Genomic DNA, 144,179 nt, shown 5'->3' on the forward strand with positions numbered 1-144,179 from the left:
TGTCTGCAGATAACAGAAGACAAAGGGCTTCGTTGGTGGCTCAGCAGTAAAGAATCCCCCTGTCAAGGCAGGAGGTGTAAGAGATGTGGGTTCAATCCCTGACTTGGCAAGATCCCAACAGAGGAGGGCATGGCAACCCACTCCAGTATCCTTGCCTGGAGAATCCCATGGACAGAGAAGCCTGGCGGGCTATAGTCCATGGGGTCGCAAAAGAGTCGAGCACGACTTAGGGACTAAACCACAGCAACAACAGAAGACACAGCGTCGAGGGGCCTGAACTGTAATCAAATGCATGGCTCACATGGAGGGAAATCTAGCCGTGGGATGGACCTCAGATCCAGGACTTAGAGCTTTTCATCTTTCTGCTCCTTGCACAGTATTAGTAGCATCTAAAGGTTGATTTCTCTTGTGGTTAAAAGATACCTCCCAATAACAGTCAGGGTTTCATCCCTGTCCCATTCACGTTTGGGTGAGGGGAAGAGGAAAGAAAGTGTGGTTTAGTCTGTGCTTCTCTGTTAAGAGAAAGAAGTGGTCTTCCACAAAACATCCCATCAGACTCACATCAGATATCTCAGATGGTGTTGCTGCTGTAGGTCTGAAGCCATCATTAACACAAAGGAAGGATTTTCTGGTTTAAATCGTGGGTTCTCCAGGTGTGGTCCCCAGACCGGCAATATCAGTGCTTCTTTGGAATGAAACTTCTCAGGGCCCCACTCTAGATCTACTGCATCAGACACTCTCTGATTTAATAAATCCTCCAGCTGGTTCTGATGCTTCCTGAAATCTGAAACCCACTGACTCAGGGCCCACCACTGGAGTTGGGTAGGTTTATGTCCTTTGAATCTCATTGGCTACTTAAGGGATGGATGGAGTCCTGAGGTTCTGTGAAGAAGGAAAGGAGAAATGGATGCTAGGGTGACCAATATGGACTTCTCCAGGCAAGAATACTGGAGTGGGTAGTCATTCCCTTCCCCAGGGGATCTTCTTGACCCAGAGACTGAACCTAGGTCTCCTGCATTGCCGACAGATTCTTTACCATCTGAGCCACCAGGGAAGCTCCGACCATGTGAAACAAATGGTCCATAATTCAAATCCCAGATGACATTTTAAGTCTAACTTTTAAAATTAAACAATTAATATATGCACACAGTGAAATTCTATAATTGTGGAAAAGTACAGGTGAGCATATGATACAATTCTGTACTTGCTGTTTTCATGTAATGTATTAGGGAGATTATTTTATGTCAACACCCATACGTGTCTCATTCTTTCTCATGGAACATTATTCCATGTTATGGATGTTTCATAATTTCTTCCGTCTGTCTCCTGTGGGACCTTCACATTGTTTCTAATCTGTTGCTAATATAAACAATGCTGCAATGAATGAAAATCTGTGTCCATACATCTTTGCATGAGAGCAGCTATGCAGAAGTGGAATTTCCATCTCAAAGCAAGGTCCATTTTAAATTTTGATAGATTTATACAAACTGTCTACCACTGAGTGGCACCAATTTACTCTTACCAGGAGTGTGTAAGAATGCTTGTTTCCTCACATCCCATCAACTCTTAAGTATTACCACACTGCTAGATCCTTGATTTGGAGAAGGCAATGGCACCCCACTCCAGTACTCTTGCCTGGAAAATCCTATGGATGGAGGAGCCTGGTAGGCTGCAGTCCATGGGGTCACGAAGAGTCAGACACGACTGAGAGACTTCCCTTTCACTTTTCACTTTCATGCATTGGAGAAGGAAATGGCAACCCACTCCAGTGTTCTTGCCTGGAGAATCCCAGGGATGGGGGAGCCTGGTGGGCTGCCATCTATGGGGTTGCACAGAGTCGGACACGACTGACGCAACTTAGCAGCAGTAGCAGCAGATCCTTGATTATATAATAGTAAAATACTATTGTTTTCATGTACCTATGTTTATTTGCTCTCATTTAAATAGGCATTTGCTTATTTATGAGGGATGTTGGGTTATTTTGTTATTTTCTTCCTTTAAAAAAATATTTATTTATTTGGCTGCATTGGATCTCAGCTGCAGCGTGCAGGATGCTCCTTGCCTCGAGTGGGAACTTCCATTGAGGAGCACAGACTCTCTAGTTGTTCGTAGGTTCAGCAGTTGCAGAGCATGGACTTAGTTGCTCCACAGCACGTGGGATCTTAGTTCTGTCATATTTTCTTATGTTTAAAATTCATTTTACATCTTCTCCTCCTGGCCAGCCACACATTCATATTTATGTGGTTTCCTCAGAGATTTCTGGCTTCAGAGATGTGCTAGAAAAGGGTTTTTAACTCCAAGATTTTACAGTGATGTTCTAATAGAAAAGAGATTAAATAAAGCATCTCTGGGAGTGATAAAGAAGGTCAGTGCTGTTCCATTTGCAAAAATTTGGCTCGTTCAGAACTTTTCAGGAATGCCTGAAAATGTCCTGGGCACAGAATTGCACAGACGTACTTCTTTACCATCCAGAGGCCAGTGGGTTTTAACCCTTCCTTTGAGCAAATACAAATCGTGTCAAGCCTGAGCTTTTGGTGGAGACCCAAGTTCTCTGCGTGGAGGGCGAGGTGTTTACAGCTCCACCGTGGGGCTCTGACGGAATCCCCCACAGAACGCCCCCTCTCACCCTGCTGCTGTTTGCCTCTCATTCCTAGAGTCTAGTTGATCCTCTGTGGGTTGCTTTCAAATACCAGCTCCTCTGGGTCTTGTTAAAATACTTTATCAATGCCCATCTTTCTCGGCAGGGATGACCTTTAACTCAGCTTTGCTGTCACTACCTGACTTGGATAACCTCCAAAGGAAGGTTGCCATGGCGATCCTGCATTCAGCTCAACCAAATCTGGCTTCTGTCTCTTATTAAATGTTCCCTAAAAAGGAAATCACACAGAGACACGGAAGGTGAGGGTTGTTCACATGTAGCTGCGATGTTCTCTGCCCTCTCCCCCTCCTCCATCAGGCATCTCGTCCTTGCCTGTCATGAGTTAGTTCACTTGTGATCCCTCTGCCTTCTTTGCCTAATCTCAGCTGCCACGGTAAGTGCTTAAGTCTTAGGACTCCAGCGGGTGGGGGAGGGTGATGGCAAATGTCAATTTGCTTTTCAAAAGACATTTTTTGCATCTCAAATCTAACACCACTGGCAAATGTCAGACGTGGATTATAATGAGGCCATGTTAGAGACACTAATTGGATGGCTATTCTTTTTTTCTTTTTTGATGGTGTTCTTTGCCCCCTTTTCTCTGGGACACTGCTTTCACAGTGGCTCTCATTAAATCCGAGGAGGTAATCTCCTTTAAACTATGAGCTGCATGCCCCTTGTTCTGGGGACTTTGAGGAGATTGTTTTGTATTCATCCGGTGGTTGAAGGAAGAGGGGAGAAGGCGAGAAACACGTGACATTCACAGAGTCTGCAGGAGGATAGATCAGGCGCTCCGTTTTGGGGCGACAGTCAGTCTAGCTAAAGGACTGAGTGGGCATCGGGGAAAATAAATGGGGCTCCGGGAAAGAGCAGTGCTGCCCTCAGTCCCTGACCACCCTGCCCACCCCCCAACTCCGCCCCTGCCTGTAGAAGCAGAGGCCCCACGTCTGCTCAGAGAGGAGGCAGGCCTGACTCAAAGCACACAGAGAAGAGACGCGGGATGCTGGGCACGCAGAGGAAACGGCTCCTCTGCCTCCTTCTGGAAGATCTTTTCCACTGTGTTATTCTGCTACAGCTGCCATAGCAAAATTAGCAGAGTGAGGGGCTTAAACAACAGAAATAGAGGCTGGAAGTCTGAGATCAAGGTGTTGGCCGAGTTGCTTTCTCCCGAGGCCTCTCTCCCTGGCTTGCAGACGGCCGTCTTCTCCCAGCTGTCTTCATACTGTCTTCCCTCTGTGTGTCTGTGTCCTAATCTCCTCTTCTTATAAGGACACCAGGCCTATTGGATTCGGGCCCACCCCAATGAATTCATTTTTGCTTAATTATCTCTTTGAAGGCTTTGTCTCCAAACACAGTTGTATCTGAGGTTCTGGGGCTCCGGACTTCAACATGTGAATTTTGATGGTTCCTTGTTCAGCCCATTATACCCACCTGTTGCTGACCAGCCCTCTTTTCTGGGCCACTCTTGCCCTGACACTGTATTTGTGGCTGGGAGAGAACAGTCAGAATTCTGTTTTGGAATCGTATCTCAGAAGCAAGCAAGTCAGGAGAGTGTCTGGGACTTCATTTCTAGTAGATGTCAATTGCTGTTTTATGATGAAATGCCAATAAAATTTGGGGTTTAAATAATATAATGATCTGCTGTTGAAAACATAGTAAAATATAACATTTCAATAAAATAATCAAAGTTGTACATTAGATTGCCAGTAACATCCTCTCACAGTCCTTTCTTCTTCTCTTTCGTTGCGTTCAGCAGAGCCCTAATTAACACATTGCCTGTGCGCTTGCGTGCTAAGTCACTTCAGTCATGTCCAACTCTTTGTGACCCTATGAGCTGTAGCCCACCAGGCTCCTCTGTACATGGGATTCTCCAGGCAAGAATACTAGACTGGCTTTCCTTGCCCTCCTCCAAGGGATCTTCCTGACCCAGGAATTGACCCTCATCTCTTACGCCTCCTGCATTGGCGGGCATGTTCTTTACCACTAGTGCTGCCTGGGAAGCCCAATGTATTGCCTATAGGATGATTATGTTGTTGTTCATCCATGCCTGGTGACGGATACTCCATCCGGGCAAGAACCACCACTGTCTCTTTACCATGTATCCTGACCACCTCCCACAGGGCCTGACACACAATGTGTATTTAAAAATAAATTGTGAGGGTCTTCCCTGCTGGCTCAGTGGTAAAGAATCCACATGCCAATGCAGAAGACACGGGTTCTATGCCTGACCTGAGAAGACCCTACGTGCCGCATGGCAACTAAGCCCGTGGGCCACAACTGTTGAGCCTGTGCTCTGGAGCCTGGGAGCTGCAGCCTCTGAAGCCTGTGAGCCCTAGAGCCCGTGCTCCATAACAAGAGAAGGCACCGCGATGAGAAACCCCCGCACCACAGCTAGAGAGTAGCCCCCACTCACTGTAACTAGAGAAAAGCCTGTGCTGCAGTGAAGACCCGGCAGAGCCAAAAGGAAAAATAAATAAATTAAAAAGTTATAAAAATAATAAATTCCAAGTCAATGAATTCATATGCATTCTTATGTCTCCCTCTATCAAAAAAAACAAATGTCCACAGCTTTTCAGGCAAGGCAGTGTCCACCGTCCATAAACATCCAGAAAATCCACCCCAGTTGCTGACTGGGGAACCCTCCTTTAGAGAAGGGTCCTCCTCCTCCTGCAGTCTGCCTTGGCCCCAGACTTAAACACTGACTCTCCCGTTTATCTTCTAATGGACTAACCCAAACACTGACCTGTTTATAAACGTCATTGAGACTTGAAGGAATTTCATGAAAGAAAATAAAACCTTAAAATCAGCTCTGGGGTTTCATTTCCTGCAAAGGGCATCACCCAAGATCTCACAGGACTCCTGTCTCTGCCCCCACTGCCCTCCCCACAATGACCTTTTCACTTAGTCCCACGCCTGCCCAAATTATGAGATGTTTCCCTCCACATCTGAGTCAGTCTGGTGTTCCCATCCCTTATCCCCACTCCCACCCCACTATTTATAATAGCCAGGACATGGAAGCAACCTAAATGTTCAATGACAGAGGAATGGACAAAGAAGATGTGGTACATATATCCAGTGGAATATTATTCAGCTGTAAAAAGGAATGAAATTGTGCCGTTTGCAGAGACATGGATGGACCTAGAGACTGTCATACAGGGGGAAATAAGTCAGAAAGAGAAAAGCAAATACTGTAAAATATTTCTTATATGTGGAATCTGAGAAAATAGTACAGATGAACTTACTTGCAAAGCAGAAATAGAGTCACAGATGTAGAGAACAAATGTATGGAGACCATGGGGGGAAGGGAGTATGGGATGAATTGGGAGATACACATTGTCTACTATGTATAAAGTAAATAATAAGAACCTACTGTACAGCACAGGGGACTCGGCGCTCTGCAGTGGCCTAAATGGGATGGAAATCCAAAAAAACAGTGAATATATGTGTACATATGACTGATTCACTTTGCTGTACAGCAAGAAACTAACACAACTTTATAAAGCAAACTATATTCCAATAGGGCTTCCCTGGTGGCTCAGCGATAAAGAATCAGCGTGCAAGGCAGCAGACACAGGAGACATGGGTTTGATCTCTGGATTGGGGAAGAGCCCTTGAAGGAGGGCATGGTAACCCACTCCAGTATTCTTACCTCAGAAATCCTGTGGACCAAGGAGCCTGGCGGGCTACAGTCCAAAGGATTACAAATAGTCAGACACGACTGAGCATGGCATGGCCCAGCACATACTCTAATACAAATTAATTAAAAAGAAAAGAAATTAGCTAGCATCAAAATCATCTTTGGAGAGATATCCCCGACTGCTGCAGAGATCATCTTCTAAATTAACAAAACTGGAGGTCTACAATCCAGTCGGAGAAATTGCTTCCAGATTTGTTCATCCGGATACTAATATGGGACTTGTGTCTATACCCTGCAAAAGAGGCATCGGAATGGTCTTTCCCAGAACCAGGGAGAGACTCTCCCAAAGGAAAATAACAGCTTCTTCCCCAAACCACCAGAAATAAGTGTTCAGTGTCTGGCCACCTGAGCCTCAGAAATATTGGGACTCAGGATCAGATATCCTTGTTCTGCAGACCTCTTTACCCATAGACTGGGGCCGAGGTGACACTCTCAGACATTTGGGAGCAAGTAGTTGGCCTGGAAAGGTCAGTTTATAGCACAGGCTGTAAGATTGCCTGGTGAGGGGTGGCTGGCACAGAAGTGACATGGTCTCGGCTCCCTGATGCTAACTGGGCCACTCAGAACATGTCCCCCATGCAGAGTGAGGACTGCTAAGGCTGAGTGGAGGAGGAGGAAGACAGCGTACTGAAGTCAGCCCTTGTCTCCATAAACACACTACAAAATCAGGGCCCCCTGGGTCAGGTTGCAACGACAGGGCTTCCCTGGGGACAGGTCAGCAGAGGCCTAAGCCTCGGTCCTGGGAGGAGGGGAATTTGGAGGACCCCCCACCTCGAGATCTGATGGGCTGGGGCAAATCTGACGGTTGTAATAATGGAATGAGGTGACTTCCCGGGTCATCAGCTCTTGTCATGTGCCAGACACCATGCTAAGGATTCCACACAAATGTCCTCGTTCCATTCTCATGGACATCTGTGAGTTTAAGCTGGCTTAAACCTCAACACCATCCTAATGGTAGAAAGCGAAGAGGAACTAAATAGCCTCTTAATAAAGGTGAAAGAGGAGAGTGAAAAAGCTGGATTAAAACTCAATGCTCAATAAACTAAGATCATGGCATCCAGTCCCATCACTTCAAGGCAAATAGATGAGGGAACAATGGAAACAGTGACAAACTTTATTTTCTTGGGCTCCAAAATCACTGCAGATGGTGACTGCTGCCATGAAATTAAAAGATGATTGCTCCTTGGAAGAAAAGCTATAATAAACCTGGACAGAGCATTAAAAAGCAGAGATGTTACTTTGCCCACAATGGTCCCTATAATCAAAGCTATGGTTTTTCCAGTAGTCAGGTATGGATGTGGGAGTTGGACCATAAAAAAGTCTGAGCGATGAAGAATTGATGCTTTTGAACAGTGGTGCTGCAGAAGACTCTTGAGAGTCCCTTGAACAGCAAGGAGATCCACCCAGTTGATCCTGAAGGAAATCAACCCTGAATATTCATTGGAAGGACTGATGCTGAAGCTCCAGTACTTTGGCCACCTGATATGAAGAGCCAACTCATTGGAAAAGAGCCTGATGCTGGGAAAGATTGAGGGCAGGAGGAGAAGGGGATGACAAGAGGACGAGATGGTTGGATGGCATCACCGACTTGATGGCCGTGAGTCTGAGTAAACTCTGGGAGATGGTGATGGACAGGGAAGGCCTGGTGTGCTACAGTCCATGGGGTCGCAAAGAGTTGGACACGACTGAGCGACTGAGCTAAACTGAACTGAACTGTGAGTTTACAGACAGATAAAGGGGAGTTTCTATGAGACCTGATCACACTGCTAGGTTGAGTCATGGTAAGAATTCTGAACCTAAGTCTCTTGACTCCAGAACTCACCATCTCAAGGATTCTGGCCACAGAATCACCACTGTCTACCCTGGCAGGAAGAGCAGTCCTGTTTGGGTTTGGAAGACTCATACCTGGGAGGGGAAGGCTAAAAGAGGAAAGGCTTCATTGCAGTAGCAGCCACAAGCTCCACTCCCTGAGTTGTTGGAAGGACCCCAGGAACCTTGGGGTGCCCCTCCTGATCATGTGGTGTGTGTTGTGTTGGCAGAAGAAAGGCATCAGCTGCAAGGAGATCCGAGTGCCTTACGAGCTCACCACACAAATGTCCAGGAGCTCTGGGGAGGGCCAGCCCTTTTGCATGGGGGCATGTTCTTTCCTAGCTATCCTGCTGTCCTTTCCAGCTCACACCCTGTCTTCCAGAGATGGGGCCCCGGTTTGTCCCCACCGTGACCATAGGCTGCCTTGTCTCCAACCCTCTCCCTCTCATGTCATCTTCTAAAAAGGGAGGTAGTGAATCGATTGAACTGAGGTGGGTGAACCTAGAGTCTTTCATACAGAGTGAAGTCAGAAAGAGAAAATAAGTATTGTAGATAAATGCATATGGGCTTCCCAGGCGGTGCTACTGGTAAAGAACCCACCTGCCAATAAAGGGGACAGTAACAACAATAAGGATTCTGTGGCCAGAATCCTTATGCAGGAGACATAAGAGATGTGGTTTCAATCCTTGGGTTGGGAAGATCCCCTGGAGGAGGAAATGGCAACCCACTCCAGTATCCTTGCCTGGAGAATCCCATGGACAGAGGAACCTGGCAGGCTACAGTCCGTGGGGTCACAAAGTTGGACATGACTGAGAGCCTTACCATGCTTGGATACATTAATGCATATAAACGGAATCTAGAAAAATTGCATTGATGAACCTATTTGCAGGAGAAGAATAGAGATGCAGACAGAGAATGGACTTGTGGACACAGTGGGGGAAGGAGAGGGCGCGACAAGTTGAGAAAATAGCATTGGCATATACATACTACCTCGGGTGAAATGGACAGCTGGTGGGAAGCTGCTGTATAACACAGGGAGCTGAGCCTGGTGCTCTGTGATAACCGAGGTGGGTGGGATGGGGGAGGAGGGAGGCTTGAGAGAGAGGCGTATGTGTGTACACACACACACACACACACACACACGACTGATTTGTGATGTCATATGGCAGAAACCAACCCAACATTGTAAAGCAGTTATCCTCCAATTAAAAAATTAAAGAAAAATAAAAAGGGCGGCAAACAGAACACATCAGGGCTGCTGCTGTGTGGTCACCTGGAAGCTGGTGTCCTATTTTTAAAAGCATTGACTGTTTTTGTCCCTTGATAATTCTTGTCTTTGCCTTCTCCATTCCATTGTGATTATCTTGCAGTCACAGCGGCAACAAGTTATGTCAAACTGAATAAATGCAGCGGCATCCACAGTTAACTGAGTCTCAGGGAAGGTGAGTGAGCGTGTTTATGCAGACATCAGGGGTAGAACCTGGAAGTTGGGTGACCACCCTCAGCCCTCCCAGCCCCACCCCAAGGCCCAGAAGAGCAGAGTCGTTCCTGGACCCTCCACAGGCAGAGGAGCAGTGGAGAGCTGGCCTGAGCGCATGGAGGAGAGAGATGAAGGAGGTGCTGGTGGTGGGTACCCAAGCTGGCAGTTGACATCAAGGACCAGATGGCACCCCTGCCCCCAAGCTGTGCACCAAGTAAGTCCCTAGGATTTAGGCACAGTCACAGGGAAGTGAATTGATCGAGTTAGAGTGTCTCCCAGCCTCGTGGAGTCATAGCTCAAAATAGAAATAAACTTGAGTTTATGAAAGATGAAGCAGGTTTTATTACCTGTACACCAAATGGAGGACTGCGATTCATGTCTGCAGCACATGTTTCAAGACTGAAAGGCCCTTTCTGCAGGTGGCAGAGCTCTGGCCTTATTTACAGATTCAGTGTTGGAGAAGGAGGGAGGGTGGTCCTGAAGTGGGGAGTAGGCACACGGGCTTGTGTGTGCAGGAGCAGAGTGCAGCTTGTACGAGCAGCCGCAGGGGTGCAGCTTGGCAGGGGCCAGTGACTCAGCATAGCACCAGTTTTCCGGGACCTGGGCCCAGTAGGGCATTTTCTTTTAGAAGCAGAAGATGGCCCTGAGCCTGGCAGGCAGGCTCTCTCCCTGGGACCAAGCTCCAGCTCAGCTCAGCTCAGCTCAGCTCAGCATGTCTTCACACCACTCGTAAACCTCTATAACTGTGCCCATGGAACTCACCGACATTGGCACTTGCTGGGCCAGCCACAGACAAATAGCTTCTCCAAGAAGAACTCTGGTGGGTGTGCTCTGTGACAGGGAACCTGAAATAAATTGTGCTAAGCCTCATGCTGGGTGTCAAAATGAAGACAGAAGAGAAGGGACCAGAAAAAAAAAAGAAAAAGAAAAGAAAGAAGGAAAAGAAACTGTATGATTTTCCAGCAAAGGAAATCCCTCATCCACCTTTTCAAGAAATCCATATTTAATTCTTTTAGGATAATTTTTTTTTAGAATGGGTGCTGAGGATCTAAAACCATTTTCTTTTAATTTCTTTATACCTTTCATCCCCATCTTGAAAGCTCCAGAAGGTATTTAATACAAAATAAACAGATGCAGTGACCTCCGTCAAACCAAGTAATATACAAAGCAGGTGCCCTATGCCTCCTGCAGAAGAAAGGCTGCTTCTGACCAAAGGGTTCTATTAACACTTCCTCCCGGAAATGATTCAGGCTTGGGGTCCCTTGAACTCTACCTTCTGTGATCACCTAAGTGGTATAGTTGGCTTAATGGGTGCAATTATAAAAATGGCTCTTGTTAACACTAAGTCTGATAGCTTTCCACAAGAACTCTGCTTCCTAGCAAGGAACTGAGAATATGTCCATGAGTCTGGGTCTACTAGAATCCTTACAGGTAGAAGGTGGAGAATGGGTCTAAAACTTTGGATTTCCAATGGTGATTTTGGAAATTTCTTAGAATCTTTAGAGTTTGTCCTTTGGAGGAGAAGAAAGCTAAGAGCCATCTATTTCCTCTTAAGATGAAGAGTTTCTATTTGTCAGCTTCATTTGGGGAGGTAAGGTCTATGTTGCCAAAATAGATTTGAAAACTACTTGACTAGGACAGTCAAGAATGGACCACAAATTACAGAGTCTTCCCTTCAAAAGGAAAGATGGCCTGTGTGGGGTTTCTGGTGAACTCTGGCCTTCATCAGGGGGTCATGATCTGAGTTATATAATACCATATTGAGGAAACCAGTCCCATCCAGGTGGGAATGGTGCCATGGAGATTTTGTGCAGGCTTCTTCCCTGCCCTGCTTTGACTGAAGGTTATAACTAGAGAGTGCTTGCTTTTCTTGTCATTCCTAGTTTGAGTTAACTAGTACTTTAAATTAAGTGGAACTCACTGGTTCAAAATTGGGAAAGGAGTATGACAAGGCTGTATATTTTCACCCTGATTATTTAACTTACATGCAGTGTACATCATGTGAAATGCTGGGCTGGATGAATCACAAGCTGGAATCGAGACTGCCAGGAGAAATATCAACAACCTCAGATATGCAGATGACACCTCCCTAATGGCAGAAAGTGAAGAGGAACTAAAGAGCCTCTTGAGGATGAAAGAGGAGTGAAAAAGCTGGTTTGGAACTCAACGTTTAAAAAAACTAAGATTATAGCCTCCAGTCCCATAATCTTAGGGGGAAAAGTGGAAGCAGTGACAAATTTTCTTTTCTTGGGCTCTGAAACCACGGCGGGTGGTGACTGCAGCCATGAAATTAAAAGATGCTTGCTCCTTGGAAGGAAAGCTATGATCAACCTACACATTGTATTAAAAAGCAGAGACAACACTTTGCCAACAAAGATCTGTATAGTCAAAGCAATGATTTTTCCAGTAGTCATGTATGGATGTGAGAGCTGGACCATAAAGCAGGCTGAGTGCCAAAAAATTGATACTTTTGAATTGTGGACCTGGAGAAGACTCTTGAGAGTCCCTTCAACTACAATATCAAACCAGTCAATCCTAAAGGAATTCAATCCTGAATATTCATTGGACGGACTGATGCTGAAGCTCCAGTACTTTGGCCACCTGATGCAAAGAGCCATCTCATTGGCAAAGGAAGACCCTGTGCTGGGAAAGATTGAGGGCAAGAGGAGAAGGGGGCAACCGAGGATGAGATGGTTGGATGGCATCACCGACTCAATGGACATGAGTTTGAGCAAACTCCAGGAGACAGTGAAGGACAGGGAAGACTTGCATCCTGTAGTCCATGGGGTTGCAAAGAGTTGAACGTGACTGAGAGACTGAACAACAACAGTGAAGAGGCTGGGCTGGCTGGAGAGAGGCATCAGCTTAGGCAGGTGCTCACAGGGGTAGCTGCACCACATTTTCCTGTTCAATCTCAGCATAGTCTTTGGGGCAGAAACACCGGGGTTCTTGGTCTGCCGGTCACTATCTCTTTGACTTTGGCAACTTTTTAAACTTCAGCCTCTTCATCTGAAAAGTGTGAAGGACAGAGCCTATCTTATGATATTATTGTAAGAATGGAATTGTATATTTCACATGGAATGCATAGTGTGAGGCCTGGCACAGAGCAGGATCTCAGCATGCATTAATCCCATGCCTTAATTAATTACCATCATCATCCTGAGAGTAGATGGCTAGTTTATTGACTGAATGGGGCTGGGGCTGCATGTGAGCCTTTGGAGATATTCCCATGGAGCGTGTGGCATGGAAGCCCAGTGCAATCATCCGAGGATGAACTTCAAGTTCTCTCCTGTCACATTCAGGAAGGGCACAACCTCACACTCACTGGGTAGGCTAATGATGAGTAGTTGTTGGAGATTTCCTGGAAAAGCATGAACAATATGGCTCCACTAGGCAGCTTTTGAAAGAGCATCTTCTTGAATTCTCCCTCCCAACTTGGCTTTGGGGAATTCAAGTAGAATCATCTGTGTCCAGTGCTGTGAACTTCATGAAATTCAGCCCATGACAGAAGCCAAAATGCTTAGTGGATTTCCTGGGGGGAAGTGGTACAAAATAACAGAGAATGGCTTGAAAGAAGGAAAAAGAAAGGCATTTTGTTCCTTCCAAGAGGATGTTGAACACTCAGTCCAAACACCCCCGTAACTAATTCATTACTTTACACCAGGCAGACATCTTTTAAATTAGGCAGAATACAAATGAGTCTTGTTTTGTGCCATTAATTTCAATGGTTTTACACAATATTTGAATCACTGGCATTTCCGCCTTCTTTGGAGGCAGACCAAATCAGGCTGAATCTACTTGCATTAAAAGCCATCCGTGGGACCCAGCCAGCTCCATCTTACAGATGGAGTACCATATGTTTTGGCTCACCCCCACCCCACCCCCATATGGAGCAGTAATATGCAATCCAAGAATAGAATGAACTATTTGTCTATGTCTGCATTTCAGGTTCACCTCCAACCTACAACCACTCTCTATTCTGGACCGAGGTAGGCAAGTTCATCTGGAAAAGATTCAGAAAGGAGCTACGAGTCTGAAGGGATGATTTTTGTTTTCTTTGGTCCCTTCTAGACTCAAGACCTCAGATGCAATCAGCTCCAAGAACTTAGTGCATCCATAATATGGCACTTGGAAGTATTCCATTTTTACTTTTCCAGGAATAAGTTAGGCCTTTTAACTTGAAAGCATAACATTGACTTTCTGTTAAGGCCAGGAGGCTCTAGAAATAATGAATTTAGTGGTTCTGGCCCATTCAAAAGTATTAGATCTTATTTTGATGCTTCTTACCAGAGGTGTGGGTAGTCCCAGAATGGAAAAGCAGAAGTACTGTGGCTCAGAAGAGACTGGTAAATATGACATCTGAGTCACATCTACAACTAGAGTAAGCCTTGAGTGTTTGGAGGGATTTGTGGGATGAATGGACCACAGGTATGTGAGAGAGAAATGCTTGCTTTCCCATTTGTTCAGGGTGGAGTGATTGAAAGAACATGGAACAGAGCAGTCTCGTCTTTTCTCTGCTTTTGACCTTGAACAAGTAATAGGACAATGTTCCTAACCTGTACAACCAGGGAATCAGGTAGAACTGGCCAATCAATTTCATCTTTGATGTCATCTTGCATTGATGGGTACTGATTGGGGCTGGGTTTTCTGGGTGCTGCCACGTGGTGAGATGAGTTAATTGTTTGCCATGAGCCTGGGACCTAAGACTAAGTGTATTTAGCTTACTTGATTCAGCTTCAAATGTCTCCAAGGTCCCTTCCGGCAATAACACTTTGTAACTGTGATTCGGTTTGTTCAACAATTGACCTTCAGAAGCCTGGGCATTGTTGGGGAACCTCCCAGTCACAGAAAAAGGACACTTTAGTTTCCAAAACATGCTCTAACCCCAGGAGAGCTTCTGTGCAAACTCTATTTCCATTGGCCCATTGCTATGAAGTTTAGCTTCTTGGCTAGGGAATGGTTCTAACAACAAACCATTTGATGTCATGGTAACACAGATGCAGCTAATCTGGAATTCTGATTTTAATGAGATTGTAAACCAGAAGCAAGAGGCAGATAATGGAATTTCATCTTGTTTCAGATTGCTGAAATATGGCCCACATCTTCTTACAGTTCTTCAAGTTTCAATCAGCCATAATCATGGCTCTCGAGTTACCAGATGTCTATTTTCTGGTTCCTTGGAGACGGAGCTGTACAAACTTAGGTCTCTGACACTATCTGACCCTGTAGCATGGGCTTTCAAGTAAGCTGCCTGAACCATTACCTGTAACAGCACATTGAATTTCTTTCTTTTAGCTGAGATCCCGAAAGCCAAGAACAAAACAAAAGCAGACAAGCATCTTCGTATTCTAAAGCCAGGATTTAGACCTCTAAACAGTGACCTAAAAACCAATGTCTTGACCCTTCATCCATCACCCATCTCAAAGGTATAAAGTAATTGAAACTGGAAATTGGAAAGAGAGGGTATTTGTGGGGAGAATTGTTGGTATGCGATGTGACCCTCTCTGTACCCCAATCCACACTCTGTGGGGGAGCGCAGCCATCTGGAGGACCCCCTGGAGAGCTGTTATTCCCTGGAATTGGGGAACATAGTGCTTTGTGGCCTGATACATATCTGCGTGAGAAATACAGGCAGCAGGTTGGGAGAACCAGGGATGCTGGGTGATGGCGTGGTGTATTTCTCAGGAGTCCAAAAAGATTTATCTAGAGATTCCCTAAGATGGACTTGAATTGGAAGGGTGAAGGATCAGATTCCTGAGCATCTGTGAGTGCTTGAATTTTGCCATTGTACACCGAAATGGTGTTTGAAAAGACTGCATGTGTGCGCGTGGCTTTGTGTTAGTCAGGAGAGACTAGACTTGCGTTTTGAAACAGTCTCCAGTGGCTTCACACAATAAAGGTTAATTTCGCATGTAACACAAGCAGTGAAGGTTGCTATGGAACTCTATTCCACACTCAGCGACCCAGGCTGATGGAGGGTGCCTCATCCTGGAGATGTTTCATCTGGATCCTACGGCCTGTTTGTGCACCTCGTAGGGGAATAGACAGCCAGATGGTTACGTGATGGTTCTTATGTTTCATTCCAGAAGTACCATGCCATGTCTGCCTACAGTCAGCTGGCCAGATCTAGTTACAGTTACTGCTGAATGCAAGCAGGTTGGAAAGCAAGGACAGCAGACGGAGGGCTCACTGACCACTGGGGGTGGCCAATGGAATGCTCACTGCTGCCTCTGCCACAGGCTTCTGTTTTTTTTCCAAACTTTAAACTTTTTTATTTTGTATTGGGGTATAATCAGTTAACAAGCAATGTCATGATAGTTTCAGGTGAACAGTGAAGGGACTCAGCTGTACATATACATGTATCCATTCTCCCCCAAACTCCCCTCCTATCCAGGCTGCCACATAACACTGAGTTCCCTGTGCCACAGGCTTTTGGATTGTGAGCTTCAGTGTACAGAGATCTGACTGACCTCTGACGTCAGCCTCTTTCTGTTTTTCTCTCTCGAGCTGGTCATGTTTCAGAAGAAGTCTCTTCTACCCTCTCACCTAGGGAGTGAGGCATGGTAGCCCATCTCTGGAGGGAAGCTGGAACAGTGGGTGGGGAGTCTCAGGACTGAGTGTGCACAGGGTCACTCAGTCCCTCCTCCTGTGCCTGCTCTTTGGTTTCATCTGCTTTAAGTTTAGGTGTGTGTGGAGCCATCATCCAGTTTCTTAGAGGGGAGAGGGAATTAGAGGGTCTAATCACTTCTTTAAGGGCTTTAAACAAATTTTCCTGTTTTTAGCCTCATCTCCATCTTTGCAACCCCACGGAATGTAGCCCACCAGGCTCCTCTGTCCATGGAATTCTCCAGGCAAGAATACTGGAGTGCATAGTCATTCCTTTCTCCAGGGGATCTTCCCAGTCCAGGGATCAAACATGGGTCTCCTACAAAGCAGGCTGATTCTTTACCACCTGAGCCACTAGGGAGGCCCAATCACTTCTTTATGGTCTTTTAACCAATTTTCCTGTTTTTAGCCTCATCTTCATACCCCAGTTTATGCACACCTATAGCCACCTTTCCCGCTGCCAGCTTACAGCTTAGCCAAGTCAGTTCCCATTCACCCATCTGCTTCTCATCTTTCCAATTTCTCTTTTTCTCTCCCATTCTGTAGGTGCCAACAAATTTGTATCCCTTTTAAAATATTTTAATATTGAAGCAGGTAGAGGTACATGGATGCTTTAAATCCCCATCTTGATGCAGACTTGTTCTCATAGTTTTTAAAATGCTCCATTTCTAATTGGGACACCCACACCTGGAATTGTGCATGCGTCTTACTTCAAATTGTTTTTATTGGAACTTGGGACAGTTCTGTCCGAGTATCATTCAGGAAGCAGAAAAGGGCATTTTTACTCACGCTGTCTTTCTCCTCTTTAGCAAGGGTGATAAGCAGATTTTTTAGCTTTCTGTAACACTTTTTGTAGATGACAGAACATAGTTAATTTAAGGAAGCTTGGTGGAGTAGGGTCAATGTATGTGGACATGGGTTTTTCCTTTCTCATTATCCAGATCACAAATTCATCCACCTAATATGCCCTCAAGACCCAAAACATAGCTTGTGCTATAACTGGCAATATAAACCTTCAGAGTGTGAAGGAGAAGCACAGCATGGCTTTTTTAAAGTGCTTTTCATTTTATTTCTTAAATTTATTTTTAATTGGAGGATAATTGCTTTACAATATTGTGTTGGATCCTGCCATATATCAACATGAATCAGCCATAGGTATATGCATGTCCCCTCCTTCCTGAACCTCCCTCCCACCTCCCACTGCCATGTGGCTTTATTACAGACTTTTTCAACATAGAAGAGGCAGAGTGTCTCTTAAGGTTTTAAGAGTTTATTTAGTGGTTTATTTAAAGCTTGATGAAAGCCCCCTTTGTTCTCTTTCTAGGGAGTAATAAAAGAGCTGATTTCCAGCACACGTAATTTAGCCAGTTCTTTTCTTTCTCTTGGGGGGTATGGCAGAATAGAGGGAGACGCTGGGGAGGGCTGGTGTATGTGGAACGCAGGGATACTATGTTGAAGCCATGGCCTGGACCGGGCTCTCATGGGCTTTACTTTGTCTCCAGTAGAAATGAGCCAGTATATGTGCTTTCCAAAGGGAAGACAAGCAAGTGCTTTTCGCTTGGAAATTAGCTTCTGAACTCTGGTACCGTGTTTGGAAGATTATTGATGGTGGTGGTTTAGTCACTGAGTTGTATCTGACATTTGTGACCCCATGGACTGTAGCCCATCAGGCTCCTCTGTCCATGGGATTCTCCAGGCAAGAATGCTGGAGTGGGTTGCCATGTCCTTCTCCAGGGGTTTATTCTCGACCCAGGGATCCAACCCACATCTCCTGCATTGCAGGTGTATTCTTTACCACTGAGCCACCAGGGAAGTCCTTGGAAGATTATTAGGACTCAGTTAATTGACACTGCTTTTAAACCAACTCTGGGTACCAGTAAGTCATCTGGGGTCTAGCCCTTATAAACAGATTTACATACGAATGTTTGACATCTTCCTCTTCCCTGGTGTAGAGCTAAGGCCCTTCTGAGTTGAGCTCTGATGGGAGTCACCTGATGTAATGCATAGGAACCAGGGCCTGGAATTATGGGTCTGAAACAACGTCCTCCACACCATCTAGGCCAGCCTTCTGCCTCTAGCACATCCAGGAGTAAAGGTTTGGTTGGACTCTAACCTATGGTTTAATGTTTCCCTGGGATGCCTCATTGTAATTCCATAATAGAAGTCATTGCTCTTAAGAGTCTCTCTCAGGATTGGCAAGGGTGATTGAGTAAGTCATAAACAGGCACTGCCTGCTTTTCTTTGTGCCCCTGTTCTAGAAAAAGGTTAGATCCCTCTCATAGTGTGTCTTCTTTTTAAATAGGCTGAGTTGAGAGTTCCAAAGAATAGCAAGAACAGATAAGAAAGCCTTCTTCAGCAATCAATGCAAAGAAATAGAGGAAAACAACAGAATGGGAAAGACTAGAGATCTCTTCAAGAAAATTAGAGATACGAAGGGAACATTTCATGCAAAGATGGGCTCGATAAAGGACAGAAATGGTATGGGCCTAACAGAAGCAGAAGATATTAAGAAGAGATGGCAAGAATACACAGAAGACCTGTACAGAAAAAATCTTCACGACCCAGATAATCATGACTGTGTGATCACTGACCTAGAGCCAGACATCCTGGAATGTGAAGTCAAGTGGGCCTTAGAAAGCATCACTACAAACAAAGCTAGTGGAGGTGATGGAATTCCAGTTCAGCTATTTCAAATCCTGGAAGATGATGCTGTGAAAGTGCTGCACTCAATATGCCAGCAAATTTGGAAAACTCAGCAGTGGCCACAGGACTGGAAAAGACCAGTTTTCATTCCAATCCCAAAGAAAGGCAATGCCAAAGAATGCTCAGACTACTGCACAATTGCACTTATCTCACACGCTAGTAAAGTAATGCTCAAAATTCTCCAAGCCAGGCTTCAGCAATATGTGAACCGTGAACTTCCTGATGTTCAAGCTGGTTTTAGAAAATGCAGAGGAACCAGAGATCAAATTGCCAACATCCGCTGGATCATGGAAAAAGCAAGAGAGTTCCAGAAAAACATCTATTTCTGCTTTATTGACTATGCCAAAGCCTTTGACTGTGTGGATCACAATAAACTGTGGAAAATTCTGAAAGAGATGGGAATACCAGACCACCTGATCTGCCTCTTGAGAAATCTGTATGCAGGTCAGGAAGCAACAGTTAGAACTGGACATGGAACAACAGGCTGGTTCCAAATAGGAAAAGGAGTACATCAAGGCTGTATATTGTCACCCTGCTTATTTAATTATATGCAGAGTACATAATGAGAAACATTGGACTGGAAGAAGCACAAGCTGGAATCAAGATTGCCAGGAGAAATATCAATAACCTCAGATATGCAGATGACACCACCCTTATGGCAGAAAGTGAAGAGGAACTAAAAAGCCTCTTGATGAAGGTGAAAGAGGAGAGTGAAAAAGTTGGCTTAAAACTCAACATTCAAAAAACAAAGATCATGGCATCTGGTCCCATCACTTCATGGGAAATAGATGGGGAAACAGTGTCAGACTTTATTTTTTTGGGCTCCAAAATCACTGCAGATGGTGAATGCAGCCATGAAATTAAAAGACGCTTACTCCTTGGAAGGAAAGTTATGACCAACCTAGATAACATATTGAAAAGCTGAGACATTACTTTGCCAACAAAGATTCATCCAGTCAAGGCTATGGTTTTTCCTGTGGTCATGTATGGATGTGAGAGTTGGACTGTGAAGAAGGTTGAGCACCAAAGAATTGATGCTTTTGAACTGTGGTGTTGGAGAAGACTCTTGAGAGTCCCTTGGACTACAAGGAGATCCAACCAGTCTATTCTGAAGGAGATCAGGCCTGGGATTTCTTTGGAAGGAATGATGCTAAAGCTGAAACTCCAGTACTTTGGCTACCTCATGCGAAGAGTTGACTCATTGGAAAAGACTGTGATGCTGGGAGGGATTGGGGGCAGGAGGAGAAGGGGACGACAGAGGATGAGATGGCTGGATGGCATCACTTACTCGATGGACGTGAGTTTGAGTGAACTCCGGGTGTTGGTGATGGACAGGGAGGCCTGGCGTGCTGGGATTCATGGAGTTGCAAAGAGTCAGACACGACTGAGCGACTGAACTGAACTAATAGGCAGGAGTGGAGTTGGTGTCTCGATTTTACCTTGCTTCTTCCAGCATCTTTTCATCAGTCTTGTTGATTTTCCTGTCAATTTATAATAAATTCCCTACACATGAATGAATTCTGTTCTGAAAGTGCGTTCTTAAGTCCAACAAAGTTAGCCTAGGTACCTAACTAACACCATTGGCTATATAGGACTGTACTGTAATAGGTTTATAATACTTTTTACACAAATAATACATTAAAAAAAAACAAAAAAAAGAAAGAAAATATTATTATTCTTACAATTGTTGTTGTTCAGTCTCTAAGTCATGTCCAATTCTTTGCAACTCCCTGGACTGCAGCACACTAGGCTTCCCTGTCCTTCACTATCTCCTGGAATTTGCTCAAATTCATGTCTGTTGAGTCAGTGATGCTATCTAACCACTCTATCCTCAGCTGCCTGCTTCTCCTTTTGCCATCAACGTTTCCCAGCATCAGGGTCTTTTCCAATGAGTTGGCTCTTCGCATCAGGTGGCCAAAGTATTGGAGCTTCAGCTTCAGCATCAGTCCTTCCAGTGAATATTAAGGGTTGATTTCCTTTAGGATTGACTGGTTGGATCTCCTTGCAATCCAAGGAACTCTCAAGAATCTTCTCCAGCACCACAGTTTGAAAGCATCAATTCTTTGGCACTCAGTCTTCTTTATGGTCCAACTATTCAATCTGTACATGACTACTAGAAAAACCATAGCTTCGACTATATGAACCTTTGTGGGCAAAGTGATATCTTTGCTTTTTAATATACTGTCTAGGTTTGTCATAGCTTTCCTTCCAAGGAGCAAGTATCTTTCAATTTTATGGCTGAAATCACCGTCTATGGTGATTTTGGAGCCCAAGAAAATAAAATCTGTCACTGCTTTCCCTTTCCTCTTTTCTATTTGCCATGAAGTGATGAGATTGGATGCTGTGATCTTAGTTTTTTGAATGTTGAGTTTTAAGCCAGCTTTTTCACTCTCCTTTTTTACCTTCATCAAGAGGTTCTTTAGCTCCTCTTCCCTTTTGGCCATTAGAGTGGTGTCATCTGCATATCTGAATTTGTTATTTCTCCTGGCAAGTTAGTACAATACCTTGGAAAGTACAGGAGTACAGCACAACGGCTGGCATGCAGGGGCTGGCATTGAGTGAACAAGCAAGAAGAGTTGGTGATGGAGGAGGGAGGGGAGGTGGGAGATGGTAGAGACGAAGGGTCGTCAGCGATAGGAGACGGAGGGCAAGCTGTGATTTCACTCACACACACCTGGTGTTGATGGAATGCACAGTCACATCTCTGCAAGTTTGAGACTTGCAGGTGTATATGTAGGGTACTTACGGTGTTACCTTAAATGGCTTTGAGAAGCCACCACTTTGTAGAATGGGCTTCTCTTCTGTCCTCTACCCTCATCTCTAGGTATGATTCAGAGGAGACACTCCTGTTAGTTTTTCTGCTTTTCTTTTTAACTGAGAAAGCAAATTGCGAAGCACCCCACTATTTACCAAACTGCATTAATTCCTGCATTCATCTCTTCCTCTTGTAAGTGGGGTGGGGGCTTGGATTTAAGAGTATATATACTTCATGTCCATGGGCAGGGTAAGAATAATGCCTTTGTTCAGGATGGGAAATTGGAGATAAACTCATTTTAGTGATATCCTGACTGATGATATCATTAGGTGCTGAGACCCTGCTCCTCATCACCGAGAATGGTCTTTTTGTCTCTAGGGCAGAAGAAAAATTATAGGCACCTGCTAGCCCAGCTGAGTAATTTATGGAGCTGCCACTTCTTTCCCCCTCAAGTCCTCTTCTCTATCTAGTTTGGCTCCTGTTAGAAGGTGGCAGGAGAAGGCAATGGCACCCCACTCCAGTACTCTTGCTTGGAAAATCCCATGGAAGGAGGAGCCTGGTAGGCTGAAGTCCATGGGGTTGCTAAGAGTCAGACACAACTGAGCGACTTCATTTTCACTTTTCACTTTCCTGCACTGGAGAAGGAAATGGCAACCCATTCCAGTGTTCTAGCCTGGAGAATCCTGGAGACAGGGGAGCCTGGTGGGCTGCCGTCTATGGGGTTGCAGAGTCGGACACGACTGAAGCAACTTAGCAGTAGCAGGAGCAGCAGCAGAATGTGGCAGGAGACTTCTATCATCTCTGAAAAAGATCAGGAGATAGCCAAGTTGCACCTGAATGGCCTATGTAATTGCCAACAATCTTGGGAAACTCTAGTATTTCCTGAAAGACTGTACTGGTGACTCAGAGATTTTCAGAGGTCATCACAGACCTTCTGAAGAGGTGCCTTAGATGTTGAAGTAGGGGCTTATGGGGACTCCCTTATGTACCAGCTTGGAAGTTAACAATATCAAGTTGAAAGTGAGCAAACCTCAGACAACTAGGGATCAGCTGAAATTGAGAGAGGTGGGGTTCAGGATGGGGGGGCACATGTATACCTGTGGCTGATTCATGTTGATGTATGGCTAAAACCATCACAGAATTGTAAAATAATTATCCTTCAATTAAAATAAATAAATTAATTCTTAAAAAAGAAACTGGTAGAGGAGATGTGGACATCCAGCATCAGGACCATCTGAGGCAGAATATCACTGGAGGGAGGGAGACAAAGCTGCATGGAAATGCTATGAAATAAGACATGTAAACTGGCTCCTGAAGTAGGAGAAATTTATTCCTGGATAGTTTCTGAAGATACACTGCAAGAGAATAGTATAGGTTATGAAAGTTTGTGTCCTAAACATATGAGACAGGAGAATGTTGTAGAAAGAATGTGGGCTCAGAAATGAGATCAATTCTCACTTGTTGGTTGTATGTCCTTGGACAAATTACCTAACAAATCTGAGCTCCATTTCTTCATGTGGAAAATGTAGAATAGCTGTCTCTATCTTTCTATCTATATCTATCTCCACTAACAGAGTACTTGGAAAAATGTGGACACTTGGTGTGTTTGTTGTGGGAAACTAATATTCATCCCTATTTCCTTATAAAGTCTCTGCTGTATTTGTGGGGTTGGATTCTGAGAACTACATTTCCCAGCATCCCTCATCAGCAGGATTCTGATTTAGACTCAGAATGGGAGGCATTCAATGTGATTCAGAAGCAGAAAATAGAAAGCAGAAGTCATTACTGCACCTGCAGATTTTTGGACAATCACATGAACTTCAGAAACAGTAGACATGAGCTTTTGCCAGGGTCTTCTCAGACCACCCCCTGAAGATGATATATTTTATGGCAATGAGCAGCATAGATCACCCATGGCCATTTTAAGGGTCTCTATACTTTCTTATTTCCTGAATGTTAGTTTTGGTTTTCCCTGACTTTATCATCTCCGTTTGTCCAATAGTATTGCAAACCTCTAACTCCCTGCATTAAATCTCTTCCTGCTCAAAATACCCAGAGAGGTTTCTGTTTTCCTGGCTCAATCTTACAAACATATCTGAGTTTGAAAAATACAGAAATATTGGTCAGAATGAATGATCTTATGTTTTCCTAATAAAAAGAGGAACATTTGAAACTCTGAAAGATAGATGCTTGGGAAATCTTGGCTCAGATTTAACCAGGAGGGCTTGAGGAAGAGAGGATGGGAAGTCAGGCATCTAGGTAAGAAGTGAAATTTTAAATTATTTCTCTGTCGCTGCCACTGGACAAGGAATTCTTGACAGCAGAATGATCTCAAGCAGAATGAATTGAACAAAGAAAAATGTAATCTAAGTGGCAAAATAATCTTCCTAATACTGATGTACATGAGACTGTAGGTGGAGAAGGGGAGGTTGAAATAAAGAGATTTACTCCATAATAGACAGAGATGCACCCACGTAACCTGTGGTGGGAGGAAGAAACCTATAATTGCAATGAAATGGTATCTCTTTAACGTTTTACTGGGCAAACTTCCTGGCCCTCTTTAAAGAAATGTCGTCTGCACCCCATTCAAATAGCCCTTTCAGAGTTTGGCTAAATGATAAGATTTGTCTTTCTATTATGTGAAGAAAAGCATGAGCCTTTCCTCCCAGGCAGACCACAAGGCACTTCACGGAGGGGATCTCAGGCTGTAACTTGGTGTAACAGAAAGCCTGTAATTTTGATGCATTCAGCAGTGAACGTGCGGTTGTCATTCTACTTGTGTGACTTCACTTCACGCTCTTCTTTCATGCAGTTTTTCAGTAAAGACAAAGGCTTATTTTTAATTGAAGTATAGTTGATTTACAATGCCATGTTAATTACCACTGTACAGCACAGTGATTCAGTTATACATTTTTAATATTCTTTTCCATTATGGTTTATCATAGGATACTGAATATAGTTCTCTGTGCTATACAGTAGGATCTTATTGTTTATCCATTCTATATATAAAAGCTTGCATCTGCTAACCCCAGCCTCCCACATCATCACCCCCTCAACCACCTCCCTCTTGGCAACCACCCATCTGTTCCTACGTCCACGATTCTGTTTCACAGGTAGGTTCCTTGGTGTCATAGTTTAGATTCCACATATAATTGAAACCATATGGTATTTGTCTTTTTCTGACTTATCTCGCTTAGTATGATAATCTCTAGTTGTCCCCATGTTGCTGAAAGTGGCGTTATTTCATTCTTTTTTATGGCCGAGTAATATTCTATTATATTTATGTACCACATCTTCTTTATCCACTCATCTGTCAGTGGACATTTTGGCTATTTCCATGTCTTGGTTGTTGCAAATAGTACTGTTATGAGCTTAGCGTTGCATGTATCTTTTTTGAATTATAGTTTTGTCTGGATTCACGCCCAGGAGTGGGATTAGTGGATCATATGGTGACTCTATTTTTAGTGTTCTGAGGAATCTCCATGCTGTTTTCCACAGTGGCTGCACCAACCTACATTTCCACCAACAGTGTAGGAGGGTTCCCTAAGACAAAACCTTATTTTAAACTCTGAGTCTGTTATCTTATTTTCCACACACACAAAAATCAATTAAGATAAAGAAGCAAATATGAAGAGAGACTTCAACAAGTAACAGGAGTGTGTCTCTTCCATGATTTGTTCATAGCTCCCCATACCAGATTGGGGTTGAGAGAACAGTTTCAATATTTTGAATTGTCCGGGTGGCTCCTTCGATCTGAGCTTCCATTTTCCTCTGCGGCTTGAGTGCAATTTCCTCCAATGCTCACATCTGATTGGTTGAGAGTAGAGTACCTAAGGGTTAGGCCCAGGAAATTCCCATCTTTACGCACCTAACCCACCCAATGCTTCCCTTGTGGCTCAGCTGGTAAAGAATCTGCCTGCAATGCAGGAGACCTGGGCTCAATTCCTGGGTTGGGAAGATCCCCTGGAGAAGGGAAAGGCTACCGTCTCCAGTATTCTGGCCTAGAGAATTCCATGGACTATACAGTCCTTGGGGTCACAATGATTCGGACATGACTGAGCAACTTTCACTTTCACTTTAAGCCACCCAAAGGGAAATTTCTTTGGAGAGAGTCACAGATGAGCCAGGGCGCTCAGTCATTCTGGGGTCCACTCAGTGTACCAGATGGAAGAGAGCTGTAATGAATGGACACGAACTAGGGAGGATGAGGCTAGTCAAAGCCATAAGGAGTGGGAAATGGAGATGCTGTAGCTAGAGCCTGGGCACAGTGATGCCAGTGGCTCCTGACGTGACGGGGAGCAGACTCAGAGCTCATCTGGGACATAGTCAGAGGAGCTTGTGGTTGCTGGGATGGGCATCTTTCATGTATAATTTTGAATTCCTATGCCAGAATGCATTAAGGTGTCTGGCTATTTCTCACTCCAACTTCTACCATTGGGTCGATGTGGTCAGATAATCTATTGCTTCGGAGGACACACATATATTAGGATAAGTAATGAACATGTTGATAATACTTGAACGTGTTGATGATAATTTCTTAAACTATTCAGGGTGTTTGTAAAGACTTAATATTGTCCACATATATACATGGATGTATTCTGCCCATTACCTGGATAGAATTAAAAGTGTTAAGTAAATCAGGACAGCAGATCCCCTACAGCAGGGACTGGGAGAAAGACGGGATTAGGAGGAGGGCGCCACAGTGCGTGGCCACAGTGAGGAGGCCAACAGCCCAGCTGACTGTTACTTGGGTAGAGCGGAGGGTGCAGCCAGGAACAGACTCAGCAGTCCCCTCTTCCCCCTCCTACCCCCAGCCCACTCCAGTTGTATGGTTAGAGGGTCTTCTGCAAGGCAAAGAATGGAGTCCTGCTCACCCCCTCCCCCAGCTCATGCAAGAGGTGCCATTACTTGTGTCTTTAGTGCCTCCTTTCTATCCACGTGACTCCCATTGGTGAGCAGCAAAGGACTGCCATCCTCCTCAGGAAAGACCCAGAGAAGATGGGGCTTCAGCAGCTTCTATGGTTAACTGCCACTCTGGGAAATGCTGTAGCATTTCCTCAAGGACTGGATGGGTGACAGGTTCTACGGTGAGAACAGCTGCAAACCAACCAAGGAAACTGTGACTAGAAGTGGAACGCTGAGGCCTTGGTAGCCATACCTCCGAGGAAGGCACCGTGGGAAGAGGACGAGGGCATGAAGGGTGGGCTTGGATTGCAACAAACAGGCTGACTCTGTGGCCCTCAGCTGCCGATGGAGAGGGCAGCTGCCTGTCCTTCCTCTGCCTGGCTCGGCGGAGACCATTACCCACACACGATCGAGGATCTCACGGATCCAGGTGGTCTCTCCAGGGACAGCATCTGGGTCTAGAGGGGTGGCTGGACCAATGGTAGCACAGCTGGTGCCTCCGGTGGGTTTTGTGAACTGGCGGAAATTGGCAACAATATGGCAGGCGGCGGCTTGAGTCATCCCTTGTCCTTTGCTGTCACCAAGGAGGGTGACAACTTCCTAGAGTGGGTAGTCTTAGAGTCTGTCCATCTCTCAAAAATTCACTCAAGGCCCAGCTCATCCACCATCTCCTCTGTGAAACCTGCTTTAAATCCCCCCAGCTTGAATAGGTGGTTCCCTTTTATCTCATTCTGCCATTGCCTGGGCTTCCCAGGTGGCGCTCGTGGTAAAGGACCTGACTGCCAATGCAGGAGACAGAAGAGACGTGGGTTGGATCTCTGGGTTGGGAAGATCCCCTGCAGGGCACGGCAACCCACTCCGGTATTCTTGCCTGGGAGATCCCATGGACAGAGGAGCCTGCTGGGCTACAGTCCATGGGGTTGCAAAAAGTCAGACACAACTGAAGTGACTTAGCAGGCAGGCAGACCATTGGGTGTGCATAATTGTTCCGTTAGACTCGAGCCTCCAGGGGCGGGGGCTGGATCTCCCATAATGCCCAGAGCAGGGCAACTCCTTGCTGGTGCTCAGTGTGTTCCTGAAATTGAATGAATGACTGAAAGCAGACGTCCTTGGGCACACTGGAACCTACTTGCCTGTTCCTGTTTGCTCCATCTGTTGAGTGGCCCTTTGTTGGGGGCTGGGTACGGTGCATGTGGACTACACCCAACAGCCCCCCCAGGACTGGATGGTCACCAATCTTCGGGTATATGAGAGGGGAGGGACCAGAGTGAGTGTGTGTGTGTGTGTGTGTGTGTGTGTGTGGAGAGGAAAGGGGAGCTGCCTTCAAAGGTATGTGGACTCAGTCCGTGGGGCTTCTTTCCAAGTTCCACATCCCCTCAGTAGTAGAGGTTGTCACAGAGAACAGACAAGTTGAAGACGAAGAGGCGGATATGAGTGGACTAGAGACCTAGCCGCCAGAGCTCAGCTGAAGGGTTTATGCTGGCCATCCACCCGGGGGACCACAGGGACTAAGTGTCACCAGGAGAATTCAGAGCTACTCTGTGCTTCCTCAGAGGGCCAGGAAAGCGGTCACATTGTAGTCTGTTGCCAGCACCCCAAGAAGAGACATTCGCCATAACCCTGGAGGGTGGCCACTTCCGTTTTCCAGGGCACAAGAAACTGCTATGGAGAACAAGTGCCCACTGAACACTTTAGAAGGGTAGGCAGACAATAAACAAGGGAGCAAATAGCAAATGTGTCAGGGTTTCCCAACCCTGGCTGTGCACTAGAAGTTTTTGTGTTTTTTTTTTTTAATACTGAGCCCCTCATTCATTTCTAGAGATACTGATTAAAATTGTCCCCACCATGGCCTTGGCAAGGGCGTCTTTTATGAATTTTCTCCAGGGTTGCATGCGTCGTGTTGTTTCCGTCGTGTCTGACTCTTTGTGACCCCATGGACTGTAGCCTGCCAAGGTCCCCTGTCCATGGGATTCTCCAGGCAAGAATACTGGAGTGGTTATTGCCATTTCCTCCTCTGGGGGAATCTTCCTGACCCAGGGATAGAACCCAGTCTCTTTTGTCTCCTGCATTGGCAGGCAGGTTCTTTACCACTAGTGCCACCTGGGAAGCCCTTGCCCAGGGTTGAGAACTACAAAATAAGTGAGATGATTCAGATGGTTTATAAGGACCGCTTAGCAGGACAATGTGTGTGTAATAGAGAGTGATTGACTCAGAGACCGGGGATGGACGCTCTGGGAGGTAACATTCAATTTGAGACTTGAAAGACGAGGTAGAGGTGTCCTGCAGGGATCTGGAGAACAAGTTTTGCAGGCAGAGGACACAGAATGTGCAAAGGTCCTGAGGCTGGAATGAGTGTGGCTAGGCAAGTTCTAGGAGAAGCAAAAAAGCCTGTGTGGCTGGAATGTAGTGAGCCAGAGGGGAGAGGAGCATTCAAGACTACATGGGCAATGAAAAGATGCTTTGAATTTTCTCCCCAGGGTGAAGGAAAGCCACTGACAGGTTTAAGCAGGGCAATTGCGTGAGCAGAATTCTGAAACTCAGAGCTGCATGCATTTCATTTGCTCCCATCTACCCCCACCGGACTTCTCTCTCTGCCCCATCCTTTATCTGCATTTTCACAATGACTCCTGCAAGGAGCTAGTTAGATGTAGTTAGATACCTTCTCCATTTTACAGCTGAGAAGGCACCAGTGTCGAGTGGCTCATCCATGTTCCCCGGGCTCTTGAACTGGATCCTCTGGTACCCATCCCAGAGCTCTTGCCCAGAGATACTCCTGAGCATGAGGAGCTGCCAACAGTTGCTACACTGAGTTACATGCGCTCCAACCCTGGTCGTCAGGATGTGAAAGCACAATATTGGCTTTCCTTGAGTGAAGCAGATCACCCCCAAATGGTCTTCTCTGCAATAGCCAGCTTCCTTTCAAAAGGTGCTGAGTCAGCCATCCCATCTCACAGGCAGCCCAGCAGCTCCAGTGTGACAACCTTGGTCTAGAAAATGACGGTGCTTTGAACTAAAATGAAGAGGTGTTTTGCAGCATCAATCTCACCCCGACTCACCTGGAATCTGCACTTCTCGTTGGCTGGGCCTGCCCTGCCGGCTGCACACGGGACATGGGGCTATCTCCCAAGAGCCTGGCTGCTAGCTCCTCATAATCTATTACTTCCCAAAGGTCTGGCTGTGGACAGCTGGTGCTGGATCAGTTTTTGAGAAGCATGTTTAATATTTAATGCTGGATTCATCTTCATGGCTACAGTATTTGGGGTTTTCTTGACACACTTCTTGGAACCCCTTGGGAACCCCATTTCCCACCCCAGGTTCCAGGGGGACATGGGATGGATTGGCTGGGGAAGTGGCAAGGAAGACCAAGAAAGGCCACCAAGGGCCTTCAGTGTCCTTGTTGTGGTTCTGTTGAACTTTGCCTACAGATCTGGATGATCTGAGGTTTGGCAAGCTCGATGCACTGTATGTAGAAACTGGCCCCACCACCTAAGGATGGAAATAAGACTCCTACCCTCATCATGAGGCTCAAGGGCAACGAAAACATTGCTTCTCTACAGTAACCATGGAAACCTCCCATTGCTGTGGATGCCCTGTCCCCACAACCAGAACAGCTCATTGTTCAAGGGCATTGAGGACCCCTCTGCCACCTCGATCCATTGCTCCAGGCCAGGCCTCAGGTTCCCAAAAAGAGCTGTAACTTGGCTCTCCAAGGTTCATCTTGATTTTGGTGGGTACCAAGGGAAAGAGCCCCGGAGAGGAGAAAAGAAAAGGATGGGGATAAAGATGGGAGGAGGTGATGACACCCAGCAGTGCTGACGAGAGCCGGGCGGGCTGGGGCAGGCCGTCAGTGTCACTGGGGATGCGGTGAGGGCATTCAGGAGGCAGCACGCGTGTCTGCAGCCCCATCTGACTGGCACCATTCACTCCCCTTCCTGTTCTATTCATCCTGGAAGAGGAGCCTGAATGAGGCATGAGGAGATGTATCACACAGCAGCCCCCTGGAGCTGGTAGTCTCTTCTGCCATCTGGACGGACAGTTTCCACCCTGTGACAACAGCAGCGGGAATGATTTACGAGGTCCCACAGCTCCACCCCCTGGGCCTGGTAAAACCTGAAGGGCTCTTATCCTTTCCAAAACAGAGCGGGATTTCGTCTGTGCTGAACACAAGCGGCGGTTCACACTGAGGTCCGCCTGACTCTCTGACTGACGCCCAGACTCACGAGAGCCAGGACTGTGCCTCAGATCGGTTTTCAGTTTACAGTGACTCAGCTGCACTGATTAACAGAAAAAGCCCTCAAGTGGGAACCAGAAGGCCTGGATGCAAATTCTTTTGGTGACCTATGTGGCTTCATGTGGTTTTTGCCTCAGTCTTATGATCTACACAGTGGGGATAATGATTTCTGTATCTTCTCAACTCACTGATTCTTTGGAGGTTCCTGTGGCATCATATGAGGCAAAATGATTTTCTTAATTATACAGCCCTTGATAGGCATTAAGGATTTAATCCAACAAACATTTATTGAGCAACTGCTGTGTGCTATGCACCACCCCCGGTGCCATGATGGACACAGATGAATAAAACACGGTCCCTGCCCTTGGCGAGCTTACAGTCTAAGACAGTCATAGGACAAGTGCACAGTAACTATAATACAAGGCAGAATGTGGTAAGTGCCGTGAGAAAGGGACAAATAAAGTGCTATGGTGGTTCAGCGGATGGAGAGATCCCAGTGGCTGGTTGATCGCGGGAGCTTCATGGAAGATGTGGTTTCTGCATGGGCCTTGAAGGAAGCAGAAGAGAGTGTTCCAGGGGATGGGAACAGCAAGACCAAAGGCACAGAGACAGAAAGACTGGGCACCTTTTTGAGGAATGACGACTATTCTAGATGGACCAGTGCAGGGTGTAAGGGAAGGATGGGGCCTTATTGGATGGCCTGTAACGTCAGGACAAAGACTTGCACATCATTTTAAAAGTTTGTGAATGGCTGGAGATTAAACAGATAAATCTCTATGGATGTTTAGGATAGATGGAGAACGTTCAAGCAGGCCCAGAGGAACCGGCGAGAGGAGACCGATGTTGAAATTGCCGGAGCAACCACAAGGCAAGGATGGTGCAAGAGCAACAAGGGGATGCGTGGAGAAGAAACCAAGATGACTTCAGGGTTTCAGAACTGGGTGGAGAGACTGTGGAAGAAGAGGAGGCAGAAGTGATAGATTTGGCTTCAGAGATGTTGAGTTTCTGGCGCCACCAGAACAGGTGGGATGAATGACCAGTGAGCAGTGTACAATCGAGCCTGGAGCTCGAGGGAGGTGCCGAGCTGCAGGAAGTGGAGGATGACTTCACAGGAAGGCGGGGGGTACTAACAGAGCATGCAAAGCTGTGATGAAAGGGGCCCGAGGAGAGGATGCTGCGGTGCGGAAGGTCTGAGTGTGGGCCAAGGAGGAGAGAGGGATACAACAGTCAGGTCTACTATGGCTACTCTCTAGATTAAGGTGAGGGTGTCAATAAATAAGTCATAAATACATAAATAAATAAATACATAAATAAACACTGAAGGGGCAATGGGAAAGGGGAGGAAAATCATGAGAATGTGGCCTCTGGGCACCTTGGGGACAGGGAACGTCCAGGAGTCAGTGTGGAGCTGAGCAATGCAGAGAGCTTGGTGATGAGAAGGGGCTTTTGACCTGAAGTCTCTGGTCCCAGGAGCGTGGAGGCCAAGAGGGTGTTGAGAGGAAAGATGGCACCAGCACCAGAGAGCCCCTCCCGGGCCTGGGGACGAGGGGATGAGGCCATGGGGGTCAGGACGGGTGGCTGGGTGCCTGCTGGTGGACACAGAGCACAAAGCGGGTAGAGTGGCTAAGGACCAGCGAGGGGATGGATGTTCCCTCAGAAATGGGAGGAAGACAGTGAAAGGGGAGGACAGAGGTCAAGAGATCCGGAGTAGACACTGCATTTCAGATGGCTCCATCTCTGCAGCAAAGGAGGAGGCTGAGAGTGGGGCTCAGGTGGGGGCTTGAGGAGAATGCAGAAGGGCGGAGGGGCTTCAGGGTGGGTGAGGACGAGGGGACTGGGGATGACTGAGGGTCAGGCGGAGGTTGGCTGACTGCACCTGCTCCTGGAGGCCTATGGCCACTGTCGTTACAAGGCATCGGATCAGGGTACCAGGTACCAGGTACAGACTGGGACTCCTTGGGGCTGCCCCAGGCTAGCCGGGCTGGGTCAGACGCTACAGTGGACTCTCAGGCAAACTGAGCTCTAAGCAGGAGGAGAAGACGGCTGCCTCCTGATCGTGGAAAGGTGGCTGTGGAGGGGAAGCCAAGGCCTTGGAGCTCCTGCCATCACGTAGCTGCTTTGGCAGCACAGGGCGTGCAGGTTGGGAGTGGTGACGTGTGGGCTGTCCTGGGCCCCCAGCACTCTTTAGAGAGAGCCCAGAGGCTGCTTTGGCAGCACAGGGCGTGCAGGTTGGGAGTGGTGACATGTGGGCTGTCCTGGGTCCCCAGCACTCTCTAGAGAGAGCCCAGAGGCAGATGGTCCCTGCCCCCTCAACTCTGTTAGTTTCAGTTTAAGGAACCAAGACCGAGAAGAGACAGAAAGAAAGCCATGTTTTAAAAAGAGCTCTGGCCCTTTGATTCCCCTGCAGGGAGGGGCATTGACAGGTACATGGACGCAGGGCTGACTCCGGACCTGACATGAGGCGCCTCTCTGCACTCGCCACTGGAACCTCCTGGAACCCAAGGCCTTGGCTAATCCACTGAGCCTGGAAATTCTGCCTGTTTCCCAGGATGCTGGAGGCTTCAACAAGGGAACACCTTCCAGGGCCTCTGAGATCCTCAGGGTGAAAAGCCCCTTGGAGAAGTGTAAAATACGAGATGTTAATTTCCACTTCTTTCAAGAAGTCCAAACCACTCTGTTCCCACAGAGGCTGTGAGGGCTGTTGCTTTTTAAAATACTCACTTTACAGTGCAAATCCCAAATCTCAGACTTCAAGTGTCAACAAGAATAGCAACGAGGGAGGAAACACAGGGATGCAGATGTGGTTCGGAGCTGGAGCGTCCGCCTGTGGGTTTAAGAGGTTCCGAGCATCCTTCCACCGCCCCCACTGGCTTCCCATCAGGCATTCATTTCGAGCAAATGTCCTGCTCTGAATCATCATTGATTATGTCTGGCCTCCTAGGCTTGGAAACAGATCTTGATCCCTTTTCTTAACTCCCTTCACCTTCAAGACAATGTTGTTGTTGTTTTTAAACTTATCTTTTGAATAGATTTTAAAACACTTATTTATCAGGCAAGAGAATGAGCTAACAAATCAAGCTGGCTAACGCTCATCTACACATGACCTGTGATTCGAGCCCCACGTTATCCGCATGGAGCCCAGGTTTCCCCACAGAGATTATATCCAGTATTAGGATACTGCATTTGGATACTTGGGTTTAAAAAAAAAAGTCTGAACTCTTCATCTTCATAGGGTTTGTGTCAAATTCTAAAATCACTGCCTCTGTGAAAACAGGGAGGTGGGGATGGACGTTGAACCCTCTCCCCGGAGGGCTGAAAACCTCAGTGTTGGAGCTCAGTGCTGGCTAGTGTGACCATCAGGATAAGAAAGCGACAAGAAAGTGACGCTGACACAGCAGTCTAGCTGCAGAGGCCCGCAGCACAGGGCAGAAAGCAAACGCAGGGGCTGCAGGCAAACGGAGCGCGGCCATGGAGACGCTTACCATTCTTCCCGGCCTCGCATTCTGGGGCTCCTGAGGCAACCAGAAAGGCAGTTTTAAAAGCATGACATTTATCTTTGCTGTGCCCTTTCAAGCTTTTGCGGCGGCTTCCCTGGTGGCTGAAGGGAACAGGACTGTCCCTCTGGGGACATTCTAACAGGGCAAGGAAGGAGGCTAACCCTGAGGATGAAAGCCCAGGCTCCCTTCCTCCATGACGGACTCAAGTTGCTTTAAAGAACCACCACCACACTTGGGACCCTCTTTTGCCTTATTCTGGGCCAGAGCACCAACTCTCTTGGTAGGAAGTTGTGACTTTTCAAAAACACGCTTTGGGACACCCTAGCAATTGGGTGTCATCTGCCTGCTCCGTGCCAGGTTCCTGGGGGTTCTTGCAAAGCTGGACTATGACCTGTCCACCGTGTCTTCTCCAGCCTTCTCCTCAGATCTATGGAGGCCAGTCTGGGACAGGCGGGTCAACCATGGTTCATCCCGTGGGCAGTTCAACTCTAAGTTCACGGACCCAAGTACTCAGCTCTGACTTGGCCTCTGCTCCTCAGGGACCATGTGCTCCTTTGCTGGGCTGAACATTCCAACCTCCCTCTTCTCTAAGAACAGCATCATGTTAGACATGGGTCCAGTTGTCCCCTCTGGGTCTTGGCTCACCCAGAATCCACATTTCTCAGAGGCTCGAGGCAGCTGTCCACAGGTGGCTCTCCGGTCACCCATGAGCCCAAAGACCTCTCCAATCCAGGAGGCAGCATGCCATCCCAAGTCGTGGGACTGGCTTCTTTTCACATCGAGTCCTTCTGCCCCCAAAGATGCACCGAGTCTCAATCTGGTCCAGGTGGGTTCTCCACACCTTCTTCTTGTGGCTTATCTGCCTAATGCTAGATGAACACCACACAGTTATAAATACTCAGGTCAATATATATATGCAGGAATAGATATATATATTCTGGTCACTGTTTTACACTTGAACAAAGAAAACCACTAGCCTGCTTGTTCTAGAGTCTGTGCCGCCCCGACTCCCATCTGCCTGTGGTGTAGCTGGCAGCAAATGTGAGCCACTGAGTCCCACCGGGCGCCCACCTTACGTGGCCCCGTCGCACTGGCCGACAGTCAGTTTCAAAGCCCCCTGCTCGTGGAGGCTCTTCAGGGCCTTGAACTCCAGGGGCATGGTGTGGGGGCTGGCCTGGGAGGTGTAGCCATACTTGAGGCTGTCGTAATAGTGGTACTTGACAGGATTCTGGTTCTGATCTAGTGGAAAGGGCCAGAAGCCATAGAGGTAGATCTGGTTGCAGAAACGCGTGGCCAGGGTGTACATCAAGAGGCCCGTGGTGGGTCTTTTGATGTGAACTTTGTTAGTCAGCCAGTATCTGGAGGAAAAAAGTGGAAAAAAAAGAAACACACAAAAAATTAACATGAGTTTATGAATTATACTTTCCAGGAAGGAGGAGACTTTTATCTTGCTCCACAGCCTGCCTCTTGCCACTCCAGCAACTGTAGATACCAATCGAGTGGCCGATTCCAAGGTCCTTTCACAGAGGACTGACAGCCACCATTTAAATTAATATTTTAATTGGAGGATAATTACGATATTGTGGTGGTTTTTGCCATATATCAACATGAATCAGCCACAGGTATGCATGTGTTCCTCCCATTCTGACACCCCTCCTTCTCCCTCCCCATCCCATCCTTCTGGGTTTGGGTGCCCTGCTTTATGCATCCAACTTGCACAGGTCCTCTGTTTTACATATGGTAATATACGTGTTTCAGTGAGATTCTCTCAAACCATTCCACCCTCTCCTCCCACAGAGTCCAAAAGTCTGCTCTTTATATCTGTGTCTTCTTTGCCGCCATGTATGTAGGATTGTTAGTACTATCTTTCTAAATGCCACATATATATGTGCTAATATATAGTATTTGTCTTTCTCTTTCTGATTTACTTCACTCTGTATAATAGGCTCTAGGTTCATCCATCTCATTAGAACTAACTCAAATGTGTTCCTTTTTATAGCTGAGTAACATTCCATTGTGTATATGTGCCACAACTTCCTTATCCATCCATCTGCTGATGGACATCTAGGTTCCTTCCATGCCCTAGCTAATGTAAATAGTGACAGCCATCATTTATCAAGTACTGGAACTGCCCTTAGGCTCTGTGCTTTCATATATGTGATTGGATGTAAAGAACACAAGCCTGTGAATACATGCAGATGCAGACACGAGGTTCAGAGATGGAAGTGGCTTGCCCAAGGTCACCGAGGTAGAAAGGAAAGGACCTTGCCTCGAGCTCAGTGCATAGCAGTGTGTGTGTGCTCAGTCGTGTCCGACTCTTTGCGAGCCCATGGACTGTAGCCTGCCAGGCTCCTCTGTCTGTGGGATTTTCCCTGCAAGAATCCTGGAGAGGGCTGCCATTTCCTGCTCCAGGGGATCTTCCTGATCCAGGGACTGAACCCCAGTGTCTTGTGTCTCCTTTATTGGCAGCCAGATTCTTTACCACTGAGCCACCAGGGAAGCCCAGGCCTGTTGAAATCTAAAGCAGGGGCTGGCAAACCTTTTCTATAAAGGGCCAGGTGGCGCCACACTCCTGGCCTCTGCTGTCATAGCATTAAAAGCAGCCACAGACAACACACACAGGTATGGCCGATCTTGGTGCTCTGGCCAGCTCTGATAAGGGGCCGCCTCTTGCGTGATCCCACTGCCTAGTGCCATGCCTGGGTTTGGCAGGGGTTGACGTCCTTGCCTCCTAAGCATCATCAGATTTCCTTCCCATCCCTGCCCACCAGCCCCACGACCCTCTGATGTGAGCTGCCCATCTCTGAGCACATGTGGCTTCCCTGGAGGGCTGGAGGCCGGGGGAAGGCAGCAGCAAATAGTGGCCTGCCCTATGCGGCTGGGTCCCACAGAGGAGTCTGCCAGGAGTGTAAGAGGAGACACGGGCTGGGTGGGGAAGAGTGCTTGCTGTTGTCTAGTCTCTAAGTCGTGCCCGACTCTTTGCAATTCCATGGACTGTAGCCCACCGGGCTCCTTTGTCCATGGGATTTTTCAGGCAAGAATACTGGGGTGGGTTGCCATTTCCTTCTCCAGGGGATCCTCCTGACCCAGGGATCGAACCCACGTCTCCTGTATGGGGAAGAGTGGAGCCTTAGGCTAAGGGCTTCCTGTGAGTGAGGCACTGAGCTTCCTCCATACATAGAGGGCCTCAGTTTACGTGCACAAGAAAACAGAAAGGAAGAAACCACCTCCATTGCACCGACTAAGCGACAGAGATTGAAAGGGGGTTTCAGTGACAGTTCTGTCAACAGCCACCTGTGTGTCCTTGAGCAAGTCGCTTCTCCCTGCTGAACCCACTTTTCATGTTTATACAATGACGGGGCACAGACCGAGGGACCACCAAGACAGCCTCCAGGGGCTTCCCAGGTGGCTCAGTGGTAAAGAACCCACCTGCCAGTGCAGGAGACGCAGGTTCTATCCCTGGGCTGGGAAGACCCCCTGGAGAAGGAAATGGCAACCCACTCCAGTGTTCTTGCCTGGAGAATCCCATGGACAGAGGAGCCTGGCGGGCTACAGTCCATGGGGTCACAAAGAGTCAGACACGACTGAGCGACTAACAACAACAAAGACAGCCTCCAAGTTCCATATAATCCAGAGGTGGGAAAACGGCCACTCTGGTTGTCCTCACTTTTGTTTCCCATCATGGTTTTTCTCCTGCTTGGATTTAGAATGAGAGTGTGGTCCAACCTCTTTCTCTCTAGTAAAACCTTCCACTTACCCTATGCTGAGCCCCTTTATTTTTTTGATTTAAAAATATTTTTTGGCCACATCACATGGCATGCCGGATCTTCCTTGATCAGGTATCAAACCCGTGCCCCCTGCACTGGAAGTGTGGAGTCTTAATTATTGGACGGTCAGGGATGTCCTGAAGCCCTGTAAGTGTAATGTGTGTGCTCAATGACACTGAGCTGAGCTTGGGGGGACCCTGTGGGGTGAAGGCAGGGCGAGTGCAAGGAGAAGAATCCACAAGAGAGCAGCTGGTCCCTGCTAAGTGCTTATCTACGTCGGCTTAACCACCTCTAGCAACAGCAGCTCATCCCCTCCTGAGCTAGTCCATTGCACTTTCAGCTTTAACTCAACGCTTCTCACCCTACGCTGCCCACTGGAATCGCCTGCAGCTTTAAGAGGACCGAGGCCTGGTTCCCACCATCCAGGTGCAGCCTGGACACTGAGATTTTTAAAACCTCCCCCAGTAAATTCAACTGTACAGCCAAGGCTAAGAAGCCCTGCTCTAACTGGCAGGCAGTTCTGCCACAAGAACCTAAGAAGGAGACTTGTTTAGAGAAAAGAGAGGGGTAAAAGTAAGCATGAGGCGTAGTCACAGAGCTTTAAAGACAACTGGGCCTGGGGACCTCATCCAGCTTAGCAACCTGGCAAGGGGATATAACTGAACGAGCTGGGACACGTATGGAGGGAAAACTGACACTGGCCTCTGTATTGCTAAGGCAACAGGGAGCAGCATGGTCTGTAGCATCTAATAGGGTGCCCGGTTTTACGGCTGTCCTGTGTGCTGGTGTCAAATTTTCTAATTTTTTCAAAGCTAACCGAAATCTGGATTTTCAAGCAATTTCTCCAAATTTTTAAATGTTGGCAACTAATTTAAAACATTTAAAAAAAAAAAATCACATGCGTCCCTCTTGAGTGAGTTAATAGACCACATCTGTGAGTAATCCACGGGTCTCCTGGATCGAACTCGTTTCCGTCTCTCAATTTACAGAGGAAAAAATGAGAATCCAGGGTGACCTGCCCGAGAAGAGGCAAACTTCTCACGCAGCTGGTCACATAGAGCTCGGATAAATGCGGCTTCCCGCCTCCTGTGTCCCGGGCTGTTTGCGCTCCATGGTGATTCTGCGGGGGAGGGTGTCGGGGCTGAAATGAGCTAGCTGCAGCCGCTGTTGATGGTATCCAGAGACACACGAACCACAGGCTGTGTCCCCACATGGGAGCATCTCACAGATTGCTCACTTTCTGAGATATTCAAGCCTAACAACAGCCACATGCCATATTCGGGATTTGTGGTTTGTTTATTTTCTGATCGCAAGGCTTTAGCAGGGTAAGACCTTTAGAAATTCCTTTTTTTTTTTCCCTGGCCATTGATGCTTTGCCCAGAGAGGGGCTGGGAACAATGAAATCAGTGGGGAAATGTCCAAGTAGCTCCTAGGTGGGTCTGAGGTTACCCAGACCTGTGCTGTGCCCTCCTCATAGATACGCCTGTCCCCTACATGTCCTCTGGGTGAACCCTCCCTGCCGCCCCCAAACTTAAGCTCATGAATCACATCTTCCTGGAAACGCTCCCTTTGTTCCCCTCTCTTCTCTGCTCAAACTGAGTTCGTCATTCCCCTGTTATTACCATGAGTTTTATTTCCATGTTTCCTATTGTGCTTCTCAACCCGGGCTGATCCTTCATGATTGTCTGGGTTGGACTCCCACTACACTGTGATCTCCCCACGCCTTACCCTCCTTTGTGGGTGATCAGAGGCCCTTGGCTCGGTGTGTGCTGCAGCCAAGGCACCGTGGCAGAGACAGCATCACTCGACCAGTTCTCCGTGGGCTCGCCTAAGTCTCTCAGCATCCCTTGTCAAAGAGCTGGGGTCACGTGACCAGTTCTGGCCAATGGGCTGCAGCTGGAAATGCCCCCTGCTGGACTCAAGGTTCCTCCAGTGCTTTTTTTTCCTGCCTTGGATAACCTCAATGACTCCTGGAAAGATGTCAGCCTAAGATAGAAGAATCCTAGGTCCTTGAATCGCTGGTTGGAAGAGAGCCCCCACCAACCCACATCACACTTTGTGAGGATGGGAAACTTCCGTTGTGCGAAATCACAAGGGCTCCGGGGATTGTTATTGTAGCATAAACTAGAATTGATTATCCTGGTTTCCACGGTGCTCGGCAAGTGCTGGACTTAAATGGAATTGCAAAAGGGGAAGTGGTAGTAAAGGAGGCGGGTGGCTAGCAGTGCACGAAGCTTTGTGAGTCTGACCGGCTGGGACAGGAAGAGAAATGCCCAGCCTCTCAAATCTGCTGCACAGGATCGCTCAGCGAAAGGTATTAGGAGCAAAAGAGGCTCCACAGTGAACTGAGCTCAGCGGCAGGAGGGACCCTCTCATTTCCGATTCTGCCTCTCTGGGTAAACGAGAACTCCCGAGCGAGGTCTGACAGGGACATGGGGCCACCGTCTAACGAGCAGCTTGTTCTAGAAGCTGGTGGAGTTATGCAGGAACAAATCACTCTCCATTTCCTTTATCTCTCCTTAGCCACCCTGGCCAATTTAGAGACAGTGTGCATGGCCGACTTGTAGACGATTTCTTTTCCTTAGGATAACAGCTGGGTGTTGAAACACAAACTAATTAATTTTGCCTTCCCAAATGAGGTTAGCTGGGTGTATCTGGGATGCTGCATTGACAATGCACCTTTAAATATACCAGTCTGGAGGTTTTAATTAGAAGGCAAAGTAATCTCCAAGAAGGCAGTAATTATTTTTCAAAGCGGTTACCCCAATTGCCAAGACGATTAAGCACCATGTTTTACGAGCGTGGACGGCAATAAATGAGGAGGGCCAAAAATCATCGCCAAAGCGCCTTTTTTGTCTGTCTCCCTGGGTTCCTGTGCTGAGTACATGGCAAGCACGGTGGTTGCCACTTTCAGAAAAAGTGGCCAAGAGGGCTTTCTCTAAGCTGAAGGCACTTTATGGGATATGGCGCATATCATCCCTAAGGAACAGCAGTGTGTCACAGGTGGTCGCTGAGGGACTCTTGGTGATGCTTTGCACAGATCAGCAGCAAAGCCAGGAGCAGGGCTCTCAGACAGCCTGGTCTCTCATCGTCTACATCGGCAGCCAGCGGTGGTCCAGGGACCCCACAGCTCATCACTGTCCTTTCTTTGGGAGTGCATGAGAGCTCTGGCATCTTGGGGGGATCTCAGGATGTGGCTTTCCAGGTTTGTGGAAGTGGAGATTGGAGATTTGTTTCAGAGGCTGGGGTAAACCTGCAGAGCTGGGCAAACCCTGGGGATTCTTGAGGCCAATGCCTGGTCCCCAGGCCTCCATGCTTACCCAAGTTGGTGCTCTCAGTGAGCCAGGCTAGCCTCAAGTCTGACCATGCCACCAGTAGAGCCCCCATGACTCCTGGGGTCCACAGGAGGACATCCAACACCCTCAGCCCGACTGGTGAAGTCCTTGAGATCTGGGCTTGAAATCCCTCCCACCATCTGGCATGCACAGCCACACTATTACCAGGGACTTCCGGCTTCTTCCAGGACACCACTACCTCCTACTTCTCCTGGCTGGCAACTCCTTCTGACAGTCTCAGCTTCAATGCCACTTCCTGCAGGAAGCCTTCCAGGACCTGCCTGGATGCTTCTGTGTCCTGTGTGCTGTTCTTTTCCTATCCTAGCACCGACCATGCTATAATGACTTGTTTACTTGTCTTTCTCCTCCCCTACCATTTAAATTTCTATGACAAGTGGGTTGACTTTCTGCTTCCATATTACCCCAGATCCAAGTATAGCTCATCTACAAAGTGGGTGCTTCACAATCTTTATTTAATGAAGCAATGAGTGAAGATGAGCAAGTAGAGGCTAGTGTTTGCCTTTGGGGGAACTGGCAGGAGAGGTGAAGGAGTCCAGCCTTACCCCAAACCCTTCTAGGCAGACACTGGATCCTCACGTGTGAAAGGTAGGCTTACAGCATCCTAGACAGTATGTTGCCCAAAGAAAGGAGGACAAACAAGATGCTGGTTACTTAAGGGGTTCTTCCTGCTACATACGGGTCGGGGAGCTCCCTGCTCAGGGAGTCAAAAGACAGTCACTCTCGCACAGATATTGCATCTGTCCTAGGGGCCATGCAAGGACCTGGCAAAACCGTTTCCTGGGGGTTTAAACCTTCTGGCTAGGGCTTTCCTGGTGGCTCAGTGGTAAAGAATCAGCCTGCCAATGCAGGAGATACAGGCTTGATTACTGTTTCGGGAAGATCTCACATGCCTTGGATCTCACAACTATACCCGTGTGCCACAACTACTGAGCCTGTGCTCTAGAGCCCCGTGAGCCGTGACTACTGAGCCCATATGCTGCAACTAGTGAAGCCCGTGCACCCTGGAGCCCGTGCTCCGCCACGGTGCGATGAGAAGCCCGAGCACCACAACTTGGGCGTAGCCCCACCCGCTGCAACTACAGAAAAGCCCATGCAGCAACAAAGACCCAGCACAACAAAAAACAAAACAAAACAAAACAAGAAACACCTTCAGGCTAGATTCTAGAATCTAAACTGCTGCTGCTGCTACTGCTAAGTCACTTCAGTCCTGTCTGACTCTGTGCGACCCCATAGATGGCAGCCTACCAGGCTCCCCTGTCCCTGGGCTTCTCCAGGCAAGAACACTGAAGTGGGTTGCCATTTCCTTCTGCAATGCCTGAAAGTGAAAAGTGAAAGTGAAGTTGCTCAGTCATGTCCGACCCTCGGCGACCCCATGGACTGCAGCCCACCAAGCTCCTCTGTCCATGGAATTTTCCAGGCAAGAGTACTGGAGTAGGGTGCCATCGCCTTCTCCAAGAATCTAAACTGATGCCACGCCAAACAGAAAATATATATTTATATATTTAACCTCATTCATAATGGAAGGAATCCAATTTCACACAACAATCAGATGTCATTTTTTCATCAGATTGGCAGAGATAGCAGGTATTAATAATATGTCATGTTGGCGAGGTTAAGGGAAAACAGGTATTTTCAATAATCATATGTGGGAGTGTAAATTGGTACCTACCTCTAGGTTGGGCAATTTGGCAATCTCCAGGAAAACTAACAATGTGTGTCTCAAAAACCATCTCTTTGTAGCAACGGCACATCTAAAAAGCAAGCCTACATACATATGTGTGTAGATGTCAGACTCGGATGATCTCTGTAATAATGATTATACCAGCAGAAGATTGGAAAAGACTGTGATGCCCACTGATGCCTTCTGCTTACAGAAATTATGGTCCAGATATGGTGGACTGTTAGGCAGCTGTGAAGGAGAATGAAGTGGTGCATGTCGATATGGAATAATTTTCAGAATTTAGCAAATGCAGTACTTAAAACATGCTCCCGAAGGTGTGCAAGTGGATATCTCTGGAAGGTTACACATAGAAAAACCAGTTTAACAGGCTGTCTCTGTGGAGAAGGGCTCATTTTTCACTTGAAATCCTTCTGTACTATTTGACTTTTTCTTTGGACTATGTACACTGCTATTAAAAAAAAAATGGAGATAATCCATTAAAAATGACCAAATACCATCTGTGATTTAACGCTCCAGTCCTTCTTCCCTTTCTTTAGGTGACACCACCATGAGCTTCCCTGGTGGCTCAGCTCGTAAAGAAACTGCCTGTAATGCAGGAGACCCAGGTTTGATTGCTGGGTTGGGAAGATCCACAGAAGGAAATGGCAGCTCATTCCAGTATTCTTGCCTGGGGAAATCCCATGGACAGAGAAGCCTGGCCGGCTACAGTCCAGACAGGGGTGGTAAGAGCTGGATACGACTTAGCAACTAAACCTCCACCATGGAACACACTTTCACATTCCATATCCGTGTTCGCTGGAGGAGACTGGGCAAACCACTACCACGTGCCTTGTGGCCAAAGAAAGCAAAACATAAAACAGAAACAGTATTGTAACAAATTCAGTACTTTTAAAAATGGTCCACATCAAAAAAAAAAAATCTTTAAAAAAATCTATAAAAAACCCCAAAACTCATTATGTTGAAGTCATATCTCCCAGTACTTCAGAATGTGACCTTTGGAGATAAAAGTCTTTACAGAGATAACCAAGTTAGAGTGAGGTTATGAGACTGAGTTCTAATCTAATCCAACTGATGTCCTTAAAGCTGGAGACAGACACACAGGGAGGATGATGAGGATGGCCATCTATAAGCCACAGAAAGACACGTGGAGCAGATTCTTCCCCCAAAGCCCCCAGAAGAATTTCTAGCTTCCAAACTGTAGGGCAACACATTTCTGTTCTTTAGGTCACCTGCCCTGTGGTGCTGTTATAGGACCCCTTGCAAACTAACACACTTGCTGTATAATATGGATTTCCCTTTCCACTGCCCAGGAAGGGGCATGCCTTGGACACTGGACATCTCCAAGAATATGGAATTCATCCGTTCCTAAGAGGCAACCATCATTTCAGATGATCGTATTTGATGGAATGTTCTTCCCAGTGTCCATAGGAAACTGGACTCACTCTAGATCAGGAGTCCCCAACCTCCAGGTCACGGACTGGTACCTCCTGTCAGATCAGTGGCAGCCTTAGATTAAAGTGCACAATTAATGTAATGTTCTAGAATAAAACCATCCCCTACACTGGCCCATGAAAAAAGTTGTTTTCCATGAAATTGGTCCCTGGTGCCAAAAAGGTTGGGCTTCCCAGGTGGTGCTATTGGTAAATAACCAGCCTGCCAATGCAGGTAGACATAAGATACGTGGGTTTGATCCCTGGGTTGGGAAGATCTCCTGGAGGAGGGCATAACGACCTACTCCAGTATTCTTGCCTGGAGAGTCCCATGGACAGAGGAACCTGGCGGGCTACAGTCCATAAGGTCACACAGAGTCGGATCCGACTGAAGTGACTTAGCACGCATGCACACCAAAAAAGGTTGGGGACTGCTGCTATAGATTCTTTCCCAGAACTCATTCCACACCTGCAGCCTCACAGCCCAAATCAGTGACTCTTTCAAGGCAGCAGCCTTCATTTAATGATTTTTGTGTTTCCCCAGCACAGCCCTGGAAGCCTCAAGGTGTCTGTAAATATTTGCTGAATGAAGAAAGACTGCTGCCATGCTCTTTGGAGACTTCTTTTTCCAAATCCTTTCAACTTTTGAATTTCTTTGCCTCTGTGGCCCCTCTCCAGCCTGGTACCCAAAACTGAATGGGATTCTCCGAGTGGGATTTGACCAAGGTGTAACTGAACTCCCTGACTCTCAAAGATGTAATCCGTCCATCCATCGCTAAGGATGTGTACTGTTAAGATCACGTTATCCCTTTGAGCGACCACACCTCTGCTGATGGTTGGTACTGCTGATCCCTCTGTACCCATACAATCGTTTGGAACCTAAGTAGAGAGTCTTGAATTCATTCATTCATATGAAATGTCTTCCTCTTGGATTGGCTCATTGTTTCAGCCTGACAAGGGCTTCCCTCATGCTTAGATGGTAAAGAATTCTCCTGAGATGTGGGAGACCCAAGTTCGATCCCTGGGTTGGGAAGATCCCCTGGAGAAGGGAATGGCTACCCACTCCAGTGTTCTTGCCTGGAGATTTTCACCGACAGAGGAGCCTGGCTGGCTATAGTCCATGGGGTTGCAAAGAGTCGGACATGACTGAGTGACTAACACTTTCACTTCAGCCTGACAAGAGAAATTTGGATTCAACGCTGAGGACCCAAATATTGGGAATTCCCCCAAAGTCACACCACCTGTGAATTTGCTAATCAGACAACTGACGGCTTCATGTGCATCTGTGCTGCTGTTTAGTTGCTGGGTCTTGTCTGACTCTTTGCAACTCCATGGACTGTAGCCCGCCAGGCTCCTCTGTCCATGGAATTCTTCAGGCAAGAATACCAGAGTGGGTGGGTTTCCATGCCCTCCTCTAGGGGATCTTCCTGACCCAGGGATTGAACCTGCATCTCCTATGTCTCCCACATTGGCAGGGGGATTCTTTACCACTGAACCACCTGGGAAGCCCCTGCCTTCATGTAAGTCACAGGTAAAAAAAATGGGGACAGTTGGCAGGACAGGAGGCTGGTAGTCAATCAATCAGTGACCCTGGGGCATCAGTGGTCAACAGACAGAGATCAGTCTTTCTGTCAAGGACACGGGAACAGGGTGGTGGTGGGAGGAGCAGAGAGCTTGGAAACCTCTGTTGTGGATTCTGATTCCCCTCCTGCCCATCTGAGTGAGCTCGGGTGATTCTCTCTTAGCTTTCCTGAGCCTGTTTCCTTATGAGTAAAATGGGTCTGGAAATAGACTCTATCTCATACGTTTGTTCCGAGGCGTGCTGACCTTCCTGTTTGTTCTGCCTGGTGGGGAAGCTGCCCTGTGTTTGGGACAGTGGTGCTGTGCACATGGAGTCTTGATACGCTGCTCCCCACTGTGGTTTGCTAAGACCACCTGTGCAGTGCAGCAGCTCCCAGCCCCCTGAACTCATAGTGCGCCCCAATACAGAAGTGGGTGGGTGTGAATTTCTGCTGCATCTGGGACACTGCATTAAAGTGAGCCACCGTGGTTCAGGGGAGGGTTGTGACTCTCACTGGCTGGGTGACTTCATAGAAGTCACAAAACTTGTCTGGGCATCGGGTTCCTCATTTGTAGAACAGAGGCACAGGGTGTCTCAGAGTCAATTCCCACTCGACAGTCCCATCAGCAAGCACAGGGATGCCAATTTCCTCACACTTGTTATTTTTCACTGCTTTGATAACAGCCATCCTAGTGGGTGCGAAGTGGCAATGCGTTATGGTTTTGGATATTCCCCTAGAGATTAGTGATGTTGAGCACCTTTTCATGTGCTTATTGGTCCCCTGTATATCTTCTTTGGAGAAATGTCTATTGAAATCTTTGGCCGTTGTTGAAGTGGGTTGTTTGGTTTTTTTGTTGCTGAGTTATTGGAGTTCTCTATATATTCTGGATGTTAATCCCTTGGTAGATACATGATTTGCAAATATTTTCTCCTGTTCTATGGTTTGTTTTTTAACTCTCTTGATGTGCTCTTTTTTGGGCACACACAGAGTTTTAATTTTGACAAAGTCCATTTTTTTCTATTGTGTTGTTGTTGTTGCCTGTTCTTTTCAAGTCATAGTTAGGAAACCATTGCCAAACCCAAGATTATAGAGATTTGCATATTTTTTCTGTGATAGTGAATTTCTTCTAAATGAACGGTACACTTTAAAATGGTTAAAATGGGATACTCTCAAAAAAAAAAAAATAACAAATGTTGGTAAGGATGTGGAGAAACTGGAACTCTTGTACGCTGCTGGTGGACTGTAAAGTGGTGTGCCACTGTGGAAAACTACGGAGGGTCCTAAAAAAGTGAAAAATAGAACCACCGTATAATCCAAGAATTCCATTTCTGAGTGTATATCCAAGAGAACAGAAAGTAGGTTCTCAAAGAGATATTTGCACACCCATCTTCATAGCAACACTATTGCCCAGAGTCAAGAGGTAAAAACAATCTAAATGTCCATTGATGGATGAAAGGACAAAGCATGACGTCTATACACAATAGAATGCTATCCAGCCTGCAGAACTGAGGGAGTTCCGACACACATGGGTGGACCCTGAGGACATTACATTAAACGCAGCAGGCCAGTCACAGAGAAGAAGACGCTGTACTACTTTACTTATATGAAGTGTCTTTTAGGGGAACTAATGGGCTCCCCTGGTGGCTCAGACGGTAAAGAATCTGCCTGCAATGCAGGAGACCCGGGTTCGATCCCGGGGTCGGGAAGATCCCCTAGAGAAGGAAGTGGCTACCCACTCCAATATTCTTGCCTGGAGAAATCCATGGACAGAGGAGCCTGGTGGATACAGTTCACGGGGTCACAAAGAGTCAGACACAACCGAGCAACTTACACATATGAGGTATCGAAAGTAGCCACACTTATAGACACTGAAGTAGAATGGTGGTTACCAGAGCTTGGATTTATGAGGAAAAGGGGACTTGTGTTTAATGCGTACAGAATTTTGGATTTGAAAGATTAAACACTTCTGGAGATCTGTTTCACAACAATATGAATATGCTGGACACTACTGAACTGTACAGATAAAAGTGGTTAAAATGGTAAATTTTATGTGGTGCATATTTTAGCACAATAAGTAGTGTTTATCTGGTCCCACTTCATAAACAGGGGTGAGACTGGATTAAAAACCTCATAAACAGATTTTTAATAAGGAAATGAGATTATTCTGCAAACTACAGCCCATCTTGGAACTTTGAAATGAAGAGCTCCTGACAGGTGAATTTGACTTGGTCCATTGTTCTTTAGGAACCTTTATCAAATGGAGCCTAAATGTACTTTCCTTTCTGTGGTTTCACCCTCTGATCCTGATTCTACCTCTTGAGCCTACAGAACAAGTCTGCTCCCTGGGCCAGTGGTTGGAGGCAGCTGCCGGGATGGCAGCAGCCATGGCTGCCTGCCTGCCTGTCTTCCCTGTGTTGGCACAGGACACCCTGTCTAGTGCTGATGACGGGACCTTCTGTCATAGCTACTGCTCCCCAGTGGATACAGAGAGAAAGCGGGGCTTGCGGGACAAGCCACCTGGTCCAGCTTGTTACACAACTAAGGGAGTAACCGAGCTGGACGTGAACCCAGGTGTCCCTACCTCCCAAAGCCACGTTTCTGATGCTAGGCCAGATCACCTCTTAGCCAGCTTCCCCCTCAGCCTTCTTCTCTATGGCCCCTTGGTTCCCCCTCAGCCTTCTTCTCTATGACCCCTTGGTCTTTTCTGAGGTTTCTTTGTTCTGCGCCCCTTATCAGCCCATTCTTCTTGCAGAAAACACCAGATAAGCTCCCATCAAGACAGAGGCAAGCCCTTCCTCTCAATACAGACACTGTTCATCTTCCCAATGATCCCTACTGGACACAAACCCTCCAAGGCCCAGTGTCCCCAAAGAGGGTGGGGTTCCTTGGCAGAAATCAGTCCCAAGCCCCTGGAGCCCTCATCCCCCACCTCCTCCGCTTGCTAAAAGGAGAAGGCCTCCCCATTTATCTCTCCTGGTGTATTTCCTCCTGGGAGTTCCTGCAAAGGAAGACGTGGCAATCTCAGGATTAACAGCCTGTTTGTTTAAAGGGTTTATTACTGGCTCTTAATGCTATTTTGACAGGTGAAAGTGAGTCAATTATAGCTGGAAATAGCTCTGGCTGCATCGTTTCTTCCAGGTGGTTGCCCACTCCCCAGCCAAGGGACTTTTTCTCTCTTTACCAAAAGGCAGTTCATCTCCTTCCCTTATATCCTCTGACCTCCAAATCACATAAAGACCTCTTTACAGGAAGAAATGACGTTCAAGGCATGGAGACTGAACCGGTGAGTTGGGGTTGCTGTGACAGCCCCGCTCTGGGAGGGGATGAGCTGAGCTGAAAGTTGCTCAGTCGTGTCTGGCCCATTGTGACCTCATGGACTGTTGCCTGCTAGGCTCCTTTGTCCATGGAATTCTCCAGGGAAGAATACTGGAGTGGGTTGCCATTCCCTTCTCCAGGGGATCTTCCTGACCTAGAGATTGAACCTGGGCCTCCTGCATTGCACGATGATTCTTCACTGTCTGAGCCACCAGGGCAGCTGCCTGTAGGGCGGTGAAGTGGGAGCTAAACGGAGGCTTGACAGGTCAGCCTCCAGGATGAGGGATGTAGCCTAGTGAGCCCTGGTCCATACAAGTATCACCCAGCTGCATCAGCCACGAGTGTCTCTCACTGCATGTTTTCCTGGGTCTTTCTTGGGGGCAATGTGTTTCTGCACTGATACATACTCTAATGAGACCAGTGTGGGTCACAGGCTTGGGTGCCTCGAGGGGTCACCTTTATGAGAATAGCACGAGTCCTTTCTGGGCGGCTCAGAGGGCTTCCCAGGTCACACCAAGTTAGGCTGAGGCCCAAGTGAAGATCATTCCAGTGTCCCTCGGAAACTGTCCTACGACACCAAGGCAAGACTGGGAACTGCCAGGTGACTGGATGAGTCATTAGGTGCAGGACCAAGATGGGGGTCAGGACTGTGGTGGGTACATTTGTAACAGACATCTCATACTTAACATGTCTGAGAAAGACCTCTGCTTCTCAACATGCCAAAACACACACAAACTTCCCCCAAATTCTCCCATCGCAGAAAATGACACCACTGACCAAGCATCTGCTCTACCTCTAATCTTGACAGTCGCCTTGGGTTTTTCTCTTTCTCTCACCCCTTGAGGTCCTTAAACAGAACCCACTGGCAAGTCCTGCTGCATCGACTCCAAATGGCTCCCCCGGCGGCTCAGAGAGCAAAGACTCTGCCTGCAATGCAGGAGACCCAGGCTCTATCCCTGGGTCGGGAAGATCCCCTGGAGAAGGGCATGGCAACCCACTCCAGTATTCTTGCCTAGGAAATCCCATGGGCAGAGGAGCCTGGCAGGCTACAGTCTGTGGCTTTCACAAAAGAGTTGGACATGACTGAGCCACTAACACTTAGATACTACTCCAAATGTTCTCGCAAATCTGGCCACACTGTGGCACATTCACGTTCACCATCCCAGTCTAAACTACTGTAAGTCCCACCCTGGACTCCTACAAGAGCTTCCCAACAAATATTCCTACTTCTGTTCCTTCCCCTTTACGGTTCCTTCTCCGCTCAACAGCTGTCGGAGGATCATTCTCCACGCGGCTCTCTGGGCAAGCAATACCTTTCGGTCAACACCGGCATGCCACATGCTGCCCATCTGCCGACCCACTTCTCCAGGACACGAGGCTCAGAGAGGCCAGGCGACTTGCAGAATTAGACAACCAGTGAGTGGGGGCTGCAGACGCAGCTGGGAAAGGAGTACGCCCCCCCGCCCCTCCCGCACCCCGGGCCGCTCACCCGCGGACGGCGTGCAGCAGGCGCAGAGAAGGGTAGGCGGTACGCACGTTGACATGGTGCTTCAAGATGAGCTCGTTGACCCACTCGACCCGCTGCTTGCCGCCCCTGGCCATGAAGGCGGGAATCCACAGGATGCTGCCGTTGAGGCTGTGCAGCCGCTGCAGCAGCTTCTCCCGCCACGTGGCATTGACCAAGTCTTCGAAGGCCCGCTGGACGACAGAGGGGTTCATGGTCACCAGGTCAGTCTTAAGCCCCACATCCCGGGCATACTCCTGCACCGGCGCCAGGTTGCACCTGCCGGAGAAAAAGGCAGCAATGTATGATCCTTCAGGGAAAGCTGAGGCACCACTGCGTATCCTTAACTGTATCCATCCTTTACTCTCTTTGCTTCCTCCTCATCCCCAAACAAAGACCCAGGGCATCTTCCTGCACTTTCTGGTCCCTCTGGCATCCCTGTTCCTTCTTCTCCTGCTATGTATATTTATCGGGTCCTTAGCATATTCGTGGAGAAGGCAATGTCACCCCACTCCAGTACTCTTGCCTGGAAAATCCCATGGACAGAAGAGCCTTGTGGGCTGCAGTCTGTGGGGTCGCGAAGAGTCAGACACAACTGAGAGATTTCACTTTCACTTTTCACTTTCATGCATTGGAGAAGGGAATGGCAACCCACTCCAGTGTTCTTGCCTGGAAAATCCCAGGGACGGGGGAGCCTGGTGGCCTGCCGTCTATGGGGTCACACAGAGTCGGACACGACTGAAGTGACTTAGCAGCAGCAGTAGCAGCATATTCGTGGGCTTCCCACGTGGCTCAGCAGTGGAAGAGTCCTCCTGCCAATGCAGGAGACGCAGGAGATGCGAGTTTGATCCCTGGTTCGGGATCAAACATTTCCTCCCTGGAGGAGGAAATGGCAACCCACTCCAGTATTCTTGCCTGGTAGGCCACAGTCCATGGGGTCACAAAGAATCAGACATGACTGAGCACTCTCTCTCTCTAGCACATTCATAGAAACTTGCTGGGCCCAGGAGTGGTAAGGTGCCTGCCTTCTGGTGCTCAGGATCTTGGAGAAGAGCCCTCAGCCCACATGGTGACCATGTTACAGCCAAGTGTGACCAGGTCACATCAGGTGACAGCGCGTGGACTCCAAAGACACACTCCTGGGTTCAGAATTCAGCTCTGATACTTTCTACCTGGGCTCCCCAGGTGGTGCTAGTGGTAAAGAACCTTCCTGCCAATGCAGGAGACACAAGAGATGCAGGTTCAGTCCCCGGGTCGGGAAGATCCCCTGCAGGAGGAAACGACAACCCACTCCAGTATTTTTGCCTGGAGAATCCATTGGATGGAGGAGCCGGGCGGGCTATGATCCACAAAGTCACCCAGAGTCAGATACGACTGAAGCGACTGAATATGTTCTACCTGTGTGACTCCAGGTAACCTGCTCAGCCTCTCTGTGCGTTCTGAGAGCTCCCCCGCTGGCTAAGGAACAGCCACAACAGCTTCTGTGATGGAGGTCACAGCAGGGCCCCCTCCCAGGGATGGAAGCAGTCCCCAGACACCCGCGGTACTTAGAAAGCTGCTGGATCACAGGGAGAGCTCAGTACATGTTCAGTTACCAGCATCCTCCCAGGGAGGAGGCGCTTCAGGTGGTCTTCCGGAGGGGGTAACCATGGCGGGAAGTCTAGGAGGATGGAAGAGCAGAAGGCTGTTTGTGGATGAGGCTCCTCAGGAGAGTGTTTCTCCAGCTTGCAAGAGCTGGAGAATCACCTCAGGCACTGGTTAAAAATACAGACTCCCCAGGTCCCTCACCTGGAGATCTGGATTCAGCAGGCGAGTTGAGGAATTGATAGCTATTTTTACAAGCTTTTCAGCTGAGTCTTGTAACCGGGCAGCTTAGAAAACATCACACTGCGGCAGTTTAGCCCCAGTGAATGTATTCCCGGAGCATAGAGGTGTGGACCCGTGCTGGTACGTAGGGGAAGGCTGGTGATCTGGTCTGAGAGGGGCATATTGTGCAGTGGGGATGAGGCTGGAGAGGCAAGCAGGGTGAGATGGCAAAGGGCCTGTGTGTCAGGGGTGCTGGCATCTGGCATCAAATGGGGGTGTGTACACAGCTGGGCCATCTGCCTTTTGTCCCTAAAGATCTCACAAGTCTGCCCCACAGACACGCAGATCTGCAAGAGCCAAGGAGTCAAGGTCAAAGGACAGCCACATGTTACTCCAAGTGGCTCCCTCTTTTCTAAGTGTGTGTAGACCTCTGTGGATGTGGGTCCCAGGACAGGCAAAGCAGGCTGTGGCCAAGCCTCTCCAAGTGTGGTCCACGCATCGGCACAAGGGCATTAGTCAGGCCTCATCCCAGCCCTGATGACCCTGCCTCTTGATAAACTCAGATGGTTCATATGCTCGTTGAAGTTCAGAGACCACCAGCCCAAATACCCATTTTACAGATGATGAAACTGAGGCCCAGAAAGGGGAGTGACACACTCTGAGTCAAGTGACAACGGGTAGCAGAGCCAAGACCAGACTCCAGATGCCACGCTGCTCATCTCTCTGGGCAAGTGTCCAAAACAAACAAACAAAATGTTGACTAGAACCTGCCGTGGCCTCTGAAAATCTTGGGGTCAGGCTGGGTGGAGCAAAGAAAGATCACCATGAAAATCAGGTCACCTCTGTCCTGGTCCCCAGGAGGTGACTGGACCCCCTGCATTTTTAATTTTCTTCCTACCGAGGCCTTCCCTGGTGGCTCAGGTGGTAAACACTCTGCCTGCAATGCAGGAGACCCAGGTTTGATCCCTGGGTCAGGAAGATCCCCTGGAGGAGGGCATGGCAACCCACTCCAGTATTCTTGCCTGGAGAATCCCATGGACAGAGGAGCCTGGTGGGCTCAAAAAGAGTCGGACACAACTGAGTGACTAATATTTTCACCTACTCTCACCTCTTCTCTGGCTTCTAATCAGACAAACCTGCTACTTCCCTCCCCTTCTCCCCTCCGTCTCCAATCTTTAGACTCAAGGGCTTTGAAAAAAAGAGACTGGGCCACTGGGGACGCCAGGCACAGACAGAACCAGGCAAAGGACAGCAAATTAAAACACGGGTGGTTGCTGGGCTGTGGAGGCTCGTCCATCACAGCGGACACAGGAGTCAGTACACCATCTAGTCCCACGTCCTGAGGTCCAGGGAGCTCTGTGATAAGGCCACTTCCCAAAGCCGAGGACAAGGCTCTCTCTGCATCAAGACGGTCCCAGTAGAAACGTGAGACGCGGTTCCGCCAGGGCCGGGGTGTGTTTGGGATGAAATTCGAGGCTCTGTGTGCCCTACTTTTGAACAGGGGACAGGGAGGCCTTGTTTCTGTCTGGGTTGGGGGGGGTCAGATGTCGCGCCAGTGTGTCCCCAGGTGACTGGAAAGTGAGAGCTGAGACTTTGGAGAGAATAACGGTCAAGTACAAACCCAAGTTTCTCTGTTGCCCCCTCACTCCCCAGGTTTTGTCTAAAGGGTAATAAAGATACTAGTAGAATACACCTTAAAAGAGTTTTATAAACTTGGACCAAAAACTGGCCAAGAGACCATTTTTTTTTTACCAACATTTTGTACTGGGCTCTATCCAGGGGTCAGCAAATTTTTCTGTAAAAGGCCAGATATTATTTTAGGCTTGTGGGCTGTATGCTCTCTCTGTTTTGATTCTTCAACTCTGCCCAACTACTCCACTGCCACGAGAAAGCAGCCATTGAGGATACGAGAGTGAATGAGCTTGGCTGTTGTTTCAATAAAACTTTATTGATAACAACAGGCCGTGGGACAGAGTCTGCCTGCTTCTGTTCTAGATCAGTGATACTCATTCTTGGTTGTTCGTCAGAAGCCCTCAGGCTCCCTGGGCTCTGATCCTTCAGATGGATTTAAATGGTCTGGGGCACAGCCTGGACTTTGGGATTTTTCAAGGCTACCCGAGCAATTCTAATGCACAAGGATCTAAGCCAACCAGCCTTGTTTCAGCCTCTTGGGATAACTGGCAATGCCTGCCACTCTGGGTCCAGAGTACCTATTGCGGTTACCTGATGACAAAGCTGTGGGTGTCAATCTCCTGCCCGCAGCCGCTGTTCAGCAAGACCCCGGAGTTGCCCACGATGGCACACGTCCCGAAGTGTTTGTTTTTCAGTGGAGACGTTCTGGGGAGAAGCTCATAGAGGTTCTGGGACACGTTCATTGTGCTGTCTCGGTCGAAGATGTAATGAATAATGTCTCCGGGTTTCAGGGTCCCCTTGAGGACAGAAATGTCCTTTTCAGCATCCAAGAACTTTAAGATTTGCTTCCTGCAAAAGCCAAACACACATGAGAAAAAAGTCTGCTGTTGCCAGCTGCCTTTTGCCCGCCTGGCTTTTCCTGTCCTCGGTCACCCTGCAGAGCTGCCGCAGACCCGAACCCAGGTGAAGTGAGAGGTCAGATGCCCTCTGAGAACGGGTTCCAGGCAGACTGGCAAAATGGTCCTGAGGCCAATCTGGTGGCTGTGCTCACACCCCGTTTCTAAGAGACAAGACACCTGCCCTGGGAAATGACGTCCTTAGGACTCAATGCTAGTTCATCACGGAGGGACCTGGAAGGAAGGGTGACCCATTGAACTGGTTTGCCTAGGAAAGCACGGTCTTAGACTGAAAGCTCTGTGCCCCAGGGGCAAACTGTGTCCCTGAATCTTGGGCAAACCCAGACTGTAGTCATCCTATGTCAAACCCCCTTCTCTGAGCGGGATTCAGGGTCACCATCTGACAAGCAGTCCTGAATTAGGAACAGGAAACTGAGATGACCCTTGTCCCTTCTTCCTCAGAGCCCATTTTCCTCCCTGGCAGCCTTGTCTGGCCACAGTGGGGGTGTGTCAATACTCCCCCTTGGTGGGCCCGAGAACACGGCCTGAAGTCTGTGCGCTGGTCCTTTCTGGGTTGTGTGGTTTATGGCCCTCCTCACCGCTATCTAGCTTGGAGTTTGTCAATTGTGATTTGCAAAGCCCAGAGAGGTCTGGTCCCATAGAGCAGCACTGCTTTGTGTTGAGGACAAAACAAAAGGACATCTCTCTTGGCTCCAGGGTGAGTTCTAGGGGGAAAGTTCCAGAATTATCTAGCAAAGCACATAAATGGGATGGGATGTGGTCAGAAAAGGGACCAGAATCCTTTCAGAATCCCCTGGGGAATTTTATCCCAAGAAGCTGGGGATCCTAACTGGAGGTTTTGTTGTAAGAACTGTATATGTCCCAAGGGCTTCCCTGGAGGTTCAGATGGTAAAGAGTCTGCCTGCAGTACAGGAGATCTGGGTTCAATCCCTGGGTCAGGAATATCCCCTGGAGAAGGGAATGGCTTCCCTTTCCAGTATTCTTGCCTGGAGAATCCCATGGACAGAGGAGCCTGGCAGGCTATACAGTCCATGGGGTTGCAAAGAGTCAGACATGACTGAGTGACTAACACACACACACACACACTGCCCCAAAGATTTTAAGAAATGATTCAAGTCATCAGGAGAAGGAAATCTGGTACTCAGATCAGCTGGAATTAACTTCACTTCCTGTAGCAAGCAAGCCCCCATATAGAACGGATAGGATGAGACTGTTCTTTTCCACCAAGCTCCAGAGGGACAGGACCATCACACATTTTGCAAATGTAAGGATTTGCAAGGTTGCTGCCCCATTGAACAGACGGTAACACTGATCCCTGACAGTCTGTGTGCTCTGAGATGGTCACAACCTGTGATGTATCCCGGTGGGGTGCACATTCAATCACTTGAGGAACCATAAACAATTCAGAAGGTCCAGGTTGATGCCTGAGAAATCCTGATTCTCAGCATGACCCGGGTCTCAGCCCGCTTTGACAGGCTCCACAGGGGACTCAGGTGGGTCCAGGTTTGGGAGCCTTTGGCATTGCCCAAGGGTGGCTAGAATGCTTGACAGGGCATGACGCTCTATTTCCACTGGTTTTGCCTTATTAATGACCTGAATCTTGCGTTTTCATGCATAGGAAACCACCCTTGATGAATAATTTCTATCTCCTAATGGAAAACAGAGGCATTGTTTTTATTTACTGAACCTTTACCAAAGATGACGCAATTGACAAACTAATATGGCTTGGAAATCGCTGAAACCTTTGCAATTGCTTACCCCAGAGTATTTAAAAGCAAAGAGCCCCCAGAAAGCCCATAGAGAAACTCCTCTGTGCCTGAATTAATTTCTAACTAATTATGAGAAATTACTACCAATTATTAAACAGCATTCCAAATCACTCACAGAATCTTTATTATGAATAATGTTGGTGACTAATTGAAGGAAGATGAAGGAGATCCTTTTCCCCGCTGGGTGAAGGCACGTTGTTCCTGCCGAGGTGGCTGTGTGCTTGCAGGCTCCCCACGAAGGCCACAGTCTGTTCTTCTCCAAAGGGGTGGGGATATCCTTTTCTCTCCCCGGTGGTGGGAGAAAGGGCAAGTGGAGATCACAGGTGGGCTTGTTCTGGCAGAAAGTTTTCATTCACAGGTGGTACGCATGTGTGCTCAGCCACTCGGTCGTGCCCGACTCTTGAGACCCCGTGGACTGGAGCCTGTCAGGTCCGTGGGATTTGCCAGGCAAGAATACTGGAGTGGGTTGCCATTTCCTTCTCCAGGGGATCTTTCCAACCCAGGAACCAAACCTGCATCTCCTGCATTGGCAGGCAGTTTCTTTACCACTGAGCCACCCTGCGGTGAATGAAAGTGAAAGAGTTGCTCAGTCATGTCTGACTCTGAGACCTCATGGACTGTAGCTCACCAGGCTCCTGTCCATGAGATTTTCCAGGCAAGGATACTGGAATGGATTGCCATTCCCTTCTCCAGGGGATCTTCCCCACCCAGGACTGGAATTCAGGTCTCCTCAACTGCAGGCAGATTCTTTATCATCTGAGCCACCAGGGAAGCCTGGGGTGAATAGGGGCTCCCCAAAATATATGGGGCTTCCCTGGTAGTTCAGCTGGTAAAGAATCCACCTGCAGTGCAGGAGACCCTGGTTTGATTCCTGGGTTGGGAAGTTCCGCTGGAGAAGGGCTAGGCTACCCACTCCAGTATTCTTGGACTTCCCTTGTGGCTTAGCTGGCAAAAAATCCGCCTGCAATGCACGAGGCCTGGGTTCAATATCTGGGTTGGGAAGATCCCATGAAGAAGGAAATGGCAACTCACTGCAGTATTCTTGCCTGGAAAATCCCCATGGACAGAGGAGCCTGGCAGGCTACAGTCCATGGGGCAGCAAAGAGTCAAACACAACTGAATGACTAAGCACAGCACAGCCCAGACCAAATGTATATCCACCTCCTAACTAGCTCAGCTGGTAAAGAATCTGGCTGCAATGTAGGAGACCCTGGTTTGATTCCTAGGTGGGAAAGATCTGCTGGAGAAGGGCTAGGCTACCCACTCCAGTGTTCTTGGTCTTCCCTTGTGGCTCAGCTGGCAAAAAAAATCCGCCTGCAATGTAGGAGACCTGGGTTCAATCCCTGGGTTGGGAAGATTGCCTGGAGAAGGGAAAGGCTACCCACTCCAGTGTTCTGGTCTAAAGAATTCTATGGACTGTATAGTCCATGGGGCCACAAAGAGTCGGACACGACTGAGCGACTTGCACTTCACTTTCACTTTTCTAACCCTTGGGAACTGCGAGGTGGTATGTTTGGAAACAGCATCTTTGCAAATGTAATTAAATTAAGGATCTCGAGGTCATCTTGATTACCCCGCTGGGCCTAAATCCAATGACGAGTGCCCTTATCAGAGACAGGAGAGGGGACGCACGGACACAGAGGGAAAGGCTCTGCGAAGACGGGGCAGAGACGAGCGGCTCGGCCACATGATGGGGAGCGCCTGGAGTCAGCAGAAGCTGGAAGGGGTGAAGACAGAGTCTCCCCTGGAGCCTTCAGAGGCCACGCTCAGAATTCTGGCCCCCAGAACAGTAAGAGAATGCATTTTCTCTTGTCTGAAGCCATCAAGTTGGTGGAAATTTGTTACAGCAGGCTCAGGCCTAGTGCTCCCCAGGGCCGCTGACCAGGGGTCAGTAAGGGCAGGCTGGCAGCTGCTGGGGTGTAAGATGAAGGCTGGGCCCCCCATCACGGGGACCTCAGAAGAGACCCTGAATGAGGGAGGCAGAAGGGAGGTGACAGGGGTCCACTCCTTCAGGCACTTTCTCAGCTGCCAGCCCTTCCAGCTAATCCTCCCTACTCCCCACACCTCCTCAGGTCCCAAAGCCAAGCTTCAAGAACCAGGGGGTGGGGGCACCTGAAGGGGGCAGCTCCCCACTTTTCGTGGTGGCCCTTCCGGTGGCTAAGGTCAAGGCTGATCACCGGGCCCCTGCCCCCTGTTCTCAGCCTTCTCCCTGTGATGTCAGAGCTTTCCCGCCTGGTCCTGGCTACCACACCAGCATCCCCTCCTCCCTTCGTCCCAAGGGGTGCTCCAGCAACGCTGAGCACAGACACCAGACTTCAGGCAGCAGCGTGGCATGCCTGGCAAACTCCTAAGTATCCCTCAAAACCCACTGCTCCTGGCAAGGTCTCTCCTGGCCGGCCCTCTTAGTCCCCTTACAAAATGAAGCGCTCAGCTCAGTAGGAGCTTTCCCTACCTATTTCTATGAGGTAACGCTGCCCATTGCCAGCATCTCACTGCCATGCTCTAGCTCTGTGACACTTGCGTCTCCTGCGAGCATGTCTGATTCACATCAGCTCCCAGCACAACATCTGCAGGGCAATGGTTGGGCTACACTGACCAGTCTGTGCCGGGTGTACCGCGGCTCTGTCAAGGCCAAGTGGCCACTGTGCTGACCTTGGAATCCCTCCCCCATAGCTCCCCATTCCCACCGCCCAACAGTGACCACACCGCTCTGGAAACATCGCTCCGTAAACATCAGGACAAGAGGGGCTTCCCTGGGGGCCCAGTGGTGGTGAATCCACAGGAGACATGGGTTTGATCCCAGATCTGGGACGACTCCTCATGCCAAGGGGCAGCTGAGCCTGCACCACGACTACTGAGCCCACACACGGCGACTACCGAGCCCACACACGGCGACTACCGAGCCCACACACGGCGACTACCGAGCCCACGTGCCCTAGAGCCTGTGCTCTGCAACAGGAGAATCCACCGCAACGAGAAGCCCATGCACTGCAACCGGAGAAAAGTCTGCGCAGCGACGAAGACCCAGCACAGCCAAAAATAAATCAATGAATCAATTTTTTTTTTTTTAAGATCAAGACAAGATCTGCTCTTTGGTTAAACAGACCCTCCCTTTGTGGTTAGGTGTCCCGTCAGCTCCTGGGTCACCTGCTGCTGGGATGTGACTTTTTATTTTCATGTCATTTTATTTACATCATGTCATGTCCTTGCTGACCCAAGGACCATGGAGGGGACAACTCTCCAGAGGCAAACGGGAGGACCCTCGCCGCTGAAAGCTGGGGATGGATGATGGAAGCAGCAAGGACTGCTGCTTCAGGCTCCTCCGGAAGGAAGCCATCTGTGATCTCTGTGCCCACCCCCCTACCCCCGCCAGGCTTTCTCTGCTGCTGACCCAGAGCCTCGCTCCTTCCAAACCCAGGACCTCAGCTGGCTGCTCCTGCCCCCTCCCCACTCCAGTCGCTGCACACACATGTTAGGCTGCTGGGCTTGTCTCGGGTTTTTATTTCCAATTGATCGCTTAGAGATGAAACCTGCCTAGGCTGGAGGTAAACATTTTATTTCTATTCTGACTTGCTTAGGTGATGGAGAGTGGCAATTTGCTGGCTTGTGCCGAAGAAGGCCAAGTCTGTCTCTTGTCCTAGAGGTAATTACCACTACCTGATCCTCAGAGAGAGCGTCTGGTTGTGTCTCCATTTGGCCGAGGCTGGCTGGATGTTGTGCTTAATGCTTTCATTACTTCTGTCAACAACAGCTGGCGACGAGGAGCCATTTATCACAACTTCAGCTCTGGAAGTTGGGGGGAGAAAAAAAGGGGAAGAGGGGAGACATGATCTGTTAGCAAGCCAATGACAAGCCTAATCGTTTTGTTTTTGCACGAGCTTGAATGTAAACTTCTTCGGAGGAGCAAAATTGCAGTTATTACCTGGGAAGGGAAGGAAGTCTATTTATCTTTTAGAATGCACCAACTCTCTCCCTCAGGTATAACCTACATATATTCTGCGAGACAGGAAAGGGGGTAATAAACTATCTTTCTCCCTCTCCCACCCACAACGTTTCCTCTGAGTGAAACTTAGCAGTCACTGTCGGAACAGTAATCCTTCTTCAAGCCACTTTTGCAAAACTCTGCAGAGCACTTGCATTAACAACCTCGTATCATAAGACGGTTTGCAAACTTAATAAAGAGGAAAACAAAAACTCGTACTGGGGCAATGGGATGTAGCCTTATCTCATTATCCCTCGTTTGTAAGATGCCTCTTCAAACACCCGCCTTGTTCCAGAGTTATTCGTGTTCTGTTTCTCTCCCCCACTAGACTGGCGGCAGGGGACCTTCCTCACTCGTTTCTGCATTCCCCAATGGTCTAACATAGCAGATGCTCAATAAATAAGTGGTTGCTGAATTTGAATTTGACTCTAGGGGAGCCTGGATGGATGAAGTTGCTGGCTGGCTCTGAGTGCCTGAGGCCACTCAAACATAATTCTGGGTGCATACCACCATCTTCCCACCTGACTCAGGCATTACAGGACCTGCTTGAATTCAGCTGCTGGAAATCTATGCTAGTGGGTTTCTAAGAAACCAGGTTACAATTACATCTCTAAAGGCAGCGCGGGAACCACGGTGATGCATGTGGGTCACATTGCAAGTTCCTTTTGTGTGTCCTGACAGCACATTCAGTTAGAATGACAAGTGGATTTGTGATGCCAAATTCTGGAGCTTGAAAGGATTCAAACCAAACATCTATGTCCTCTGCATTTACCTTGGAACAGCCATGCTAAAAGAGATGAAATCCTTTTAACAGGTCTAAACCCAGGGCTCTATTTTGCTTTTTGTAGGTAGAGAAGAAATTTATTTGGGGGACTCGCTTTCTCCCCACATACCTCCATTCCCAAAACTTCTGACTCCTCTGGCTGATACTACTTGTCAGAGATTAAAATACATGCAACTTTGGCAGAGAACATAAAATTCGAGGGTTTTGAGTATTCCTCCAGCTGACAGGCCTAAAGGGAGCTATCAAAGCAAACAGAAGACCTGACCCTTTGCAATTTTTGCTGTTTTCATAAACAGAGGCAGAGGGTGTAGTGGAAAGATTTCACAAGCTATGAGACTACAGGCAAATTACTTTATCACTCTGAGCCTCAGTTTTCCCATTTACAGAAAGAGGGTGTGGAAGAGGAAGATATTCTCTGAATCGGGTCTAGGCATGGTCCAACCATAGCCAGTGGCAAGCCTGGGTCTGTTGGCTTGTAAAGCATTTTCTCACTCTCCAGCATTAAGCTGTCCTCTGGCCAAAGACTGTCATTTGGGGAAACACTCTTTTAGATTTAGAGTGCACCTTCAATAATCATGGGCTTCCCTTGTGGCTCATCTGCTTGCAATGCAGGAAACCTGGGTTCAATCCCTGGGTTGGGAAGATCCCCTGAAGAAGGGAAAGGCTACCCACTCCAGTACTCTGACCTGGAGAATTCCATGGACTGAATAGTCCGTGGGGTCACAAACAGTGGGACATGACTGAGTGACTTTCACTTCACTTTCAATAATCAAGGTTAACAGTTCTGAGATGACTTCCTAAATATTTGTAAGAGGTCTCAACAAAGTTTCTGAGTGCTCTATTTTCCATCTTAATCTCTCCCCATGAAATGGGGTGGAAATCCTGATTCCTTTCAGAGTCTCCATTATTTGGCAAAAATTCAAGTTATGAATAAGCTCATTGGTGGCTCAAGTGCCTCCAAGCGGGTGGGCTCCTTTTCAGAAAGACTCTTACCCATCTGAATTTTCCATCTCTGCAGGCTCTAGACTGGGGCCATTTCCTGGGCTCTTCTATCAACAGCTCCCCGCCACCCCCCTACACACACTGATTAGAGAAATGCAAAGCCAAAGTGAAACGAAACAGATCTATTTGCTAAGTAAGAAAGGCACCATCCAGCAAAGAGGAGAAGCAGATTAATAGCTGCCTTACAGCAAAAACAAATGAACACAAAATCTAATTTACAAACCTATTAGATTTGCTATGTAAGCTGTTCACAGCTGATCTGATTGTACCTCTGCCTCCAGAATTCCTGCAAGACAAAGGAAATGCATTATTTATAAATCCAGCTCTTTTTTGCAAAGCCCTCTTCAGTTGCCGAGAGCTCCTGCAGCCCACCTTGAAGAAGTACAAAGGGAGGATGCATTCTCGCCGGGGCTTCTCCAGAATGGACAGCATCCTGATCTAGCCACAAATCCAAGCCTTTGAGGGGGAAGCTGACCTCAGGTCCTTTCCTGCCTCCCACTTGAGCACTGTTTCAATTCCCACCTAGGTTTCCACTTGAGAATTTCACCTGACTTCGAGACAGACTCCTCTGGGATTCATCCCCTCTGGTTAACCCCATAGGCTAGCATGCTTTAGCACGACTCAGCCCCTGCTGTAGCATGACTCAGCCTTAACTCTAGCCTGACTCAGCATCTGCCCTTCGTCTTTTGCTTTCACTTACCTTGATGAAAGTGAAAGAGGAGAGTGGAAAGGTTGGCCTAAAAATCAACTTTCAAAAAACAAAGATCGTGGCATCCAGTCCCATCACTTCATGGCAAACAGATGGGGGAAAAGTGTAAATAGTGGCAGATTGTTTTCTTGGGCTCGAAAGTCACTGCGGACAGTGACTTCAGCCAAGAAATTAAAAGACTCTTGCTCCTTGGAGGAAAAGATATGACAAAACCTGTACAGTGTATTAAAAAGCAGAGACATCAGTTTGCCTACAAAGGTTTGTATAGTCAAGGCTATGATTTTTCCAGCAGTCATGTGTAGATGTGAGAATTGGATCATGAAGAAGGCTGAGTGCCAAAGAAATGATGCTTTTGAGCTGTGGTGTTGGAGAAGACTCTTGAGAGTCCCTTGGACAGCAAGGAGATCAAACCAGTCCATTCTAAAGGAATTATGCCCTGAATATTCACTGGAAGGACTGATGCTGAAGCTCAAGCTCCAACACTTTGGCCACCTGATGCAAAGAGCCGACTCATTGGAAAAGACCCTGATGTTGGGAAAGATTGAAGGCGGAGGAGAAGGGGACGACAGAGGAGGAGATGGTTGGATGGCATCACCGACTCAATGGACATGAGTCTGAGCAAGCTCCGGGAGTTGGTGATGGACAGGGAAGCCTGGTGTGCTGCAGTCCATGGGGTCACAAAGAGTCGGACACGCCTGGATAATGTGACTGAACAGCAACAACAACTTGTGGTGAGATGTTGTCCACCACATTGTGTCCAAAGTTAAGATCTCAGAAGTTCAACAGAGGCAGCGAGACTGACGCCACCAGTGCCTCCAACCAAATGTGAAAATGATTTGCTTTTTGGTGGCAGGAAAAATAATAGCAGTGTCACTCTGTGGGGAGCAGGAGATGGGTAAGTATTAGTGTCCTCTGCTTCTTCCTCTGGAGGATAAGCTGTGGGCGTCAAAGCACTCTAAGGCCCTTTCCAGTCCCACCGACTCTTCAGTTCTGTCACATTCTGCTCTGGGTGGGGGCTATAGGGCCATGAAGTTTCACCCTCCTTTGCCAGTTGCACTGGGTCAGGGGAGAGATAAATCTCTGCCTTGGTATTCAGCCCACTTTGTGCTCTGTGTGTGTTTTTAAAAGTTGTATGTGAGATTGAGGCAGGAGGCAGATGGACCTCCCCTACCCAGGACAAAGCTATGGGATTCATTCCCTCTTGACTGAAACTCCAAGATGAGAGTAGCAGGACAATTAAGAGAGGAGCCTGGGCCCTGCTCAGACCACAAGTTTCATTCCTGAAGTCAGGAGACCTTCCTGACCACACACGCACAGAAAAGGCTCCTTGGAGGCCAAAGGGGAGTCGTGTTAAGGGAGGTTCTACCCAGACGCCCTTTTGGTAGAATCCATCCTGGCTAAGAGATGCATGTTCACACATGGGAGAATCCTGAGGTGTATCAGATAGAGACTGTGAACCAGGCAAATCATAATGACTGGCCAAAGGAAACCCAGAAGAAATGTCCCATAGAAGTAATTCAAATTGCCACGAGGGTGTGACTCAGCAACTCTATTTCTCCCCGAGTCCACCCATGTGTCTATCCACATGTACCGTAATTCTTTGTCTTCTTAATATAATACTTGACTTGCTCCACTATTTTTGTCTTTGTGGGAGTTCTTTTCTGCAAAGCTGAAGGCCGGGGCCCTGGTCACTGACCACTGGTCTAGTGGCTAGGATCTGGTGCTTTCAGCACTGTGAGTGAGTGAGTGAGAGTTGCTCAGTCATGCCTGACTCTTTGCAACCCCATGGACTGTAGCCTGCCAGGCTCCTCTGTCCATGGAATTCTCCAGGCAAGATTACTGGAGTGGGTTGCCATTTCCTTCACCACCATGACCTGGCCTCAGTCTCTGGCTGGGAACCCAGGCCGTTGCAGGGCAAGGCCACCCAAGATCAAGACTAATGGTTAAATAATTTCCCCCACTGATTTGTAGGATATGTGGTTTAAGGAGATGTTTTTCATACTTTTCTCATTTTTTAAAAGTTCCATCTAGACCTTCAGCCAAGGTGCTGGTATACTTCAAAGAAACAATTAAAATCACTGCAAAATCATTGTGTATTTAAAGAACACTGATTTAACAGGAACTCTGTGGGGGAAGCCAATGCCTATTTCCTCGCTGGTTTTAAGTTTGAAACGGGAAATCCTAAATTTCTTTAGGATTCACATACTTGTAGATATAACATTGTGTGTGTGTGTGTGTGTATATGTGCGTGCTTGTGTGTTTATGTTTTCCTGATAGATTGAAATGTCTTTTCGACACTGTTTGCAATAAGAATCATTCTGCCTCATAGCCAGATGAGCAGCAGCAGGAAGGGTGCTATGACTCACCCAGTGCCTCGTTCCAGGCCTCCCTTCAGGTCTCAGATTTCACCACACTCAGTCTAGTTTTTAATTGCACAGAGTATCATTGGTTCCTCACGTTGCAATCAATGCATAATATCTCTTTCTTGTCTCTCTTCATTTTCCCTTGGGATGGCAGAGCACTCGCACTTCTAATTCAAGGGTCTAGGACTACCTGGCCAGCTCCAGCCTGCAATCATAATCTATTATACTTAGGTCAGAGCCCAGGGGCTCTCCTGGGCATGCTGCTGTCTACAAGTCATTGACCTTTCACCATGCCCTGACCCTGACCCCCGTTTTCAAAATCAGCACTCCTTGTCGGGAGGGAAGGGTCACTGGGCCAAATGTTAAGTCAAGTATAGTAATTAAAAGTGTGGTCATAGCTCAAGATTAATGAAAGGTTAATGGAACGAAAAGATTGTCTAGAACTGATGTATTATTTTTTAAAAATTATTATCAATGAGAAATTCGATAAATGGTCTGAAGTAGTTGATTAATAATCTGGAGTTGAGTTGGAGGGAAATCAGGTTAAGTGTTCCCTGATTTAGAAATTTCAAGTGGATTTAACTAGTGTTTCTCAGACTGTAATAATGCTCCTATTCCTATCAGCAGTTTGCCATATTTTATCACCAATTCTACTATATACTCAAGTTTTCAAATTGACTCATCTTTTTAAAACTTCTTAACCTAAGCAACGCCCCAGGTTAAAATATGGGTTTCATATCATGAATATATACTCATTTGAAAAGAACACAAAACCATTACCCCCAAAAATATTTATCAATGGAATTCCTAGAATCATCTTACATTATCACCAAGAACTCTTGTAGCACCTCTGGAAAAGACTGAATTAAAGAGTTAAATATTTAAAGAAGGCGATCCATATGAAATTGGTATGAAGATGGAAGAGAATATTTATCAAATCTTGATGAGGTATGAGGAGCGAATGTGAAGGACTTCTAAAATTCAGAAGTGTAAGAAGAAACCCTAAGAGGGAATGCAGACAGATTTGACTTCATAAAAATTTAAAATTCTGCTTATACAAACAACAAAGCTCAACAAACTCTCTCCAGCGTCCTTTTTGGAATATGAGAGGGCTCCAGGTGAGGGGAACCCTGCATTTGGGTATCTGTCTGGTTTACTGTAACCAGGGGTTTGGAGAGGATGCAATGCTGAATACAACTGCCTCCTACCATCTTTCTCTTCTCTTGCCTCCAGGCCAGGTTATGAGAAGCACTCAGGCCACAAACCATGCACTTTTTCATTCTAAGAAAGTAAGTGAAAGTTGTTCAGTCGTGTCCGACTCTTTGTGACCCCATGGAGTATACAGTCCCTGGAATTCTCCAGTCCAGAATACTGGAGTGGGTAGCCTTTCCCTTCTCCGGGGTTTCATACTAAAACTTCCTCTAATCCTGGCTTTCCCCTACCTCAGCACTACTGATGTTTCAGGGTTGGTGTTGGGTGTCGGGGCAGCTAACTGTACGCTGTAGTATGTTTAGCTGAATCCCTGGCCTCTACCTGCTTTAAGGCAGGAGCAGCCCTCCCCACACCCCGAAAATTGTGGCAACCAAAAATGCCTCCAGTTGTCCCCTGGGGCAGGGAGGCAGAATTACCTCCACTTGAGAACCTCTGCTCAGACTCTTGTCTTCCACCTGGTGCCTCTGAGATGAATCCCGCCCCTGCTCTCCCTCACCAGCCAACCGTTCCACCACCTTCCCAAGCCCAACCCCATGCCAAACTCCAAGCTCAACACCTGTGCTTCTGCTCAAAACCCAATTTTCAATTCTCAGCCACCTTTCTCTTCTCCTCCCAAAGCGTTCCGCTACAGCATTTGTCACCTTTTTCATATTTAATTATTGTATGGGATCACAGATAGGGGACATGAAAGAAATGTTGTCATTTATCTAGTCTAAACTCCTCCTCTTATAGTTGAAGGAACCAAGGTCTTGAGATTTGGCTCGGGCTTCCGCTTCCTTGGCTGCTCGCCACACTAGAGTGGAAGCCCCTGGGTGGCGTGCACTAACCATGTCTTTTATTTTATCTAATGCTTTGACATCTGGGGGCTTGCTGACTTTGGAGGGGCAGCTTCTCTCAGGGTTAGCAGACTCCTAGAGATAGTAAACCACCGGCCTGGGAGGGCATCTCTCAAATGCAAACCAACCAATTTGGAGCCCAACCCCTCCCCTGCCCCATCACCTCCCTCTTTGGGATCTTACACCCTGGGTCACCATCCACCTGCCAAAATCAACCTAGAGCTAGGTACTGGACTTCTATGCATCTATCTGGTTTAATAAACCCAGGGATTACAGTTATCTCAGACACACAGGGTCAGCTCCTATGCCCCATGGTCAGCTGAAGTTATCAAAAACTCCAGTCCTAAGCTGCTCACCCAGCCTCACCCTTGCTTCCTCTGCAAACCACAATAAAGGCTTTTGTCCACAGCTCCCCCTTCCTCTGCCTCTTAAGGGAGCTGGGGCTACTCCCTGCAGCCTGCATGACGTGGCCTGCCACCTCTCTTGGGATCTGGGAGCACAAAAAACACCATTTTCAACAGCAGCCATTTCCCGATCTGTTGGCCTATTATTATTATTTTAAATAACAATAAACTATTATTGTAGATATTATCTAAATAATAGATATTGTTATATGTATTAATATATAATATATTAATAGATATTATTATCTATTATTATTAAATAATAATAAATCTTATAATAAAACAGGGAGAGCCTGTCTTGTTCACCTTCTTAGCCTTGCACAGTACCTTGTTCAACTGGGACTTTTCTTCGTAAGTCTTTCCAGTAGCTTGCATAGTGTGTTCCCACATATTATTTATACCTGTGCAAGACACTGTTCCACCTCTCAGATACCCAGAGAATGGGGCATACTGTCATTCAAAGAAACTCAGGCTGCAGATGTTTGGCTCAAAATGAACTGCATGAATTGGCAAGGGATTTTTTTTTTCTAACTAGGTTTGGCCTCTATTGTTATTAAAATAAGCCTGCATCCCTTGTGACAGGGGAATGCTGAGACCTGCTTGGTTGAGTGACAGAAGAAGATGATCTGGTGAGAAAAATCTGCTAAAGATAATTAATCAACTTCTGAAATCATAGAGACAAAGAGGCTTAGATCATCCAAGTGAAAAAAATATATGGGAAAGCACTTTGCACACTATAAAGAACTCAATAAAACAACCACTGTCCAGGTGACCTGCCCAATATTCTCAGCCATAGTTACTATGGAGGTTGATTACTCCAAAGCGCTACATTTTGAGAAGTTAGTCTACTTTCCACCACAAACAAAATACTCTTTCCAAGCAGTAGCTAAGATAATAAATAAAAATAGCATGTTACAAGAGAATACCATGCATAGTTGGATTTGTTTTCAGTGAAAAGCAATGAGCAAACCTGAAAACTGTGTTTCTGTTTAGCCTCTTCATCCAAGCCCAGCTGTGTGTAGGTGAGGTCACGTTCTAGTGTGTTGGGGTCTCATTGCTGTATTAGAATCTCCCAGATCCTTGGTTTCTCACTGGAGAGTCAGGCTCGGTAAATGAACTTTCAAGAGCTGACAGCTTTAATTAAGAGTCTGGACCCAACTTAAACAGCTGATTAGTCCTGAGAATAGAAGATTAAACTGAAGCACAAGTCATGAATTTGCAGATGACTGCTTCCTCCCTCACAGTTTCGGAAGGATACTGAATGCTGTGCACAGAAACCACTGGGGCTCCTGCCTGCTGCTCCTCCAAGGACACACAGTGAGGAGGGAGTGAGGGAAAGGATGATTTAGCGCCAGTCACATGGAGTGAGAGCTCCCAACAGGCTCCAAGCGTGCTTTTTAAACTGGCTTTTTCTTTTTGTGGTGGTTGTTCAGTCTCTAAGTCATGTCTGACTCTTTGCAACCTTATGAACTGCAGCACACCAGGCTTCCCTGTCTTTCACTATCTTCTAGAGTTTGCTCAAGCTCATGTCCATTAAGTTGGTGATGCCATCCAAGGACACCTAAGTATGTGGTGCCCCGGACACATGGCGAGGCAAAAAGCAAGGAAAAGGATGATCTAGGGTCAGTCATGTCCAACCATCTCATCCTCTGTCACCCCCTTCTCCTCCTGCCTTCAATCTTTCCCAGAATCTGGGTCTTTTTCCAAATAGTAGGCTCTTTGCGTCAGGTAGAAAAAGTATTGGAGCTTCAGCTTCAGCATCAGTCCTTTCAATGAATATTCAGGGTTGATTTCCTTTAGGATTGACTGGTTTGATCTCCTTGTAGTCCAAGGGAGTCTCAAGAGTCTTCTCCAGCACCACAATTCCAAAGCATCAATTCTTTAGCGCTCAGCCTTCTTTATGGTTCAACTCTCATATCTGTACATGACTAATGGAAAAGCCATAGCTTTGACTATACGGACCTTTGTGAGCAAAGCGATATCTCTGCTTTTTAATATGCTGCCTAGGTTTGTTACAGCTTTCCTTCCAGGGAGCAAGCATCTTTTAATTTCGTGGCTGCAGTCACCATCCACAATGATTTTAGAACCCAAGAAAATAAAAGTGTCACTGTTTCCACTTTTTCCCCATCTATTTGCCATGAGGTGATGGGACCAGATGCCATGATCTTAGTTTTCTGAATGTTGAGCTTTAAGCCAACTTTTTCACTCTCCTCTTTCATCCTCATCAAGAGGCTCTTTTTCTACCTTTAGAGTGCTATCACCTGCATATCTAAGGTTCTTGATATTTCTCCCAGCAATCTTGATTCCAGCTTGTGATTCATCCAGTCTGGGCATTTCACATGATGCACTCTGCATAGAAGTTAAATAAGCAGGCTGACAACATACAGCCTTGATGTACTCCTTTCCCAGTGTTGAACCACTTGTTCACGTCTACGTCTAACTGTTGCTTCTTGGCCTGCATATAGTTTCTCTGGAGATAGGTAAGGTGGTCTGGTATTCTCATGTCTTTAAGAATTTTCCACAGTTGGTTGTGATCCACACAGTCAAAGGCTTTTTTGTGGAAAAATGTGCATAACACAAAATTTCCATTTTGTCCTTTTTAAGTGTACAGTTCAGGGGAATCCAGTCTGTTCTTAAGATCGTGCAGCTATCACCATCTCTAGGATTTTTTCATCCCTCCCAACAGAAACTCTGTCCCCTTGCTTCTTTCTAGTGAACTTATCAGACTGTGTTTCCTGAATGTCTCTCCTAAACTTACAGTCTATCCACCCTAACAGTGCTAGAGAACTTGTCATAAGGGGAAGCAAGTTAAGGGTACAAGCTCTGAGATAAGACTCCCAGGGTCTGCATTCTAACTGAACTAATCATTAGCTGTGTGATCTTTGACTACTGCTCCAGGCTTACGTTTGTTCATGGAGTGACTGTAGAGATTAAATGAGCTAATAAATGCAGAGATGTAGAACAGCGCATGACACGTTGTAAAGAACTTGATGTTATCCTTATTTTGACTTTTTGAAACCTTTTGAAAATGCAGGGACTTCCCTGGTGATCCAGGGGCTGGGACTCCGCACTCTCAGTGTGGGGGTGGGGGCCTGGATTTGATCCCTGGTTGCAATCCCCCATGCAACTAAAGATCCCCAGGACACAGCTAAAAAATCCCACGGCTGGGGATCCCACACGCTGCAATGAAGATCGAGGATCCTGAATGCAACAGCTGGGGCCCAGGACAGCCAAATATATAAATAAATAAGTGCTTGTTTTTAGAAAAAGTCAAGTCATCTTGACTTGAGAGGCACATGATAATAGGTAGCTGCCCAGATTTGACCTGTGAGCTATGCTTTCCTATCTTGTTCTCTAGGATCAGTTCAGTTTAGTCACTCAGTCATGTCCGACTTTTTGCAATCCCATGGACTGCAGCACGCCAGGTTTCCCTGTCTGTCACCAACTCCTGGAGCTTACTCAAACACATGTCCATCGAGTCGGTGATGCCATCTAACCATCTCATCCTCTGTCGTCTCCTTCTCCTCCCACCTTCAATATTTCCCACCATCAGGGTCTTTTCCATGAGTCAGTTCTTTGTATCAGGTGACCAAAGTATTGGAGTTTCACCTTCAGCATCAGTCCTTCCAATGAACATTCAGGACTGATTTCCTGAATAGTCTTCTCTAGGATATTTGGAGCAAAATGCCCCTCCACGTAGCATCTTTGCCATATGTCTCCTGATGACATCCTTCTGGTGGAGATAAGCTTCTACTGCCAGAGGAAGGCTTTCCTGAAGTCACAGTTCCAATAGCAGGGACCACAATCTCCTGCACTGCCAGCTCCTTATGTGGATCACAGTGAAAGCTGGAACAGACCCGTCACTTCTGGACTGCCAGCCAGGGTCCCGTGTGATGGTACAGGGGGCTCCCTCTCAGCAGCTTCAGCCTTGTTGTTCAGTCGATCAGTCATGTCCGACTCTTTGCGACCCCATGGACTGCAGCACGCCAGGCTTCCCTGTCCTTTACTATCTCCCTGAGTTTGCTCAAATTCATGTCCATTGAGTTGGTGATGCCATCCAACCATCTCCTCCTCTGTTGTCCCCTTCTCCTCTTCAGCCTTACAGGCAGCAAATGACACTGCTGATAGTATGATGCTTGCACCAAATTTAGGTTTATTCCCAGTGCCACCCATGTCTGGCACCAATGTGGTTACCCTCCTCCAGGTCCATCCACTCCACTCCCGGCTTCTCAGGTCTAACAGTCTCACTCAACAGTCCCTGAGAGGCCTTTTGCTGTTCAGCAGGTCTGAGCATTGCCCCAGAGCCCTTGGACCTCACAGATACTGAAACACCACTGGGCACAGAGCTCTGAAGAGACCAGTGGTATCCTCGACAATGATGTTTCCATGATGACTGAGATCTCTCATTACTGGGTGTTGTAAGTGCCAATGGGATGTCATGTCAGCAAGTTCTCGGGCTTCTGTCTTCTTCTGCCCTCCCCTCGAACACTCAGCTCCTTCTTCTGCCATCCCCTCTCCCTTCATGCTTAATATGGTTTGATGTATCCGCTGGATGTGATTTCAGCAAACTTTTGTTTGTGAATCAGCTTCCATCAGCTGGAACAAAAAGACACCAGCTCACTCTTGGCTCTCCCCTCTGCTCAACCTCAGAAAACATCCGCAAGAACTGAAGGCTTTGATTCCAGCCAATTTCCCCAGTCTCTTATGCTAGTCATCCGAACATCAGAAAAGTAAACAACCAGTGGGATGCCAAGCGTTTCCCTAACACTTACTCCTGATCTTTCCTCTTCCTCATCATGAAACTGTCACCAACAACCAGAAGAGATACCAGAGAATTTGTCTCTCAGACCAGAACACTTAAGGAATAAACCGAGTCAACAACTGAGGCAGGAAAGGATGCAGGAATTGAGATGACCAGTTCATGCGGGAATTGTCCTCCTCCAATTTACACTCGTCTTATAAAGGAGACAGACCTTATAATACAAAGATTTTTAAGAGAATGCTGCACTACAAATCCAGATCATTCAAAACCCTAGAAACCAAGGCAGTTACAACTCAGAGGTGATACGTATCTCTGTAGTTGGTTGCGTTGGATACGTATCTATGTATACAGTTGGAGCTGGTGAAAACTATCATTAAAGAAGATTTCTTCAGTAATTTGTTGTTGTTTAGTCCCTAAGTTGTGTCCTACTCTTTTGTGACCCCATGAACTGTAGCCCGCCAGGCTCCTCTGTCCATGGGATGTTCCAGGCAAGAGTACTGGAATGGGTTGCCATTTCCTTCTCTAGTGGGTCTCCAGTAAGTAACTCTTGGCTGTAGAGCCTTTTGTGAGTCCCTTGTCCCTCCCACCCATTCTGAAGACTGCTCTACAGTGAGTCTGTGTCCCTTTCCTGTCCTGGTATCGTGGTCACACCTACAGCAAGGTTTTCATTACACTCAGCTACCACCGCAGCTTCACCTAGCATGTGGCTTCACTGCCTGGACTGGGGGCAAGCCTGGGACAAGGTCCTGCTCATCTCTGTATTGCCATGGAGCGGGGGAGGTCATGTGTCTCCTGCAGATTCAACGTGCTTCTGAAGATGACCACTGGATGAATAAATGAGGCAAGAAAGCCAAGGCCATTCCTTCTCTGGAGAGAAAAGGGTTCAGCCCCCATGGTAGCATGGCTTGGGGAAGAAGAAGGGAAACCCCAGCCTCACTCCCACCCCTGTTACCCACCTACCCAGAGCTGCCAAGGGTGCTCCAGACCCAGGGCCTCTGCACTGGCTGTTCTCCTCCGGGGAAAGTTTTTCCAACAGATACTCCATGGCTCCCTCCTCCCTTTCTCTTTTTTCAAGTCTTGATCAAATCTGACCTTCTCAGAGTGGTCTTCCCTGCCCGTCCCATTCAACACTGCATCTGCTATCCCCCTCCTCCATGGAGGTCCTCCTCTCTCCCCTCTCCTTTTATCTTTACATCACTTGTTCAGTCACTCAGTCATGTCCAACTCTTTGTGACCCCATGAACTGCAGCACGCCAGGCCTCCCTGTCCTTCACTATCTCCCGGAGTTTTCTCAAACTCATGTCCATTGAGTTGATGATGCCATCCAACCATCTCATCTTCTGTCATCTGCTTCTCCTCCTGCCTTCAATCTTTCCCAGCATCAGGGTCTTTTCAAATGAGTTGGCTCTTTGCATCAGGTGGCTGAAGTATTGGAGCTTCAGCATCAGTCCTTCCAGTGAATATTCAGGTTTGATATCCTTTAGGATTGACTGGTTTGATCTCCTTGCTGTCCAACGGACTCTCAAGAGTCTTCTCCAGCACCACAGTTCAAAAGAATCAATTCTTCAGTGCTCAGCCTTCTTTATGGTCCAGCTTTCACATCCATAAATGACTGCTGGAAAAATTATAGCTGCTTCCTTGATGGCTCAGACAGTAAAGAATCTGCCTGCAATGCAGGAGACCCTAGTTTGATCCCCCAGGAGAAGGGAATGACTCCCCAGTCTAGTATTCTTGCCTGGAGAATTCTTTGGACAAAGGAGCCTGGCAGGCTACAGTCCATATTGCTGCAGAGAGTTGACATGACTGAGTGACTAACACTTTCATCACTATATCACGTATTATGAGCACGGTCTTCCTTTGCCACAGGACTGCAAGCTCCATGACAGAAGCACTGCGCCTGTCTCATTGACTGCTATGCCTCTAGTGCCTGGACATCATGAAAGGTCTGTGAATATTTACAAATAGAAGGAACCTGCCTCTTCCCATCCTTTGTTACAACAGAGAAGGCAGCTGTCCTCTTCCCCAAACCCGATACCTCCACCTGTGCTCTGAAATGCATCCCTTCCAGACTTCCGTGATTATTACTCTATCAACTATTTCTTCTCTCTTCCTCATCTTTTTACAGCTTCCTTTCAGCTGCCTAATAATTCTGGTCTTTATCTCGGTCTTTATATATGTCAGACTCCATTCTGCAAATTTTGTATTAGTTCATGTAAGCCTCACAGTAGCCTGAGGATGAGGAAATGATGATGCATTTCTACATGAGAACAAACGGAGGCACAGAAAGGGGGGAGATCCTGCCTGGGGCCACACAACCACCAAGCAGGGGTGCCGCGGTTTGAACCCAGCAGGCTGGCTCAAACCAGCGCCTGGTCGTGCCGCCACGCGGTTGGCTCATCCCCACTCGCATTTATGTACTTTTGCTTGTCTCACCTCCAGTAAACAACCCAACCCTCCTTCCATAAACCCCTCGGCTACTTCTCTGTCTCTCGCCAGCACTTTGTAGACTTCTACACTATCTGTGACTCCTCGCTTTGCCATCTCCCCCTACCATTCCATTCTGGTTCATGTCCCCATCATGCTATCAAAAGTGCTCTTGTATGAACAACTTGTGATGAGCAAGTCTGTCTCCATCTTATTTGAACTCTGCCAACTTTTGATGATGGTGGCATGTCCCCTTTCCTGGATTAGTAAAGTCAGGGCTTCCTGGGTCTGGCCACAGAGTGGGCCTGGACAAACCTTCTTCCCCTGGAGGAAATAAGCTACTGGGAAGAGACATGATAAACGGCCCCAAGTGGAGAGAAAGGTTAAGAGTCCTCGGGGCATCTTTCAGATTCCTTCTGGCTCTGGAAATCCATTATTTTAAATCATCTCTCAAACACTTTAAGGTTCTACTAATCATGACACAAAATTCCTCCTTGATTCTGGTCCCCTGACAGAGGGCACCCTCCCCAATTAAAATCTCAATTTTTCTCTATATTTACACCCAACAAGATTGTGTCCAGCATTGCTTTCTTTCAAAATACAGAAAATATTTTTCTTTCAAAATATATTAGTTTTACAAAATTTTCAAATACTAAATATGGTTGAATTTTTTTTCAACAGCTTCCTGGCCCCCTCTCCACCAGAATTTACTCCCCAAGGGCGATGGCTTCACCGTTCCAGGGGACAATCCCAGTGGCAAACAGACATGTTAACAAAACCCATCCTTAGGACGCGGATGTAGATTCCAAGAGAGCAGTGAAAATGATGAATAACTTCCTTTGCTTGAGCTTCACCCTGTGCCAGGCACTGTACTAGTGGCAAGTTAATTTGCATATTTTGGTTTTATAAATAGAACACACAGGCTCAAAAAGGTTAAGCAATTTGCCCAGGGTCAACCCTAGCAAATAAACTGGCAGAGCAGGGATTTGAGTTGCATATGGTCAAACCACATGTGCCTGCAGAACACTGGCCCCTATACCCTGCCCTTTGCCTACTGCACATAAGGATTTAATATACAGTCAGGGAGATGCTTGAGACTTAAGAGGAAGCAAAGGTTATTCAGGGCTTCCCCAGTGGCTCAGTGGTAAAGAATCTGTCTGCAAAGTAGGAGCCACAGGAGATATAGCTTCAATCCCTGGGTTGGGAAGATCCCCTAGAGGAGGCCATAGCAACCCACTCCAGTATTCTTGCCTCGAGGATCCCATGGACAGAGGAGACTGGTGGGCTACAGTCCATGGGGTCACAAAAGAGTCAGCACAATTGAAGCAACCTAGCACACACACATGCAAAGGTTATTCAATAAGTAGTTTTGAGACATGTGATGAGCTAACTGGGAAAATATTCAAGTCAGATTCTCCACTGGCACCACACCAATAAGGATAAAATATGATCTAGCCATGAAGAGTTATGCTTAGGAGCAGTTTTATATGAAAATTCATTCAACCGTATTTTAGTCCATTTGGGCAGCCAGAACGTAATGCCATAGCTTGGGAGGCTTATAAACAACACCGGTTGATTGCTCAGCATTCTGGAGGCTGGAGGTCTGAGACCAGGGTGCCAGTGTGGCCAGATGAGGGCCCCCTCCTGGGTCACAGGCATCTTGTATCCTCACAAGGCAGACGGGGTGAGGGGTCTTTGGAGCCTCTTCCATAAGGGCACTAACCTTATTCATGAGGGCTCCACCCTTATGACCTAACTACCTCAAAGGCCCCATCTCCTAATAACCATCACATTGGGCATTAGGATTCCAATGTGTGAATCTGGCAGGGACAAAAATAGTCAAGCCATCGCACTTCCATGTGTGTGCACTACTGACGGTGCCTTTGCCTCTTGCAAAACCTTAATGGAGAGGTTTGGCAGCCCTGAAAGCTTCTCACTTCATTCATGTCACATGGTGTGGACAAATCCGTGCTCTTTAAAGAGAAGCAGAACGCCCATCCCACATGCCGCGCTCTTGAACCCACCTCGCTGGGACTTGAAAGGCCTCTGCCTTAAGCCAGCCTTTCTTCCCTCTCTTTTGTTCACTTCCTGACGGACCAGCATTCAGAGGCCATGTCCCTATTAACACAGTTGCAGCCTTTCCCCGAGAAAATCCCTGGAGGGCCCCCAGGTTGGGGAGGACTTTAAAGTCACTTTCCTTCCAGATGTTTGATGTGCCCCCTTCCCCACTCTGCTGGTCCCAACCAGCAGTCATCGCTCACGGAAATGTACTGTCGTCTGGAAGGGGGACAGTGGGACTATCAACTAGGGGGCTGGAGTTCTGACTCCCATCAGGCTCTAGCTTTGCAGTCTTTGGCCTCTTGAGGTCTTGACGTCCTTCCTTCTCTGCAAAGCAGGGTCCTACGGTGGGATCACAGCGAGAAGCCCCGGGCAGACGTGAGTTGTAATATTGTTATTGAAGGTGATGGCTGGTGCCTTGGGAATCAGAATAAACCACCGCCGCAGGTCACTGACCCCCTTGGAACAGCTGTCCTCAGGGAGGTTGTCTTCCACCAAGTGTGGTCCATTAGGGAGAAATAAAGCACAGTGGATGGAAGAAAAGGATTTCCCAGGTGGCGCTAGTGGTAAAGAATCACCCTGCCAATGTAGGAGACATAAGATACAGGGTTCGATCCCTGGGTCAGGAAGATCTCCTTGGGGAGGGCATGGCAACCCACTCCAGTATTCTTGCTTGGGGAATCCCATGGACAGAGAAGCCTGGTTCAGACTTAGCACACATGCACGTATGGACGGAAGAAAACGGGATGCAGAACCGTGATTCCCGCTGCCGCTGCTGCGCTGTCTGATGTCTCTGAGGCCGTCCAGAGGGGAGCCCTGCCCAAGAGTAAATTAATGCCCTTTCTTTTCTTCAGCAAGACGTGCTCAGCTAAACAGCACAAGAGGCATGTCTGACAGTCATGTTGCTGAGGCCTGGGTGTGGCCTGTCTAACAGCCACGATGCTGTGCTGGACGGAGCCCCTGTGGGACCTGCAGAGCATGGCCTGGCCCCTGGGTGGGTTGACTACGTATCATTTCTCCTGAATGGACCCAGAAGTGTCCCGTAGGTCCTAGATCCCCTCCTCCTTCATCATGTGTCAACACCTCGGGTTTTTTTTGATATTTTTCTCAGCTGCTCCTCCCAGCCCTTCCTTCTCAGCCACTCCCCTACGTATCCCAGTTGCTCAGAGCCCACGCTTAGGCCTTGTGAAGCCCCTTCTTCCATCGTTCATCTACATGCCCACAACTCCCAAAGCACCTTCAGGCATGGTGCGCTCCAAGCACCAGAATAAAAGAAAAGCCCAGACACCATCCCCACAGACCTCAGACCTGACCGGCATTCACACCCCAACCTGTCTCTCCCAGGGTTCTCTCAGGGAATGGCACCCACCCAATCATGCAGAATCAGGGTGCTATGGGCACTCCCCACCCTCTATTCCCAGGCCTCCCCTCAAGATCACCCAGCCTTCGGACTCTCCCACTGGAGGACAGCAGGTTCCATTCCCTTGGGTCCTCTGCCGTGGCTTCTATCTTAGCTCCCTGTCTGCAGAGAAGCACTCCTTGTCAACTGCTCCCACGTGGGACCCAGATTTCCAAAATGCACGGTGCAACGTGGCACTTCCTCCTCGAAACTCTTCTGGGTTCCCTCATCAAGTCCCACTGCTTTCAAAATGAGTCAGCACAGATCCTTAGCACAGCGAAGGAGACCCTTTCCGAGCTGGCCCTCTCGGTCCTCAGCTTCACCTTCTCACACACCCACCAGCTGCCTCCACGGAGCAACGGGCAGTTTCTGGAACGTGTCGGGTCACAAGATCGTGCCTTTGAACATTATCCTCTCTCCCCAAAATCCTTTATTCTGTTTTCCAAGTTTACTTAAGTCAGCATTTATGAATTGCCAGCCCAAGGTCGTATCTGGCATAAATATGTATTTGGTGGGGGCAGGGGGACTTGTATAATGTTGTCTTTTATAATTAAAATGCCATTGGTAAAAACGCAGGGGAATAGCCATTATAAAATATAAAACATTGGGCTGGCCAAAAACTTTGTTTGTTTTAAAAACTTTTTATTATATATTGGAGTACAGCAGATGAACCATGCTGTGATAGCTGAAAGTAAGAAGCAAAGGGGCTCGGGCATACATGTATATATTCATTCTCCCCTAAACCCCCTCTCCCATCCAGGGTGGTGGATGGGAGATAGATAACACTGAGCAGAGTTCCCTGGGCTATACAGTAGGTCCTTGCTGGCTATCCATTCTAAACACAGCAGTGTGTGCATGCCAGTGTGAACTGTTACACTGTATGGAAAACTCCAGATGAATTTTTTGGCTAACTGAGTATCAAGTTTTGGCTTCTTTTGAACAATGAGAAGTGCTGGCAGCCCTGACTCATATGAATTGGTGGAGCCGCGCCTCATTGGGAGTCCACACCACTCCCTATTGTCTTACACTGGGCTGTTTCACTTATTTATGTGACCTGCCTAAACCTTGATGGCATCTGAGTTTGGGATCGCCAGACCCACTACTCCTCAGGTAGCAAAGTCAGCTCATGTCACCTTCCCCATGACCGTTCCTGACCCAGAAGCCTCACTTACATCAGGTACAGCAAGCCTACAGGACCCAAGGGTGTGTAGCAAGTGGCGTGTGTTCATGCTCAGTCATGTCCAACTCTGCAAGCCCCTGGACGGTAGCCCGCCAGGCTCCTCTGTTCATGGGATTCTCCAGGCAAGACTCCTGGAGTGGGTTGCCGTGCCCTCCTCCAGGGGATCTTCTTGACTCAGGGATCGAACCTGCATCTCTTGCATCTCCTGCACTGGCAGGCAGGTTCTTTACCATCGAGCCACCAGGGAAGCCCAACAGGCAGTGGCCAGGGATTAGTCACTAGTTCTCTTTCAATGACAACTGACAAGATGCTGACTGATAAAATCAATCACAGTAGAAGAGGACCACCCAGGGGCGCTGTCCTCCCCACCCTACATGCAATATTCTGAAGACAAAAGTTTTGGAGGTAAAAATTCGGGAGCTCCTTTCTCTCTGTGAAGTGGCACGAGGCTGCCTTCTGGGACTTGCTGATTGAGTCACCCACCGATAGACTAGTGAGGAAGCAGGCCTGGGGTCTGGAAGGATCCTCAGCCCTAAAGTCTCAGGGCTCAGCTATGGTCTCCACCCACATCCCCATCCCGTGTTCCACAAGACTCCAAGGCTCTGGACAGGAACTGGGGACGGAATCTGTCCTTCAGGTCCTCTCTGTGAGCTCCTTTCGGATTGCTTTGGAGCAAAGCCCAGACAGCAAAGCCCAGGGCCAGAGTTGAGGGTGGAGAAAATAAACTCCAGCCCTGGTGCTTAAGGGCAGGGAAACTGACTTTACCCCCAAAAAACCCATTGCATATGGTAGCAGGTAGGGGGTGGGTACAGGTGGGCGTAGGGAAGATGGTGGCACCCAAGGCTGTGCCTAGGTTGATGCTGAATCAGGTGTCTGAATGGGGGCTTGAGAAGGACTCTGCTTGGGTGGACAGTAGAGGAGTGACCATCACGGAGTTAACACTGCCTGGGCACTTACCACGGGGCAGACACAGACCAAGTTCTCACTGTGGATTTTTCTCCTTTTGTCCCTATTGCAGCCCCGAGAGGTGGGCCTTTTTATGATCCCTATTTTGCCTAGAGATGTTACGCATCCTATCCAAGAGTTGCAGGATTTGACCCTAACTCTGTCTGATGGATCATCACCAAATCAGGAACTATTGCAAAAGGTGGGAGTGGGGGTAGAGGTGAAAGCCTGAGCTCAGTCACAGCTGGGACTCACTGTAACAGGAGCAAACCCTGAAGAGAAGCCAGAGAGCAGGGCCAGGCGGTCCTTCTACCTGGAACACCATACCTGACTCCAGAAACGCTCACAACATCACCTGCCTGCAACATCCCCTGCCACCTCCCACCACCTGCTGCAGCTACGAGAAAGTGGTGTGAAGCCACACAGGGAGTGTGCAAGGGACCTGGGGTCACCCCATCCGACTTGATGCCTACCCCCTCAATCCAGGAGACTTTGGCCCTAATACTTGGAATGTTTCCAGCAGCTTCAGAGAGGATGTTCAGGCTGTGCAGAAGGCTGGGAAACTGGTTTCTGTTCTAAACAAGCACAAGGGAGAGGAACAAAGGTGGGTTAACAGGGTACCGCCTCCTTTGCTTTTCTTTTTGCCCTGAGCATTGGTCCTGACGTCCAGGGTGGGCTGGGGCCCAAGACGGCATCACAGATACAGGCTCCCTACCTCCAGGGTCTGGGCTGGTAGCTTTGGGTGGTGCCCAGGGGACAGTGGCCCAAGTTCTCACTGAGGGCTCCATATCTGGGGGCTCCCTCAGCGCCTCATCCTCTTTCCATTTCTCCTGCCATCACATTCCTGTAGGAAATGCTGGGGGAGAAGGCCAGGGTGAAGTGGGGGACACCCTGGCCCCTCCCTGGGGCTTAGAATAATCAAGATGCAAAGAGAAGGGACTTCCCTGGTGGGCCAGGGGTTGAGAGTCTGCCTGCCAAAGCAGGAGACTCGAATTTGATCCCTGGTCCTGGAGGATTCCCCATCCACGTGCAGGGCCCCTGGGCCTGTGTGCCCAACCACTGAGGCCGCTGCACTGAGAGGCCTCCGCACCGCAACTGGAGAAAGCGCCCGCGCAGTGGCGACGACCCAGTGAGGCCGGAAGTAAATAAAAAAGATGCAAAGAAAATTCTTTACTTGCAGACTTCCCAGTGGACTGACCGCAGTGGAGTGACAAGTGGACAGGAAATGTAATCCTTTTTTCCTACCTAGTAAAACACCCGCATGTGAACACTTTTATGGGCACATTCAAAGCGTGATGCTGCCGGCGAGAACGGGCCTACCTAGCACCTGGCCTCAGGGACCAGAGAACGAGATCTAGCCTCTAGTTCTCTTGATGGAAATGCCTCTTTGACCCAAAACTGTTAGAAAATGAGGCTGCCAGAAAGAACACAGGTTTTGATAAGATCTCTAACTCTCCCTTCAGTATCGGACTTTTTAAAATGGAGCTTCCTCACCCCTTAAAATGAGTAAACCGTGTAGGGTAAAAGAGATGAGGAGTATGTGTAAACAACTTGGCAGATCCTGCTTTTATTTAATTTTCATTGTTGTTCCCGGTAAACCTTTTTGAGAAGAGGCCTTCTCTTCTTTTTCTTCCAATAAGTCTGTGTTCATGGAGCCCCTACTTTGTAATGGGCCCCAGGCTGGGCTCTGGGCTCATGGTAGGGGATGGAGACAGTCTCCACTCTGAAGGTGCTTAAAATTGAAATTTGGAGACAAGAAGCACACATTCACATACGCATACACAGGAAACACCCCAACAAAGGAACATAATCACAGCCACTCAGCCATACGTGGGGTGACGCTAAGAAGGAGCCAGGAGAAGCAGTGATTCGAAACTGAGGGTGTATGTGGGAGTGGGCAGGGAAGAGCTCATTGGGGGGTGGCATTTTGTCAGAACCCTAAAATACAAGGGAGGCAGCCTCAGAAGGGCTATGGGAAGAGCATCAGGCAGAAGGGTGTGCACAAGCCAGGGTCCCAAAGCAAGAGGAGCCTGATGTGTTAATGCAACCCAGTTTTCCCTACTGAAAATTTATGTTGTTTCTGGGACCTCCTCACCCCCTAAGATGGCCTGTGAATCTTCATCCTCACCTGTTTATTGGTCCCATTTTTGCCTCAAGGTTGTGGCATTTTCCTACAACCTCCCACTTGCCTTCTCTTCCCTCATTGTTTCTTTACCTTATGTTTACAAATACGCTTTTTTATTTGTAAAACATTCTCCTTCTGACTCTTCTCTGCCCCTGACCTGCTGCTTCTCTTTGCTTCTCAACCCTCTGGCAAGGCCGGACTGTAATCACGGCCCGCTTTGATCAGGGAGCTCTCTGAAATTTCGCATCACTTCACCACACCGAGGAAAGGAATCACTCACACGGCACCAGTTCAGTTCAGTCGCTCAGTTGCTTCCGACTCTGCGACTTGATGGACTGCAGCACGCCAGGCCTCCCTGGCCATCACCAACTCCTGGAGCTTGCTCAAACTCATGTCCATCGAGTCGGTGATGCCATCCCCCCATCTTATCCTCTGTTGTCCCCTTCTCCTCCTGGTGCCAGGAGCCCGCTGATGCCCCGGCCGGTGGCCCTGGAGCACCCTCGCCCCAGGCACACTCCTGCAGGGGGTGTTCGTGCCCACCCTGCACCACCTGCGCGACTGCTTTGGTCTCTTGGTTCTTGCACTTCTTGGTCCTTCACCATGGCCTTTCTCCTTTTGTTCCTGCTTCCAACTCTCGTAGCTTAATCCTGGGATCTCAGCAACATTAAGGATGGCTACACTCATGGCTTCAATTGTCTCCCTCCAGCTGGCTTGCAATCTCCATCTCAGCTCTGATCTCTCTACTACATATTATTCCTTACATATTGATCACAGTTATCTACCATCTAGGGGACCTTAGAGAAGTCCATCCCCATCTTGGATTGTTATTGTCATGCCTGGAAAATACTGGGAAAATGGGCTGGTTGGCTTCTTTTGTCCCTAAGCTCCAATAATTAGTGACTCAATGATTTTTAAATGTCTTCATTCCCCCATAGATGAACTCTGTCCTCTTAAAATCATCATGTTTAAAGTTAAACTCCTCATTAAGGCACAGCTACCCCTCTGGATTCTGACACACACAGTGGGCTCAGCCATCCTGGATGATCCCAGAGTGTTTTCATTTTGTCTCTGTAACCAAGACTCCCTAATTCTCTCTTCCTTTCCATTCGCAGCCCACTGCCCCCCCAGCCCTCCCTCCATGCTGCTCCTAGAGATGACCCAGGTGGTCCCCTGCAGATTCTGCCCCTTTCAGCAACACACAATCTGCACATTCAAAACATTTCAAGGGTCCCAATTGTTCATAGCAGCTCCTCTTCAGCTTTGTGGTTTCCCTGGAGAATCCTTTAAAATGTATGGATCCTCCATCCACAAAAATGCCTAAAACTTCAAGAGGTCCATGGGCTTCCCTGTGGCTCAGATGGTAAAGAATCTGCCTGCAATGCAAGAGACCCAGGTTTGATTCCTGGGTCGGGAAGATCCCCTGGAGAAGGGAATGGCAACCCACTCCAGTATTCTTACTTGGGAAATCCCATGGACAGGGGAGCCTGGCGGGCCACAGTCCATGGGATCACAAAGAGTTGGACTTGACTGAGCGACTATGGATCTCCCGAAATGTATCACAGGCTCTTTAGAGATCTTTGAACCCCAACTTAGACCAAAGCAGCCCCTCAAAGAATCTCATTTTTTGAGTTCTGGAGCCCGTGACAACTTGACTCTGCACCCTCTGTTCTATCCTGTTTTCCTCCAGCCTCAGATCCTCCTGAAGCCCCCACTCCAGCCAAGCCCCAAAGGTAGCAGCAGCTCCTTGATGGGCACGTGAACCTTCTTTGGCTCAGGCCATTCTCCCCATCTGAATCATCAACTTTCTTCTTGCAGCTAAGTCTTGGACCATTCCTTCAAGTCCCACACCAATCCCACCTTCTCCAGAAAAGGTCTCTCTTGCTCCCCGCCCTGCGTGGGCTTCCTCTCTGGAGCTCCTGTAGGTCTGAGTCATCAGCCATCAGCACCATATGGTCAATTTTTGTTTCTATGACATGGCAAGGCTCACCCCTGAGGCCAGGGACTGTCACTAGGCTGAAATGCTTGCTGGCGATAATCAATCTTCCTGATTATGACTGAAGGAAGAAGGCTTCCAAAATGCTCCAGCTGGGCTCTGAGTGAAGCCAGCTTTTCTATATTTTATTACACACACCCACATGTTTTCTAAAACATAGTATAAAAGTGAAAGTTAGTTGCTCAGTTATGTCTGACTCTTGGTGACCCCATGGACTATAGCCTGCCAGGCTTCTCTGTCCATGGGATTCTCCAGGCAAGAAAAAGACACATGTATCCCAATATTCATTGCAGCACTACTTACAATAGCTAGAACATGGAAGCAACCTAGATGTCCACTTACATATGAATGGCTAAAGAAGCTGTGGTACATATATACAATGGAATATTATTCAGCCATAAAAGGAACACATTTGAGTCAGTTCTAATGAGGTGGATGAACCTAGAGCCTATTATACAGAGTGAAGTCAGAAAGAGAAAGGTAAGTCAGAAAGAGAAAGATAAGTATCATATACTAACGCATATATATGGAATATAGAAAGATGGTACTGCCATTCACACGGCAGCAATGGAGAAACTAGAGAACAGACTTATGGACACAGGAAGAGCGGAGGAGAGGGTGAGATGTATAGAGCGAGTAACATGGAAATTTACATGACCATATGTAAAATAGATAGCCAATGGGGATTTCCTGTATGACTCAGGGAATTCAAACAGGGGCTCTGTAACAGTCTATCACAGTGGGATGGGGAGGGAAATGGGAGGGAGGTTAAGGAAGGAGGAGACATGGGCATACCTATGGCTGATTCTTGTCAATCTGTGATAGAAAAACAAGAAAATTCTGCAAAGCAACTAACCTTCAATTTAAAAAATAAATAAATTAATTAAAAAGAAAAAAGAATACCAGAGTGGGTAACTATTTCTTTCTCCAGGGGATCTTCCTGACCCAGGGATCAAACACAGGTCTCCTGCATTGTAGGCAGATTCTTTACCATCAGGGAAGCGTGGTATACTGAGCATGCTTTATCTGGAACACCAATCCTGCTGTAACAGGATGATGCTCCAAGTGGTACTGAGATGTGGGCAATAAGCATGCTGTGAGTTCATCTTGCCTGCTCATCAAGAGGCTTCACTGAGATGTGAGAACACCCACTGAGATGCTGGGCATGTGGAAGACCCTCTGTGTGTATGTCTGCCTTCCTCCTCCTTCAGAGTGACTTTTTTTCCTTTTAAATGTAGAGCAGGTGGTAGGTGAAAATAGCTCAGCACCTATTTATTATCCTGCTCTAGCATTTCAGGGCAAGGAATTTAGAGGCATAGCAAAAGGATTAGATGTTTACAGCGAGTCTGAACTCACTCAACAGGGAAGGTATCCAGTGGTGATGCTGGGGAGCTGAAGATCATTGGTTTCTGGAACCTCATTTACAGACAGGGAAATTGAGGTCCTCGGAGCTCCGGGCCTGCCCTTGAGGTGGCAGCTCTCCCAACTCTTAACTCACCTGTGATGATGACATGTTTCTCATCATCACACAAGAATTCTCTCCTCCATCAGATCACAAACTCCTCAAGCACTTTTTCTGTGCTGAGTTCATCTTTGCTTTCTCTGCGATCCAACAAATGTTGGTAATCAACCCTGAATATTCCTTGGAAGGACTGATGCAAAAGCTCCAATACTTTGGCCACTGGATGCAAAGAGCCGACTCATTGGAAAAGACCCTGATGCTGGGAACCATTGAAGGCAAAAGGAGAAGGGGTTGACAGAGGATGAGATGGCATCACTGACTCAATGGCCATGAATTTGAGCAAACTCTGGTAGATGATGAAGGACAGGGGAGCCTGGCATGCTGCAGTCCATGGGGTCGTGAAGAGTTGAACATGACTTAGTGACTAAACAACAACATCTTTGCATGTCACCAGCATCTTGCATAGGGTTTGTGAGCCCTGCATGTGACAAATCAGATGTTTTGTGATGACTACACAAGGCTCATGGTGACAGGTACCAGTGAGCCTTCCTGAGGTTTTCTCCAGGGTCTTTGGATGCCGTGTAAGGCTGCTGTTTCTGCACCAAATCGGGAACAGACTGACTCTTCCAGCAGACATTGCCCACAGCACAGAGTGTGCTGGTTACGCTGAAACACTGTATTTGAGATTTAGTCCTTGAGCATTTACCAGGTGACATGCCCTGGGTATATAGAGATGAACAAGATGGAATGGATCTTTCCCTCATGAAGAATCATCTTGTGCAAGAGGAAGAAAAAGAAGAACAAAAGCAAATATATCATCATCTGATCCTGGCAGAACAACACTCTCCAGTGGCTAATCTCTGCCTATTTTCAAGACAGAAAATAAAAACAACACCGCACAATGGAACTCTGATGAAGACCCCAAATCCAAAAAGTTCAACACATTTTACTTTATTTTATCTCAATTGATCTCAACTCTCAAATGCTCCAGCTTCAGAAGGTTTAAGATTAGGTACACTAAGCTGGCTAGACCAGCATTGATTGAAAAACCCTCCTGGGTACTACAGGATGGAGGAGGTTGCAGACCCTTATTAATGTCCTTGTTATCAGCATGATCTCAGCCTGCCAGGAGCCAGCTTACTAGATTCCCAGTTCTGGCCACATCCACATCCCCCTGGCTTCTGCGTACCAGGCCACGGAGCTTGTATAGCACCACGAATTACCCTGCTAAGAAAACTTTACCAGTGAGCAGGTCTTTGTCCATGGAATCGAGGAAAAAGGAAAAGTAGGTTTCCTCTATAAACCAGACGGACCTCAATGGGTCTCAAATCAGACAGTTACACGGGAGCCCATATAACCCACTATATTTTCTCTTCTTTGACCATGGAAAGGAATAAATAAATGATTGTGGAATGCGGGTGGCAGGGGCTGTTCTGAGCATTTCTCTGGAACTGACTCCCCCTTCCCGCTCTCCCTCCTTACTTTCTTTGTTCTCCAAACCAGCACTTACTCTCTGCCAGGCACTGTGCAAGGGGCTGAAAGTACTGAACCAACGCAGCACAGATCTGAAATGGTCCTAGCCCTCCTAAAGCTACAGTCTAGCAGGCAGGAAAGGCACCATGCAAGAAACGTGAATTGTGAAAAACGGCTTCCCAGGTGGGGCTAGCTATAAAGAACCCACTTGCCAATACAGGAGACATAAGGGACGTGGGTTCTACCCCTGGGTCAGGAAGATCCCCTGGAGGAGGAAATCGCAACCCACTCCAGTATTCTTGCCTGGGAAACCCCATGGACAGCAGAGCCTGGTGGGCTACAGTCCATGGGGTCTACAAAGAGTTGGACACGACTCTAGCAACCGAGCAGCAACAGCAGAGGATGCTGGGAGCCTGGGGGGCCGGGACGGGGTGGAGGGGGTCTCACCTAGTAGTGCTGCTGGGGGCTGGGCAGGAGCTCAACCGTCCTTGCTTTTGAGTCATCCACAATATTGTTTCACTGGAGGATTCTTTTTGTGTGCACTGGGCAATTTCCCAGATACAGTGAGACATTGTATCTGGAACTAGGTACTTTTTTGGAAGATTCACTCACCCTCTGTAGAAGTTCTACAAGGACTTGTCACGGCTCTGCTGCCAAGGGGGCAGATAATGGTCCCAAAGAGAAGTCAGGCAAGCACAACATCACGGCATCAATTTCAGTCATTTTTGGGTCTACCTCCATGTGTTTTGCTGATCCCACTTTACTGACAGTATTTTCTTTAAACTGACTCACTTAAAAACATAAATGAGTTTATCATCAAAGGAACCCTTAATATCACTGCCATAAATAGAATACCAATATCCCTTGCCCTAAATAGAAGGTAACGGCAAAAATAAATAAAATTAAATTCCTGGCTTCCAGCCTGTCTCGAGGCTGTCTTTATCTGAAGTAGCAGATTGGTTTTAAAAGGCTCCCCTCTACTGGCCTTCGATCACCCCTAGAGGCCTCCCTCATCAATTCCTCTGCTTTTTATAACTGAGAATGGAGTTTGGAATTGGATTGCTGGCTGGGCAGGCCACCAAAACCACTCAGGAACCCCAAGAACTCTAGGGAACTGTTACTGCGCGTGCCAACTGTGAAGTGGGGCCGTCAGCTGTGTGAATGATCACATCCAGGCCAAATGCACGAAGGGGTTTAATGACACAGGCCAGGTGGCTGAGCAGTTTTCTCTGGAAATTTCTATCACTTGCCCCAGCCGTGGATCAAGGTTATTCTGGTACAGACATTGCAGCCTCCTTAAGCTCACTTAAAACGTCAATTCAACACTTGTTTAAGATTTCTTCTTGCCTTACTTCACGGCCAGGGCCTCACTTTGGGAGGGGAAAGAAAGAGAAGCAGGTTGATCCACAGGGCTAAACCCTGACACTCTGGAAATGACCAGCTAGACCCTGATGAAATTCAGTTCTTTTTTTGTGTTGATTAAGCAGTTACTTTACACGAGTCTGTTTACTCATCCATAAAATGGTTTCTTTCCAGGGTTTTAATGTGTGTATGTTTTTTTAGGTCTTGCCATGTGGCAGGTGGGGTCTGAGTTTCTCAACCAGGGATCAAACCTGTGCCCCCCTGCATGGAAAGCTGAGTCTTAACCACTGAACCACCAGGGAAGTCTTGTCCAGGGTTTTATAATACATGTGTGAAATAGCATATGCAAACTCCTGGTGTGCACACAGGCATCTGGCTGTAATAATAACCATTATTGATTTTTCTGACATCCATCTAGGGGTGAAGGCCAACTCTGATGGGCAACAGGGATCCTCAGACAACCTTCCCCTGGTTTGACGGGTCAAGGTCTTTGCCTTGGGCTGGGGCTCTGCTGAAAGGCCAGGAGACCAATTATTCCCACCAATGCAAGGAGCGTGTATACAATTTGCCTGGGGTCTTGTTCCGATGCAGATTCAATTTCATCAGGTGTGGGTTCCAGGGTGAGGCCTGAGGTTTTGCTTGTCTACCCAAACCCCAGATGAGGCCCCTGTTGCTGGGCCAAGGATAACACTTTGACAAGGCTCTAGCTCAATGGTTCTCCCAGTAGGGGTTCTCGGAGGGAGGGGCCAAAGGTATCAGCATCTCTTGCAACTTGTTAGTGAGGCCAGTTCTCAGGCTCCACCTGCTGAATCAGAAGCTGGGGGGTGGGGCCAGCACTGTTTGTAACAACCTCCAGCTCTGGCACTTCCTGCCCTTGGAAAGCGCAGCACTAGCTCAGGTCTGTGGTTGTATGGGCGTTGTCTGGCCTGAGCCTGAAAGGGGATAGACAGCTGCCTCTCAGCAAGTCCCAGCCCAGCAGGATGATCTCTGGGGATGAGCATTCTGGGTCTCTGTTCAGACTCACCCTTGAGACACAGACACTGACAAAAGCTACTCACACACAGGTGGTAAGGAAAAGGGCCTCTGGGAACCTGGTCTGGGACGGGGGGCGATCTGGGTTGTCTGCCCAGATCGTGGGCCTCCCCTTCCTTCCCCCTGCTCCCCTTCCCCACCACTCCGTGACTTCCATGCAGTTTAGACTTTTACCAGGCCATATGGGTCCCTCCACTGAAGTTAGACAGGAAGGCAGGCCAATGAGTATTTACAGTGTCCACAAAAAGTGTGTGTTTGCACATACACTTACGTGTACATACACAGTCCTAAATCCCAGGCGTTGGGAATTTGCCCTCCCCCTCTGGCAAGCGTATCCAAATATACTCATAACAAAGTAATGGTTCACATTGATGTTTCTCTAATTCTAGTACCAGTTCTTTCCTCTTTTTCTCCCTCTGCTCCTTCCCATATGCTTTTTGGTACTACATTATTTTATGAATTAAATAGCCATGGAATTAAAGACGCTTGCTCCTTGGAAGAAAAGATATGACAAACCTAGACAGCATATTAAAAAGCAGAGACATCACTTTGCTGACAAAGGTCCATCTAGTCTATGGTTTTTCCAGTAGTCATGTATGGATGTGAGAGTTGCACCATAAAGAAAGCTGAGCGCCAAAGAGTTGATGCTTTCAAACTGTGGTGCTCTTGAGAGTCCGTTGGACTGCAAGGAGATCAAGTCAATCCTAAAGGAAATCAGTCCTGAATATTCATTGGAAGGACTGATGCTGAAGCTGGAGCTCCAATACTGTGGCCCCCTGATGCGAAGAGCTGACTCATTGGAAAAGACCCTGATGCTGGGAAAGATTGAAAGAGGGATGAGAAGGGGATGATAGAGGATGAGATGGTTGGATGGCATCACTGACTTGTTGGACATGAGTCTGAGCAAACTCAGAGAGACAGTGAAGGACAGGGAAGTTTGGCGTGCTGCAGTTCATGAAGTCACAACGAGGTGGACATGACTTGGCGACTGAATAACAGCAGCATTCCTTTCTTGCGTATATACCACATTCTGCTTATCCAGTCATCCACTGATGACACTTTTTGGTTACTGAAAATGATAGTGCTATAAACACAAGTGTACAAATACCTGTTCAGATCCTTGCTTTTGATTCTTGCAGTATGTACCCAGCCGTGGAATTGCTGGGTCAGATGGTACTTCTATTTTTAATTTTATGAGGAACCACCCTACTGTTTTCCACAGCAGCTGCACCATTTTACATTCCCCAGTTATATTTTACTGATGCCTCAGAACACTATGAATAGGATACTGTTAACTCCTTTAGAAAGTTTAGGAAACTGAGGCTCAGAGAAGTGAAGCCACCTGCCTGAGGTCACACAGGTAATAAGTATGTCATCAGTGATCAGTGCCTTAGTCTTCCCGTAGCAGCTCCCAGGGGCTCCAAAGGTGCGGTCCAGTGTCTCAAAGCATGAACATTGAGTCTGGCTCGTAAGGAAGACTTGCCAGTTCTTGTGTGGGTGCCAGTCACTCAGTCGACTCTTTACAACCCCCTGGACTGTAGCCCACCAGGCTCCTCTGTTCATGGGATCACCAGGCAAGAACATTGGAATGGGTAGCCATTCCCTTCTCCAGGGGATCTTCCTGACTTGGGCCTCCTGCATTGCAGGCAGATTCTTTACCATCTGAGCCACCAGGGAAGCCCCAGTTCTTACAGACAGGAGAAAAGGAAGGCCCTAGGCTGGCAGCTGGGAGAGATTTACAATGAAGATCTGAGGGAGTCATATTCTAACGATGCTGGAGAGCAGAGCTTTGGCCTGGGTGCCCGTAGGCTGGGGATGGGGCTGTGACACCTTGGGCTGGCTCCATCCCCAAGGCTGGCTGTTCTTTAAGGAGCTACTTGTCAGAGGGCTGCTGCCCTGCTGCTCCGGTGGAAGAGGCTCCCAGCTCCGGCCAGGACCCTCACACCACTGTGGGTTCCTCTCCCGCCCTTCTCTTTACCTCTCCTTCGAACAAAGCCTATGGACTGGGGTGTAGTTTGTACATAAGGCAGAGTCCACTTAAAATTCAGCTCCCAAACCTCAGGAGCCTCAGAGTGCAGTGGGAGAGGGTTTGCTGCTTATAGGAGAAGAGCAAATGCAGGTCACCTGCCCGATCAGTTTACCAGCTCATTTTCTCTGGGTGTCTTAGCCTCCCCGCTCCATTATTTAAGCCACTCTGGCATTTACTAAGCAAGAAGATGTGAATTAATCCTGCGGATCACTCCTCCGAGCGCGGCCGATATTCTTGTGCTTGAAACTGGAGATGGGAAACCTAACGGCAAGCACCCACGCATCACTGGACTGTCCAAGGGTGTGTGCCTCTTCTCAACAGGAGCTGAAATGCTGCACCCAAGTATGGGGTTGCCATGGTGTTCAGGAGGCTCATCTGACCATCCGTGAGCCCTTGCTGAAGTCCCAGTGTTTCCAGTTTCCCTTTGCAAACTGTCTTTGTGGTACAGGAAATGGCCCAGGGCAGGAGGCGGGAAGCAGGGGGAACAGGCGCAGGCAGCCCAGTGATTCCAGGACACAGAAGTGACTACGAAGGGCATGGTGATGCAGTTGGGCAAAGCTGGTTGGCATCTCATTTCCTTGTTACTGGCTGTGTGACCTCAGCAAGACTTGGTCCCTCTCTGGGCCTCCAGTCCCTCATCTGTAGATGAACCAACTTGGCAGCTCCGAGTACAATATAAGCCCCTAGGAAAGAGACTCCCTGGGCCCCTACAACCTCCCTGCAGAAGTCTCCTCCCCACCTGCTTCCTTCCTTCCTTGCCAGGATCCAGGAAGCTGACCACCCTAGCCCTTCTGTCTTTCCCCAGAAAAAAATTCTTCCAGGCTTTAATCATTTGTGTTGTTTTTTCTCTTCCATCAGTGTGTGTGTGTGTGTGTGTGTGTGTCTCCTATAGTGAGCTGATCAAACAAACATGCTGCAGAGCCACTCTGATGAGACCTGGTGGGGGCAAGGAGGGGGCTGGGGGAGAGGGAAGGAGGGAAGGTGGCATGGGGAGCACCATCCAAAACAAGATGCCATGGAGCCGGCCACCCTGAATCGCCTCCATCTCCTGGGCTGCCATATTCCATTACAGCCCCGCCTCTAGCATCCTGTCTCCAGAGCTCTCCTGGAGCGTGACTGTTCCCTGGGTTTCTCTCTTTCCTGCGGACCTCTCTCTTTCCCAGCTTTATCCTTTGGGGGAATGAGCATGTATATTTCCCTCACTGGATGTCATTTCATACATCAGTTATAGATTGTTCTCCTGATTTACTGGAACCTGGGTTCACACCCCAGCTCTGCCACTGACTGGCTGTGTGACTCTGGTCAAGTTGCTTAACTGTTCTGCCTCAGGTTGATCATCATCATAACAGAGGTAATAACAACATGGACCTCATAGGACTGCTGGGAATATTACAGGTGCGAACAGAGCTAAGGTGCTTAGGCTGTCATATGCATGTGACAGATACACCAATAAATAAATAAATAAATAAATAAGACCATTGTTATTCTTTGCTGCCGTCAGCCTCCACTGAGAAAAGAAGTGTGAGGAGTGAGCCCCTGTTTCTAGAAGCAATGCCTCTGTTTACTCTTCAAGGTAAACTCAGATCCCAAACTATAGATTTCACCCATCAATAACATTTCCAAAAACATTGGGGCTGAGGGACTTCCAGGATGGTCCCGTGGTTAAGATACCATGTTTCCAGCACAGGTGTCTTGTGTTTGATCCCTGGGTGGGGAACTAAGATCCCCCACTGCACTGGTCCAAAAACACAGTTTGGGGCTAAGTTTAGGAAAAATGTAACACTACTATCTACCATCACCCTCTTTCAGGAAAGAAAGGACATTAACACCCAAAAGAAGAACATCATCTCAGAAGATAGCTGAGTTCTCAGAAAATGACAGGTTGAAAACTTGAAACTAACAGAATCGTTATGGCTACATTGTATCTCTTATTTTCTCTTTCCTTTTTCCTTCTGGGTCACTGCCCATCTGCAGATCAGCATTGGGAACCGCTGACCTCAGGGTCATTTCAACCTCCTACCATCAACTAAGAGGCGGAGGAGAAACTGCAGCCCTGAGCCTTTAAAGGGGACCAGGAACCAGAGCTGTGTGCCTCCCTGCTCCTGCAATAATGATAGCCAAATGCTGGAGAACTCTGTGACAGAGCAGAGAGCTTCTTTCTCAAAGAGCAATTTCCGAACTCAAACACACACCCACACAGGGACTCCGGGTTTCCCGGAGCAGCCAACCAGGATTCCAAGTGTAGAAGTGTCTGGGAGGAGCCCACTCCCTGCCACCATGGAATACAGACACCTCTGGAGCAGTTTCCTTTGCCACTGCAAAGTCTGCGACAGCTGAAGCTAAGAAATACTAGGACAAACAGGTCCCGTCAGGACACTGGGCAGTTTCCTAGCCAAGTGACGAATTGCAGGAGACTGGGGAGAATTTAAAACCAGCCCAGCTGCCGCCCAGGAGAGTGACTAATCTCAGCACTTAAGGACAAGCCCCAGACCAGCAGTCACTCAGACACAGGGGATGGTTTCCCTGCTTGCACATGGCACCCCAGTGTCTCACCCTGGGGCTTCTCCTGGAGACATGGATCTGTGCCCATCTCCTCACGGGAGACTGCCACCTGACCAGCCCCCCGCCCCCAGTGGCATTCATGTTCCTGCCCACCCCAATTCTTTGTATTTATTTACTGGCTGTGCCGAGTCTGGGGTGCTATGCAGGCTTTTCTCTAGTTGTGCCGAGTGGGGGCCACTCTCTAGTTGCGGCGCATGGGCTTCTCATTGCAGTGGCTTCTCTTGTTGCAGAGCACAGACTTCAAAAGTTGTGGCACACGGGCTTAGTTGGCCCCGCAGAATGTGAGATCTTCCCTGAGCAGGGATCGAACCCGTATCCCCGGCACTGGCAGGTGGATACCTAACCACTGTTTCACCAGGGAAGGGCACCCCCACCCCCCCAACTCTCTTCACTGTATCTTTCCACCTGCCTCATGAAGTCATTTTTGCTTGAGGCAGCTGAAAGGTGCAAGGCTCCTGAATCCCACTGAGGGTTCTCGCAGCTGCTTAGAAGTCTTGGCTGAACCATCAGGATTCCCTGGTTTGACCAGTGTTAATCAAAACACAACTTAAAGGTGCTTCATAGAGAAAATCTTTGAGATGATGCACATCAATCAGTGGCCATGAACTTGGGCAAAGTCCAGGAGACGGTGAGGGACAGGGAAGCCTGGTGTCCTACAGTCCATGGGGTTGCGAAGAGTCGTACACAACTTGGCATCAATGCATCAATCTGACCTCTTATTTCTTTCTCCCTCAATGTTTCAAACACACAGCACATCCTTTCTGTTCAGCATCCTTTCCGGGGGCCAGCCAATGGAAGGAAACAGCTGGCCTCAAGTCTGCTCTCACTGCCAGTGTGGAGGCCATTACGGTGATAAAGATGGGCAGAGTGGGCACTTCCTTTCCAGGCAAGAGGAGGACGGTGGGGGCGCTGGCATTATAGGCAGTGGCAGAGCTAGAAAGAGCTTCTCTGGAGAAAAAAAAAACTGGACAGGGTCTTGGAAGTGGAGCTTTACATCTTTGCTTTGTTATCTAAACTGGCAGCAGGAGCCTTACCACTGGGTCCCCCTCTTTTACAAACTAGAAAGTTCCTTTCATTCCCATGGCCCACTCCCCAACATTTGAGATGACAAAACTGTGCCCTCAACTGGGCTCTAACCTCCATGTTGGATACACATATAGTGAAAAGCAAGGGGCTTTCTGAGCAAGTGGAGGGTATTTAATTGCTTTACAATTGAGTGGACCTTTGGTGGGGAGAGCTTCCCTGGTGGCTGAGATGGTAAAGAATTCGTCTGCAATGCAAAAGACCTGGTTTCAATCCCTGGGGTCGCAAAGATCCCCTGGAGTAGAATACAGCAACCCACTCCAATATTCTTGCCTGGAGAATCCCTTGGATAGAGGAGCCTGGCGGGCTGCAGTCCATGGGTTGTCAAAGAGTCAGACATAACTGAGCAACTAACACACACAGACCTTTGGGAGCAGAAGGGTGAATGCTCGTATTTCCCACGTGCTTGGCCCAAGACCAGTCCATCATAAAGGAAATCAGTCCTAAATATCCATTGGAAGGACTGATACTGAAGCTGAAGCTCCAATACTTTGGCCACCTGCGAAGAACTGACTCACTGGAAAAGACCCTGATGCTGGGAAAGACTGAAGGCAGGAGAAGGGGACGACAGAGGATGAGACGGTTGGATGGCGTCACCGACTGGATGGACATGAGTTTGAGCAAGCTCCGGGAGTTGGTGATGGACTGGAAAGCCTGGTGTGCTGCAGTCCATGGGGTCACAAAGAGTTGGACATGACTGAGCAACTGGACTGAACTGAGGCCCAAGTTTGTTCATTCTAAAAATACTTTATGGGTTCTATTTACTAAACCGTATACTTATCACCAGGTGGCTCCGTGGTAAAGACTCTGCCTGCCAATGCAGGAGATGTGGGTTTGACCCCTGGGTCAGGACAATTCCCTGGAGGAGGGCATGGCAACCCACTCCAGTATTCTTGCTTGGAGAATTCCATGAAAAGAGGAGCCTGGTGGGCTACAGTCTGGAGTTGCAAAGAGTTGGACATGACTTAGCAACTAAATGGCAATACTTATCACCAGGGGCCAGGGAAGCGGGGAAAACATAATCATTGAGTCCATCTCCATAGGATACTGGGATGCTAAGGGTATACAGAGAAGGAGCAGCTACACCAGACGGTCCAAGGAAGGTCTGGGGTCCCAGAATGCTTTGCAGAGGAGGTGATACTAGCTCTGAGCCTTAAAGGAGGAGTCAGAGGAAGGCAGGATGGATGGGTGAGGTCAGGAAGAATAGTGTGTGCAAGAAGGTTGTTCCAGAAAGCAGTAAGTGCGCGTGCAAAGGCACAGTTGCCTGAAGTCATGGTATGTTCCACTGAACTGTGAGCCATACAGAATGGCTGGAGCCCAGGAAGACTGAAGAGAGAGGCAGGGGCCAGATTACGTATTATCTTGTATGCCACACTAAAAGCAATGGGAGCCTTTATAGAATTCCACTCTCTCTGAGAAGTATTTATAATTTGTAATCTACAACATCCCCAATTTGTAAAACCTAAGCAATTTTAAAACCTAGCAACCCTGCTTTACAAGGGGAAAGAGGCCCTGAGTGGCGAATTGGTTTCTAAGAAGGATATCTATTTACAATTTAAATTTGATGCTAGGAACAGTTGGCAACAAGGACTTGGAGCAAGTCAGTTAAAAACCAGACTTTCTTTCTGTCCTATTTTATCCTCCAATCATGTTTATACTTGAGCAAAGTACACGAGGAGTGGGGTGAAGATTGGGCTAAAAAAAAAAACAAAACATTGCCTCATCTTGTACAGGTATGTGTGTTTCTTACGGAGTGCCTGGACGGCAACTGTCCAAGGTCATTTCCTTTTGTCCCCACCCGGACTCATCCACCAAAAGGTGCACCTCACTCATCCTTGGCTTACGGCAGTAGTTGCCAGCTCACGGGTTTGATGATCAGAGCTGGTTCATTCATTACCTTCCCAGACAGCGTCTGATGTCTGACTGGGGTGCACCAGGACCCTGGCCATGATGTACTAGATGGCATCAGTTCTGACCAATCAGATGTCCGTTCTAAGAGGGCGGTGCCCTAGAGGGACCAGTTGTTAAGCATCTGTACTGTCAGCCCTAGTCCAGATGTCCAATCACATGGTGTGTAGAAGTGAGGAAGGTACATTCAGCTGACATCAGAGTCAGAGTTGCAATGGAATGGGAGTTTTCCTCCTTCAGAAGCTTCAATCCCAGGCCCCACCCGAGAGTCTGGGATGCTCAAGCTCATGGCTAGTGAACTTGTCTGCTAACCAGGGGACATTGCCACACTGAACCTGACCGGACAGGGGGCACTTTTGGGAGACGAGCCCCAAGTCCTTCTCAGTCTTCATCACTCACCTGTCCTCATTCTAAACTGCTGGCGCAGGGGTGGTTACTACTAAGTCAGACCACATCCTTAGGGAAACTGGACCTTTGGAAGAACTCAGTGGAATGAGTTAGGAAGGCCAGTTCTGAGACCTATTCTGTAATGCCACTACAGGAGGCAAAGAATTCAGAGAAAGGGCAGTCTAGGATGTCAATCAAGACAGAGACTTTGGCTTCTCATAGAATTAGGGTCACTGGCTTTATCATGAACAAGTTATTCAGTCTTTCAGAGCTTCGGTGTCTTCACTGATGACCTAAAGGTAGCCACAGTACCTAGCTAGTTCCAAGAAGTGTGGTGAGGACTGAGTGAACTAACATTTTATTTATTTTAAAAGTCATTTACTGATTTCATTTTTTAAATTTATTTTTTGATCTTCCTATGCCAAAAATAATCCTGGGGGCATGTGAGATCTTAGTTCCCCAACCAGGGATCAAACCTTCACCCCCTACAGTGGAAGCACGGAGTCTTAACCACTGGATCAACAGGGAAGTCCCTGAACCAGTGCTTTAAAGCAGTAAGTATGGTGTCTGGCACTATTTGTGCTCAACAAATAGTAGCTCTTGGGGCCACTTAGTAGGGGACCATTGGGTTTCCACAAGGATGACGTGTTAACATCTACAAAACCCTTGGAATAGCTCTTGCTTCAAGCACTCAATAAATCAATAAACGTTAATGACCATCATCGTCTTCATCTTTGCCACTGCCATGCTTTCTATTATTATTATTACTGTTATTACTAGCTACATCCTCTTTGGGGCTTCCCAGTGGTAAAGAACCCAGCTGCCAATGCAGGAGACATTAAGAGATGTGGGTCAATCCCGGGTCGGGAAGATCCCCTGGAGGAGGGCATGGCAACCCACTCCAGTACTCTTGCCTGGAGAACTCCATGGACAGAAAAGCTGGTGGGCTACAGTACCTGGGGTCGAAAAGAGTCGGACACGACTGAAGCGACTTAGCATGCGTGCACATCAGCATGCGTGCACATCCTGTTTGTCCAGAGTTCTGTTATTCTTTTATGATTAGAGAACTCACTTGGGGACTGGGCATGGGGTTATAAATGAGGAGACCAGCTCAAACGAGCAGGCTTGCTCTGTCCTCAACCAGCCAGGGTGTAATCTTTGGTAAGTGATGCTACTTCTCTGGGTCAAATTTACCCCAATTACAAAAAGAGAGGGGGTTTCTTAAGTGGAACCCTACACCCCCTTTTTGTTCCAAGACTGAGTTGTTAGCCTTCCCTAAAGATGCCGTGCATGTCCATCACTGGGCCAGACCCTAGGGGATATTTATCCAACAGATGCTTACTGAATGCCTTCTGTGTGTCAGCTCCTGAGCCCACCATGGTGGGCACAACAGCCATGCTCACAACTCTCTCTTGAAGGTTACACTCAAGACTAAAGCTCAGGGGATGATCAGAAAAAGTTTGGCTTATGACTTTGTCCAGTGGACTCTAAAATTTGGGGGTGCTGCCTGAGTTGATGGGAGCTTTTACCAAAGTTTCACCCAATCTCTGATTGAGAATTTGAATTCACTCTTCGAAATCTTTGCAAAGAACCCATCTTTTTACATTTTCTTTTCCCATTCAACCCCAGGGAGGCATTTCCACAAGCAAGTAGGTTAGAAACGGAACTGTGGAAATCATTACTTAGCAAGAGATGTGTCTCTAGGGAAATAGCCCCTGGAAGAAAGCCGTGCCCTTCGCAACCCTTTAGACGATTTCTTGGGCAGGACAGAACTTCTGAGAACACCACATCAAAAGGCTTAATACTAAAAGGAATCAAGAGCTTAGCAAAAATATATCTCAATTTTGTTCCTCTAGATAACACACATGAAATCATCTTTCCTCTTTTACTTCTCATTTGTTAATCCTTGGAAAATTTACTCCAAAAGAGATATTTTTTTTCCCCTTCCTTCCTAACAGATCACAGGGTCCTACCATTGTCTTCCAGAAACAGTCATCCTTTAACAGAACCTCTATTTTCTCCCAGGGACCAGCACTGGCGGGTGATTTGCAATCTTTCGAAGCACAGGTCAATATAAACTTGGGGAAGGGCAGGCAGGGTTGGCGCCATAGCCCCATGGTCTGAAGTTGGATTCCGGGTCTCCCAGGAAGGCAAGGCATAGGTTGAGGAAGACAGGAGTCCGATGCCTGGTGCCCTTCACTGGCTACTGTGCCAGGGCACTTACTGCACTGAGCCCCCGCTGGCTGTCCAAAGTTGGGGTGCTCCCAAAGATTAAATAAGTGACTGAGCTTGCAACTTGGCTTGTAAGCTTGGATTCCGGTCCTCTGCTCCATGTTCTTCCTCCCCGAGTCATGGCAAATCCCAGATGAGTGAACCCTGTGTGGGGCAGACTGGGGGTGGCACTGGAGGAGGGCTGAGGGAGAGGAAGCCAGGGCTCAGCCTGAGGACAGGGGCACTGGAGCTGGGGGGCGGGGTGGGTAGTGCCACACGAGATAACACATTTGACTTGTTTGACAATTTTCCCCACGGTGGGCCCAAGCAGGAATGCGCCCCTTTCCCAATCCCAGTGAAACAGATCTAAGGAAACACCCACAGCGGAGGAGCCCTGGCTTTTGAGCATATGGTAAGTGCCCTTCTTAGCTCCCATTTTGGAGCTTATTTCCGGATACCCTATTGAAACAACCTAAGGTGGGGAGTGGGTTTACAAGGTATTTGGCAGGAAAGCGCAGCATTATATGCAAAGTGATTTCCTGATCGCGTTTAAAAAAATTAAAAGTCACTGGCCTCTAGAAGAAATTCGGTAAAAGTTCAGTGGAGGGACAAGCGAGCAAGGCCTGACAGCGCCCAGCTCTTAAGTTTTCCTAGCACAATGGGCAGCCGCTGTTCCTTCCCTCGCGGGTCAAGGTCAGCAAGTGGCCTGGGCCACGCAGAGCCCACATCTTGGGGGAGAATGGGTGTGTGTGTAAGTGGGGGTGGGGCGCCGAGAGGAAGGCCCTCCCAACCGCGTCCTCCTTCACCCCGACTTGTCCTGCCGGATTTTCTTTCCGATCCAGTTTTGAGACGAACAGCTACCGAAAGGAGCGTTTCTCTTATCTCCGCGTAGGAGCCTGTCGTGTATTACGTGAACAGTATTTGGGAAAGTTTTCTGAGTTCTTGGAGAAATCGAGGAGGAGGAGGAGGGAGAGGAAGAGAGCGGGGTTCTTGAAGAGCAGTGGAGTTCCCAGAAGAAATTCTGGGGTTGCCAACCCGGGCAGGGGCGAGGAGCAAAGGCGAGAACAGGCAGTGGCGACCGCCCCGGGTTTCGGTCCTTAGGGCCTTGGCATTCTGGGCCAGGGCTGGCATTTCCCTTCGGAGGAACCTGTCGGCTCGGCCGGCCCTCAACTAGCGCCGAGAGTGAATGAAATACCCAGCGGGACAATGGAGGGGCGCGCGCGGCGCGGGACCAGCGGGAGGGAGCCTGCCCGAAGCTAGCCCCACGGAAGAAGGGACTTTCTGCCCACTCTGTGACCTCACGTTCTCTCTGCCCTGGGCCAGGAAGCTCTCCAAAGGGCCTCTCAGAACCCTGGATAGCCCCCTCCCCACACTTGCCCACCGCGGGGTGGAGGTTCTTTGTGGAAAAGGGCTGGCCAGCGTGCGGGCGGCCGCGGGGCGGGGCGCGAGCCTCAGCCTCCCCGACCCACAGCGGGTGCGTCCCGCGCCGCGAGTGCGCACTCCTCGAAGTCCTGTGCCAGGACTGGGGCTCGCGGTCCCGCCCTCAGAGAGATCGGGAGAAAAGCGAGGGCAGGACCGTGTGCCTGGGAACCCCTCGCCCCCGCCCCGCCCCAATCCCCAGCCAGGACAAGCGGGGGGCGGTACAGACTTTGCCCAAAGGTCTCGTGTCCGCGACCAGAGCGCACAGGAACCCGGGGGCGCAGGGGGCGCGGCGGAATTAGCTGAACGTCCAAAACCAGGTGAGGGTGGGGAAGGGATGACAGCTAACCCCTGCGCGCTCCTACCAGCCCGCGCCCCAGTGCTGGGCTCCCGGGCAGGCGGGAGGCGCGTGTGCGTATCTGGGTGTCCTGGGGACCCTCGCCTTCCTGGGAGCCCGTGGAGAGCCCCCGCCCTTCGCCCTGGCCCCGGGGATCCCCTCCCCCAGCACAGAGATCCCCGCGCGCCCCCTGCCCACTTTGCTAAGGCGAGAAAGCGGCCGAGCCGGAGACAAAGAAACTCCAACCTCCTCCACTCTCGGCCTCTCCGCCCGCCCCAGACACTCCCCGGCGCCCTCCCTCGACCCCGGCGACAACGCGCGCGGACAGGCCGAGGAAGGGAGGCAGGGTGGGCGAGTCTGCTCCCCTACGCGGGCCAGCTGGAGGCTGCCAGTCCTCCCGGCCCGGTCACTTCCCGCGGGAGCCGCGCCCCCGCCTTCCGCTGCGCAGACAGTCCCGGGCCCCCGGCACCGCCACCCCGGGTCCAAATCATTCCCCACCTCTCCCGCCGAGCGACAGGGGGGCGCGGCGCGCAAACAAAGCGGGTGCAAGGGTGGATACAGAGTGCAGGGGTGTGGAAGAGATCCCGCCCGGGCTCGGCACGGGCCCCGGCGCAGCTATTTATTTACCCGATTTCTTCTTCGATCTCCGAGATGTCTGCGAAGATGAGGAAGACCACGAGCAGCGTGAGTGCAGCCAGCATCCAGCTCCGGAACTGCAGCTGCATGGTGGGTTCGCGCCCACCGGGACCCGCGCGGGCCGGCGAGAAGAGCTGGAGCTGGGGGGCGCAGCGGCAGGCGCCAGAGCCTCGGCGCGCAGCCGGGCAGACACGCTGCGCTCCGGGCGAGTCCGGGCCAGCGGCGGCGGCGGCGGCAGCAGCAGACAAGGGTTGCTCAGGCGCGGCGAGCCCGCTCGCTCGCTCTCAGCTCGCGTCCGCCCCTCCTCTCCACTCCCCTCCCCTCCCTTCCCCCGCCCCGCACGGGGCTCCGCGCGCAGTTTGACAGCTTCGCTCCGCGCCCCTGCTCTCCTCCTCCCACTCTAGACAACTCCAGTGTCCAGCCTTCGGCCTTTGCTTCTCCCGCCTGCCTTCTTTTCGTTCCCGAGGGCGCAGGAATGTGGCCGGAGCCAGCCACTCCCCGCTTAGGGAGGCTGGGCTCGGAGCACCGCGTGCGTCCGGGTACCAAGCGGAGCCCGAGGGAAGAGCGCGCGCCGCTCGGCGTGCCCCGCCGCCTGGCAAACGCCCCCCCGCCTCTCTCAATCTTTGTCCAGCGCCCTCGGTTTCTCGCAAAGTTTTCCCAACACAAAGACCAACACCTGGAAACAGCCCCCGGCGCGCGGCGAGGAGCTGGTTTCAGCCAGGCAGATGTTTCAGCAGTTGACGAATTAGGAGGGGTGGTGGGGGAAGGGGAGGGGAGAAGACATCCGAGACAGGCCAACTTCGGCGGGGACGCTGATTGCAATTTGTGGGTGAGGTGCTCGCCCCGCCCCCCACCCCACCGAGAGAAATCAGCCCCGCCAGGCGGTCCTCTTGGTCTCCGCCGACAGACCCACGGAGACTGGGTCCAGAGAGGGCTCGCTGAGTTGCTTGAGCTATTGGAGCCTTGGCTAGATCCCCGACTCCTACCGGAGTGGCTCCTCTGTCCACAGTGGCAGACACAGCGCTCACCCTGCCTGGGCCCCACGGGTGCTAGTTCTGAGCTGGGCTTCATCTTCCCAGCTCTTGCCCTCTTCTGGCAAAATCAATACCCCCCGGGGGGGATCCTACCTTGGTCTAAAGGTCTGCTAGAAAATTTGCCTCCACAAGGGGTAATATCCCCCTCTCCCGCTGAATAGTTACACTTCCCCAGCCTTAGACCGCTTAACTCAAATTACATTTTGCATCACCCATTAGCCTGGGGTGGGAAGGGCCCCATTAAGTTTTACAGGAATTAGATAATTACCCAACTTTGCTTCTTCTTGTGCTAATGGTAACAATCCTGAAATCAGAAAACTTCCCAGAAATGATCAGCTGGCTAGGAAAGGGAGGCTACATGCCAGGGCCTCCCTGGAAAGCACTGGAGAATGAATGGGAGAGGCAGCTCGGCTCGCCCACACCGAGCCAGGTCCCGGAGGGGCTTGGAGCAGAGGTGACTGTGGCGAGCCCCTTAGGAAGAGCCCTGGGGTGGTACGAATTGACCTTTTTGATTTCTCCTCCAAAGCACTGGCTGTGCTGAGTCCTTCTGCCTCCTTGAGTGTAGGAGTTGTATTTGATATCATTTAACCTTGTTTTTTCTGAGATAAATGGTTCGGATATTGGAAGAGGAGCGGACAGAATGGGAGGCAACTGTTATGCTGCTCCATGTTTCAGTCACTCCCCCATTCACTCCATCATTTGGCAATATTTACTGAACGCCTACTCTGTGCCAGGCTCTGTGCTAGGGGCTAGAGATGGCCTACAAAGAGGCACATGTTTTCTGCCCCCTAGTGGTTCACGGTTCAGGAGGAAGACACATTTGTAGTAATGGAGACTACAGAAAGAGGCAGGATCCATCCCTGGGTCGGAAAGATCCACTGGAGAAGGGCATGGCAACCCGCTCCAGTATTCTTACTGGAGAATTCTATGGACAGAAGAGTCTGGCAGGCTACAGTCTATGGGGTCGCAAGGAGTCAGACATGACTGAAGCAACTTAGCACGCATACACAGGGGATGTGAGCTACAATGCAGCTATGGTCTCTTGAATGGCTTACAATTGATCAATGGGATCAGCCCTCTCCTCCCAAAGCAAGAAGAAACTGGCTGGCCTTAACCCTCTGCTTCTCTACAAATTACATTCTTACTGTGCTGAACATCATGGAGAGGTTGCCACCATCCTTAATTCATCCCAGGTCAGGTAAACATCACTGTTACAAGCACTGCTACAACAGTCTATTTCCATTATTTATTAGGTGACCTGTGTTATCATTCCAGCGTCAGATGCTTCCTTTCTTGGACTCACTTGAGGAGTCATTATAAGTGGCCAGGAGGAGTAGAAACTTGGTGAACAGTTCCATCCGTTATAGCAGGGGTTCCCAGCTTCAGGGATCTAATGCCTGATGATCTGAGGTGGAACTGATGTAAAAATAATAGAAATAAAATGCACAATAAATGTTATACACTTGAATCATCCTGAAACCATCACCCCCCACCCCCGTTGCCCTGTCCATGGATAAACTGTCTTCCACAAAACTGGTTCTTGGTGCCAGAAAGGTTGGACACTGCTCTCTTATAGAGAAATCTTGTAACCAGTCCCACAGAGCAACATTCTTCAAGTATATCTGCTGGGAAGTAGCACTAGCTTTGTAACGGGGAGGCTGTCCTTGCACTGAGAGCCATTGAGATGGGATTTTACTCTGAGACTTGTAGGGAACCCTTGTGATAGTTGATCGTGGGATGCTGTCCCTAAGCACTTAGGTTTGAATCCTCATGAGCCAGCTGCTTTTACAGTGATCTGTGTACATTCCCTGCCCCTTGCAGCTCTCTCTGAAAACTGAGTTTGTTCCTGGGATCTGGAGGAGGAAGAATGATTGGATAGGAAGAGTCAAGTCTGCTAATGCTGGGTAGTGTGTGTGGGCACACGCTTGGCGCTAGCCTCCTTTCTTTCTGAAACTTCTGTTTACACACGTTACTTTTTCCTGCCTTGGTTTGTTGGAGAAACTAGAAGTTCCCAAAGTAATCATTTCTTTAAGCTAAGTCATTGACTGTTTGGGTTAAAATATAGGAGTTTATGGGAGTGGCAGCAAGTCAAAAGTCATTACCAACCAGTAACATTTTAACTCAAATTAATAGTGTCTTTTGAGCTTCCCAGGAGGCCCAGAGGTAAAGAATCCGCCTGCCAATGCCGGAAATGCAGGAGACAAGGGTTTGATCCCTGGGTGGGGAAGATCCCCTGCAGTAGGAAATGGCACCCCACTCCAGGATTCTTGTCTGGAAAATTCCATGGACAGAGGAGCCTGGTGGCCTACAGTCCATGGGGTCGCAAAGGGATTGAATGACTGAGCACTCATGCATATCAAATCTATTAGCTATTCAGGCACCTCATCAGGTCCCCAGAAATATTTAATATGAGGAAAAGAGGAGCAGGAAGCAGAGCCCCAGAGGGGCCAGACAGAGTTATACCCAGTCATGGGACAGCCCCTTCTCATCCCGACACTAGCTAAGGGCTTGGCTCCCCTTTCAGGGACCAGGAGTGGGACCTGGCACCCAGAGCTGAAATTCAGGGAAACTCAAAACTGCAAGTATCATTTACACATTTAACTACCCCCCGCCCCCAAGGTATGTATGTAAACTTTCACAGAACTGCTTCTCAGGTTCTCAGAAGAATCGTCTTGGCAGTCCTTTCACACGGGTCCCCACCTTCTACATTTGAAGAATCTGAGGCTCAAAGGAGCGAAACTGCCCACAGTGGTTCACCCATCAGAGAGGAACTTTTAATTCAGTCCGTCTCCCCTGAGCCTCAGCAACTTCTGGGATCGGATTGCCAAGGGCCCCTCCAGCACCCCGGGCATTACTAAATGGATTTTGTAAGCCTGCATTGCCTTTGATTCTTGCCGTATCCCCTTAGTTCTGGGATGTCAAGATAAAAGGAACCAATTTATCTTCACTCCCTGCACACTCTTCATCAGTAGAAACACCATGATCATAAATCTCAATTTTTGTCTTTCCGCATGGAAGAGTGTAGGCCTTTCAGTCAATCCAAACTTGTTTTTTTAAAACTCAGTAATATATGATAATTTTCCCATTCAAAACTCTGACCTGGTACCTAACAGCTTTGAACTCTCTGAAAGCAGTTTAGAGTATTAAGAATCTGCCAAGTGGTAATGATCTGACTTCTTCGTCATCTCTGAAGCAGAAGCTGTGAACAGCTATACCTGAGGCAGAGTGAGGTAGGGGTGTGTGTGTGTGTGTGTGTGTGTGAAGAGTTGGAATATTATAGCAAGAACAGACAACAGACTAGACAGAGGAGCCTGGTGGGCTACAGTCCGTGGGCTCACAAAGTGTTGGCCACAACTGAGTGCACACACACACAACAACAACAGGACAAGGTAAAGGGGCACATTTGCATTTCATTTGCAGCTTTTGTAAATGGCAACATTGTACCTTAGTCAAAGTAAGGAAGGAAATGTATCCAGGCAATTGCTTTAACTTTTTCTGGGATTATCAGCAGGAGATCTTGCAAAGGCCTTGGGAACTGCTCCCCAGGGAACTGGAGATTTTAGCGGAGAGTGGGGAAATGGTTCATTTTTGTTAGGAATGTTCTAACCCTTCAAATGGTATTACGGCGGTTTTGTCTTATATGAAAGACTAGAGAACTCATGTATCAAAAATGTTAGCAGCTTTTAGTATTGGAAGAAAATGAAATGGAACATTTAAGCTTTGGGTGACTGACTTTCAGTGTAGAAATCTGTAACCATTCAACTACTGACAAAATGTTGAAATTATAAACATTTAGGGGCTAGGAATCATAAAAGTTACTTATCATAAAGCATCTCTTGCTTAAATTCTTGACAATGTGTTCCTGTGAAATAAGCAAATAATTTCCTAACTAGATAAAACTAAAAACCGAATCTGAAAAGATACATGCACTCCAGTGTTCCTTACAGTACAATTTACAACAGCCAAGACATGGCAACAACCTAAATGTCCACTGACAGAGGAACGGGTGAAGAAGATATGGTATGTGTGTGCCAAGTCACTTCAGTCGTGCAACCCTATGGACTGTAGCCCACCAGGCTACTCTGTCCATGAGATTCTCCAGGTGAAAACGGGTTGGGTTACTGTGCCCACCTCCAGGGGATCTTCCTGACTCAGGGATCCAACCCATATCTCTTCCATCTCCTGCATTGGCATGTGGATTCTTTACACTAGCACCAGCTAGGAAACCCAAAGAAGATATGGTACATATATACAATGGAATATTACCCAACCATAAGAAAGAATGAAATAATGCCTTTTGCAGCAACATGGATGGAGCTAGAGACTGTCATACTTAAAGTGAAGTAAGTCAGAGAAAGATAAATATATGATATTTCTCATGCGTGGGGTCTAATTCTGAAAAACGATACAAATGAACCTATTTACAAAACAGAAATAGACTTGCTGATATTGAAAAAAAAAAACATGTTTACCAAAGGAAAACACGTGGGAAGAGGACAAATCAGGAGCTTGGGATGAATATACACACTATATATATATAATATATACTACTATATATAATGTATAAGGATCTGCTGTATAGCACAGAGGACTCGACTCAATACTCGGTGATAACCTATATGAGAAAAGAATCTAGAAATGAATGAATACGTGTATAGCTGAGTCACTTTGTGGCACATCTGAAACCAAGACAACATTGTAAGTCAACTGTGGCCTGAGTCCGCCACCGCAGCCCTCAATCTTGTGTCACTTCTCTTAGCCACTACCCTTTTAAAGAAAAACAACAGGGAAAAAAAAGGACTAAAAGTTTTAAAAACTGGCCACATCTGTCTGTATCTGTCTAAAACTGCCTTCTGTGTCTGTCCAGTTTGTTCTGAATATGGTCACGTGGCCACACCTAGCTGCAAGGGAAGCATGAAACAAATCTTTATTCTGGTTTTTACTAGTGCTCTAGTAAAATTACCAAAAAAAAAAAAAAAAAAATGGTGGTTTTGAACCAAAACATGAAGTCAGGTACCAGATGGAGAAGATAAACCAGAAAGGATGCCTTCACTTAGCTGTATATTTGAAACTAACACAACTTTGTAAATCAACTATACTTCAATAAAAATGGGTTTAACCAAAAAAAAAAAAAAACCCAAAAACATACAATTAAGAATAAAGGCATCCATGATAACAGTCCTTTGTCAGATACACATGCTAAAAATATTTTCTCAGGGTCAAAACAAAAGAATACCCCTTCTCTGTTCTGACCAGCGCTTCAGCGAAATTATCACTGAGGTCACAGAATCAGCTTTCTCTGAGTCAGCTCACCCAACTGTGCTCAGAGTCCGGCGTGACCCTCTCACCCCTGACACCCCGGAGTCATCCAAGGAAACTGGCCTGGGTCAGTCACCCCTGGCCCTCAGTCTTGTGTCACTTCTGTTGGCCTCAATTTGGATCGTGGGCCTCTATTTTTTAAGAGCTGGAAGAGTGGGTAGAGGCAGTGCCTGGCCATTTATTTACTTAACAAGTGTTGCTGCATCACTTACCAAGTGTCTGGAGCTCTGCCAGAGGACTGGGATGCAGTGGGGATCTGTAGGCACAGTTTCGGATCTTGTGCAGCTTGGAGTGCTGGGTGGGAGGCCACTTACAGATGGAAAACCCTGGGACCCAGAGTCCAGGAGACTTGACCACAGCCCCACTGATAATTTCAGAACTGGAACAGAATCCAGCTCCCGTCTCCTAGTTGAGTTCAGCGCTAGCTCTCCTGCACGTAACCAATTTTAAGTAGTTTTTCATGACATTTCAATGAGACTGTAAATTCTTGTGGGCAGCAGATTTTTGTTTCTCGTCTGGTCCCATGTTATCCATCGTGGTAGAAACCAACTCAATACCTGTCTCAGCCATGGCCAATCTCAAGCCACAACCATCACCTCACCGAAGGCAAGGTTGAGAAGAGTTGATATAGTATTTCTATCAGAGACCACACATGAAATAGTCTCAAGAACATAGGAAAAAGGTGGAGAATAAAATTAGGAAGTGGTGCCTTGTGAGTATGTTGTCTTTGTTTTTAATATAGTTAATTTAATGCAAGTTTATGTACTTTTGGAGCTTCCCTGGTGGCTCAGGTCGTAAGGAATCTGCCTGCAATGTGGGAGACCCAGGTTTAATCCCTGGGTCAGGAAGATCCCCTGGAAAAGACAATGGCAACCCACTCCAGTATTCTTGCCTGGAGAATTCCATGGACCGAGGAGCCTGGTGGCCTACAGTCCATGGGGTCGCAAAGACTTGGACACAACTCAGTGACTTTCACCTTATATACTTCAGCGTTTAATGATGGCCTTGTTTAACAGCCATTTCCAGCTCAATATGGTGACCAGTGGCAGCAGGAAGCTGCACAGTCACACCCACCTGGTGAGCAGGCTGGTGAAACACCGGTTCTGACGTGCAGATGAGAGTCTCCAAAGCCATGGCAGCATTCATTGTAATATCCACCTGCTGAGATCTCCTCACAAAACACTGGTTAAAGGGGAGTGGCCCATGGCCCCAAGTGGGTTTCTTGTACAGCATCCTATTAGGAGTCCTATTCTGCTGCTGCTACTGCTGCTGCTAAGTTGCTTCAGTAGTGTCTGACTCTGTGTGACCCCATAGACGGAAGCCCACCAGATCACCCATCCCTGGGATTCTCCAGGCAAGAACACTGGAGTGGGTTGCCATTTCCTTCTCCAATGCATGAAAGTGAAAAGTGAAAGGGAAGTCGCTCAGTTGTGTCTGACTCTTAGCGATCCCATGGACTGCAGCCCACCAGGCTCCTCCGTCCATGGGATTTTCCAGGCAAGAGTACTGGAGTGGGGTGCCATTGCCTTCTCCAAGTCCTCTTCTACTTCTCCTCAAATGTATTCTTTGTGGTTGGACACCTTCTCTTCGCAGTCCCCCCCAGGACAGGTTTGGTGAAGCAGATTGGGAAAGTTTCAGAAGGATCAAGAGACCAGTGGTTCTGCAAGTATCTGAGTTTGGATGAAGTTTAGCTGCACACAACAGTAAACCCCAAATGCCAATGGCTTGTTTAAAACAAGCCCCCTGCACCCTGCCTCATGTGTAAGTCTCCAGGCAGATAGCCAGGGCTGGTTTGTCCACAAGGTCTCCAAGGTCCTTAGGGACTCAGGTCCTCCCAACTTTCCTCTCTCCCACCCTACATTGAGGCCCTTTACTCATGATCCATCACACCCAGGTTGCAGGCAACAAAGTGAAGGAAGAGATAAACACAAAAAGAAAGTTCTTCAAATGTATGGATACCAAGATGGGGAAAGGGGTGCTGGGAGGAACTGGGAGACCGGGATTGACATATGTCCATTATTGACATTAAGTATGAAATGGATAATTACTGAGAACTTGCTGTACAGCACCAGGAACTCTCCTCAGTGCTCTGTGGTGACCTAAACGGGGAAGAAACCAAAAAAGAGGGGATATATTATACGAGTGGCTGATTCACTTTGCTGTACAGCAGAAACTAACACAACATTGTAAAGTGACTATGCTCCAACAAATATTGATTTAAAAAGATGAAAATGTGGGTCTCAACAGGTGAAGATTTGCAGCAAGACTCCTGGCAGGGCTTTTGGAAGAGAGTACACCATGTCAGTACTGATTTCTAGGATACTGTGGTCTGCTTTTCTCTGGGGGTATTTTCTGGGGTTACTGAAATAAAGAGAGTAAATGGTGGGGGGAAAATAAATAAAACTACCCTTTTAAAGAAGAACAACAGGAAAAAAAAAGGACTAAAAATTTAAAAAACTGGCCATGTTTGTCTGTGTCTGTCTAAAACTGGCTTCTCCATCTGTCCACTTTGTTCTGAATACGGTCATGTGGCCACACCTAGCTGCAAGGGAAGCGTGGAGCAAATCTTTATCCTGGCCTTCTGTGTGCTCAGCTAAGTCTGTTATGAGCGAAGGGAAGGACAGATGTGAGGGACAACCGGCAGGCTCTGCCACAATGGGGATGCAAAAGATCTTGGCAGGTTTTTTTCCCCCCACCTCCGGATTTGCACACAAGCCCTCATCCAGCCCGCCCTCAATGATTGTGTGAAACAGGACTTGCCAGAAGCTGCTGACCATGTGTGTGGGGGCAGCAGAGTGTTTCTGTAGCTGTTTCATATTGTTGCACTTTCTATCTCTTAGCAGCTAATTTTCCTACCTTTATTTCATTGTTATCACCCTAGAAGGCAACGCAAATTGTTTGTCTTAAGCAGATATTTTGATTTTAATACTTTGACATCTGAGTCCTTCCTGACCCTGGAGAGACTGCCCTGCCCAAGGTAGTCAGTCCCTAGAGATGGCAAAGGATTTGCCTTTCACGAGCAAGTGGAACAATCCAGGGTCCACACCCCAGCCACCTCTTAATGGTGCGCTCATGGTCTGGGCCACTAACCCCTTGTCCTAAGCATCTTAAGGCCAGTACCAGACACCAGGGTCAGCCCCTATGCCCCAGCGCCCATTGGAATGATGCAAACCCGAGAATTCTAAGTCTGCTTATCCTGCCTCACCTGTTCCTTTCCACAGAAACCACAACGGCTCTTGCCCACATTTTCCTCCTACGCCTTCTGCCTCCCGACTGACCCCGTTGCTTCCCTCGGTGGCCCTGCACAGCATGTTGTGCCCCCTCTTCTTGGAACTGTGAGTAACAAACCATGTTCTCAGTGGTCCTCTTGATCCGTTTGGCTCACCATAGCTGAACAATAAATAATAACACCTACATTTAAAAACATGGTTTAAGTGGTTTAGAGCAGTGCTCCTCAAAGTATTCTTGGTGCAAGACCAGGGTTTTCATTCATTTCAAATTTCTCACTGATTGCAGACCAGTGCACGACCACCTGGGTAACTAGAACGCAGTTCACACCATGACTCACTGTGTGTGTCGGGGGTCCCCAAATCTCTTCATCCAGAGGAGCCCCTGATGTTGCAAATGTGAAATTGCTACAGACGTTACTTAGTGCTTGTCTTTACTTTTCTGTACTTGTCTCGGCAGGGATCCGTAACAGACAGTCAACACACTGGCTCTGGTCCATGGACCACGCTTTGAGTAGTTCTGGTTTAGAGTTGATTTCGAGGTGAATTGCTGTTCAGAACTCACCTTTTTGTGTGATCTCAATTCAAGTTTCAGTCTCCAAAATATGAAATGAAGAAAATATCAATACTTAACTCACGAATTTCAGTGAGAACAAATTAAGATAATATATCTAAAGTACATGGAATCCTAGCCTAAAGTGCTCATCCCATATGGACTTTGATTTATCACTTAGGATAATACAAAAAAAGAAAGACTATATATAACGTGAGGAGGGGTTATCGCTGGATGGTGAAACTTAGGTTGATCTGTATTTTTCTACATACTTTTTTCTGTTTTATAAATTTTCTACAATGATCGTAAATGACTCTATAATCAAGAAAAATGTCATTAAAATTTGTTGTGCCTATTTTCTCTGCACTGAATTTTTTTTTCTGCCAGAGTTTAATATTCTTTCTCAATAACCCAATATAAACACACATATTAAGTAAAGAAATTGGTTTTGCAAACAATTTCCAATCTTTCTTTGATGTTTTGTAAGCATCTACCTAATATTCACGTTGCAATTTCCAGTGAAGGAAAGCACAGCCTACAAAAACTTGCCCCACTAATCCCGGGAGCCCTGGGACGCTTCTCACTCCTGTCTTCTCACCTGATGTCACTGATCATCCCTTAACCTGGACTTCTCTGTTGATTGTTTTGCGTCACGGCCCAGCCCCAGCTTCTGGGGCACAGGGGCGATTCAGAGAGCCACTTGCAGGGAGAAGAGGGGGTGCCACAAATCTTGTAACTCCCAGGGGCCGAGGGGCCACTTCCTGTTGGCCTTGTGTCTGCGTGTGTGCTGAGTCACTTCAGTTATGTCTGACTCTTCTCCACCCTATGGACTGTAGCCAGCCAAGCTCTTCCGTCCATGGGATTCCCCAGGCAGGAATAATGGAGTGGGTTGCCAGGCCCTCCTCCGGGGGATCTTCCCGACCCAGGGAACACACCTGCATCTCTTAGGTCTCCCGCACTGGCAGGCGGGTTCCTTACCACTCATGCCGCCTGGGAAGCCCCCTCCCCCCAGCCATTGCTCAAATTCTGCTGACGATGGTCCGATGCTGGCAACAGCACTGCCGATCTGTTAAAATGAGGGGTGGAGGGTGAAAGAAACGTGAAGATTATAAAGGCATCCTTTCTTTTCACATCTTCACGAATAAAGTTCTTGGCCAGGTCTTCAAGGTATCCTTTGGTGTACTGCTCTCTCTGAGAAGAATCCTCACCTGAAATGCACCTATGTGATGACTACACATTTTGAAATATCTTCCATTTTTTTTGCTAGGAGGAAATTTATTGATATGAGAAAGAAAGCAGTAATTTAAGTTTCCCCAGACAACATTTTTTTTTAAAGAAATTTATTAAATCCAAATTGTCTCAAACTCTTCACACTCCAAAAGGGCATTATTACTACTCAACATTTATATGGTGAATGATTGTTTGAGATTATCTCTACCACTAAGTAGAGTTGCATGTTTTTATGTTACATACATTCTTCATGGCACTTTGGAATCCCACATATATTGAAGCCTAGACTAAAAGTTTACCAACAGGGAGATAATTTTGACAATTCAGAATGATTATGGAGAGTGGTAGCAGGTTCCTGCCTTTATAGCAACATATCTTTGGTGATAGTTGGTGGCTTAGATGGTAAAGAATCTCCTTGCAATGCAGGAGACCCAGGTGTGAACCCTGGGTCGGGAAGATGCCCTGGAGTAGGCAATGAGAACCCACTCCAGTATTCTTGCCTGGAGAATTCCGTGGACAGAGGAGCCTGGTGGGCTATAGTCCATGGGGTTGTAAAGAGTCAGACACGACTGAGTGACTAACACACACACACACACACACACACACACACACACACACAAGTCTAGCAACAGAATCCCAGTTGTAATCTTAAGCCAATGGGGGAAAATAGTCCATTCTTGGGTTTCTGGAAATTCCCCGAGGTGACTGATGAGAACTGGATCACTCTTCTGACTGAAAGCCATTTCCTAAGCTTCCTGAGTGGCCCTGGGAGCAGCCCCCAGCCCCCTGACATCACTGAGAGTAGCCTGGGCTCATAGCAGCTGCCTCAGCCGAGCACTTCAGTTACCCACACACTGAGTTGGAGAAATGCTGTGTGGTCTACCCAGTATAGCAGTGCATGGGTCTGGGAGAGATTAAGAAGGACAAATTCCTCATTCAGTTTTCTTCCAAAAGGAAAAACTGGGATCTCAGATCCAGAAGGGCCTGTTGTGGGTTATTTTATCTCTGGTAGGGTCCATGAGGTCCTTGGCCACACTCACTGATTCAGCTGTTTGTGGGGCTCCTGCTTCCTGAGCCTAGGAGGAAGGGAAGGAGAGAGAAAGGAGAGGAAAGGGAGGGAGGGGAGGAAGGAGAGGGAGGGGAGGAAGGGGAGGAGGAAAGTGAGGGAGGGGAGGAAGGGAAGGGGAGAGAAAGGAGAGGGAGGGGAGGAAGGAGAGGGAGGGGAGGAAAGAGAGGGAGGGGAGGAAGGGGAGGGGAGAGAAAGGAGAGGGAGGGGAGGAAGGAGAGGGAGGGGAGGAAAGAGAGGGAGGGGAGGAAGGGGAGGGAGGGGAGGGGAGAGAAAGGAGAGGAAGGGGAGAGAGGGGAGGGAGGGGAGGGAGTCCTGAGGCAGCTGGAGAACTCAGGAAGACTTTCTATACATGTCCTTCCTTTTCACTTTTCCTCTGTGTGCATAATCCCCATTTGGGGCATTTGGGATGAGTTTTATAACTCTTGTTTTGTGTTTTTAGATGATTTTTATTGGAGTATAGTTGATTTACGATGCTGTATTAATTTCTGCTACATAGCAAAGTGACTCAGCTATACGTATGCATATGCATATATCCACTCTTTTTTCAGATTCATCTCCCATAGAGGCCATTACAGAGTACCGAGTAGAGTCCTCTATGTGATTCAGTAGGTCCTTCTTAGGTATCTATTTTATATACAATAGTGTATATCTGTTAAAGCCAATCTTCCAATTTATCCCTTCCTCCCTTCAGTTCAGTTCAGTTCAGTCACTCAGTCGTGTCCGACTCTTTGCGACCCCATGAATCGCAGCAAGCCAGGCCTCCCTGTCCATCACCAACTCCCAGAGTTCACCCAGACTCATGTCCATCAAGTCAGTGATGCCATCCAGCCATCTCATCCTCTGTCGTCCCCTTCTCCTCCTGCCCCCAATCCCTCCCAGCATCAGAGTCTTTTCCAATGAGTCAACTCTTTGCATGAGGTGGCCAAAGTACTGGAGTTTCAGCTTTAGCATCATTCCTTCCAAAGAACACCCAGGGCTGATCTCCTTTAGAATGGACTGGTTGGATCTCCTTGCAGTCCAAGGGACTCTCAAGAGTCTTCTCCAACACCACAGTTCAAAAGCATCAGTTCTTCGGTGCTCAGCTTTCTTCACAGTCCAACTCTCACATCCATACATGACCACTGAAAAAACCAGAGCCTTGACTAGACAGACCTTTGTTGGCAAAGTAATGTCTCTGCTTTTGAATATGCTGTCTAGGTTGGTCATAACTTTCCTTCCAAGGAGTAAGCGTCTTTTAATTTCATGGCTGCAATCACCATCTGCAGTGATTTTGGAGCCCCCAAAAATAAAGTCTGACACTGTTTCCACTGTTTCCCCATCTATTTCCCATGAAGTAATGGGACTGGATGCCATTATCTTCGTTTTCTGAATGTTGAGCTTTAAGCCAACTTTTTCACTCTCCTCTTTCACTTTCATCAAGAGGCTTTTTAGTTCCTTTTCACTTTCTGCCATAAGGGTGGTGTCATCTGCATATCTGAGGTTATTGATATTTCTCCTGGCAATCTTGATTCCAGCTTGTGCTTCTTCCAGCCCAGCGTTTCTCATGATGTATTCTGCATATAAGTTAAATAAGCAGGGTGACAATATACAGCCTTGATGTACTCCTTTCCCTATTTGGAACCAGTCTGTTGTTTCATGTCCAGTTCTAACTGTTGCTTCCTGACCAGCATATAGGTTTCTCAAGAGACAGGTCAGGTGGTCTGGTATTCCCATCTCTTAAAGAATTTTCCACAGTTTATTGTGATCCACACAACCAAAGGCTTTGGCATAGTCAATAAAGCAGAAATAGATGTTTTTCTGGAACTCTCTTGCTTTTTAAATGATCCAGTGGATGTTGGCAATTTGATCTCTGGTTTCTCTACCTTTTCTCAAACCAGCTTGAACATTTGGAAGTTCACAGTTCACGTACTGCCGAAGCCTGGCTTGGAGAATTTTGAGCATTACTTTAGTAGCGTGTGAGACGAGTGCAATTTGTGCGATATTTTGAGCAGTCTTTGACATTGCCTTTCTTTGGGATTGGAATGAAAACTGACCTTTCCCAGTCCTGTGGCCACTGCTGAGTTTTCCAAATTTGCTGGCATATTGAGTGCAGCACTTTCACAGCATCGTCTTTTAGGATTTGAAATAGCTCAACTGGAATTCCATCACCTCCACTAGCTTTGTTCATAGTGATGCTTCCTAAGGCCCACTTGACTTCACATTCCAGGATGTCTGGCTCTAGGTGAATGATCACACCATTGTGATTATCTTGGTCGTGAAGATTTTTTTTGTACAGTTCTTCTGTGTATTCTTGCCACCTCTTCCTGATATCTTCTACTTCTGTTAGGTCCATACCATTTCTGTCCTTTATCGAGCCCATCTTTGCATGAAATGTTCCCTTGGTATCTTTAATTTTCTTGAAGAGATCTCTAGTTTTTCCCGTTCTGTTGTTTTCCCCTCTATTTCTTTGCATTGATCGCTGAGGAAGGCTTTCTTATCTCTCCTTGCTATTCTTTGGAACTCTGCATTCAGATGTTTTTATCTTTCCTTTTCTCCTTGCCTTTTCGCTTCTCTGCTTTTCACAGCTATTTGTAAGGCCTCCCCAGACAGCCATTTTGCTTTTTTGCATTTCTTTTCCATGGGGATGGTCTTGATCCCTGTCTCCTGTACAATGTCACGAACCTCATTCCATAGTTCATCAGGCACTCTATCTATCAGATCTAGTCCCTTAAATCTATTTCTCACTTCCACTGTATAATCATAAGGGATTTGATTTAGGTCCTACCTGAATGGTCTAGTGGTTTTCCCTACTTTCTTCAATTTAAGTCTGAATTTGGCAATAAGGAGTTCATGGTCTGAGCCACAGTCAGCTCCCAGTCTTGTTTTTGCTGACTGTATAGAACTTCTCCATCTTTGGCTGCAAAGAATATAATCAGTCTGATTTCAGTGTTGACCATCTGGTGATGTCCATGTGTAGAGTCTTCTCTTGTGTTGTTCGAAGAGGGTGTTTGCTATGACCAGTGCGTTCTCTTGGCAAAACTCTGTTAGCCTTTGCCCTGCTTCATTCTGTATTCCAAGGCCAATTTGCCTGTTACTCCAGGTGTTTCTTGACTTCCTACTTTTGCATTCCAGTCCCCTATAATGAAAAGGACATCTTTTTTGGGTGTTAGTTCTAAAAGGTCTTGTAGGTCTTCATAGAACTGTTCAACTTCAGCTTCTTCAGCATTACTGGTTGGGGCATAGACTTGGATTACTGTGATATTGAATACTTTGCCTTGGAAACAAACAGAGATCATTCTGTCATTTTTGAGACTGCATCCAAGTACTGCATTTCGGACTCTTTTGTTGACCATGACAGCTACTCCATTTTTTCTAAGGGATTCCTGCCTGCAGTAGTAGATATAATGGTCATCTGAGTTAAATTCACCCATTCCAGTCCATTTTAGTTCGCTGATTCCTAGAATGTCGACATTCACTCTTGCCATCTCCTGTTTGACCACTTCCAATTTGCCTTGATTCATGGACCTAACATTCCACGTTCCTATGCAATATTGCTCTTTACAGCATCGGACCTTGCTTCTATCACCAGTCACATCCACAAGTGGGTATTATTTTTGCTTTGGCTCCATCCCTTCATTCTTTCTGGAGTTATTTCTCTACTGATCTCCAGTAGCATATTGGGCACCTACTGACGTGGGGAGTTCCTCTTTCAGTATCCTATCATTTTGCCTTTTCATACTGTTGATGGGGTTCCTCCCTTACCCCCTTCCTCCCTTACCCCCTGGTAACCTAAATTTTATTTGCTACATCTGTGACTGTCTGTCTTATTTTGTAGTTTTTACGACATGAGTGGGTTCCTCTGGCCTTTTATAGTAGCCCTCTCACCGCCACATTCCCGGCAACGTCACCCTGCTTTTCTACCTGAATTGCTAACTTGTTGGGTCCTATGTCTTTTATAAGCCTTTCCCCCTGTAGTTCAGCTCCAGGTCCAGCCAAGGGAATTGCATCCCCCCTACTCCCCCTTACCTTCTGCTTGTCAGGCACTGGGAGGGGCAGCTAGCCTTCATGCAGAATGAGTGCCCCAGGCTTAGACCACAGCTGGCCTCCAGCAGAGGTGTGCTGACAGAGGCAGAAAACGAAAGCAAAGCTGCCTTCATTTCAAGCTCCATTAGGGGCTTGTGTTGGGCGAGGAAATCAATGGGATAGATGAGGCTGGTGGTAAAGATCTTCTTTTCCTCCAATCTAGAATGGCATTGACCACAAATAACTATGAAGCAGAAATCACTAAGCAGCACCTATATTTTAAAATAGAGAAATTTAAAAATCACACTGACAAACATTTTCAGTTATTTCCAAAGCACAGCTAAAGGGGGAAAAAAAAGATAAATGTTAAAAAGCTTACTGCCACTTGGTCCTTTTTTCTTTCACGTGGGGAAATATCAGCCAGGACCCAGGATGACAGTACTGAGCTAGTCATTGTGAGAGGGAGAGGCTTTGTATGAAGCAGGAATTTTCGTTCTGAGGTCGCTGCAGCTATTTGAAAGGATAAACTCTGAAGTGTCAATAATATTGATGATTCATCATAATTTGCTAGATAATAGAAAACCATTTACAGTTTTGCTTTCAGAAGGCTATAAAGAGAGGACTTCCATAGAGAGTGGTTAACCACTCCAAAGTCATCCTCATTCACTAACAAAGTACAGTATAAAAGGTGTTTTCAAAAGATGTGGATAGGAATATAGTTTTGATGTTTGTAAACTAGTCCCTACAGAATCAATTCTTACTCTGCATTCATACAACTCGTGAATTTATGGCCATTCCACAAAAGGAGGAATTTTTTTTCTATCAGTCATTTGATTTCTTTCATGCAGTGATCCTCAAAGCTTTGTTTCCATTCATTTGATGAGCTGCCCCTGCCGCTGGGCTGCTTTTGTGGTCCTGCTGTAATAGCAGAGGGGAACCACCAGGTGGCACTGTGCAAGATGGTTCAGTTCAGTTCAGTCGCTCAGTCGTGTCTGATTCTTTGTGACCGCATGAACCGCAGCATGCCAGGCCTCCCTGTCCATCACCAACTCCCAGAGTTTACTCAAACTCATGTCCATTGAGTCGGTGATGCCATCCAACCATCTCATCCTCTGTTGTCCCCTTCTCCTCCTGCCCTCAATCTTTCCCAGCATCAGGGTCTTTTCAAATGAGTAAGTTATTCACATCAGGTGGCCAAAGTATTGGAGTTTCAGCTTCAACATCAGTCCTTCCAATGAATGAATATTCAGGACTGATTTCCTCTAGGATGGATTGGTTGGATCTCCTTGCAGTCCAAAGGACTCTCAAGAGTCTTCTCCAACACCACAGCTCAAAAGCATCAATTCTTCAAGATTGAAGAGCGTGCAAGATTGCAGGGGGGTGATGCCCAAAATGAAGTGGCATCTCTGAGCTGAGGCAGTATCAGGGCCAGGGAGAGTCAAAAGGGAAATTGGGAGAATGGGAATATAGGAACATAGTGAGGAGGAGACAATCTCCTAAAGGAGCAAGAATCCTACATCTTGCTCATGGAGCTGTCTCAATAGCTAGTTTCAGTCACAGCGTTAACTGCAGGACTCCCCTGGTGGTCCAGTGGTTGAGAATCCACCTGCCAAAGCAGAGGACACAGGTTCAATCCCTGGTCAGGGAACTAGGATCCCACATGCCCCAGGCAACTAAGCGCCTGTGCCACAACTACTGAGCCCCAGCACCTAGAGCCCGTGCTCCACGGCAAGAGAAGCCGCCACAATGAGAAGCCTGTGCCTGGCAAGGAAGAGTAGCCCACCCACCCCTCCCTGTCCCCTCCCCCGTTCGCCACACTCAGAGAAAGCCTCCTTGTAGCAACAAAGACCCAGCAGCAAACAAACAAATGAAACAATGTAACTGCAATTGAGATGAAAAAGTAGATACAGTAGTATCTCTGGAAATCAGTATTCCAAGGCAAACAGACCAAGGGGAGACAGACATGGATCATCAAAAACTGGTTGGAAAATCCCAAGTTATTTCTTCAGAGGAGTCCTTTTCTTAATGCCCCCTCTAGGTCTGGTGAAGAAATTAAATTTGAGCAGTTCTTCAAAGAATCAAATAACACAAAAATCAGTAATAGAACGACACCTTACACCCTCAGTGAAAATCAATACTCAGTCAGCATCTGACCCTCTCCCTGACTCGGCACAACCACAGGAAGACATGCCCTTTCCAGCTTTTTAAATAAAAAAGCCAAAAATAGGGAACGTCCCCACATCCCCCAGACACCCGGACAATACAATTAGACATGGAATCAGACTTTAAATAAAAAAGCCAAAAATGGGGAACGTCCCCACATCCCCCAGACACCCGGACAATACAATTAGACATGGAATCAGAGGCTTTCTCTTGACAGCTCTTCCCCTCCCCAGAGAAAAGGAGGGGAAACAGCAAACCGGATTCCTTGACGGAGGAGGAAAAGGGACCTATTCATACAGTATTCGTGTTCTCACAGTTCACACACCTGCCATCGGGTCCTAGTAAAACCTTCCCCTTATGTGCCCAGCTGTGTGCCCAGTGCTCTGCTTTTCAAGAAATGGAAAGCAGAACTTTTCCCTCAGATTCTTTGCAGAAGGTTCCTGATTCAATTAGGGGGTGATGCTTGTCACATGTTGCACAGATATAGCTGCGCCCAACCCCTCATTAACTTAATGGATTCTTACAGTCAGTCCTCCAGGGATGTGGAGTGAAGCTGCTGAGGTTCACGACAAGTGTGGGTGTATTTATAAATGTATCTGCCATCACTCCCAGGTTCTGAAAGTGAGAGAGCTCCGCGCCTGTAGCAGGTAAGGAGGAAGGGAGCGCAGAAAAGCAGTCACCGTTTGTTCATTCACTTATGTTTTCATATGACACCTACTTTTGCTTCCCAAGAAGAGAATGCTTATTAATTTTCGAGCCCTTTGTCCATCTTGGAGTTCCTGCCAGCCCATTTCATCTGACATTTTTGGAGTCAAGACTGTAGGGCCAGCTGTATGAGGCAGTTGGCTTTGCTTAGGGAATGCTTCTTTTCATGTTCAGAGGCAATAATTATTTTTCAACAAGTATCTTTCAAGTATAAACCATGGATCATAAACTCACAGCCCATGTTTAATCTGAGTCACAGAAATATTTTCTTGGGCCAGAAAAGTGTTTAAAGTCTAAAGGCCCTTAGTGGGCCACAGACTTTTCAGCTCTCAATAGGCTCTACCAGTGCCTGCTGTTGTTTTAAGTAATTAATTTTTTATTGAAGGATAGTTGCTTTACAGAATTTTGTTGTTTTCTGTCAAACCTCAACATGCCTGTTGTTTTAACATCTAGTCGGATTCACACACGTATGATCTGTGCCTGACTCCAGGGTCATCCAAGAACTGGAGCCACGTGAAACTCAGATCGTTGTTTGAAAAACGAGTGCAGTTTATTGAGGAGGGGTCAGTACCGTCTCACATAACAGATACTAAATACAGGGAATTAATTCCATATACTGTTCACAGGAGGGTAATTTGGAGCAGCTTCTGTGGAGGGCAATTTAGTGTCATAATGGAAGTCAGGTTAGCAGCGGTCCCCAACGTTTTTGGCGCCGGGGACTGGTTTTGTGGAAGACAGGTTTTCTAAGGAGGGGATGGTTTCAGGATGATTCAAGTGCATCACGTTTGTTGGGCACCTTATTTCTATTATTATTACGTCAGCTCCACCTCAGATCATCAGGTGGTAGATCCCAGACACTGGGGACCCCTGTATTATGGGACACCTCTTTTCTAGGGTGAGCTGATGGTCCGTGAGAACGAAAGTATGCAGGCCCACCAGGAGGAGCAGGACTTCCTCACAGCCAAATGACTTACAGAGAGGAATAAAGGCCTTTGGTTAACTGAAGTCCCTTGAATGGAGATTAATTAAAAACATTTCATAATATAACAAAGATAGCATTCTTAACATATTTGAGGGCTGCAAGTCACTTAGATGTGATACTGACAACCTTTTATATTTTATTCTGATGAAAAATGTGAGATTTTGACACTGTCATTGAATAAACAGAAGGGAGACTTAACAGTTTACAGTGTACTTGGCTGATTTCATATACTTATGACAGAACCATTATGTCTCTGAGGTATGGTCTCTATTTATGATGGGAGTGTGACTTGGGGTGACCTTAATTCACTTAATTTTCCTCTTTGTTGCGATTTGTGTTCTCAGGGGGCAGGCACTAAAACAGAGCTTAGGTTACAAGGTATTTGTTTGGGCTGCCGTCTATGGGGTCACACAGAGTCGGACATGACTGACGCGACTTAGCAGCAGCAGCAGTAGCAGCAACAGCAACACCCATGAAGGGAGAGGGAGGAGAGGGACTGCGTAGAAAGAGACAGTGAACAACTGTGCAGGTCTGGTAAAGACTCATCCACCCAGAGGGGAACTTTGCAGCCAATATTTTCTATCAGATGTGTCTTGAATGGGGTCAGAATGGTTGTGCTATGAACTGGAGCCACGTAAAACTCAGATGGTTGTTTGGAAAAGAACACAGAATGTGTGCAATGTTGAGGAGGGGTCAGCACCTTCTCACTTAACAGATACTAAATACAGGGAATTAATTCCATATACTGTTCACAGGAGGGTAACGTGGAGCAGCTTCTGCGGAGGGTTACCTCTGTAGCCCTGTTGCTCAGCCACTGAACGAAGGCTGCTCCAAAAAGGCCGTGACCTCTGACTCCCCCCGCAGATCTGGAAAAGCCGGCAGGGAGAGACAGCCTGCAGACCGCACCTCCAACCCCGGACAGCACGCCCTCCTTCTGGCCTCTTGAGCAGTTCTTCCTGCGTGGACCGCAGAGAAGATGGAAGGAAAGCAAGGCTGGGCTGAGGGGGAGTTGCTATGGGGACCTACCCAAAGCTCAGCCGACCACGCAGGGAACACTTGCCCATCAGAGTTACCCACACTGGGTGGAAAAGGCCAGGTTTATCTTCCCCACAGTGGGCAGTCGGATGTGTTAGCCTAGGAAGGGCAGGCCGTTGGGCGAGGTCACCCTGCAGCTGAGGCCAACCCTGCAGTGCTGACAGCCGGGAGCTGTCCGCATGCAGTACCGTGGGAGCAGGACTTCCACAGCCGTTGCGGAGGGCATCTGTGCCCGCAGTCGGCTATTCGCGCCACTCAGAGCCGCTTCTTCATTCGCATTCTCCAGCAGCTTCCCCAGGATGCCCGTGAGCTCCTCCCTTCCTGGGAGAAACTTAGGAGAGCGAGAGGAGAAGCAACTAACAGCAGCTGGTCTTGGGTCCCCACCTAGGGCTCCGTGTTCTCTGCACCACCACCCCGTCTAGATTCCTCTCACTCTCTGCTAACACTCCTGCTGGTCTCAGGGGCTCACCTGTTCAAATACCCAGGGATGCTGCATTTATTCATTTACCTTCACAGTTGGCCCGGAAGGACCGAAAGACAGACCTGGAGCTCTGCCTTCTCGGTTTCAGGGACAATTACCGCTGTCTAGATCAAGACTCCTCACTTCCCCTCTTGGTCCCTGGACCTAAAGAGTTTGACAAGACCGGATAGCAGCCATAGCTTCTAATTCAGTGGGACTCTTGCTTTGGTTCTGGCAATAGCGTACCCCATTGGGAAACAGGACCTGTAGCTCTGGAAAATCCAGCTTTGGAAAGATGAGAAGCCTAGTGTTCTTCCCTGGGACACTGGGAGGGATGTTAAATATGGCCATTCCTGTTTCTACCTCTTGGCTCCTAGACCCATGCAGTACTCCTACTGTGCATTCAATACTGTACAAAGGTCTTTAACTCAATGGGGTCACTGCATCCTGGAGTGTGGCACCCATCCTCATGGAGTATTGCATCCAAGTTGGTGCTTCAACAGAGCCTTCAGAAAGCTCTTCCATTGCTCTATGAGGCTGGCAGCTTCTGGGCGGCTTCATAAGTGATCTGTCCAAGTGGTTCCATGTGGGCCAACTTCTATACCTCCTTTGCTACAAGATGTGTTTCCTATGATGGCTTTCCTCGTGGTTCAGATGGTAAAGAATCTGCCTGCAATGCAAGAGACATGGGTTTGATCCCTGGATTGGGAAGACCCTTTGGAGAAGGAAATGACATCCCACCCCAGTATTCTTGCCTCGGAAATCCCATGGACAGAGGAGCCTGGTGGGCTACAGTCCACGGGGTTGCAAAGAGTTGGACATGACTTAGTGACAATAACCATGGCTCATGTGTTCCCTGTCATAACAATGTTCTGTAAGGTCCATGTTGGTGGGACATATTAAGTTGGTGGGACTCAAACATATTTGGTCCTTGGATAGACTGAGGCCATAGCTTCAATTATGGGTAGGAAAGGCAAACCCATAATTGGAATATGTCTATTCTTCTTACAAGGAATTTCTAGCTCTTCAGGATGGAAGGATTGAGCTGCCAGTTGTAGTTCTGAGGTATGTTGTTATATCAGCACTCAGCGTGGTCTCTGGGGCTGGTAGATGAACACTGCTACCCCATGGACTGTAGCTTACTAGACTCCTCTGTCCATGGGATTCTCCAGGCAAGAATACTGGATTGGGTTGTCATTTCCTTCTCCAAGGGATCTTCCTGACCCAGGGATCAAACCTGGGTCTCCTGCATTGCAGGCAGATTCTTTACTGTTTGAAACACCAGGGAAGCCAATCTAAACCTCATCACCTCCCAAAGGCCCCTTCTCCTAATATCATCACCTTGAGGGTGGGTACTTCAATGTATGAAATTTTGGGGGACATAAATATTCAGCCCATTACACTGACCCATCTGTAAACCAAGCTTGGGTTTTTCCTCCAGCTGGTCATACTGGCTCCTGTACAGGATGAGCTGAGAGTGAATTCATGAGGATCTAGGCTATCCTGCTTGCATGCAGCCTGCTTGCATTCTCTGGGCCAGATGCTGTTCAATCTCATCCCACTCATTTTTGTCGGGCTGCTGCTGGGCCAGCCCAACTTGAGGGCATGATGACAGGCTAAGACCATCATCGAACATTCTGGATTCATGGTCACTTGGTGCTCCATGGTGCTCCATCTCTACCAGAGGCTGTTTTCTAAAGGTCTATCATTCTACACTGCAGATGCTTTGGCCTTGTGGTGATTGCCCTGTTCTTTACCATTTGCTTTTTTTGCCCACCACCAGCATCAAGTCAATAACATAGGTTCTGCTGGGTCGTACAGTGCAAGAGGCAAGGCTGCTTGCTCTGCTCCTTAGACTTGCTGCAAACTCCTTCGTGGCTCTGTCTCTACTCAAGATACACAGTACTTCATTTCATCCAGTCTATGAGCTAGAATACTACTGCAAAATATGGAACATGATGCTTCCAGAACTTGACAAAATCTACCAGTGTTTTGTCAAGCTCTGGGCTTCCTTCCTTCCTTCTCCATGGCCGGAGGTATAAGATGCAGTTGTTTATCTTTTGCTTGGGAGGAGATATCTTGGCATGCCCTTGACCGCTGTACCTCTAACACTTGTATCGATATGGCAAACTCTGATTTTTCCTTTCACCCTCAGGAGCATATGTGTCATACCAAAGCATCCACTGTGCTAGCCAATTCTTTATCTAACCCAACTTATCACAATATCATCAATGCCAAGGGAAGATCGAATGTGCTGGTCTTTGGGATGTTCTCTTTTGTGTGTGAGGGGGTAGGTTCATACATCCCTGAGACAAAGCTATGGATGCATATTGTTGCCTGTTCCATGTGAGTGCAAACTGTTTCAGATCCTCTTTTCTGGTAGGAGTATAAAGGAATTCATTTATCAAATCAATGGCCACATATCATGTGCCTGAGGCCATGTTAATTTCCACTAACAAAATCAATGCATCTGGCATGACAGCTGCAACTGGGGCTACTGCTTGGTCGAGTTTGTGGTGGTTTATTGTCATGCTTCAGGATCCATCTGGTTTCTTCCAAGGATCAGACTGCATCATTTATGGAGATTGCATACTCTGACATCTTTAGATCAGGATGCAGCAAACCTTTTCTGCAAAAGGCCAAATAGTAAATATTTTAGGCTTTGTGTCCATACAGTCTCTGTTATAACTACTCAACTATGCTGCTGTAGTACAAAGACAGCCATAGACAATATGTAAACAAATGAGTGGCTGTATTTCAATAAAACTTTATTTACACTGGTGGCCCAGATTTTGGCATGTGGTCTGTAATTTACCAACTCCTGCTTTAAGTCTTTGAGAGTAGCAGCGATTCCTGCCATCCTTTTCAGGATGTTTTTGATTTGTTCTCTTGTTTAGCTGGGGAAGGGTGTGTCAGGCCAAGCAACCAGACAATTAATAAGGTTTGTTTTCTGCACTTCCATACGTTTGGTAAGAGGACAATGGGGCAAAATGTATTTAGACAGTCTATAAGTCATAGTGCAAAATGTTTGCATGGATTCTCACTGCCCCCCAAGCTCCATGTGGTGATGAGTGGACTTAGTGGATGCTACACACACATGTCTATGTCATAGGCAATGAACACTGAGCTTCAGTTCAGTTCAGTCGCTCAGTGGTGTCCGACTCTTTGTGATCCCACGAATCACAGCATGCCAGGCCTCCCTGTCCATCACCAACTCCCAGAGTTCATTCAAACTCACATCCATTGAGTTGGTGATGCCTTCCAGCCATCTCGTCCTCTGTCGTCCCCTTCTCCTCCTGCCCCCAATCCCTCCCAGCATCAGAGTCTTTTCCAGTGAGTCAACTCTTCGCATGAGGTCGCCAAAGTATTGGAGTTTCAGCTTCAGCATCAGTCCTTCCAATGAACACCCAGGACTGATCTCCTTTAGGATGGACTAGTTGGACCTCCTTGCAGTCCAGGGGACTCTCAAGAGTCTTCTCCAACACCACAGTTCAAAAGCATCAATTCTTCAGTGCTCAGCTTTCTTCACAGTCCAACTCTCACATCCATACATGACTGATCACTCACCTAGAGCCAGACATCCTGGAATGTGAATGTCAAATGGGCCTTAGAAAGCATCACTAGGAACAAAGCTAGTGGAGGTGATGGAATTCCAGTTGATCTATTTCAAATCCTGAAAGATGATGCTGTGAAAGTGCTGCACTTTATATGCCAGCAAATTTGGAAAACTCAGCAGTGGCCACAGGACTGGAAAAGGTCAGTTTTCATTCCAATCCCAAAGAAAGGCAATGCCAAAGAATGCTCAAACACTGAGCTTAGGAGACCCTAAATCCTATATGAGGCTGCTGGCTAACACATCCATCTTCCTCTTCAGAGAAAGATTAAGCTTATTATTCTAGAAGGTAATAAAATCTTCTGGGAAGAGAGAGATTTTATCATCCTGAAATATGACTGAGGGTCTCTATCTTGGAGACACTATTTTTAGTTACTAAGATTGTCTGATACAGAAACAGTCTTGCAGGGTGCTTGGCTCAGAAGAGGATCAGAAATGCCGTAATTATGAAGAATCACCTCCAAACAAGGATACAGTTCTACGGCTTCCCCTTGGCCTTCCCCACTATGATAGTTCCCACCCCACTGGTCAAGATTCCTACATGGGGATTGCACCCATATAGGTGCAAAACTACCAACTATACATTTGGAGCTCCAGAAGTGACCACTAAGTGGGTTCATGGATGCAGTGTATCTGACATAAGTCAGATCTTGGCCAGGACTCCACTTATTACATGACCCCATGTCCCCTCTGGGCTTCCCTGGTGGCTCAGATGGTAAAGAATCTGCCTGTAATTCAGGAGACCCAGGCTTGAACCCTGAGTCAGGAAGATCCCCTGGAGAAGCGAATGGCTACCCACTCTGGTATTCTTACCTGGAGAATTCCTTGGACAGAGGAGCCAGGTGGGCTACAGTCCATGTGGTCGCAAAGAGTAGGACACTACTGAGCAACTAACACATGTACCCTCCACTCTAACAGAGAGGGAAGGGTAATAATGCTTCAGGTTTCTGAGATCAGTGTTGGCTCAGATTTGTGTCCAAGAGTCATCCAAATGTTTAACTATCCCCCTTCTCTTGGTGTATAGCTACCCAAGTAAATGGCTGTAGGTCCCTTTAAGAAAGGACTGTGGGAGTCATTACTGTGTGTATTTGCCATGGTGGCGTTGGCTCCTTCCTCCTGAAGGAGGTGGCAAACCACCTCTTCAGCTGATTGGTCTGAGTCTGAAAACTGGCTCAAACCAAGCATACAGGTAAGAGGGTGTGCTGTTTTATTGGGGTGACTGCCTTCAGCCTCCTGCTCATCTGTCCTTGCTTTCCTCTGGTGGTGCACGCCTGAAGTTACCATTGTTGGATGCCCATCTATCTCACCTCTAGTGACATTCCGTTCTGTTGTCTGCATAACAGGAATTTTCTGTGAGTCTAGCCCCTTAGATGCCATTCCTATCACAATAGCCCTGTCATCATCACAATAACTGTGTCCACCTAGTTTTATTTTCCAGGGCCCCTTTATCCCCATTGCCCTCAGCTGTGCCTAGCTCTGCATCAGCCACCACCAGCCCTGGCTTACAGGAGAGAGCCAGCCCTCAACTTGTTAGTGGTGCTGGTGCTCTCCAAACACTGACATTAGAAGATGGTATCTTTTCTGAGACTTCCTTGAAACATGTGTTGAAATTTCTGGCTTTACCTCTTCTCGGAGACTTTTAATCCCTTTCTCCAGCATCCGTGTCCACCTCACTGGTAAAATGTAATTCCTCATTTTATTCACCTACGATGTTCATGTATTATTTTTCTAACTAAATTAATAAAAAATAAAATAAGACATTTATTTTTTATTTCAAGATGAGATTCAGTTTACATCAGCTTTTCCTAGTTTATTTGTTTTGACCAATTTGATTATAATTTCTAGGGTGTAATGTAGCATATATGATCACGATTCCTAACATCTACTTAGAAAGGGGTAAATTCAGTAGATCAGTTGATGAGTAGATAATTTTAACACCTTCGTGGAACCCACTACTGGCGCTTGGACTCTCTTGGGTTGACTACATAAAGGGCATTTGGCATCCACACAGAATGAATTCAGATTTCACAGCCACCGGATGGCCCAGGCCTTGGGAAGTAATACCATCGAATGTCCTTGGGAAGACGGTGAGTGACAGGTGGATCGTAACCTCAAGCCAGTCTGGCTTTAACTTTTCCGGGTATACTCATTTTGGGACTTCTTTTTATCTGAGTCTGGCTTAGATTCATGTGGCCATTAGAGTCAATCCATTTGCACAAATACTGATTTATTAACCTGAAACAATCAAAGGGAGGGAGTGTCTATCTTTCTTCTCCTCGTTATCTCTTTGAAGGTTCTCTGTCTGTGAAAGTGCTTGTGGGAGTGAATTAGTAGAAGTCCTTTGCTTTTGAAGATACGAAGACCTGCCTGGGGCCTCATCCCTGCTTCTGTCTAATAAGATTTCTTTTCTAATGAGAAAAGTTACCTCCTGACAAGAGGCTTTGACGAGTAAGTAGGGAATTTAGTTTCTTTCCAGTAACTATGGGAAAACAAACCCAGAGGAAAAAACCTGAGAAACTGGAGGATCTGTCTGGGCGAGGGAAGATAACATAGGATTTAGTGACAGTCAGGGTCAGAGGTCAAGGTTTAAATACCGCTCATCTGTATGAGACTTTGGTCAAATCATATAAACTCTCTGAAATTCAGTTTCTTCCTGTAAACAATCAAGAATCTGGTAGTGGCCCATTTCTCTGTCCCTTTTCATAGCAAATGTCCCTGAAAGGGCTGTCAGTTCTCTGTATCCCTTACTTTTATGCTTTCTCTCTCTTCATCCAATTCCCCAAAATGCTCTGCCCCACCGTTCTGCTAAAGTGACTCAGCATCCTCACCGAGGGCCTCCAGGTTTGGATGGCTCATCAGCATCTCCAACAGATTCTTATTTTACCCCACCTTGCTGAGGAACCCAACATCCGCCTCCCCTTTGAGCTTTGCTCCCATTGCAGGGGCTGGGAATCTGGCAGCTCCATCTCCCCAGATCCCTGATAATGGCTTCTTGGTTTAGATTCCACCAACAGGAAGCCTTCGTATGAGATTTGGAGGAAAGAGGAGAAGCAGAAACCAAATAATTGCTCCTCATGGATTTTAGCAAATGAAAGGTTTTTGCAGTGGCCTCCAGCATTTTCCTGTGAATCATCTACTTCTGAAGTTAAAACTCATGCAAGAGGTTTCCTGAACTTCCACAGCTTTCTGGCTCTCTGTAAGCTGGAGGTAAACCAAGCTACCAGGGACACCAACCTTCCCAGATCTGTGTTCCTTCTCCCTTTCAAGGGTTTTGTAAGTACCAACCACCTTAAATCCTTTTCTGCTTAATACCTTAAATTCTTTCACTTTTGGTATGTTCTCTGAATCACCAGCCCTCACACACTAACATGCATCGAAATACCTGGACATCTTGTTAAAATAGACTTGTGGGTCCATCATAGAGGTTTTTTTTTTTTAAATTAAGATTAAAAAAAATTATTGGAGTATGATTGCTTTATTTTTTTTTTTAATTTTAAAAACATATTTTATTTAAATCAATAACTCAAAATATCGAAAATATTATTTCAACATGCAACCAACAAGAATCTTAATACACTATTTTGCATTTTCTTCTTTGTATTTCAGTTAAGTTCACTTCAGTCACTCAGTTGTGTCCGACTCTTTGCAACCCCATGAACCGCAGCATGCCAGGCCTCCCCTTCCATCACAAATTCCCGGAGTCCACCCAAACCCATGTCCATTGAGTCAGTGATGCCATTCAACCACTTAGCCTCTGTCATTCCCTTATCCTCCTGCCCTCAATCTTTCCCACAATCAGGGTATTTTCAAATGAATAAGTTCTTTTGCATCAGGTGGCCAAAGTACAGGAGTTTCAGCTTCAACATCAGTCCTTCCAATGAACACTCAGGACTGATCTCCTTTAGGATGGACTGGTTGGATCTCCTTGCAGTCCAAGGGACTCTCAAGAGTCTTCTCCAGCACCACAGTTCAAAAGCATCAATTCTTCGGTGTTCAGCTTTCTTTATAGTCCAATTCTCACATCCATACATGACCACAGGAAAAACTATAGCCTTGACTAGACGGACATTTGTTGACAAAGTAATGTCTCTGTTTTTTAATATGCTGTCTAGGTTGGTCATAACTTTCCTTCCAAGGAGTAAGGGTCTTTTAATTTCATGGCTGCAATCACCATCTGCAGTGATTCTGGAGCCCAAAAAAATAAAGTCTGACACTGTTTCCACTGTTTCTCCATCTATTTGCCATTAAGTGATGGGACCGGATACCATGATCTTAGTTTTCTGAATGTTGAGCTTAAGCCAGCTTTTTCACTCTCCTCTTTCACTTTCACCAAGAGGCTCTTTAGTTCTTCTTTACTTTCTGCCATAAGGGTGGTGTGATCTGCATATCTGAGGACTGATATTTTTCCCAGCAATCTTGATTCCAGCTTGTGCTTCCTCCAGCCCAGCGTTTCTCATGATGTACTCTGCATATAAGTTAAATAAACAGGCTGACTGTATACGGCCTTGACGAACTCCTTTTCCTATTTGGAACCAATCTGTTGTTCCATGTCCAGTTCTTTTTTTTTTTTTTTCTTTTTTCTGCTGTACAACAGAGTGAATCAGCTACATGTATACATTTATCCCTTCCTCTTGAGCCTCCTCCCACCCCCTATCTCCCCTCTAGGTCATCACAGGGTGCGGAGTTGAGCTCCCTGTGACATACAGCAGCTTCCCACTAGCTAGATATTCGGTCTTTCTGATTCAGTAGGTCAGGGGTGGGAGGGAGATGATGCTCATACTGCCGCTCTGCGGCCCACTTGACTTTTGAACTTTGAACCATTGAACTTTGCTATCTGAGTTAATGGTACCACCATCTGTACTACTGCTTAGGCCAAATAAGTTATTTGGGAGTTATTATTGATTCCTCTCTTTCCTCTATGGCTATGGCCATGATCTTGGTTATGAAGATGAAGACCCTGAATTTCAGGGTGTTTATGCTGACCAAGATCTTATGCTGATATGTGGCATTTAAACTCGTTTTCCTCTGAGGCTGACTGTTGCCAGAGCCTATGTTATCTTCCTCGCCCCGCCCATGGTAGACCTATCGCAGTTTTTTAAATTGGGGAAACAGTTTGTATCTGCATCTCTTTCTCCATGAAGACAGAAGAAGGGTCTCCAGCTGAAAGAATTCAAAGGTTTAAGAAGTGAGTATGATGTGATCATTGGACTAGGAAAGAGTGGTTGAATTGTTAAGCCTTCTTGGGGTGCATTTTCAGATCTGAGGTTAAATTTTTATTTTTCACAGAATTATATTTAATTTATAATATTGTGTTAGTCTTTTCCATTATAGGTTACTATAAGATACTGAATATAGTTCCCTGTGCTATACAGTAAATCCTTATTGTTTTTCTCCTTTATAAGCATAAACGTATCTGTTATATACATCTTATACATATGCTGCTGCTGCTGCTGCTAAGTTGCTTCAGTCGTGTCCAACTCTGTGCGACCCTGTAGACAGAAGCCCACCAGGCTCCCCCATCCCTGGGATTCTCTGGGTAACACTGGAGTGGGTTGCCATTTCCTTCTCCAATGCATGAGGGTGAAAAGTGAAAGTGAAGTCGCTCAGTCGTGTCCGACTCATAGCGACCCCGTGGACTGCAGCCCACCAGGCTCCTCCATCCATGGGATTTTCCAGGCAAGAGTGCTGGAGTGGGGTGCCATTGGCTTCTCCGTCTTATACATATATGTATCTGTTAATCCCAAACTCTTAATTTATCCCTCCCCTCCCCTTTCCCCTTTGGTAACCAGCAGTGTGTTTTCTGCATCTGTGAATCTGTTTCTGTTTTGTAAATAATTTCATTTATATTATTTTTAGATTCGCATATAGGAGGTACAATCTCTGTCTTTCTCCGTCTTAGTTCATATGGGATGAGGTCCACCCATGCCGCTGCAAATGGCATGATTTCATCCTTCTTTATGGTTGAGTAGTATTTCATTCTGTACTATATATATTTCATTATATATATATCTTAAAGAATTCATTTGTTGATGGACACTTGGCTTGCTTCCACATCCTGGCAATTGTAAATAATGCTGCTATAAACATTGGGGTACTCGTATCTTTTCAAATAAGGGTTTTCATCCTTTTCAGATACATGCTCAGAAGTGGGATTGTGGGATCATATGGAAACTCTGTGTTTAGTTAGGAACTTCCATACAGTTTTCCATAGTGGCTGCACCAACTTGCATTCTCAACAGTGTAGAATGGCTCCCTTTTCTCCACACTAGAGGTGAATCCAGTGAGACAAGTCTGCATAAGCATGGAATTTTCTCCAGCAATGTTTCCATGGGCCACCGTGGTCCTAGGAGCAGAATTGCTTAATCAAGGATCATATACACTTTACCTTGTGGGGGTATTGCCAAAGGCTATGCAAGTATTTTCTCCCATCAAAACGTTCTCCACTCCTGCTAATGCAGCGTTGCATCAAACTTGTGGCTCTTTGCCAACTGCTAGGTGAAAATTTTTATTTTGTCGTTTTAAGTGCAAATTATTTCATTATATGTGAGAATGAATATCTTTTTGTATGCTGCTTCTGTGAACTGCCTACTCATGATGGGCACTAGTTATGAATTTGGGGATGGTCACCTTAAAAGAAAAACACATTGTCCAAGCTACCAGGAAAATTTATTATTGTTCAGTTGCTAAGTTGTGTCCAGCTCTTTGCAATGCTATGGACTGCAGCATGTCAGGCTCCTCTGTACTCCACTATTTCCCTGGAGTTTGTTCAAATTCATGTCCATTGAGCTGGTGATGCTATCTAACCATCTCATCCTCTGCCATCCCTTTCTCCTTTTGTCTTCAATCTTTCCCAGCATCAGGGTCTTTTCCAATGAGTCAATTCTTCTCCTCATGTGGTCAACCTATTGTAGCATTAGCATCAGCCCTTCCAATGCATATTCAGGGTTGATTTCTTTTAGGATTGACTGGTTTGATCTCCTTGCAATCTAAGGGGCTATCAAGAGTCTTTTCCAGCATCATAATTTGAAAGCATCAATTTTTTGGTGTTCAGCCTTCTTTATGGACCAGCTCTCACATCTGTACATGACTACTGGAAAAATCATAGCTTTGCTATACATACCTTTGTCAGCAAGGTGATGTCTCTACTTTGGAATACATTGTCTAGATTTGTCATATCTTTCCTTCCAAGGAACAAGAGTTTTAAAATTTTATTTCAATTTCTATCAAAATATTAAGGAGGAGGTCCCAATACCTTGGGGCTAAGGTTTAGACACTGGCATCAGAGGTGTGACTTTTTCTAGAAAGTAGGCTTCCTTTGTCATGGCCAGTATCATTTTGGCTGGGGCCATAACCCTCCTGAAAAACATCATCCTACCCAAGTGTAGGTACCAGCCAACAAGAGACTGGTACCTTGATTCCCAGCTCCCAGCTCTGTAACCTGATCACAGGTGAAATTTTGCCCATGATACAGCCCTAGGGAAGCACTGAGAGGGAAGAAAAAGCAATGAATAAAATGAAACAATAAAATAAATCCTCTTGCTTATAGGTTCAGTGGGAACCGGGAGTCAGAATTATGCATTTGGCAGCATAGAAACGATGCTAATGAATGCAAAAGTTATGATCATACACTTTTTAACCCACTGTAAAGCTCCTTAAGAGAAAATAAGTCTCCTAAATCAGTAAGTTTGTCTAAACTGAGCCCAGTGGTGCATACACATACTGTGCTGTTCCAATTTTTTAACCTGGAGTATGAAGGAAATAAATCTTTTGGATTTCTTCTCCTATTTTTGTCAGAGGAGAGCGATGCATAGATTCTGTTGAAAAGGGGCTGAGATTGCCCTAAACCCAGGCTTGGAGACAGGGGCATGGTGCTGACATCAGTCAGAGAAAGAACCCAGGGTGTGGGGATAAGATGCTGGTGAGGTAGACATCTGTCCTGAGGGTGTGGTGGTCCCCAGGAGTCCAGACTGGAAAGAGGGAAAGAAGTCGGTATGTTTGGGAATGTCCAGGAGTCTGCTATAATGTACATATGGTAAAGGGAGGGGAGAGAGAATGAGACAAGCCCAGAGAGGGAGGCATCCTGACAAAGGGATGCTGCTAGGGAAAGGAAAGTTGGATGAATGATCTCCATGTCACCATCCCAAGTATTCAGGTGCAGGGAGATGAGGAAGGCAGGGAGCAGTGAGTGCGTGCATGCTAAGTCACTTCCCTCGTGTCTGACTCTTTGTGACCCTCTGGACTGTAGCCTAACAGGTTCCTCTGTCCATGGGATTCTCCAGGCAAGACTACTGGAATGGGTTGCCATGCCCTCCTCCAAGGGATCTTTCCGACCCAGGGATCAAACCCGTGTCTCTTACGTCTCCTGCATTGGCAGGTGGGTTCTTTACCACTAACACCACCTGGGAAGCTCAGGGAGCGGTGAAAAATACCTACAAAGGTAGAGTTTTACTGCCAAAGGGAGTGAGGCATGTGGGCTCCCCGGATGCTATGGCAGGTGGGCACAAAGCTAATTAACTATATCCTGGATGATTCTACTCCTGGCTGTGTTAAACCTCTTCCTTACTGGAGGCTTCCTTACTGGGAGCCCAGTCCATGGAAAACATAGGGAATGATGGAGTTAGTGGCTTGCTGCTGCTAAGACACTTCAGTCGTGTCTGACTCTGTGCGACCCCATAGACGGCAGCCCACCAGGCTCCCCCGTCCCTGGGATTCGCCAGGCAAGAACACTGGAGTGGGTTGCCATTTCCTTCTCCAAAGGAAGAAGTGGAGAAGTGGCTTAGCCGCAACCAAACGATTACTTTTTCTAGAACTGCACAAGTCTTCACCAGAGCATTTCACAAGCACACTGCTGGGAACTAACCCCAGGTAAATGTCTGGGCTTCCTTCAAGCTCTCTGACTACAGCAGCGCTCCTCCGGGACCACTCTCTGCTGCTGCTGCTACTGCTGCTAAGTCGCTTCTGTCATGTCCGACTCTGTGCAACCCCATAGACGGCAGCCCAACAGGCTCCCCCGTCCCTGGGATTCTCCAGGCAAGAACACTGGAGTGGGTTGCCACTACCCTCTCCAATGGATGAAAGTGAAAAGTGAAAGTGAAGTCGCTCAGTCGTGCCTGACTCTTAGCGACCCCCTGGACTGCAGCCCAGCAGGCTCCCCCGTCCCTGGGATTTTCCAGGCAAGAGCACTGGAGTGGGGTGCCATCGTCACTCTCAGGCCTGTGTAATCCCAGACTCACCAAGGGCAGAGCAGAAAGGGTGTGGTTGTCCCTAGAATCCCTCTCCTAGATGAGAGAACTGGGGCCAAAAGAAGTGATTCATTCAAGGAAACTCAGGGAGTCGGAGGCAGAGCTGGGACCAGACCCCAAAGTGGGGGCTGAGGAATTCGTCCTAACACTGAGCCAGGGTCTCTGCACCTGATCTGGGTGGGCAGAGCTGGTGCTGTTTCCTCCCTGGCGTTTCCACTTGGGCTGAGTTAACAGGAATGCAGTCTCAAGGACAAAGGATTGGCTTTTATTCCTCTCACGGCCACAGTGGGAGCACTGAGGGATATTCTGGGGGAGCCCAGATTTAAGGAGTACACCTAAAATATCTAGAATGTGTTCAAAGAGTGAAACCAGATGGCAAGTGGAAGTGACAGCCAGGCACGTGGGCGAGGGTCGGTGCAGTGTTCAGAGGAGCTGGGAACCGGCCATGCAGAACATGATGACGCTGTTGTTGTTTAGTCGCTAAGTCGTGTCCAACTCTTTGTGACCCCGTGACGTTAGACCGCCAGGCTCCTCTGTCTGTGGGATTTCCCAGGCAAGAATACTGGGGTGGGTTGCCATTTTCTTCTCCAGGGGACCTTCCAAATCCAGGGATCGAACCCGTGTCTCCTGCATTGGCAGGCACTGAGCCACCAGGAAAAGCTCACAGAACGTGATAACTAAGTCCAAATATATGAAGCATTGATGTGAGCAAATAATGTACTTTGCTTTGTTTTTGTTATTTTCTCTATCATTAATTGATTATCCTATTGCCATGGAGCTACTTCTCAGGTTTTATTCCAAACATGGAGGGCTGTAACTCCTGCACACCCTGCTGGGGGGGACCTGACTCATCCTATTGAAAGAAGTGTCCCAGCCCTAAATGCACGTTTTAGAGGCATTGCCTTTCCCATACTCCACCCCAGAAGTCTTTTATTTAATTCGTCTGGGAGGGGGCCCTGTGGTTATCCATTTTAAATACAGCAGTGTGTACATATCAATCCCAGACTCCCTAACTATCCCTTCCCCGCATCACGCCTCACTTTGAACTCTTGGCTGTTCAGTCTGGATGCCAGTCAGGTCCCTTGGACTTGAAGTTGAGATTGCTCTAGCCTGAATGGGAAGCTCACTTTTTCTTGCAGACTCTGATTGGGCTCCAACCTCTAGCCTAGCTTAGTACTCGGTCATATCTGGGAAACAACCTTGATTCAGGCTCCCTCCTCCCCAGTAATTCAATCAGAATCTGGGGTGGGACAGAGGTGTCAGAATTTCAAACTCTCCCCAGGGGCCTCCAAAGGGCAGCTGGGGATGCAAGAGACAACCTCTGTCGGAAACCACCCACCTCGTAGCCCCCACCCCTACCCCATCCCCTGAAGCTTTGGTTAACCACCCTCCCACCCCCCATCAGGATGCTAGTTTCTTCTAGGAAATTTTAACATAGTAACCATGTCTCCAGCAATACAAGAGCTCTTTTAAATGTCAGTCCCAAACTGGTCTTTCCCTTCCCCACCCTTGAGGAGTAGAAGGTTTGAAATATGCCCCCAATCATCAGGTTGCTGGCTGAGTACAGAGGCAGCTGGCCAAGGAAAACGGAGCGCTCAGATGAGAGCAACATAGACAGAAAGCTGCAGGGCCGTGCAAAATAGGAAGGGAAGCCATTCCCTGTAATGAGTAACCGGCGGCAGGCGCTTTACAGAGCAATCCAGTTGATAAATACTCTGTACTTAAAGTGAACTTTGAACAAATGCATAATCAGAGATTGAATGTTTCCTGCAAATAGAAGCAAGCAAAAGCTTCATACAAATAAGCCATGGCCCAGCACAGACTGAAGTGAGACAAGAAGACTCGGCAGAAATAAAGTAGCCAAACCTAGGTGGTAAAATAACTTCAAAACACCCAGATAAATTAGAGGGCAGGCAGGCTTCTTAATGATGGTAAAGAGGGGTTGCACGAGTTTTGTAGGGAGAAGAAAGTGTAAACGCTTATCAGAATCTCAGGCTTCCCTGGTGGCTCAGTAGTAAAGAATCCACCTGCCAATGCAGGAGACGCAGGTTCCTTCCTTGGTTTGGGAAGATCCCCTGGAGAAGGGAATGGCTACCCACTCCAGTATTCTTGCCTGGGAAATCCCACGGTACAGAGGAGCCTGGCAGGCTATAGTCCACAAGGTCACAAAAGAGTCAGATACAACTTAGTGACTAAACAACAACGATCAGAATCTCACTGTATGTATTTAGTTTGCTGTATGAGGAAATGGCAACCCACTCCAGTGTTCTTGCCTGGAGAATCCCAGGGACGGGGGAGCCTGGTGGGCTGCCATCTATGTGGTCGCACAGAGTCGGACACAACTGAAGCGACTTAGCAGCAGCAGCAGCAGCAGCATGCTGACTGTATAGTAAGTGGTTTATCATTTTTCTTTCTACAAGGTGGGCTCATAGTTTTCCATCCATTCTTTTGTTGTCTTCATGAAGGTCAGACAAAGGAATCCCAATGGGTTCTTTATAGAAACCTACCTGGACAGAGGGGTTTGGATGTCCAGCCTGGGGGCAGACCACATAAATAGCTCCCCTTAGAGAATGGGCCCTCAGCATTCTGACTTCTCTCTGGGATGCTGAGAGTTATGTTAGCACCATCAGCTTCCAGAATAGAGGATAATCAGAGGCTGTGACAATGGCACCCCACTCCAGTACTCTTGCCTGGAAAATCCCATGGATGGAGGAGCCTGGGGGGCTGCAGTCCATGGGGTCACTAAGAGTGGGACACGAGTGAGCGACTTCACTTTGACTTTTCACTTTCATGCGTTGGAGAAGGAAATGGCAACCCACTCCAGTGTTCTTGCCTGGAGAATCCCTGGGATGGGGGAGCCTGGTGGGCTGCCATCTATGGGGTCGCACAGAGTTGGACACGACTGAAGCGCCTTAGCAGCAGCAGCAGTGACAAAAGAAGAATGTTTAAGTCCCAGGAACAATGTGGTTGGGATTGGCTTCAGTGAGACAGGAAGCCAGAAAGACCTGGGAGGGTACTCGGACTGGAGAGGTTGAGAGAGTCAACCAGAGTGTTTTTCCAAGCAGTCATGCCTGCCTTTCATTAAGATGGAAAGCCAGGTACATCTTTTCCTCGTGCAATACCAGCCATTGTCAGCAAGGTGGCCCATAAGTTCTAACAGTTATGAATCAGTGAGAAGGGGACCCGACTCCTTTGTCTGCCAGGACTGGGTATTGATTTGAGTTTCTGATGGAAATAAACAGGATTCGCTTTCCTCGGTGATTTAAGCAGACATAATTGAACAAGAAACATCAGGGCTGAAAGTAAAGTGCCGTGAACGGATCTATTATTTCAGCTTTGCCTTCATTCCTGCTCCTCGAGAGAGGCACCCCTTATCTCCCCCATGGCTGGGGACTCGCTGAGCTTTTGGAAACTCAGCAGAAGAGAGGGTTAAACGACATTGTGGCTGAAAACAGATTAAGGGCGAGTGATAACACGAAAGCTGGGCTGCAGCCGAACGCTGCCCTGGCAGTCTGCTCTTGATAGCTGCACACGGTTACGTGGATGGTCCCCTTGGCCTTTCACAGAAAAGGGCAGATTGTCAGCAAACAAAGGGATAAAAAACCCAAACCTTAAACAGCTAGAGAGAAGCCAGGTGGGAGAAACAGCCCTTGCCGGGTCCTGTCTCTTGGAGCCTTATGAGGCTAAATCCCATTTCACAGCAGATTTAATGCAGAATTCTTCTGAAAGTCAGGATCTGCCCACCGCCTTTGAACATCTTCCTTTAATATAGTGTTAATGAGTTTGACTCCTTCTGCAGGACCAAGGCCCCTGTTGCTGCCCTGGTACCTGGATGGAGATCCAGTTTCACCCCTGATTTTCCTTTTTTATATTCCTTTATCTGAGAAGAAAAGAATATTTAGACATTTAATTGGCATGTAACGAGATAACTATAACAAGTTAATTAGTTCTCAATTAAGTCGCATTTACTATACCTCCTGAATGTGTTCACAGCAATTAGGGGTGTCTAATGAACTTGAAGAAGCTGCCTGCTTCCCACAGGCAGCAGTACCATGACAGCATCGCTCCTGGGGTCTAATGCACCATGGCATGGTTTTCTCAAAAGCTAGCATCAGTCTATACATCCAAGCTGTTTTAGGATCCAGTGGATGAAATAGCTGGTCAATTGTGGGAAAAAAAAAGCTGGAGCAGCTCTGTGAAAATGGAAACAAAGAGCTGTGGAATTCATGTGATATAAAGAACACTGGCTGTGGAATCCAAGGGATATGGGTTCAGGTCTTGACCACTACTTTCTAGTAATGTGACTTTGGGCAAGTCAGTCAGTTCAGTCACTCAGTCATGTCCAACTTTGCGACCCCATGGACTGCAGCACGCCAGGCTTCCCTGTCCATCACCAACTCCTGAAGCTTGCTCAAACTCATGTCCATTGAGTCGGTGATGCCATCCAACCATCTCATCCTCTGTCGTCCCCTTCTCCTCCTGCCCTCAATCTTTCCCAGCTTCAGGGTCTTTTCCAATGAGTCAGTTCTTCGCATCAGGTGGCCAAAGTATTGGAATTTCAGCTTCAGCGTCAGTCCTTCCAATGAATATTCAGGACTGATTTCCTTTAGGATGGACTGGTTGGATCTCCTTGCAGTCCAAGGGACTCTCAAGAGTCTTCTCCAACACCACAGCTCAAAAGTATCAATTCTTGGCTGCTCAGCTTTCTTTATAGTCCAACTCCAACATCCATACATGACTACTGGAAAGATCATAGCAAGTATCTCCCCAAATCTCTGTGCCTCAGTTTCCCCATTCCTATGCCAGGCATAAAAGTAGGGAGTTTACCAAGGTTTCTGGGTAGACTGGTCAGAGAGTGAGGGCAAAGCCTTACAGGTCGTGTACACACTAAACATTTTGTTGGGTCATACATGTCTTTCTGTAGGCTCTGTGGTTTTGTTGGATTTGGGCAAAGAGGTTACCTGGCCAAACACATGAGAGGGGTTAATCACCATTTTAAGTTATTGCAGGAGCCCTTGGTCACATTTCAATGTCCTGTTAGTGGAGAAAGCTCCCTAAAAGCATTATCAACATATGATGGGATGGCTAGGGGCTGTAGGTACATCCTAAGTCGCTTCAGTCCAACTCTGTGCGACCCTTGGAATGTCACCTGCCAGACTCCTCTGTCCATGGGATTCTCCAGGCAAGAATACTGGAGTGGGTTGCCATGGCCTCCTCCAGGGGATCTTCCTGAACCAGGGATAAAACCAGCATCTCCTGCATTGGCAGGCGGGTTCTTTACCACTAGCACTACCTGGGAAGCCCTGGGAGGTTTAGGTGGATAGTTCAGTTCAGTTCAGTCACTCAGTCGTGTCTGACTCTTTGCGACTCCATGAACTGCAGCACGCCAGGCCTCTCTGTCCATCACCAACTCCCGGAGTCCACCGAAACCCATGTCCATTGAGTCGGTGATGCCACCCAACCATCTCATCCTCTGTCATCCCCTTCTCCTCCTGCCCTCAATCTTTCCCAGCTTCAGGGTCTTTTCAAATGAGTCAGTTCTTCGAATCAGGTGGCCAAAGTATTGGAGTTTCAGCTTTAGCCTCATTCCTTCCAATGAACACCCAGGACTTTTCTCCTTTAGGATGGACTGGTTGGATCTCCTTGCAGTTCAAGTGACTCTCAAGAGTCTTCTCCAACACCACAGTCCAAAAGCATCAATTCTTCTGCACTCAGCTTTCTTTACAGTCCAACTCTCACATCCATACATGACCACTGGAAAAACCATAGCCTTAGGTGGATAAGGTTACTTATTCGTTTTATCCTGGAGTTTCCCTTAAGATGCAGTGAGATAGAGATAAAAATGATGGGGTTTATCGTTAAACACTAGCACTGGGGAGCAATCATGAAACTAATCCCCTCTGGGGAGAGTGGTGGAGGAGGGGAAGCAGGGGGCAGAGGGGTAAGGCTCTCAGGGAAGCAGCATTACGTCTCAGTGAGTGTCCAGTGTTCTGTCTCTCCCTCTCTTTTCCTTTCTAGCCATGGGTTCACCTCTCCTTCAGCACAAGCTATGATTTAAAAACCATGCTAAGGAATCATCAGAAGGAGGGAAAAAAATTTACAAACTCATTTGCATTTTAATGAATTTTTAATTGAACCAAAATCTGTTGTTTCTGTTTAAAGATGCAGCGCTGACTTTGTGGTCTCTGCTGCTGTGGGCCAGGCGGGAACTTAATGTGATAAAAACAATGATAATGCTAAGCTTAATTAGGTTTGAAATCTTGTCTAGAAAGGCTGCTCGGAATCTGGGAATGGCAAGCATTTGCCAGCAGCAGGCTGAGAAGCCAGAGTGTATTGGTAGATACCTTCTTTCTAAAACCACCAAGAAGGCACCTAGATCAGCCAGACTGGGCCAGGAGGACACCCTCAA

At 47.6% G+C, this 144,179-nt stretch overlaps 1 protein-coding gene across 2 annotated transcripts; it reads right to left on the reverse strand.

Moving 5' to 3' along the window:
* Positions 1-31,082: 31,082 nt before the first annotated feature.
* On the reverse strand, positions 31,083-103,446 carry ST8SIA2 (ST8 alpha-N-acetyl-neuraminide alpha-2,8-sialyltransferase 2). 2 transcript variants are annotated; one of them, XM_027521267.1, is made up of 6 exons: positions 103,128-103,446; positions 63,049-63,111; positions 60,715-60,843; positions 54,963-55,220; positions 50,919-51,212; positions 31,083-35,676 (listed from the first exon to the last, which is right to left on the reverse strand). In XM_027521267.1, the coding sequence occupies exons 1-6, from the start codon at positions 103,223-103,225 to the stop codon at positions 35,391-35,393; spliced, it is 1,128 nt and encodes a 375-aa protein (XP_027377068.1). In that variant the 5' UTR covers positions 103,226-103,446; the 3' UTR covers positions 31,083-35,390. The 2 variants fall into 2 exon arrangements, with proteins under 2 accessions (XP_027377068.1, XP_027377069.1); XM_027521268.1 differs by lacking the exon at positions 63,049-63,111 and having other exon boundaries at positions 103,128-103,388.
* Positions 103,447-144,179: the final 40,733 nt, after the last annotated feature.

The sequence above is a fragment of the Bos indicus x Bos taurus genome, chromosome 21 (genome assembly GCF_003369695.1).
Source record: "Bos indicus x Bos taurus breed Angus x Brahman F1 hybrid chromosome 21, Bos_hybrid_MaternalHap_v2.0, whole genome shotgun sequence".
Lineage (NCBI taxonomy): Eukaryota > Metazoa > Chordata > Mammalia > Artiodactyla > Bovidae > Bos > Bos indicus x Bos taurus.

Coding starts and splice junctions, on each gene's coding strand:
- ST8SIA2 (XM_027521267.1), bottom strand. CDS start 103,225: ATGCAGCTGCAGTTCCGGAGCTGGATGCTGGCTGCACTCACGCTGCTC. Junction 55,221..60,714: donor ACGCTCTCTCTGAGGATCAG/GTAGTGGTAATT, acceptor TGGCTTTTGCAG/GAAGCAAATCTTAAAGTTCT. Junction 35,677..50,918: donor CTGCTGCACGCCGTCCGCGG/GTGAGCGGCCCG, acceptor TTTTTCCTCCAG/ATACTGGCTGACTAACAAAG.